The following is a 144,179-nucleotide window of genomic DNA, read 5'->3' on the forward strand; positions in this document are numbered from 1 at the left end:
CATAGAAGTTCCCCTGTCAAATGCAACTGAGAGGCGGAAGAACCTTTTCTGGTTGCAGCTCCAAGCAGCTTTGCAGCGATAGAATTTTAACAGAAGCAATGATGTTAAGAATAAAGAGATGGCAAATATACAAATTTTTCCCTGTTCTTGAGACTAAAAATTTCCATATACCCTTGCTTGTGTCCTTCATACCGTTAGCGCTCAGTGTATTTTACAGACCCATATTTCTTGATATGTTTGGTTCATTTGCATACGAAGCATGAGAACAATTTGGCAGTGCCTTCTGAGTCATACCAATTTCATTTTACTCCCGTTTGAATTTCACTGTGAAATCCCCTTACGTTCTAGAGATACACGGTTCTGGAATGTAAGAGCCGCGTGAAACACGAGGCCAACTGTTGCCGCTTTTTTTTTTTGCAACAAAACTAGCCCGCAGAAGAAATTTTTGTAAATTCGCCCCTTCTATTCAGTTCATTTTATTTAGGGAGCTAATTTTCGAGAGTAGGTTAAGCTGTATCTGTCTGGCGGAATTAAGCAGGTCGTATACCTTTGGAATAATTTGGATATACAATACTTACCTACAGTTGAAAGCGAAGCTGGTAACGTCTTTACAACTGATGTTATTATTAATCTAAAAAGCATACAACTTAAAATACCAAATGGAGGCATAGCGGTTGCGTGCATCAACGTTTCGTATAAGTAACAAGCTATTGGTAACCTAACCTTTATTCTGTTGAGCTTGTAGCCTAACACAGCTAAAAGCCTAAGAACCAGAAGGACATTTCTGTTCAGGGCCCGATAAGTCTTCTAGTTAAACGTGTGAATCTTCAAGAGATAAATTGAAGGTAAGGCTGTCATACGTGATCATGCATTCTGTGTGGAGGGGGATAAAGGAAAGGAAGAAAAAACAAAGAAGCAAAGCATCGTTAGTCGATTGTAGACTTAGGCGGCCAGGTTTAACAAAACACTAATGTGGCTTGCACATGCTGATTGAATATAATGCTAAAATGAGATCTACGATGCAAATCCAAGCTCCGCCCTTTCGCCGCCCTTGTATGAGCACTTTGATCATGAAGAGATTTCGAAAGGGCGCCTTCTCTCAACAATCTTGCCAGCCCATTTTTTGCATCGGCTGATATAATACCGTTGAAAGACAGCCGGGCTAAGAAAAGTTTCCTAGCCAACCTAACCGGAACACCCTCTCAGTGAACAAGGAAAACGGTTACACCTATATTAGGTTTTGATGTTCATATAGCCACGGCTAAATCGACATTTCGAATGAAGAATGGCATCAAAACACCGTATAAACCAGCGAGCCATGACTACGGTACGTGATGGGGTGAAGGCGAACACCACATTGTGTTTCCTATTCTGTCAGAGATTACCAAAGGATTATTTATATTATTATTCACTAAACAATCATATATAAATTCAAAAATATTAAGGTGAAAACGGCATCAAGACACTAGATATTTCTATGCTCGCTGTTTTGTCCTTTACCGTGCTTGTTCGGAGGGTACGTCAGGGGTCGACTTTCCCCTTTCCTAATTGCGGGTATTCCTCATTGTGATGTATCTTGGGGACACTGTTTGGCACGCTAGCTTCATAACACTTCCGGCTACTTCGAAGCTGTCCGCAGAAAATGATGTGTACGAACATAAACTGCAAGATGGCCGCCAATTCTTGTTTGCCATGTTCCCCCCTCCCAAAAATAAAAAAAGAATACCCTGGGGAACAACACCCGCTCCAGCAAACCTATGGCAGGTTTGAAGCAAATTAAAAATAAGTGAACAGTGGTTACAACCAAAACATACTTTCCGATGGAAACTTCAATTCGTAGAGAGCAAAAATATACGCCTACATATTGGTTCACTTGCGGCCAGTTCATACCAGTTGGGCCAGTTCGTAAAGGCATGGCCACGCACGTACCCCTGCGCGTCTACAGGCGTACAGAACGCGCACTTGAGCATACACACTACTAAAATACAATAAAGCATGCACTGGAACACTAGAAGGCCACCGATCATGCCTTGCCCCCCCGAACGCACGGCAACACATCTTTCAAACAGCTTATTACACACACTGCTTGTCGACATGGAAGAAGGAGCACAGCACTGAAGAGCGGGGCTCACAGGAACCGTAGGAACAAGAGACCGAAAACCTAGCTATAGATGCGTCAGCCCAGTCATCCTTTTTGAAGCAATTTCACATGCGTGAACTCCGCTGTAGCTTGATGAAATTACATGAGGCTGAAAGTGCTGAGGCCGGGTCATTTTTTAATGAAATATGTAATGCTAAAGCTCAGATGCAGCAGGATATGATTGAAAAATATCTGGGATCACTTATTGATTCAAGAACGCGTAGGTTTTTGCAGGAGCCACCAACACGGCGAGCATCTGGGGATGAAAGGCAGTCAGCAGTATAAAAAGTTGTAGTCGAAATTCAGTACGGGTGCCAAAGCTATTCTGATAGCCGCAGTATTTTTGGAGCCCTTTGATCCCATTATGAAGACTCCTTAGGTACGCCTGATTTCAACGCATTCCTCCAGCCTATTTCTAACCTCAGTGACGATGAGCGAGCTTTTGTAGAAGAGCCAATAACGCCTGAAGAAGTGAAAATTGCCATTTGAAACCTGTAAACTCATAAGTCAGCTGGACCTGAAGGCCTCACTTCGGAATTCTACCAAATATTCTCGAGTGTTCTGGCCCCTGCCTTACGTGAAGGATTTACAAAGGCCTATGAAATTGACGTTCTGCCCCCACATTTTACCAAGGTTATACCGTACCAATCCCCAGAAATGACAATGTAGAAAAGTTGAAAAGCCTGGATGGCTAGAGGCCGATATGTCTGTGTAAAGTGGGTTACAAGATATTCGCGAAGGTGCTGGCACGCAAGCCACAGATTGTAATCACACGTCTGATGGGTGCGCACCACACTTGTGGGATTCAGGGCCGGAGCATTCAGACGAACATCCATATTGCTCGTTCTGTACTGCAGTGCGTATCCGATGGTGCTGTTCACGTTGCGCTCCTTCAAATTGATCTCGCTAAAGCATTTGACACGGTCAGCTGGCCTTGGGGAAGCTTTGTATAAAGGAATATCTGTCTGTTACAGAAGCTTTCCGACCCGCTTGATTATAAACCACGATCTCTCTAGACCTATTCCCATTAGATCTTCCACACGGCAAGGTTACCCGTTATCACAACTTTTATTAGGTTTCTACCTTAACCCCCTCAGTATTAGTGTTCTCCAAAGCAGTATAATTCATGGTTTCTCACTGGAAAACTATGAAGTCAAAGTTTTACCGGCACAGAAGACCTTCCCTTTTTTTGTACGGGCAAGAAAATTGGTTTTGAGGGAATGACGCTGACACAGCGGTTTTGCGCTGTTAGTGGGGCTAAGATGAAGCTTGAAAAATCAAGAGGCTTTTGAAGGGTTGGAGGGGTACGCAGCCGGGTCAACATGGAGGCATTACGTGGGACACTGAAACAATACACTAACTTGGGGTTCCTCTACATTAGATTCGAGACAATAGACCTCATTGGTCTTATCGACTTACTATAGTGTGAAGGATCCCCCTTCGAGCGTAAAGGGTTCGCGAGCCCGAACCTGCCCGACGAAGTAACGCCGATCCGCATGAGAACAAATCACCGGTTTATTCCGGGAAAACCAAAACAGGAAAAAACAAACAATGCAGGTTGGGAGGCAACAAAAAGAGAGCACAGCAAGCAAGCCCCGAAAGCGCGTAAAGAAAACATTGCGGTGGTTGAAACCCTGCTTGTCCAGAAAGGTACAGCATGGTGCTGTACACTCACGACGACGTCTTCAGTCACTTGTGCCGACGTCGGGTGAAGAGCGTCCGCCTCGGACGCTGGTTGCTCCTCGCGGTCCGGGCGTCATGGTTGTGGCTCGCCGCCGCCCGCAGCCGCAGCTGCTCTCGCGTGTCCCTCGGTGCGCACTGTCCAGCTGCTCCTGTGAGCGCCGCTTCTAAACCACTCTGTTGGTTGTGCGCATGCTCCGGGTTCTGTTGCACTACACGTGTCCGTTGCGGCTTACTGTTCATCGCACACGCGCGCACGGGCACCATGACGCACTGACGCCACTATCAGTGTTCGTCCGGCACTCACTGCAGTGTAATCATCCTCCGCGGGCGCACGTAGGGGCTGCGTCCCTACAAGTGAACCGTAAAACGCAGGGATGGATTGGGCGGGAGCTGTCTATATTTGCGCGTGGAGAACTGTGTAATGTATTTCGCGTTTCCAAACTTCTTTTTGTGCTTCAGGTCCTTACTTGTGCTCGAAATAAGTTTCAAGCATTTCATAGAGTGTTCTCTAACTTCGTATGGCGGTCCAAAATGGGAACCCATGCGCCGTGATAACCTCATCCTCCCTTTGAGGTCTGGTGGGTTTGACTGGTGCATTTGTTTGTACAGCAGCTCGTTTCGCGGCTCTCCTTTTTTAAAACGGCTGATCACCCGTCTTTAATGGTTTTTATTCAGCATAAATGGAGTGCCCATTTCCGTTTTTTATTTGCTCAAACGCAGCCCGCGAATCCTACGCCGCCTTGGGGATTTCTAGAGACGTTGCTGGCACTTTCAAGTTTTTTATTGCGCGTTTTTCTCTCGAGTATCTCTTCGGTCTCTCCAGGAAGGAATTGATGGGCGTTTTAATTGAAAGTTTATTTCCAGTGCGAATTGACCGACAACCATATCTGACGGTTTTAGATAACAGTATGTTAAAGCGCGTCAAGACAATGGGAATACAGGCTGCTGCAAAGACTTTCTTTTTTAAGTTGTACACACCCACATTGCCTGTTAAAACCTGCCTCAATAGTAAAGGTGTGTATTTGCTTGGTCTGGTAACTGTCGGTTGTGTAGGCAGCCTGAGACAATTGATCACAGTTTTGTTTTTTATCGGGATGCTGTGTTGTTTTGGATGTTTTGCAGCGTACTCTTAAAAAGGACATAGACATGACCCCGTACAGAATACGATTCCTGCCAGTGATGAAGAACTGTTCCGTGCCATATGACCTTTTTATGCTGATTGGATTGTTTACCGTATGAAAGTGTCGCATGACTGACCGTAATGCATAGGAACCTCGTGGTTCTAAGTCAATTTTTTACGAACATTGTGTGCTTGTGCACAGTGTCTATGCGGCACAATCGCAGCCGCCAGACTGGTTGCATCTTCTTGAGGCGTGTATGTGTCTACCGGACTTTTAAAATATGTGTCAGTGAGCGTACTGGTATTTTAGTTAGGCTGTGACTTTAAAGCTCTTTGGGGTAGTCTTCCATGCAATAAAGACAAAAAATACACGTGATTTGCATCGTGTCACCCGTTGTGCCGTTGTGGACTGACTTCTCACTCTCGTGCATTAAAAGTTGCGGGTTGAAATACCAGCATACTGTTGCCTTTTTTTTCTGCCTTCAAGTGGCAGGGTTTTCGAATCGTATGCTTGAATCCAAAACAAAATGTTTTGGTTCAAATCTTGAACTACAATATGAAACGTCAACGCATCGTTTAGGTCATAAGCGATTTTTCAAGTTTTAAGCTCGCGGTTGAATATACAGGATGATCACGATTGGGTCAACAGGTTTTTTTATTAGGCGCAGAGATTTGCGTGAATACCACCTCTACAGTGATGTTATACACAGAGGGAAGACATAATTAGGTGGTAATTATTAATGTCGGTGGCTTAATTCACTAAAATTAAATAATTAACTTTTTATTGGCTCTAGAAAGCAGGCATGTTTGTATTGAAATGTTAGACGCATTCGTGTTTCCACGCAGTTTAATTTGCAGAATTCTTCTAGCGCGTCCCTACTCCTAGATATTGAACTGCGTAGTATAATTGCCGTTTACATGATTACGCCTGCTAGACAGCGAAGACCGGCGCAGTGCTCCTCCATTTTGTTCTGCGTTTCCATATTTGTTCCGTGTAGTGCAGATGCGACAACGCCAGCCAAGACTGAAAGGGTACCAGTTATCACTTTTGACTACGCCTACACCCTGTTGTTCAACTAAACACAGTGCACAGCAGGCACATCCCAAGAGGGAAGAGCTTTGCGCCGGGCTTCGCTGCCTAGCATGCGAAATCATTCGAATGCAAATAAACCTCGCAGTTCTATATCTCGGAGTACGGATGCGCTAGAGGAGTTTTACCAAATGAAACGTGGTTGAAACAGGATTCCGCCCAACTATGCAATAAAAAAATGCTGCTGACTGCAGCCGCTGAAAAGTAATTATTTATTTATTCAATAACGCACCCGACATCAATATTTACCACCTAATCATGTGTCCCATCATGCGCATAATGTCATCGTAGAGGTGGTCTTCCCTTCAACTTAAGAGCACAATTTAAAAAAAAACCTGTCGTCTTAATTTTGGTCACCATGTATTGAAAGACAGTTGTAAATATAGAAAGGTGGCCAATACCAGCTACCATGAAGACCGTTTCTGAAATTATAAAGATAAACCGAGGAACATTTGAGGCATGGTAAACAAATTAATCAGCAGATGAAAGCCTACGTGCCTGCCTAAAGAGATAATCAGTAGCGACTCTGCAATTCACAGTGCAGCAGTGCGGATGCTATGAACAAACACTTCATAAACGCGTCGAAGTACTGAACGGACGCTCTGGCCATAGCCTCCTCTATAACTTTTGCTCTGGCCGTTTTAAGTGGTGCTGTTTCAACCCTAGTCTGCGCAGTGTTTTGCGCCTAACAAATGCTGCAGAGGCATGTTGTCTAATAAAAAACTATTTAATAGCATAGCTGCAGTAATTGAAGAGATCGGAACAGAACAAACCAAATTTCGGGCCATGCTCATAAGTATTCTAGCACACTTAATAAACCTGAAATAAAGTACAAGTGTTCTTTTCCGAATGGTTAAAAGTTGCACGAGTGAAGCTGGTGTATAAAGGTGGTAAGTGTGAAAACAAGCTTACGAATTACAGGCCAATATCGGTTCTTCCCGTGCTCTATAAAATATCTGAGGACGTCATTACTGATAGGTGGTTTACTTTCGTTCTACACCATAGTAATATCTGCAATGCCCAATTTGGTTTGAAAAAAAAAAGACCGTCAGCAGTGTAGGCGCTACTTCAAACAAACGATAAAAAAATCAATAATACAGAAGAGAGGAATTTGACTTTGGGGTTATTTCTAGACCCGAGGAAAGCACTTCATTGAATAAGCCACGCGATATTGCTTAGCCAATTCGGTGAATATGGAATTATAGGCGTGGCTTACATCAACACCCGAAAATAGCTTGTACGCCTTTCGGAGGCTAGGTCAGGTTTTCTTTTAATTCAGCGGAGTGTACCTCAGGGATCGAAATTGGGACCCCTACTCCTTTTACGTATCTTAATGACATAATTTTCGTTCTGCACTCCCCCGAGCTAATATGTGCCAATGCCTTTTCAAATCGAGAAATTTAGTTGACATATCAAACAACATTAACCAGCCTCTTTCAACTCTTTCTTTGTGGCTTAGGAGAAATGAACTAGAACCGAATTCTGCAAAGACAAAATATTTAATATTGCAACCAATAAGCCAATCAATGATAACAGAGCCAGCAATTGCGTGTGAACGGACTGCAATCTACAGGGTGCAAGAAAGGGGAGAGTGCGCGATCGCCACTGGCCGGGTTGGCCCATGAGGCATCCCTGATCCTCTGGGCGCAGTCGTGGCGGACTTACTTGCGCGGTCAGGTCACCAGTCAGGTTGGTACGGCATGCGGGACGAACACGGCACTCTTGGAAACACGTCTATCCTCTTACGACACCATCCGATGAGACAACTTGCTTGAGTGGGGAGGCCTGGCCTAGTGCTTGCTTTTGTGGACGACCACTGGGACAGAGGATGGTCCGAATTCCCGACTGAGTTGCGTCCCCAGCCCACTCCATTTTGCCTCCAAATCTGTCTTCTGAATGCTTCAAGGAGCGACGACCCCTCTTGCTACCATCTTGGTTAGGAATAGTTTTGCCTTTTCGCTCGCACTGCGACTTCTACAGTGGAAGAAATGAAGGTTGCTTTGTTCAAGTATATGGCTAGCTTACAGACTTCAGGCCAATTTTTCATCAATGTTTGACATTTCCAGAGTGGTTGCGCCCTTAAGTAAACTTCCGTGTCATCTATTTCAATGGTGCAGCCTTTTTAAGTAATTCTATATTCCGGGTGCAGCCTCAACCATGTAGTATGTGGTGACTTTTCCATTCTGTTCTTCTTCTTGCTTATCCCTGCTCCAGCCACTTACGTAGACGCTCGCAACAACGCCACCACCCTAACGCCACTTTGCAACGAGTTCATCAAAGCTAGCTTCGTTGAGCGCCCTTCTTTTCTTCACTCAACAACCCTGATATATCAACCGTTTTGTCAAGACAGGTTGTGCTTCCATATCGAACTTCGTCGACCAAACACGACAGAATAACTTTGATCAGGCTGTTTTCATTGTGGCCAAAAAATTATTTTGCAGAGTGCAATGTCATTTTTTCTCAGCCAGTAATGAAGCTTGAATGACGACACCATTGCAGAAACCTATGATGGCCTTCATTGTTCAAGGCGACTTTGGCATATCCACTTGCCCGAATGAGTTTGCACCGAGATGTATGTAAACAAACTCTACATCGACTGACTGTATCAGAAAACTATAGTTGCACGATTTTAATGAGCAGGTAAGTTTATGAAAATTTGAACGAATGCCTAGACGCTGATTCTACTGTACAGACATAAAAGACGGGACCCCACTTACCTGTCAGAGGACAGTTTATTTGATGCATGCACCTGTTGCTGCAAAAATCACTTGTGCTTCCTAAACTTCACTATCAGGCTCCTGCTGGCATTAAAACCACTGTGGGGAATATTAAAACTGTTTGATAACTGAAATTCAATTTTGGTGGGTTTAATGTGCCGAAGGTACACATAGGCTATGAGGGGCACCGTAATGGAGGGCTCCTGGGTATATTTAACATCCCTAGAAACCTCCACACGTGGGCGTTTTCGCTCTTCGCCTTGAAAACAGGAGCCACCATGGTAGAAATCGAACCTACGCCCTTCGGCTCAGCAGCACAGTGACCTACCTACTTTGCCAAAGCGACGAATGTTTGCTATAAAGTGTCTTGTCGTTGATAATTTCAGATGTAGCGGGCCGTTGGACCATTTCCTGTTCCCTTATGAATTCCGCTAGCGAGGCATAATGCAAGACTAACAGGATGGAAAGTTGTGCGAGTTGATGTTGATTCATCTTGAAAACAGGTGCGGAAGGGCGTTGACTCAGAAAACATTAAGCGCGTCATCCTGAGTATATCTTTTCTTAGTCAACGTCCTTCCGCGCCTAATTTGAAGATAATGCAAAACCTCACACAGCAGTCCATTCTAGAATACAGGTCTCGCAAATGTGCATGCTCACGGGGAGTGAAGCCTTTCATGAAAATATCGCTCTGTTTCGATTATGGCGATTACGCACTCAGGTCTTTTGGAGGCCCAGTGATTGTGTGATGCTGCTAAATTATGCTCACAGTTTGCAAGCAAAATTATACATTGCACTTGAAGGATGCTTCATAGTGCTTGGACTCTTAAAGGGGCACTGACACAAAAATTTTGCATTTTGCTTTTTTGCGTTGCGATAAGAACCTAATGACCTTTTTATCACGGTTAGAAACCTCATTTGCTACAGCTATATTTAAAGGCATTTTTAATGCGGGCGGCCGCAGTTTCAGTTTCAGCGGCTTCAAAGAAAGGCTCGATTTGGTAGAAACAAAGCTTCCACGTGGCTGTCAGACGGATATCACAGAGCAAAGCTGCCGTAGCCCTGTTGATTCCGCGTAGGCGGGAGTTTCTGTTAATGGCCATACGAACTGCTTACTTCAGCCGCTTAATTAAGAAGCAACCGTGGACGTGATGCAGGCGCCATGAGTGCGAATGGCTACCGCTGCTAGGGAACGACGCGCGACGCTCAAAACAGTGGGTTGGGAGAACGGTGCTGGGAGCAAACGGAGGGTCTGCCTACAGGTACGCCTACAGACGTCCTAGGTTTGACACCACCATCGCATCATTAACTAGTTCCTGGTATATACGGCCTTCCTTGGGCAGCAAAGCCCAAACGCAAGCAAAGCCAGCCGCAATAATGCTAGCACACCTAGAGTTACGTTGTATGGGGGAGAACCCTTCAGATTTGTCGCAGTTTCTTGGCAAATAATTGAACACTCAATGTGAACTCTGTGTAATTGCATCTTGTCCAGACACCAAATGTTTCTTCTTGATGGTGTGGAATGCCAGCGTTAAAACTCTTCGGGTAAATTTCCTTCGTCAGAGCAGTGCTGTCGCCGGTGCTCGAGGCGATATTATTGTTTCTATTACTTTTTCGTCAAGTCCTGTTCACAGTCTTGCAGGTGCCGAAATCAAAGACCGTTTTAGAGAAATAAACTTTTACCTGACGTGTTCGACATCGTGCAGATATATGGAGTGACAGCGGAATTTGAGAAATAGGACCTCGAAAGAAATATTAAGCGCTAGACGGTAGACTGTTTTGGTTAGACTGATGTCTAACAATAAAACAATCCTTCCATTGTTCGATTTCTGTTTAAGACTGGTAGAATCTAACAATGGTTATTGCAGGTAAAACGCATTTCGATGTAAAGATAAACGTTTCGTCCATAATTGCGCAAGAAGCTGAGAGGGGTATGTATGTGTCGGCTTTTTCGTCTTATTCCGCATCGTATTTCCTGGAAGCCATGTAAAAAAGCGTGCAAAAGTTCCTCATTAAATATATGTCGTCATTATCTATATGATCGCCAGCTGCACCAGGAGCAATTGCCTCTTGCTATCACTGAAACACAAAAGCATCAATCGAATTTCTCTAGCCATGCCTGTCGTGAGTTTGCCGAGTTCAGTCTTTTTCTCGTGATTTTTTTTTCCGCGAAGCTGTATATGTCATATCCCATAAGTTCTTGTTCCAGTCAAGCCCCTCTGCTCGCAACCGCCGACGCCTCATTCGCCAATTTTCTCTCGCCTGGGATGGGCGTGAATCATCCACCGCAGTGAGTAGAGCGGGGAGTAAAGGAGCGTTTGCCTGCACAAAATCACGGGTGGCGCGAAGGCAGCAGACATGCAGCAGCACCGTTGTCGCCAGAAGTTGATCCCCGATCAGCAGCTGCGAATCCCTCCAGGAAGGAAGGCAACTTCCGCGCTTGAAACACCGACGGGAGGCAATAACGACACTATATAAATTCACATTGTAAATCCCTTCCATAGCTACAGCTTCTTTGTGTTTACTTCTTCTAGGGATTCGAGGGTGAAGACTTGGCCCGTGTAACTATCGTCCAGGTTTTATAGCTTCTGTATCATGTTTTTGCGTCTACGCACGCGCAGATCCCCCATTTTTCTTTATTTGCGTATTTGAAATCGGAGGAGGCCAGGTGTCAACACAACGACAGGCTTCATGCGCACGCCGCCAACATACCCGTTATTCAGGGGGGAGGTTTCAACGGGGGCAGCACACGGCCCGACGCGACCGGACTGCAGTTATCCGTGCACGTGTGGTTTGGCTTGGTCTACGTCTTACACCGATGGTACGATGCCTACGACACGGGAGGGAAACGAACAGCCCCATGTTTCTCCCCAAGACAAAAACTGTAATTCGTCTAAGTTCTAATCAGCGAATCAGCTAGAGAGTGTGGAGAATGGCACATTGCAAAAAAAACGTGTTTTGCTTAGGGCCCTCATTCTTGTGTGCCCAGCTTGGCTGCCCCTCCGTCTTCACAAGCTGGAAGGGTGCTAATTCTTCCGTTCATTTTTTCCCGTCGTATTCTTGTTTTGCCATTCCGTGGTTCGTTTCGGGCTCCACACGCTCTCGACATGCCTGATGAAAATAAAAAGTCTAGAGAAAATGCAAGGCGATCGCAGGATTCTTCATTTCTGTTGGTGGGCCTGCACCTAATCGAGCAACGGAGCGGTAGAGTATTAGTAGCAAAAAGCGGCGGGATAGTTGCTCTCCATGCGCTCACAAGCTAATCTAAAAGTTGATTCAGACGTATTCCTCTACCGAACTCGTTTTACCAATATAAGCATCAAGGCAACACATTCGCCTAAATCGAAATCAAAACAAGCTTTCCTAAGCAAAGCCTCTCATTCCACCATGGTTACTTCTTTATCTTAAGTAACCATCTTTTTTATAAACGTGTGTCTAACAACCACCTGAAGATCGAAAAAATACTAGCTTCCCGGTGTTAAAGCAGGCAACACGAAAAATGAACGTAGCTGATAGCAATGTTTAATACTGCAAGTGTTTGTAATACTCCTAACATTACAGAACTACCACAGCAATGACTTGTACTGATCTATTTGCTTCAGTGCAATCTTTTGGTTCATGCCACGTGGTTTTCACAACCTATTGCCTTTTATCAAAATTGTAGCCTTGGTGAAAGCAAAGGCAACTCGTAAAACATCCCATGCGACAGCGCGGAAACAAAAACTGCAGGGAGCTGCTCAGGTATGCATCACTCCTGAACTTGTCATGAGCACGGAGGCATACGGCGACAGTTAGTAAACCCTGAAAGTTGTTTTTACGCGATTCCAACAGTCGCCCTCAGGCGGTGGTGCCATTGTAGGCTGGCTCCACAGGGTTCTTCGATCATCCCATCTGGCGCGCAAACCTGATTAAGACGTATCGCGACCGGCGTCATCAAACGCGCATACGTTCACCTATTTTGATAGTGAGAGGAAATAGCGGTGGGTGGTGCAATGACTTGGCTTACTGGACGCGTGGCTAGTGTGACATGCTGCTCCTAATCAATGAAGGGCTCTTTTGAAGAGCATGACTTTAGGTAACAACTCTTGGCTGCTGTACCAGCCAAGAGTTTCGTTAGCAGAGAGGGCGCTCACGCAGTAGGTACTGCATGAGAAAGAGATGGACAATAAGCTGCTTCGATAAAGATGCACCCAACAAGATTCTTTTCGTTAGGGTAGAAACCGCGCAGCTTCTGTACGCAACCAGCACTACTTAGATGTTCACTTACAATAGTCTTTCCGTTCTTTTATTCAACGGCTAAAGGTCTTGCGCTGTTCGGCGTCAATAGCCTAGGGGCAAAAAGTCTACAATTTAGAGCGTAGGGCTTGGGTCTAGCATCAGTATTGTGAAATTTGTTCCCAAGACCCATGCTCTTTTTAACTACAAAAGGCCCCCTTAGCTCAATTCTTGGAATATTATTTGTATATATCGGTAAACTTGGTGCCCCTAACACCATTTGGGGGAAGGATTTGGCGGTCAACAAGTTTAATTGCCGTTCTGCATCAAACTGTAAGAGCTAGGTTTGAATTGTCGGGTAAAAGGCTATTCGACACGCCCAATACAAGTGTCTCGGTAATACTACCCAATGATAATAATCTTTATTTTCTCAACGCACTGGATACATGTGCGACCACATCAACGCAAAAAGGCTTGTGGGGCCGTGCGCGGCAGTTGGTGCACATCACCGAGGAATTCATTATAAAGGAAAAGAAAAAAAAGAAATAAAACAATGATAGAAAAAAATAAAGAAGAAAAAAGAAAGGAAGAAGAATAAACGCGAAAGGAGTTGGGGAATAAAAAAGCATTACAGAATAGAGGCAACGCCTTCATTCATCAACATTTATTCAACATCAATCAACCATGTCATTCATCAACCATGTAGTTTAAAACCATCGTCTCTAGGTTGAGCACGTGTGCGAAGAGAAAGTTCAGGGGTGAGAGCAGTGGCGTCTGCGACGCCGCCCATGGCAAATATGTCTTCACACCCCTCGTGATGATAATGGTAGTAAGTATCAATATTTTAATGTTATCATTATGACAAGCGGAGCTGTTGTAGAAGCCGTCTGTTTAGTGTTTAAGGAAAAAATACAAAGATAATTCCGAGCGCTGCTGAGAGCACGCCTCGCGGCGTCCACCGAGTTCTCGGTTGAACATCTGGTGGACCACAGCCAGTGCCTAAAAATTTGAGGTAGGAGGACGGTGTTAACTCTAACCCTTCCTGGAAGTGCGCGTACTAGTTTCGCGTGCCTCCTGGCACATCGCGATAAATATCGGCAACATTCTACTCCTCGTTCACGGCTCAACTTGCCATGGATGAATCGCACCAAATGTCATCAACGAATGATCCCGCAAGTGGACGCACATTCCTGCGCTATGACCCACGGCAACAACTGCTCCATGCCCGCCATCAACGCAAGAGACCCCCGCAAGCCGATCAAACGCTTCCTGCTATTCCCCCCCCCCCCCCCCCCCCCCCCCCCCACGCGAGCCAACAATTCCAAAGCTGCCCGCAAACGACTACAAGATCATAATTCGACCTCGAGCCGGCCTGTGAGTCGACGCCTGGATAGCCCGACAGTTGGCCACCAGTATTCAGCAAGCAAGCAACATCCCTATAGAGGTCTTCTGCTCCGAAGTCATCCCGTTTCTACAAGCCGCTCAGCCCTCATCACGCTCAGCGCACCCGCCGAAGCCTGCGGAGACGCACTACCCAAACTTCCCAACATTCACTTGGGCACCACCGACTACGAAATCACGACGTATCTTAAGCACCCTCTGGGCACTTGTCGTGGCGTCATACAAGGCATAGATCGCGGCACCTCTTCCGAGCAGCTTCTCACACTCACCACAACAGGACCATAGATACTGGAAGCTGTCATTCTCGGTATGTCCGACATGGCGACCACGTGCGGACCCCACGTGCCTTTCTACGTGCATGTCTGCGGAATACTTGTTCGCTGCACACCCTACCGCAACACCTATTAGTGCTGTGTGCGCTGTGGTGAACTCGGAAATTGTTCCGATGTGTGACCCTCTGCCCGCCTTCAGTTCCAAACCTAGGATCCTGCTCCCGACCACCCTTGCCAGTCCCAGTGCAAGCTCTGCGGACTACAACACCTTACTGCCAGCAAAGAGTGCCGTCGAAAAGTACGACACCTAGACCACCTAGACCACGTTTCATCCTGCAAATATTTAGGTGTTACATTCACAGAAGGCCTTTCATGGAGTACCCATATCGACACCATCTGCGCCTAGGCTTCCAGGTCATTAAGTTTCTTGCGTCGAAATTTGCGTCATGCTCCACCTGACATTCGTAAACTAGCTTACACAACATACGTTCGATCACAGCTCGAGTTTGCGTCACCCATCTGGTCCCCATACCATCAATATCATCAAGATTGAAGCAATACAGGATATATCTGCAAGGTTTATTTATTTATTTTATCGATTTATTTATTTAGTTATTTTTTTACCTTCAGGGCTCGAAGGCATTACAGAGGGGAGTGCCTACAATCTACAATACAAACACAATAAAAAAAGCAGTTAGTTACAATACAAACGCAAAAAAAGCAATGAGTTTGTTATATAAAGATACATTCAGTTCAAGTAAGTAAACAATTCAGGTAAATAACAAAAGCAGTCAGATATAATACAAATACAAGTAAAGCAACAAGTTTGTTATGTAAAGATTAACTCACCTTATTATACAATGTTAAGAAGGGCATCGTGAAAAAAATGGTTATCAGTAATCGATACAACTTCTGCAGGAAGGTGGTTGCAGTCTCGTGATGTACGGGGTATATATGATTGCGCGAACGATCTCGTAAGACATGAATTGAGACCTACTTTGTGATCGTGATCAACGCGATGGGAAAGGTATCACGGAGAGGGAATTAATTTATGGCGTAGCTCATTATAATGGTATAGTTAGTGAAATAAGCGGAGGCGAGAAATTTTACGACGAGTCTGTCGTAACGGCAGGTCAAGACTGAACTTCATTGTAGTTATGATGGCTGTACGGTTATAATTGGAAAAAATGAAGCGTGCAGAGTTATTCTGGACCATTTCAAGACGGTAGGTTAGTTTATCGTGAATGGGGTCCTATAATCATGAAGCATATTCTAATTTAGAGCGCACTAATGTTTTTACAGTAGTAGTTTTAATGAAGGTGGTGCGTTATCGAAGTTCCTACGCAAGTAGCCGAGCATTCTGTTAGCGTTATTAGCAACATATTCCACGTGAGCATCCCACGCTAGGTTAAAAGTATTATGGACACCTAAGTATATGTAAGAGTCAACGGATTGCAAGCATACGTTATTGCAGTAGTAGGAACATCGAGTTATGGTAATCCTAGAAACATGCATGACTTTACGTTTATTTGTATTCAGTTTCATTAGCAAGGTATTACACCAGTTATGAATAGCAGAGAGATCAGATTGAAGTATTCGACTATCATTTTTACTGGGTAGTTCCCCAAATATAACGCAGTCATCTGCGAAAAGGTGTAAATTAGAAGTAATGGCATTAATTTATATATACCAGCTATGTCGAGAGATATTTGAGGCATGAAGGTGTAATAATAGTGATTTGTCCCAGGAAGGTAGTTGTGTTTTGCATCCAAAAAATGTTAACAAATACCTCTTGCAAGACAGTAGCACTTTGATCTTCAAGGATCGGGTTATTTGACGGGTCAACCAAGCTAATTTTGTCAGAATATGACGGATTAATAGTTCCCAAGAACTGTCTATGGTTGTTTTTTTAGCATGGCTGGTAGTGTATTGGTTAAAAAGTGCAATTTGGCATTTTTTATGGCTGAAACGTAAGTAGTTGACGCAATATTATAGGCGGACCAGAGCGTGTTGGTTGGATTTCGTTTGGCCTGGCAATAAAGACGCTTCTTTTTGTTAGCTAGACGTTTGATATGAATATTGTCCCAAGGCGCAGGTGTGTTAGTGGTGCTTGTAGGTTGTGGAACGTGCTTATCGGTTAGTTCATGAACTTTATGCGTAAAAATGTCCCAGTTTTCTTCGACCAAGCGATCATCAAAATTTTGAAATAAACTTCAATAAATTGTGACAAGGCGTTATTTATGGAAGCAAAGTCAGCTCTGTTGTAGTCGTGTACAGTTTCTCTAACTCGTTTTGTTTTTAAGATCGCTGCGGGAATATCGAGAGTGAGAATCGTGTTATTTCACGCAACTTAAAGTGCCCCTCTATTGTATCAGAGATTAAACTAAATCTTTCCCTTCACCCTCTTGATCTTAGACGCAACATTCCTCTTTTATGTCTTTTTCACAAATATGTTTACAATTGAGCACACTCAACGCTACATCTCACAGTTCCGACTAACATTTCACGTAGGGTAAATAATCGACATAGTTTTTCCCGCCAGTACGGTAAAACTGATGCATTTAACTTATCCGCACTTCCCCTGGCCATCAGGCTTCGGAACAGTCTTCCTGATAGCATTGCCGACGAATCTAAGCCCGACGCATTCCGTAACCTTCTTCATGCTCACTTTTTTTCGTAATATTGTACCAATCCGTTATTACTGTTTTATGTGAACTTTCTGTTTTGCATTTTTGGGCATCAAATGTCTGTTTACCTTGCGTGCTTTTTATCTTGAATGTGCGGTATGTTAGTCTTCGTTCGCGCAAGATATAGCACACGTCATCTTTGTATTTTGTGTTTCTCTAGATATGTTTGGCCGATTTCTTGTATAATGTTTTTCTTGGACTCTGGTTCTTTCTAATGCCTTTTTGAAAATCTTGTTTATTTCGCACTTTTCTTATGTACCCCCCTTACTCAATGCCCGGCCAGGGCCTGTAAGGTAGTCTAAATAAATAAATAAAATAATTACAAAATCAAAAAGATGTTCTGTACACAGATGCCTCTCCCTACAGACCAAAAGCGCCTATGCGATATCAGTGGTGAATAATACACTTCAGACCGTAGCCACAGCCACTGTCCTCACCACGGACACCGCCATTGCCGAGGAAGCAGCAATACCCATGGCAGCCACCACAACACAGAGCACCTACGTCACCATAATGACCGATTCCCAAGAAGCTTGTCGCAACTTCTTGCGAGGCACTCTCTCCCCAGCAGCCCTCCATATTCTTGAACACAAGACTCACCTACCTGACTTCTGCATTATCTGGACACCAAGACATTCAGGCATAGTCGGCAATGAAGCCGCACATGCCGCGGCTCGTGAAGCAGTACACCGGGCCATTGCGGACAGCCACAACCCTCTGCCAACCACCCCCACTAACTATACGCCCAACCCCGGCTAACATACAACGACATCCTCCCTCACTACCGACTATCCCGCCAACCGCTTCCTTCCCCGCATAGCCAACTCTCCAAAGACGAAGAAGTTATACTTCGTTAGATCCAAACTAACACCTTCCGCCAAAACACGCTCTTGCACAAAATATTCCCAACCCAATACTACCCTCAGTGGATCTCCTGTCCCACATCAGGAATATTATACCACATATATAGTGTGGCATGCCCGAAAATCCCAGACCTCCCTCTCAATCCCAAACTACCCCTTCACAGTAGGCGGCGGCGCGGACCAGCTGCGACCCTTGCTTGCTCCCAGCTTCGGCTGGTGAATAGGGCACGGAAGGCCGGCTACAGCCAGGGAGTCCTGGACTGAGGGCTCCCCTCACTGGCCCGGAGTGACTGCACTCGACGCATGCGATAAAGTTTTTCCTCCTCCTCACGCCCTGTCGTCATCGCTACCACGCATGTAATGCTTCGCATGAGGACCACGACGATATCGACGCATATTACGATGACTACTACTATCACAGTGCAAAGTAACGACAGAACATATAAATAACCAATTTCAATAATGAACAATTGTGTGGGGATGTGTCCTTCAATGCTCACGTTCAAAGAAATCATGCAGCTTCGCTATGGTTCAGCGCTTGCCTCCCCTGTGCATGCATCACCAGTGGAGCAGATGGAATTCTGCAATGCTGAGGATACCTGTGCATCCACCACTCTCCTCAAGGAAGAAGACGATGACCGCTTGGATGCATATGACGACCATTACTAGCACCGCAACTGTGCGAATAAACAATGATACTGAAACCTAACTATGTGCCCGGCAATGCTCACCCAAAACAGATTCGCCATTCGAGTCTTGCGCATGAGTTCAAGATTTATGAAATTTATGTTATTACCAATGTCAACAAAGGACTTATGCCTTTTTTCGAAAAGCGAATTATCGATTTCACAACTGATTTTTAACTACAGTGGGCTATCGCCATCTTGGAGAGACAGGACGATCTTTAATGAAAGTTTGCGATGTTACAATCACCTTACCACACTCATTCTTCGCTGGTAGCCGTCTTAGAACGCCCTTGCATTGTGCCATTCACCAGAAGTTATACAAAGTTATAAAAATGTTATAAAAAGAGTGAAAGAAGGAATGTACCTTGCCGGTCACCAGTTGTCGGCTCCCCCGGCACGAAACAGGCAAAGCCCATAAATTGCGTACAACCACTGAGAAGAGAACGACCATGCAGGCATGTAAGCAGTACCAAAAGCATTGACGGACTCTGGCAGTACTTATCGTTTTTCATTCATTTCCATAAAATGTATTGCTCAAACCTATGTGTCACATAGTTCAAATCTGAATACTGCGATCGTATTTTTTATCAATACTTATGATGCGTTCAAAAACTCGTTCCGGCAATACCTGTTGTCGCCTCGTCCCATATTATTGCTTCTTGTAAAGAAAAACGCTTTTTTATGATTGAAACGTTTCATTTAAATCATTTGTTTATTAATAACCAAATTATGTAAATGAAGGGCACTCCGTAATAACTCGAGCAGCAATTTTTTTGTTTCCGAAGAAGCAAACTGCTTTACAATGCCATCAAAGTTCCTTTTTTTAGTTTTGTTCTCTTTCCACGATCAGCAGAGCAAGACCAGGTTCTTGCCTTCCTCCGAGAAATGGCTTCCTATATGTACCTGTATATAGGCGATTATTATGCCATGGGGCATTTTATCGCAACCAAAAACAAGTGAAGTCTGTCCTGGCTCACTGTCTGTCCTGGCTCAAATAGGTAAGTATCAATTTCAGCTTGCAGAAGGAGCTCTTACAGCAACCGATAGCAATTGCTATGTAAACATTATCAGCATGGTGCCGTGAAGGTTGGGAAATACGCTGTCAGTTGCATACTGTACGACCAATTTCATAAGCTCTTCAGGTTCTGACGCTGTCTTGTCAGCCCAACATGGAAGCCGCAATCAGCAATATAAAAATCTTCAGAGAGGTCCTGCACGTCAATTTTGGAATGGAAAAACTCGCCAAATGTATAGAAATTTGTTTTTAGTTCGTTATTCCCGTCGCCGTAGCACAGATTGCTGATGTCCAGGGGAAAGCCAAACTTGGCATCCCTGTCATGCAGACGAGTAATCCTCTCGTTGACTTTGGAATGAAGACTGTCGAGTGTGGATTTCGTCACGCTTTCTATTTCCTGCTTAGCCGTTAACGATTCTCTTTTCGACTTTTCGCCAGGTGCCTGTTTTTTTAGTTTTTAGTCTCAAACCCCTTTAGGCATCCATATCCCACGCCTCACAGAGACCATGCTTTTCAGCGAGTAATTCACAAGCGTTTCCCCTTCCTCATGACAGGGATCTCTGAGAACCCTAATGTCCAAGGTAGCCCATACAGAACCAGATAAAACCCAAGTGCGGGCTCAGTAGCGCAACGCCTTCCATTCAGCATTCGAGGCGGGTAGCTTTTGATGAAACCTGATTTAAGCTTTCACGAGTAAACAAACCAGGATTCCAACAATACACTACACGTGCTTCACCTCGCCTTTAATAATCTAAAATTTTAAGACTTTTTTAGGCAAAGGGTTAACATAAATATAAGGCTGCAAATTTGAGGCACCTCCACTGACACCCCCCCCCCCTAACGCCCACTGCTGGAATACAAGCGAGAAACACTGAAACACGTGCATGTAGCAAGGACGTACGCACCCTGGATATGATGTGCGATTTCCTCCTGGAATCCTTGATCCGGGCACACCTGAGTATTCACACATACGTGGCAGCGCTTTACGACAAGGAGAGCCGTTAATTGGTAACCTGAGCAAGGCGCATAACTTTTCCACATGTAAATTTGCCCTCCTCCGCTTTACTCGTCTACCATGAATACCAAATTTCCCAGAAGTTCGTCTAAATCAGTTTGACCGCTTGAACAGCGACATTGTAACAAAAAAATAGTGCTGAGCTGGACAAGGATTATTTGCTATCAAAAACCAAGCATCCATGAATTTTTTAATAAAGGAACACTGCATATATCCCTTGTGTACTAATTTCGTGTCTAATATTTGCGTAATGTCTTGTTCTTGTTCAACATAGTTGAGAAGTATGAACATATGAACCGGGGTTAGACGTCTACATGTGGCTGTGAGTATATAAGACTATTGCGGAATATCAGTTTCACACTGGCCGCGTGGCTGAATCGAGTCACAGACAGACGGACAGACAGACATACATACAGACAGACCAAAACTACTGGGTTTAAGTAGCCCAAGAAAGACTATCGTCTTTAAAAATATCGAAAATGGCAAGCCGTGTAACACGGGAGTCATGGTCGGTTAATATTCAAAGTGATGTGCCGCTAGGGCACGTGGGGTATCAAATTGACGGTCTTGTGGTGGGAAAACACGTGGGACAAACAAAAAATGCTTCGTGGTCGTAATCATGACTTTCTTATCGTGAGTCATATAACGTTGAACAAATGATGATAAATTCTTTTATTAGGAAGGGGAGGACCAAAGGTCGCTGGAGGGGGAAGAGTGGGAATAGGGAGGGAGGTAGACGCCTATTAAACCATGCTCTGCCAGTCCACTGGCAACGCCAAACTCGGCTAAGGCCACCAGGTGTTGAGGATGTCGTAGAATGTCCCTATGTAATGCTTCTATATCTGAATTTTGAAAAACACTAAGGTTTAGTCTATGAAGATCAAAAGCGGAGCAGTGCAGAACAAGATGTCCATGTTTGCTTCACACACAGTGTGACAGAAGGTGCATGTGCAGGGGGTAGCGGTGCCAGTGCCCTTCATTCAGTCAGCAAGTGTCTGCCATTTATGGATGATATTAGTGGGAGTGTTGGCAAGTACTTTGTCAATAAATATTGCTTGCGATCGGCTGAGGGGTAAATTATTAAAGATTTGTGGAGGGGTAATACTTTGTGATCTCTCGCGCAGAAGAAACAATCTGGAGTTATACCTGTACATCTCCAGCCTCTCCTGCTCGGATCTCCCGACCTCCGCGACCACCCCTACGCGGACTCGCTGCCAGGCGGCCACTTCGAAATCGTGCGAGTTGGACAAATAAAAAATACATCCTGGTAGTAATGATGGCAGCGTCACGGTGAGTCATACGATGGTTTAAAATTTATTGGAATATCGCTAGTGTGTGTGGAGTATCGAACTGAAGATCTCGATGAGGGGATTTGCGTGGGACAAAAAAATGCTTCCTGGCAATACTCGTGACACACTAATGGCGACTCATAGATATAGTTAACGTTCAAAGTGATGTGGGCTAGGGCGTGTGGGGTGTCAAATTGAAGGTCTCAATGAGGGAAATCATGTGACACAAATAAAAATTCCACCTGGTCTTAATCCTGCCTTAAACCTGGTCTTAATCCTGGTCTTAATCCTGACTCAACGATGGTGAGTCATCGACTGGGTTAAATATCAAAATGATGATGCCGCGAGGTAGGGGGGTATAAAATTCAAAGTCTTGATGAGGGGAATCACTTGGGACAAATAAGAGATGCTTCCACATTATCCTCATGCGATGTCATGGTAAGTTATAAATTAGGTGAAAATTCAAAGAAATACCGGCAGAGCTTGTGAGGTATCAAATTTAAGGCTAAGATGGATAAAATCATGAGGGGCGGATAAAAAGGGCATCCCACTGATCAGTACTATTTAGGAGCAAACTGCGCAAATCCATCGCAGATGCTAGAACGGTGGCACAATAGGAATTGTGGTGTCAAAGGGAAGAGTTTGAGGGAGAAAATTTAAACCAGGCTATGACCGCATCGTTAGATGATTATGTGCACTCACTTCATATAAGTAAAAATTCGGGGTTGTGTCGTAAGCTCATCGGGGCTGTACAATTATTGGTTTCCGTTTCGGGATTCGCGTGTAGCTAAAGCGAACACATGCTACTTACTAATTGCAAGTTCAGTTTTTAAGGACGGCAATATTGTAAGCCCGAAGCTTCGAAGCAGGAAAATTCATTTGTTTCACTTCCACATTATCCCAATTACGAAACACTTCGAGGAGCACATTGCCTTCCTCTCGACTGATCATCATCATCGTTGGTTCCTGGTCCGGATTTCGGAGGCGGCTGTGTCGTATAATAAATGCCCTATTTCACTAAGTACCCATGGCCTGACAATATTCAAAAACCCTCATCTAGTGCGTCAGAGGGATCAATCGTGCTTGTGGCATTTGGCGAGGTCATCTTTAAAACGTGGCTTCGTCGACACCCTGCGTATTACAATGTCTAGAAAAAACCCGCGTACCCACCAAAACAACGCTGGTGAACAGCCACAGGGGCAAGATGGAAATAAAAATAGGGGAAACGTTTTTAATGTCGGGATGGGTCAACATCCGCAGCCAACCACTGATCACGGCCGTTGCTACAACTTGTATAAACTATGTATAAACTATACTTTTGCCGGGTCGGCCATTTTCTAACGATCGAGGCACCACCTGTCGGGCATTTCTTAGGGAATGCGGGGCGAGCAAACGGCGTCGTAGTCTCACGCTTTTGCCCCGTGCCGCGTGTGGATATCAGACGTCCAGGCGGTATGAAAAATCGGTAAGTGTCATTTATTCGGTACGTCAGCAGCTACAAGTTCAACACGGCTTTAAAGAGGACGTTCAAATCATCCGAGAGAGGTCAGATTTTCCCATAAATTCTTTCCCCAACCCGCTAAGTTGGTGGGCCACCCCAAAAGCGCTTTGTCCTGACAGGAGTTACCTGTGTAGCTACGTTCAACCATGCAAGCAGGGCGCCCGACTTTCATCCCCAATTGATGTTTATTAGATGCAGAGCATCTGATTCACTCGCCTTGTCCCTCCGGCGTCGTCGTCGTCGTCGGCGTTGTCCACCCTTCCCCCATTCTCCTCGCCGCGCCAGCTGCGCTCTCCGCCGCTCACCCCCTCTCCTCTCCGATAGCGAACTCTCTCTCGCGAGGGGCATTGGATTGGATTTGATTGGATTGGCTTGGCTTGGCTTGGATTGGATTTGGATTGGATTAAATTAAAGTGGATTGTGTTCGATTGTGTTGCGTCATAGCCGCGGCAGACGCGCTGGGGCCGGCGCATGTGCAGTACTCTCTCTTCCGCGGTTTCCTCTCCTTCGGGCGCGCTGCGCATATAACCGGTGTGCCGTTCTCCAGCGAAGCAACATCCACGCTTGGCTCAAACACCTATAGTTCATCTCACAAGCTAGCTGCAGCACTGTGGAGGCTACATTGTTATCAATAGTGCGCCCGCTGGGGGCGCCTAATCCGCCGTGAAGCCGGTCCAGAAAGGACACTCCCTTCTCCCCTCTCGGCAAGTGGCACGGCACGGCCCCAGCGCCGTTTGTCGCTTCCTTCGCGGTGAGTTAGGCGCCCTGAGGGGAACAACAATGTAGCCTCCACAGTGCTGCAGGTAGCTTGTGAGATGAACTATAGAGTCCACGCCGCTTTACAAGTACGCCAACGTCGTCATCGACTGGGACCGGCTTACGCAGTCCCCTCAACGTTATGCGCACTATAAAACGCGGTCCTTTCGCCGCTCCGCCTATGCGTAGCATCTACACAGGGGTTCCCGCGAGGGGAGGTGGGAGTTTTATTTTTTTTTTTCTTAATTGGGGGCAGGTTGCCGTCACTGCTTTTACATGGCAATGTGCAGGAGCTACTCGTACAGGCGTGATTACGCCATTGTTGGCTGCACCAACAATCAGCGTTAGGGCAAAGGGCTCGTGCAACAAACATGTGAAGTGCACCACGACAAAATAAGTCTCTGCCTGTGCGGAATCTATTCGCTGCACAAATTTCCTGCACCCCTTGAGTGCCGCCGCGAATTTGTCGCCGTGCAGAATCTGAAAGTACCAAGCAAATTTGCCAGAATACGTACGGTCGTACGCTGCTCCTGGAAACACTGTTTATTCACCCTCATGTTCAACCCCTATCACACGTTTTTGTTCTCTGGAGGTGTGTTCGGTCCATCTCATCAACGGCAAGCCGGCAAAAATCATACGGACACCTATGCTGCAGCTCGGGTATGCGAAAAAGTTGAGCCGAAAGCGAAATAAAAGCGTCGCGGTGGCGGAGAACGCCCGCTCGTGTCAATAAATAGCTCTTCGCCGTTCCCACCAGCCGCTGAAACGCCCAAGTTATTCTAAGCAAGCAAACGACCGTGAAATCTTGGTGTATCAAATAAGTTGCCCCTGTTTGGTAGCAGGGGATAGTGTTATGAGGCGGCAAACATTTTACTTTTATGAGCGTGTATGTGTGCGACCTGCACAGCTAAAGGAGTATTTCATGGCCTTGTTTAAAAACCAACTGAGTATGAGGTATGGGAGTGCATAATAAATGTCAACGCGTTCGCGCACCGACAGCAGCAAGCCATGCTTGGAAAATTGCACTATCGCGAGCGCGAGCGAAGGCATTCGTTGATTGCGCCAACCCGCTTACGTCTCAGCGCATACGTAGGAGGTATATCAGCCCAATAGTTCCTTAGCTGTTTCATGGGAACGCAGGCTTGTTGACGGATGTTGAGTGCTGCAATGTCTCGAACCAACCACGCTTTCAAGATGGCGTGCCCACAATTAACGAGTATAATTATATCTATCGGGAACTGATTAAGACTTTTTTACCTAACTGGTCATATTTCAGTGCCATGATTTTCGATGGTTTCATCCGATCCATATTCTTTCACCGAGACAATATTTAGATACCCTACACGCCATACAGGCATCAATCTGAATTTTAACCCAATCATTCACTAGCTATGATATTATCATGCTGGCAAGGGGGACGCATTTCTCTATTTATTCCAGGCGATTCCCCTCATAGAGACCTTTAACTTGATACCCAACAAGCCCTACTGGCGGCACCCGAAATTTTCACTCAATCTATGCCTCACCACGAATATCTCATAAGTATAACCTGAAAGCATTTTTATATTTCTCCCTCTTGATTCCCCTCAACGAGACATTTAATTTGACACTCCACACACTCTAGCAGGAGCATTTGGAATTTTAATCAAATCTGACTAACCATGACCCTCATGACTGTAAGCAGGACGCATAATTTATATTCCCCACGTGATTCCCCTAATTTAAATCTTGAATTTGATACCCCATTTCCTTTAGCGGCCTCACCTTGAATTTTAACCCAATCTATGACTCTCCATGACTATCTCATGATGAAAACTCCGAAGCCATTTTTTTTGTCCCACGTGATTCCCCTCATGAAGATCGCAAATTTGATACTACGCGGCCGAGCGGGGTCACTTCGAATTTTAACCCAATATAAGATTCGCCATGACTACCTCATTACTTTAACCAGGAAGCATTTTTGTATATGTCGAAACCATTAATCGAGACCATTGTATATGTCGAGCCCTCATCGAGACCATTAATTTGATACCCAACACGTCCTAGTGGCATCAATTTAAAGTTAGCACAAAAAGTGATTCACCATGACTATCTCATAATATAGCCATACCGCATTTTGTCTCAAGCGATTTTCCCCATCGCAACCTTCAATTTGATGCCCCGCACATCCTACCGGCATCATTTAGAATTTTACCCAATTTATGACCTATTATGACTACGTCATATGATAATAATCAGGAAGCATTTCTGCATTTGTCCGACGTGATTCCCTCATGGAGACGTTGAATATGATTTGCCACACGCCCTCGTGGCATCATCTTGAATTTTAACCCAAATTATGACTTATTATGACTGATAACTGTACGCAGGAAGTATTCTTTTAATTTACCTCGCGTGATTCCGTTAATCGGGACCTTTAACTTATTACCTTACACACCTTAGCGAAATCTATTTGAATTCTTACACAAGCTGCCTCACAGTGCGGTCATTATTCTATATAAACGGGCGTCGCCCAGGCAGTTTCGTTGACAACCCATTGGAAACAGCGGAGGAGGCAGCCGCCGCCCCTTCCGCCCGGTCGGTGCTCACCTCTTCCTTCTTGACCCTAGCAAATCAAACCGTTAACAGAAGCAGGCGAACAATCAGCAAGAAAGCGCCTCCGTGTGCTTTCCCACCACCCTCTTCTACCTTCTTAGAGGATCCATCAAGAGGAAACGATGCGATAAGCCTTTTATTGACCTCAGCAGTGGATTATTATTCACACGCCCAGCCGCTAAATCAGACACCCCCCCCCCCCCCACACACACACACACACCTCCCCACCAACCGATCATGCGCATCAGGAACGCTGCCGTACCCGCAGCTAACCTGAATTGCGAGCCCAAAGCGGCACATGAAACTTATCCGCCAACCACATCTGCCTCCTTGGCTACAGTTCATATGTACTCAGATCTCGAAATGTACTCAAACTAAAAATGTACTCAAAACACAAAATGTACTCAAACTCCTTTTGTGCTGAGTACTCAAAATGTGCTCGAACTGAAAATGTACTCTGTACTCAAATTTTACTCAAACTCAAAATGTACTCAAACTCAAAAATGCACTCAGTACCCTAAATGTACTCAAACTCAAATTGTACTCAAAACTCCAAACGGACTCAGAGCTCACTCGGTCTCAGGCGTACTCAAACTCAGTCGGGCTCAAACTCACTCAAGCTCAAACTCACCATGCTACACTAGCCTCGCGCACACTCAAACTCAAACTCACGTGTGAGTTTGAGTCCAAAGGAGTCTGAGTGAGTGGACTCATCAGTGAGTCCGCCGACCTCTGCTGCGACAGGTGTCCTGCGTCCCCGATGAAAATGGTACAGTCAAAGAGAGGCGACGTGGCACAGTGATTCTGGAGTTTGCGAGTGACTCCCCCTTGCTTAAGCGGGTATACCTTGGATTTTGTAGCTACCTCATAGAGGAATATATGGGTGTAGCTACGCAGTGCTTTAAGTGCCAGCGACACGGACACGTTGCCAAGCAGTGCAATGGTCCTGTGCGGTGCAAAGTGTGTGCTGGGCCGCATTCTCACAAGGACTCCACATCAAGGTCCAATCCATGGTGTGCAAATTGTAACGGATCGCATCCGGCATCATACGGATCGTGTCCAAAGAAAAAAAGCTGCTACCCTCGCTCGAGCCATAGAGCAAGTGCAAGGTAAACACCCAGGACGGCATGACCCACCCCCAAACACGGAAATGGTGTTTACGTCAACGAACTCACTTCAAACAGGTCCGTCATCGCACACCAAGACGGCACCTAACAAGTCAGGCACCCCTCTTCGAGCAGAACAGTCGTCGAAATTCAAGTCGACACCTAACAAGTCATACGCAATGTCTGTTCAGGAGAACGCCAAGTCGCTGTCATCAGAAAACATACACCACAAGTCCACGACTCACTCTGAACATGCCAGCTCCTCCAGGACCCTGCGGACACGGAACGACCATCGAAACCTGACGACAATCAGCCCTCCCACTACTGACCTCGGGCAGGTAGTAATACCAATGTTGTTCGCTGCTATCAAGGCTATCGTCCGTTCACTTCCATCTTCCGGAAGCGTCCCCGAAGTCGAAGCTGTGTTGGCATTGGAGCAGTTGGTGAACGCCTCCTTCTCAGAGCAGCGCCGTTCGTCTGGAAGCACGCCATAACAACGCAAGGTGCAGGCACTGGACAGTCACTTCAAACCAATTACAGGAAGTCAACAATCTTTCAGTGGAATGCTCGTGGCTTGCGGTCTAAGCTTGCAGACTTTCGTTACCTTATTACCACCTACCGCTTTCCTTTCATTGCCATCTGAGAGTCTCGTGTGGGTGATGAATTTTGTATGAGCGGTTATCAACTATTGCACTCGCGGTGATTTAATGGGCCAAGCAGGCTATTTGTCGCTTTTCGTGATGACATGCCCTTTGTTGAAGTTTACGTCACGCAACACGACACAAATGAGTATTTATGTGGGACTATTTTAATCGGCCGTCAGCGCTTTACTTTAATATCCGCCTACCTCGAGCCAGGTGCTGCCTTCGACGTGAAGCGGCTGGATAATCTCATAAAAATTACGTCCGCTCCATACATTATTTTTGGGGATTTCAATGCACACAATGTAATGTGGGGGAGCACGCACACGAGCGCAAGAGGGCTGAAGCTTGCTGACTTGCTCAATAATTACGGTATTGAACCACTAAATGATGGAAGAATCACATGCCTCAAGTCCCCCACCGTCACCAGCTGCAACGAACTATCATTCGTCTCCGCTCCATTTTCTCGACGATTTACATGAACCACTGATGTGGAAACGAGGGGAAGTGACCATTACCCAATTTTGATAACCGCCCTCGACGTCTCGGAGTCCTCTCGCACTATGAAAGTGAAATGTACGAACTGGGATGCATTTACGAGTGCTTCGAGTAGACGTGTGACAGCTGTGACTGGGGATGACGAACTTGTTGACTCGATTGTATCTTGTTTGAGGGACACCACGCGCTGCGTAACCCATCGCCAGGACAGGCCAAAAAGGGATCCATAGTACCAGAGGTTATGCGCCATACGAAGGCGGGCGGAGAGGAAGGCGTTGCGTACCAACACCATGGAGGACCTGCGAGCTTCTCGGCGAGCGCAAAGGCATGTCAGACAGCACCTGAACAAGCTGCGCCAGCAACGTTGGAGGAGCTTCTGCGCTACGCTAAACGTCAGACAGCCTCTGACACGCATATGGCGAATTGTGAATGGAATGCGAAAATGCACCCAGCAGCTACACCAGTTCATTGCCTTCTCCCTGCACGAGCGCGCATCTTTGAAAGAAGTGCCCGAAGAGTATTGTAAGTTTCTTTCATCATCAACAATGCCCCCCCAACGATTCGTACGTGCCTCTTCCTCCATTACCTTGAAAGGGTCGGAGCCAGCCCTTGATCTTCCATTCACTAAAGAAGAGCTTTCTTCGGCTATCTTTGATGCGAACAAGCGCTCCACACCAGGCCATGACGGCGTCAGCTACGAAGCCATAGCCCATCTATCTCGGCCCTCTAAACTCCGTCTACTGGAATTTTACAATTCAACGTGGCAAAAAGGTAAAGTTCCCGCCGAGTGGAAGCTTGCAAAAATTGCGCCGCTTTTAAAACCTGGGAAAGCGCAAACAGTTATGCATCGTTCCGACCTATCGCCTTGCTCAACTGTATCGAAAAGCTAACGGAAAAGACGATACATACCAGGATTACATCGTTTCTCGAGAACGGAAAGGCTTATCCCCAGGAAATGAATGGTTTTCGGCAGAACAGATCAGCGATAGACAATATTATTGCTCTGGTGTCCTCACTTGAACAATCACTTAGTTCTGGGTGCACGCCAACCGCAATTTTCCTGGACATAAAGGCCGCGTTTGATTCAGTCCTACACACAGTAATTCTTGCCGCTCTTGAAGATCATGGCTTTGGGGTCACGTTATACGCATGGATAAACCTTGATGGTCGACAACTTTTCATGACCACTCCGGAAGGCTCAACTTCGCATTACGCCGTGGAAAACGGTGTACAACAAGGTGCCCTACTAAGTCAGTTGCTGTTCAACCTGACCCTCATTTCACTAAAAAAAATCCTTCCGCATGGAGTTAAGACCACGCTGCACGCAGATGATATCTGTGTGTGGTGTGCTTCTCGTTCCCGACGATGTACACAGCAGCGATTACAGAGAGCCCTGTACAACATTTCTAACTACCTCGCAGACCGCGGCCTTCAACTTTATCCAGATAAGAGCATGGCCTTCACACGAAAAAATATGGATCGCTATCCATTGATACTGGGCGGTCGCATACTTTCGTATGCACGAGTTAAAAAATTTCTAGGAGTTTTAATACACCGCAACTTGACCTGGTCACCCGAGGTCAAACGGATACGGAGACGCATTTCTTCGGCCGCTCAGGTCTTTAAATGTCTTGCGGGTCCTCGATGGGGCAGTGATTGCCATTCAATGGTTATGCTGTACAAGAGCTATGTGGATGGAGTGCTGCGTTACAGCCTGCCTATACTGCATAAAATATCTGAGACAAGCAAGAAAAGCCTTGAGGCAGCCAGAAACAACAACCTACGCACCTGTCTTGGACTTCCGAAGGGATCTTCCAGCGTTGGAACCGTGGCAGAGGCACGTTGTTTGCCTGTCCAAGTTATTAGACAACAGGAGACCCTTCGAGTGCCCTTGAGGCATCGTCTACACGCAAGAAATCATTTCCTAAGCCGTGTCCCCTCCAAGTGCAGCAGCTCCGGATTCGCCCAGACCATTCAGAGCATACCACTGTCTGTTCCAACCCAGCCCTCACCAATAATACCACCGCATTTCCCTCCGTGGAACCTTGGTCCCCTACAAATTGAATGTGTTATCCCAGGAATTGGCCCCAAGAAGACTATGCCTCAGTCAGAAATCCTCCACATCGTTTTAGACTACATGTATAGAGCGCATTCAGCAAGAACATTGATATTCACCGATGGTTCATCAACCATTCAAAGATCTTCTTCAGGTCTATGCATACCACAAACTGGTGAAATGCTTTCATTTCGTCTGGAGCGACAAACATCTTCGACAGCGGCTGAGCTCTACGCTCTGAAGAAGGCAATCATTTACATCCTGCGCCATGAGCCGCACCAATGGAGTATCTTCACGGACTCCAAGGCAGCTCTGCAAATTCTATGTAGCAGAAGTAGATTTTCCCCCCACCAAATCGCAGCCTGTGATATATCATACCTTCACCATCTTGCCTGGTCTGATGGACACAACAATAAAATGCAGTGGATACCTGGACACAGCGGCATCAAAGTTAACCAAAAAGCTGACGAAGCGGCCCGTAAGGGCCTTCTTTAGCGAAAATACCGCAAGGTGTATTTCACGAAAACAGAAGCTTCTGCATTGGCTCACCACTTTGCGGTGACTGAAAGAAGCTGTCTATGGAGCAACTTACAAAATACTCGATGCTTTTTGCACACTATTGACCCAGACTTAAAGTCAAGACTTCCGACACAGCTTCCTCGTAACCTGGAAACGTTGTACCATCGTCTACGCTTGAACTGTGCCTACACGAATAGCTACCTATTTCGCCTTGGAGCGACGCCAAATCCGCACTGCGACAATTGTGGTTGCGTCGAAACAATTGAACACATTTTATTAGAATGTGCGGCCGACATGGAACCGAGATCCCACTTCCTTGAAAGCATGGAACGTCTAGAACAGGGACCAATTACTCTCAGAAATATTTTAGGACCATGGATTCATCCGTCAAAGCAGCGCCAAGCTCTACGGAGTTTATTCTCTTATTTGGATGAAATTGGCCTACTTTCAAAATTGTAAATTATGTGGCCCAAGCTCAGAACAAAAGTTCGCTACCGCGCCAAGTACACGACAGTTTTTTCTTTCCTGCCCAGCTCTTCCATGGGCCTTTTCTTCCCTCATCCCTAACCCACAGCACAGAAGCATGTAGGCGTCTGTAAATGCCGGCAAACCTCTCTGCTTTTCCAATAAAAAGCCTTCTCTCTCTCTCCGCTGGCGCATACTCATAACGTAGATGTTCGCTGATAGGTGCCATACGCACCACCGCATGTTATAAAACTGTGATAAATGTGGTGAGACAACAATATTTAGCACTATTCCGTACAAACAACCACCTTGTGATAAAGGTGATGTTCACTCAAACAGTGCGTGAAATTTTAAGCGCTCGGGAAACCAATAGGGAGGGAATCTACGGCGCACGCCGTTGCGGTGAATTTACGGCGCACGGGAAAGCGTGTTGGCGTGAATATCTTTACCGTGGAAAAACCAATACTGTTTTGTAGCCTGTTTCTCATTTGGTTCGTAAATTACACGAAATTTTCCAAACACACCGCAAAAAGAGCTAATCCTCCAGCGGTAGAATAGTTTTCACACAAGCGAGCGGCGATTTCTGTACGAAGCAGACGATGTCAACGTTTATAGTTACTTTAAACGTTGGATTATAATGCATAGAAAGTATTCTAGGCACTGCCACGCCCTCAGCAACAATAGCATCAATGTGGCAACAACATCCCCATGTTGCCCACGCGCCACCCGCTTATGTCAGCATGATGGCAGTACTGTCTTAGTTTTAGTGGCTTTAGTGCGTGTACCCCGGCACAATGCCCCTTGTGTGTCGCCCCCCCCCCCCCCCTTTATGTCCATGTCTTTCACTGCACTGTTCTTTTGCTGCCATGTCGCACCAGCAAGCCCAAGCTATAGCATACTCTTCAACAGCAACTTGTACAGCTGCGCCGCCCCGCTGCGATTTTTTCCCTCTGGCACATCTTGGGTGAACTCGGCTCGGCGCCCCCCTCCCAAGTGGCGCCTGGGCACTTGTACCGCCCTGCTATCCCCCTTATTTACGCCACTGGGGAGGAGATTTCAGGATAGAAGGGAGATAAAAAGAATACAGCCGATCACCATACTTAGTGCAAACCGTCGACACAACAAAGCCATCACGTAAACAAACTTAGGACGCGGGTTGGATTCCCGGCCGTTTCAGCCGCTTTTCTGGTGTACCCGAAAGGCTAAAACGCCCATGTGTTCGAGATTTCGGCGCATGTTAAACCTCCCCAGGTGGTCAAGAATTTTCCGGAACCCTCCACCACGCCGCGCCGGTTCGCCTATAATCAATCACATCAGCGTAGGTCAGGTTGAGGCGTTCACAGCATAAGATCTTCATGTGGCAAAATAAATTTCCACAACACTGTCTGTTTGGACAACCCAAAAAATCTAGCATTCTTAACAACTAAGAAACGTCGACTTCCGACTCATACAATACACCATACACTTTTAACCTGCTAACTGACTTGAATTCAAAGTTGATTCTAATGTTCCAGAAGATGGTGCCGAAGTAAAACTACAAATACCATCCGCGCGTATGATATCTGAGTATTTTTAACGGGGTATGAGGTTTCTATTAAAAACAGGAGCGAAGCAACCTTTCGGGGCTCTGTACATCAGTGCGATTATTGGCCATACCCAGGGCATGTCAAAATCAAACAATAAACCATTGTATTTGACAGTTGGTAGTTGGCGAACAGGTGTTCATACACACCGGACACAGTTACTAGTAAACAAATTGATTACCACGTGGTGAGGAATAACCTTAGCTGGATTAAGGTAACAGACTAGTTGTTACCTACTGTTTATCATTGCAAATAATTTATCGCTGACCCACCGTACTACTCGCATGCAGCCATGCTTCGGTAACTCCATTGCTAGTTTATAGTTACTATTTCTGGATACAAACAACGTGTCATCTGCGTATTGTAACACTCTGCTATGAGTGCAAGAACGACTCAGAGCGTTAACGTATGTAGTAAACAAAATAAACCCTTGAGGGACGCCTAAGGCTAAATGCTGTGGATTTTATCTGATCGAACGGAACACAACAATTGGAGAACGATGGGACAGTTCCTACGCAATTAAAGATAGAAACGGCCGTCTTCATTCATAATGAAACAGATGCTCTAATAAAACGAAGTGATTTTTAGAATCACATGCCTTTGAAACATCCAAAAACATGGTAGAGACAAATTCGTTGTGCTCCAAACCATTGTTAAGACTGTCAGAAACTTGTTCGAGGGAATTTTGTGTTCCACGCGCTCTTTAAACACGAAACACGTTAGGAGAGACGACATCATGTGCATCAAGGAAACTCCACATCACTGTTGTAATGTCTTTTTTTTCTTAATTAAGGGAAATGGTAGGAAGAATGGAAACTGCCCGATATTTCGTAATGCAATTTTTCGTGCCATTTTTGTACAGCGGGGTGACAAGTGCCTTTTCTAAGCCCAAATGCAGAATTTCTGTATAAATAATATTGTTGATTGTGGCGAGTAATATATGCTTAAGAGGCTCAATGTACCTGCTCAGAACCACAACAGAAATTCCGTCAATTCCTGCTGCTTTTTCTTCTTGAAACTGAATAAGCTTTAATTGAGGCGGTCTTCAGTACAGCAGGTAAAAAGGGTGATTCAGGTATTGGCCTTATGCATGTGTAGCTTGGCCAGCACAGGAAAAAAGGCATTAAAATGTTCAGCAAGCGTGATTGACGCAGAAGCGAAGTTTCGGGTGACGGTAGCTCAGGCATCTTGAGATTTCTGCTGCGCATTTCATGAATCGTAGCCCAGGTGTTAATCGCGTCTGTCCTAGAACGCCTCATCTTTGAGTTGAAATTCTTACGCTCTTACGCTGTTCGGCACGTATCAAGGCGCTTGTTCTATTGCGGGCAGAGCTGAACAGCGATCTTAAATAAACTTTCTTTTCGGCATGCCTACATCGAGCCCGAGCCAATTCCCGCTCCGAAATGGCAGATGGCACAGCAGCACTAAAACGCGGACGCCGAACTAGTCCTTCTCTAACACAAATTGATTTTTTGACGAATTCCTAATGAACTCAAATGCCTCGACAAGCCGGTTGTACAGTTCGAAAATCTTGGATTTGTCATGGGGCAATTGTAATCGTGATGCTCAATTGCCAAGTCAAATTGCTTTCTCTCGATTATTTCGCCTTGTCACTTATTTTTGCTCCGTTCGACTATGACTTGCTCCACCCTAAAAATAGTAGCCTTCGGGTTGCCACAACCCATTTACACCCTGAGAACATTTTTTTTGGTTAATCGGTGGTTCGTCCTGCACAAGAAGCATCGTACACTTCCGCTATAAGCATCGTACACTTCTGATGGTCCCAGGTAGTTCCGGCAGGCGGCGTTTCAATAAAAAACATATTGGCAGTACATGTTCAATATGTGTTAAAATGTGGCCAACGTAATACGCTGAGCAACAGTTCTGAGCAACAGCGCCACAAAGCCCCTCCTTTGTTTCCTGTGCGTGGTGGAGGCCGCTGCGACATGAAAGGTGTGCACCCACTTACCGGGCTGGCCAAGGCAACATGAATATATATAGGTCTCCCAAAAAACAAAATAATAAATGGATGTCCGCAAGAACACTGCACGATTGTCAGATGGCAAGGGAAGGTAATATCCTCGACACAGGTAGATAATATTAGAATGCATCAAGCCGTCCCGTTTGTCTTGGTTAGAGTTGCTGAAAAGAGGCAGGACAATCGTCCAAGAAGTGGAGCAATCTGTGGCCATTCTGTCGCGATTAAACTCGAGCGGTTGCTGCAGTCTTCACCATGGTAATCAGGGCTCCCTTTATCTCGAGCTGACTGCAGCACGCCTCCCGCGGCCACCAATACAAATATTGCAGGCTCGGTCGAAAATTTACTTAGAAACACGTCGGCCACGTAGCCTTGAGGGCATACGAGACACAGTATGATCATATACGGTTGTCTCTTTGAAAACAGGGTGTTTTTTTCAATGAGCCTTGGATTCAAATTCTAGGTTGCGCCAACAGCTGTGTATTGGTTCATTAGCATGTACTAGTTCACGTATGAATTTCCTGAAGTTTAGTTTTTGATCCCCCACTTCAACTAATCACAGCAACGTTACTGTGTTATAACACTTCCATATTTCCCATAAAAATAATGTCAGCATGCGGTTTTTTTACGTTGTCATGAGTAGTGCTGTTTGAGAACTAACTTTTTGCAAAAAGGTGAGAAAACAAGGAGTGAAAACTATTAAGAACGAATAAGTACTGATCAGAACATTAAAAATTAAAAGTTTGCTCTAAACACCAGATCAGGTAACCTTATGCTGATTTTAATATTTTAAAACATGCGGGGGATATTTTTACCTGTTACTTCCAAATTTCAATGTTACTGTTTTTTGACCAACTCTACGGTATTCGAGAACCTTCAAGTAGCTGCAAAGCGCTTTCAACAGGAATCAGAAGGAAGACATGCACCAAGCGTGTAATTATAAATGTCAAAGCATTTTATGCAGACACAACGAGAAAACACACCTGTTGATCTGTAACATTGGACGCGCCACGCTTAAGCTTCGTAAGAAAATGCTATAATATTACATCTACACTTGACACATAGGAAGAAAATATTTGCTATAAATGATTCTTCGAGGATTCAGATTCAAACATCAAACTTCTCAATAGCAATGCGGGCGTCGTGCCAAGTACATTTAAAGGTCGTTTTCTTGGAGAACCGCCAAAGAGGTACAGGTGCTCCAACAGCTTAACGGAGCACTAGCGCGGCGGCCGGAGCGGGCTAAACTGCATGCCAGCTCGATATCTGAATAGATGCGCCGGAGATAGCGAGGCTGCATGGGAACATCCGGATGGCCCATCTCGATACTCGGAGGCTTGCCTTATCGCCGGCTCAAGCGAAGCTGCGCCGCTGCCATCCCTGCTCGCCGGGGCGTTTCCAACGTTACATGTCAAGCTGGGAAATCCCCCTATTCTAAACCAATTTACTGACGTTTGCGCAATAAAGCGAACTTGTTTTGTAGGAGCTGGCCTCCGACAGGCTCGGAGCATCAATCCCCTTGAGTGCCAATTAAGACCACGGAAGCAGTGCAGCCAATACCCGCATGAACGGTTTGTTTTTATTCATTTTTATGCGTATGCTTGAGACAAGCATGGTTAAGGTAGCAGCTGCTGCTGTATGACTATCGAGCGTTTAAAGCTCATGGAACAACATACTTGCCGCCGGGATAGTGTAACCACCGCAGGGACGTGGGGCAACTGGGGGCGTTCCTAACGAAACGGAACCCATACGCTACTGAAGATCAGTTTTCTGCCCGACGCGGGCAAACAGGCTTGCCCAAAAAGCATCGGATTTGGCTCCTGGCGAGGAGGGGTGGCAGCAGCGCAGCCACGGCGCCGCCCCGGCGCCGTGGCTGCACCGGAGATTCGCTTGAGCCGGAGATAAGGCGAGTGTCCGAGTATCGAGATAGCCTATCCGGATGTGCCCACACACTCTCGATATCTGTGGCGCATCTATTCATAAATTGCGCTGGCATGCAGATAGAACGTTTCAGTGAAACGTAAGGTTAATAAAAATAAAGTAGGAGAAACGAAACGCTGAAGAACGAGAGACAGACAGTGTGATGAAAAGTTCTAGTGTGTTGAATAATTTAGGATTATTTCTTTGGCCACTTTTACCAAGCCTGTTATCTCTAGACGTTATTTCAGATGTATCATCGTTGCTACCAATTGCAATTTTATTACGAAGGACTAGTTAATTTGATAGCATGAAAATTACATTTCACTGCCGCCTAGAAGCCTTTAACAATGGCCCACATTTCAATGCATATGAAAACGTGGAAAAGAGGTAAACAAAAAGTTACGTACGTTTTGGTATTGGTGCTATTTGAACCAAGAAACTGCGGAATGCCACTTGGGCACGCTTTTCTAACGCCTTTGGGGCTCGCAGAATCTAACACACTGAAAATGGACGCCGATAACGCGGTGGGAACAACACCCAAAAAACATTTTCTGGTGTATCGCCGAGCATAAACATGAGTAATTTCACCACGACTACACTGACGGCCGGCCACCTTCAATCTAAAAGTCCTCTATTCATTGCGACCCCTTGAAGTGTATCGACCTGGCTATAGTAATGGGAAGGGGACAAGGATGAAACGTACGAGAATAAACTTAAAAACGTTTGTTTGATGCATGGATGGATGCATGTAATGGTAATTTGGGTATAATTATTATAGCAGTAGCCATTTGAAAACGTAACAACGGTCGCCTTCCTTGCATGTCTTTTTCTTTTACATGGCTAAGACAAAAATTTTCTATTCATCGTAACCATGTTAATAATAACAACACACAAAAGCCGGTAATTTGGCACCACAGTTTTTGCATTTTGTCATCCAGAAGGAGCCCCTAAGTGTACAAATTAATTTTCTCATGCTGGTCTTTCGCCGCTGTGCACGCGTTTGCCTGTTGCCACGGCTCTCTTTTGGCGTTGCTCCGCACAGATGTTACTTATGTTTTACCCTAAAAAGTCATTTGATAGCTTCCAAAGGAGCTCGCGTTTGTTTTTCAGCTCTGCATCTAATCGACTTATCGTTTGTAAATTAAGAGAGATGGCTTCGAGGGTTATTTTGAGGAGCTAAAGCACACAAATTAGGACCATGAAAAAAGTTTATTGTACGTTTTTTGTAAAGACGGCTTTCTGCTGAAAACAATGAGACCAATTTGAGTATTTGAGTATTTAATTTTTATTTCTTTGCAAAACCAAGGGAAGGCTGAGACAAAAGGCGGACGTGGCCTGACAGGGGCCTCAGTCACCCGATTTACAGCGTACATAATAACACGTCTGTTCACAAATTTAAGCATAATAGCAGAATCGTGATAGAGAAGTAGCACAAAGCAAAGTCATTACATTTCCTATGTATTATACAAAGTATAGGTCTAAAATTCACAGAAGGATCACAGTGTAGACATAAACCTAGACATAAATTAGTGCACCTAGAGGGCGCCACCACACCGCGGCAAGCCGTTTTCTGAGGTCTAAAATTCACAGAAGGATCACAGTGTAGACATAAACCTAGACATAAATTAGTGCACCTAGAGGGCGCCACCACACCGCGGCAAGCCGTTTTCTGCCTTTGTTTGTGAACGTATTTGTACCTGGCTTGTTTTGTTCATGGAGGCACTCGTTTCGTGAAACATGGTGCTCGCTCGACAAATACTGTCACGTAAGGCATCGTCGTTTGCGTCAATCGGCCAGTGTCGCCTGATACAACCCCAAAGACCCGCAGTCCTGTGCAGCTAAACCAAGCATAGTGCGCGCAGAGCCAACAGCAGTACGCATCGGTACTTGTATGTTTACGTGTGCTTTCATAACTTCCACTGTTTGTCCCTCCATTCTCAGGGCTTTAAAAAGAATGTACCCTAAATATAAGCGCAATATAGCTCGTTTGGCTAGCTTATCTGCCTAATTTGCGTTTGCTTTTGCCGCCCTCCCCCATCACAGAGCGGTCTGGTATGACATCATAGGTTCTGCTGCAGGAAAAGAGCTAGTAGGTCGCATGGCCATTCCTCTATTTCCTAATTATGTAGTTTATTTGAGCGAAGTTTACGTTAAAAGTGGTGTCAGTATGAGTCGAACGAGGCAATCTTTTGAATGAGCCAAACTTGTGTTTTCTCTTCATGGCTCCTTTAAAATCGCATACACTAGCTCAAGACGTGAGTTTACTAATGTTTTGGGTACCGCTACAGAAGAAACATTGCTGGCGTCACCCCATTCCTTGCGAAGCCGGTCTTGTGCGGAGCACGCAGAGTCGGAGCTAGGCATCAGTTTCTGTAGCGAGCAATCTTTCGAACAAAGAAAACAGCAAGCTGCTAATAACCGATAACAGCAAAAATAGAAGACCAACACAAATTCCTGGCCTTCCGGGCTGTCGGCTTTGGCATAATTCATTACGATTCCCAGTAATCACGCGTAAGGTAAACCAGTTTTTCAAACCTTGCCGACTGCTCGAAAGTATTCTATCACATCTCTTTAGGTTTTCATGGCATGAATGTACGTGCTGACATTCACTATGGGATTTAAAAACTGTAGGTTGAGTTTCAAATAACCCACTGTGTGTATAGGCGCTTGCTGGTTTTATACCATGCTTCTAACCAGTATGGAAGTTTATTGAGCAAAACGAGTCCAGTCTACGGTAAAGATACAGTAATACTGTGCTTGTTCATACTTTGAACGAATATTTCGGTGCATTTCCCACAGCCATATCTTCCCAATATTCAGACATGCTTCATAGGAAAACTGCAGTCAAGCGGAGGAGGAATAAGAGGAGGGGAAAACTGTATTTAACACCATAAAATCGAGCATTTTAGTTCGCCGGGTTCTCAGTCTGGGACCTAAGAGTAATAGTAATTTTCTTCAATTTATAGGACGCGATCAAGAGTAGACCAGAATTTGTTCTTTACGGCTGGAAGGGTTGGAAAGCAATAAAGAGCTGCTTGGAAATATTCATCCGTTTCGATTCTTGCAACATATGCACGTATACTATTTATTGCATTTGCTCGCAAGTATATCAAGCCTTCAAACCCATAATCATTTCCTAATTGTTTAGGTTGATAGTAAGTTTGTTATGATAACGATGGTTACGATAGAAATTCGGAGCACAGAAGCCGCGTTCGAGTATTCTGGAGAACGTTGTCTGGGGTGCGATCGCTGTGGCGTAGCACAAACCTTCTCATTGTATTTTTATGTGAATAAACAACGCACGCTGCGGAAATGCACCTTCTTGTACGCAACCATAACAAAAGCCAATTTCTAAAGAAGGTACTGTATGCCTTACAGCATGAAGAAAACGTACATCCCCGAACCTACTAATAAGACGTTTGTGATGGTGCAGAAATATTACTGCGATAGGCGCAAAAAAAAAACATCTGAAACAAGTCAACAAAAACGAAACAAATAGAAGACAGCCGCTTTATTTCCTGCTGCGCAATTTGTGTGTAGGGGCCCGCTGCTTGGTAAGTAGCATTATACTGTTGAGTGTTCATAAGAACATCTCAGAAATACTCCAGGAAAGTTCACGCAATTTGAACACTTATCGAGGAGCTCTGAGCGCTGAACCTCGCGAATAAGCTAGAGAGGACTAGTTACGCACGATCTTCTGGCGGATGGTCCGAAGAAAGTTCTTCTCTCTCCCCCCGTGCATTTCACACTTGTGGGAAATACAGCTTTAACTATTTTAGATGTGTCAGAAGCTAGCAAAAGTAACTGAATTACTAGAAATACGCTTTTTAATGCAATTAAGCATCAAAGAGGGTGATTTGTAGCACTGGCACGGCTGCCCCTCACGAGCGGAGCTTAGCAGACCACAGCGGCGCGAGTCCCTAAGCCGACGTCAGAGCCAGGGGGCGCCACTCAAACGTCTCACCGCCAATAACGCATTTCTGAATATTGGGAAGATACGCATGTGGGAAATGTACGGAAACATCCCTCCAGGTCTGAACAAGCATAGTGTTACTGTATCTTTACCGTAGACGTGATTAGTTTTGCTCAATAAATATCCACACGGTTAGAAGCATTGTATAAAACCAGCACGCGCCTATACAAACAGTGGGTTATTTGAAACTTAAGCTACAGTTTTTTGCAGCCCATGGTGCACGTCGGCTAACTTTCATGCCATGACAACGTATAGTTATGTGATACTATACTTTCGAGCGTTCAGCAAGGTTACAAAAACGGTTTTACCTTACGTATGATTCCCGGGAATCCTAATCCGTTGGAGGTTGGAGGCATGGAGGTTGGAGGTTGTTTTAACACGGCAGTGTTTAATTCCGGGATACACGAAGATTTCGCTGACGTCATATCCGTCACGGTAGTGACGCCGGTACAACGAAGCAGGCAGCCTATAAAGGGTGCACCCGTGCACACAGAGTATTCTTGAGGGGAAGCAACCTTTAGTACTAAAGAGTACGTTATACTTAGCGTTGCTCGTTTTCGGGTTTTATATTTTAACCCGAAAGTGTTTGATGCCGAGATACAAAAAGATTTCACTGACGTCATATTCGTCACGGAAATGGCGCGAGTACATCTTTGCTGAAGGGAGCCGCCAGCAGCACGTCGCACGCCAAGCACACCCACAAGACAGCCGCCGACCCGAAAATTATGCTGAGCTGCAGCTTTCGCTGCACATTTCACTTGTGTGTTTTACTGATTCCTACGGCAGGAATCAACCACAAATAGTTTTTCCAATTTCGTTGTTGTCGGTTACTAGCAGCTGGCTTTTCCCTTTGTTCGAAATATTGCTTAATTCATAAGCCGACGCCTAGCTCCGACGTTTCGCGCTCCACACAGGACCGGCTTCGCAAGAAATGGGGCGACGCCGGCCGTATTTATTCCGTAGCGGTATGCCAATCGATACTTTATTTCACGACTCGACCTAGTGTAAGCGATTTTAAGCCTATTATTATGATAAAAGTTACGCACACGCAAAATCTGGTGCGGACAAGCATCACACGCCAACCGAGCGCAAACAAAAAGCAGGGCGAGCGAGCCAGAGTGAAGCAGACGACAAACGCAAAAATCCCTAAGCCGACGTCACGGAGGCGCGCTTCGCAGCGCCGCCCGTTGTCGCGCTCATCGCCAACTGGAGAGTTATGATGTGTATCATAGAAGCCCAAGGAGACGAGCTGCAGGATTATTCACTAAAAGACAAAAACACGTTTTTGTCTTTTAGGTTACTGATTGTCTTTTTGGTCGCTGATCATTCCAAAAACTTAAATTATCGGGCTCTGTGCGTTTCTTGTCTAACAATAGGTTGTTATATGAACCAGAACCTAAAAGGACACTAGAGCTATCATATAAAACACACAAAACAACACGGAATAAAACAGCAACAAATACATAAGAGGTGAAGTTCCCAGCGTCAATGAGTGGAAGATGAGGCTGAGTTCATGTACACTGCATTGCTGTGGCATATATATTTAGCTGCCTATAAATAAAAGTACACACGAGAACATTTGCTTGATCCTAAAGTGGAATCTTTGCTTCCCCACGCTAGTAGTTGAGAAGGCTTCGGGCTTGCGTTCTAGCAATTCATCTCAAAGGACCAGTCATAAATTCTAGATGCACCGGAGCGGTTGGTTTAACCTGAGGAGTTGCAAGTGCTTCCACGCCACGCAAGCGCCTCACTCTTTGGCCAGGCCGATATAAACTACAAAATACATACTGTGGCAAAAAGAAATAGCCGAGATTCCTTTTCCTTATAAAGAAAGGCCAAAGTGCTTTGAATAGCGGCCAATGCTTTTTCTCGTTTAATCTTGGGTCGCCAGTGGCTGCCTCTGCAAAACTGGGAATCATAGAAATTTGTCTTCGACTTCTCCACAGGCTTCTTCGGTGATGCACGAGCTTTCTTCGTCCTCTGTTGGCGACGTGTTGCACCTGATTTTCTCTGATCACCTTTACTGTGGCACAAAGATTCCGCAGTGCTTTTGTATGTGAGTTGCGCTTGTTTTGAGCACAAAGACAGGCACGGGAAAAAAAGACGTACACTTTCACGAGAAGACACCGCTTCTCGTAGAATTGCTACGTTTTTTTCCCCGTGCACGGTGCTTCTCGTGAAAGTGGTACGTTTTTTTCCCGTGCCCGTCTCTGCATTCACAACAAGCGCAACTTACCTCAAAAAGCTAGCTACACCAACTAGCCCGACCTCATGCTTTACTGAATTCCACAGTGCCTTAGAAGCGTTGCCTGTACTCGTCCACTCCTCCACAAAAACGACCACTGCTCAGCATACATTGTCGGAGCGCCTGCAAACTAATGCGACAGAGACTTGTACGATCGTGAGCTGGAGCAACACAAGATGACCTGTTTCAGTACAGATACACAATTGCGTGCCGTTGACTGTGTCGTCTGGATATACGCTCTCGTCTGGCCGCGTGCACATTCCGATTTCAACACACAGAGCGTTTTAATGACCGTTGTAGAGCATTGCATTATTCTTCTCCCGTGGTCAGCTCTTAGTCCACGTGGATGAGTGGGCTCGCAGGTGGCTACTAGGTTTTAAGGCACGCAGGTAGTATGTTGAAAAAGGAACATCGAAGTTGGCGCTGCGTCTTGCTGGTATATATGCAGCTACACAGTTCAGGTGTGGAAGGAGAAGCGGTACTGGATGATCAAGGATTATAGAAAATTAGCATTTTCTGACGACTTTTGGCGCCGCCGGAGTACTTAGAGCCGGCAAAGAGCACGCTCATTGGCCATGCATAGCGGCCGTAATGAACGCTTTAAAATGCACGTCATCCAGCTCATATAAAAGTGACTGGCGGTCAAACCTTGCGGCGTACCACGATTACTTCTGTGACAGCTCAAACATACTCCTTTCTTCGAGGTGTTGCCCTAACTCGGACCTCCTGCCATTTTGCTTTCACACTAAATGAAATGAAATTGTTGGTACTATTTAGGGACAAAATGCACCTTTTACCCTTCTTCAGTTCTATTCTACGCAACAGGGCATACTTTTTAGGAAATATGGACCACTTGATATGGTCCTACATTGGTGAGCATATTTTCTAATCATTCCCATAAACTTCTGTGTTCCGCTTCGTGGACGTGCTTATAAGCTGTCGAAGAGTTAACCGAACTCGGCAGTTTTGTTTGAGCTAGAGGAAGCCGAGACTTTTTTCTGTTTGTCGCTTCAATTCAGCCTCCTGTCAGGGATAGATTGATATCAGCAAAATATTTCACGTTCAATAAATCCAGAAATGAGCTGTCTATCAACATTCTTCCGCCAAAGCACTACACGCTCACGCACGAAATACCTTAAATAAATATGTGGTGTTCAAAGATTCTTTTATAAATCTGCATGTGTTCTTGATTTTGGTGAGTTAAAAGCCCCGTTTTTGAAAGGAAATGTAAGGCTCGCGCCCGAGCCTCGTTCTCGTGGGTCCAGCGTTATGTACAAACAATCCCAACGGATGCATCAGGAGTGCGGACGCGGCGGAATTGAACTACCGAAACCTGCAATGGCTGGACAGAGACAGGAGGTGTACAGCGTAAGAGGTTGGCTGCTGAGGTCGGAGAGGCCGTTATTTGGCAGGGGCGTCTGAGGGCTGTAGTTTTTTTAAAACGTTTGTTGCGACACGAGCACATACGCTGGCAATTTTATGTAGACTGTGACACATGTAACTGCAGTTTGTTAGGTTTGAGACTATTATAAATAATAGAGGAAGCTTCTTGAAGGAGACTGTTTAAAACTAACAAAACCGCAAGAAATACACAAAGCAGACAGAGACAAAATGCTGAGAAACGAACATTGGGGATCAGAAGTAACCGGCAGGCAAAAAATGAGGGGTTGGCAGTATGCGACATAGCCTATGTGCACAGTGAAGGAAAACCGACGCAGTACGTGTTTGTTACTCGCGCTGTTTCGTCCCTGAGCCATCTCTGATTTCCTGGGCACAGCCATGGCCTGTGGTGTAGCGCGTTGAAGTCACCTGTCGAGTTGTAATGTTGCACGGAGTGAATAACAAACCGAGCAATTACATAATTCAATTACTACTGCCCTCCTGGACAAGCTGCCGTCCTCTTTCGCGGCCACCCGATAAGACAATTTGATTGCGGTGGGAAGTCTTAGTGGTTGACTTTGTGTAGGGCCGCTGGGACAGAGCACTCGGTCCAAACGGCCGACTCCCATGCGCCAAAGACACACTCCACTCGTCCTAACTTCCCCTTCGTTTTTTCACCCCAGCATCACTTGAACAGCTGGGATGGTGACGCTGCACACTTGTACTATCCATCACCCACTGCGTGCCACTTTTCTCACCCCGAGCGCTCGACGCCGTATCATAGGTTAACAAAATCTGTGCCGCGTGCACTCTCCAATTTCTATTTCGTCACCTCCCTCTTCAGTGGGCCTTGCTCATTTGAAAAACTCTTTCTAAGGCAGTATTATTCTATCTTCTGGACAGTTTGGCGGACGGACTGATACGGAGGAACAAACATTTGAATACCGCACCATTTCGTAGCTTCGAATGTCTTGAGCCCCGATTCGTCCACTCGTAGGCACTTATTATGTGAATACAGTTGAAAAACACAGGGCAGCAGCACAAGAGCACTTCCGCTATACATTCTGATGGAAACAATACGAAACACAAGTGAAGCACCGGTGTGAGGACACAACACTCTAGTTTGCCAAACGGCAATGACGCAAGCGCTAGCCGCATACGATTGAATATTTGGACTGTCCATTTATACGCTCATCCATAGCTAGGATCGCCTTTTGAGCGCTTGTAAATAAATTCTGCACTTTAAACAGTCACACACGCGCAAAAAACGTCTAAAATTCAAATATTGCGGCATGAGTTTTAATCGGGCTAAAAAGAACTTCTTTCGGTAACCATGACCAGTAATGCAGTCTGTTAAGTTGAAAGTTTGTCATTTGAGTGTGCGGGCTGTCAAATAACAGGTTTGGGGAGCTTAGGCAGGTGTAGGGAATAGAAATGTGTAGCAGTGATCAAATACTAGTGCATAATGTCAGTTTAACCGAGGAAGCTCACTCCCGATGTTCATATGGCCAGAATCACGTGAAGAAGGTGTCGATTAAAAGGTCCTGGGACGAATATTCACCCGAGCTAATTATTCCGCCTTGACATAGCGAAAGCTAGTAGCGGAAGTGGGAAAAGCTCAAATCGATGTCTGCCGAGGGAGATCGGGGTCAAATACCCCTAGACAAGGAGAGAGGGGATAAACATCTTTATTTGGAGCTTAATGGTGCAGGATGGTGAGAGCGAGGATGGGCGCAATTGATGCAAATAATTCCGCTCAATATTGGCCAGTAAACATAGGAAAATGGCCATATGGAGAAACCATCTGCTGGCGCAGAATACTGATCAACTGAGCTCGGGGAGTTTATTCATGCCATTTTGATAAGTGGCAGTGAACACAAATTGTAGCTGGCAATGTCTGGAAACAATCCCTCCGAACAGGTTAGCAACTGAAGCGGTAATATTTTTTATGGTATACACGAAGTCGGTACTCCTTACAAAATGCAGGTAGGATGATGGAGGGCGTTCAATTCTGCTTAAACAGATTCAGGGCAGCAAAAAGGGCAGTGCCTGATTTTTCTCGCCAATTTGTCATGGATCTCCCACCTTTTTACTTGTAGCAGCATCAACGCAGCGAAGACGACGAAGCACCACTCTGGGGCTCACAGCGCGAGCCTCGTGGCGCGAGCAGTCAGTGCTCCCGGGAACTCTGAGCGTTCGGCCAGGCATAGCTGCCGCTGGCCCGTCAGTTGCTGATGTATTCCTAATATATGTGTTCTGTGGCTCGGCGTTTTTATTTCCTCGTGTTGCCACACAATTGGTGGCCACGGACATCGGACATGGCAGCCGACAATCAAACCGCGTTGGATGCCCAGCTCGGAGCCAATGCTGCAGATGACAGCCATCGAACATCCTCCGCCGCTCAGGGGGACGTGGCTGCACTTTCGCCGAAGTTTCCCCAGTACTGGCCTGAGGACCCACAGCTCTGGCTCGCCCAGGTAAATAGCCAGTTCGCCGTTGCTCGCATCACTTCACAGAGCAATAAATTCAAGCACCTCGTGTCTGCGCTGCCTCCTGAGATCGCAACCGAGCTTCGCGACCTAATTGTTTCACCGCCGGCGACCGCCCCGTTTCACACCGTGACGAGTTAACTCATCCAGCGGACGACAATGTCGGAAAAGCGACGGTTGCAGCTTCTACAATCTGAAGAACTCGGTGATCGCAAACCCTCACAGCTACTGCGTCGCCTTCAACAGCTCCTTGGAGAAAAGGAAGCCACGTTCGATCAAGCTTTGCTTCGAGAGCTTTTTCTTGAACGCCTGCCCACCTCCGTCCGCATGGTGCTGGCCACCGCGAGAGGTTTATCCATTTCTCAGCTGGCCCAACTTGCCGACTCCGTCATGAACGTTTCCACTCCTGTCGAAAGTCCCGTGTTCACCTTATCACTCCCGGAACGTTCCGGGACCACTAAAGCAGCACCCACAACGCCGTCTCCACCTGCGCTGCAGAGCCTGCGTGAGGAATTCCGTGGGGAGATCACCAGGCTATCAGATCAGATCGCCGTTGTCTCAGCTCAGCGCCAACACTCTCCCTCGCGCAGCCGCTCCTTCTCGGGCGGCCGTTCGCCGTCGCCTTCACGGCAAGGCGTATGCTGGTATCATCGCAACTTTGCAAAAGCAGCGCGGAAGTGCACAACCCCCTGCATTTTTCAGGAAAACTCCCCGGCGCACCACTAGAGGTGGTGAGTGGTGTCGGTTTCAAAGTAAGCCGCTTTTTTTTGTGACGGACAAAAGCACCAGACTGGGTATCCTTGTCGACACAGGCGCTAAGGTCAGCGTAATACCGTCCTCAGCCGTGTTTCGCAAGCGCAGGCAAACCACAAGCAGCTTACAAGACGCCAACAAGACTCCCATTGCAACCTACGGAGAACAATCGCTGTCATTAAACATTGGCCTCCGGAGAACATTTCGATGGATTTTTCTTATCGCTGATGTGGCCTACCCCATTCTTGGCGCAGACTTCTTGCGTCAATACAACTTGTTAGTTGACATGCACCGAAGCGCCTCATTGATGCTACAACGCACCTCTTTGTGCTTGGTATGGCATCAAAGGAACCGCTCTTGGCGGTCGCAAGCCCCTCGTCGAAGTCGTTCTATGACAAGCTTCTTGAGGAATTCCCGTCCCTTCTGCGACCTGCCAACTTCCTCCTCCGCGTCCGACATGACGTCACTCATCGCATTGTCACTACGGGCCCACCCATTCACGCTCGAGCTCGACGCTTACCGCCTGATCGCTACAAGATCCCACGTGACGAGTTCGAACACATGCCTGAGCAAGGAATAGTTCGACCATCGTCGAGCCCTTACGCATCCCTGCTGCACATGGTTCCAAAGCCCTCACCTGGAGACTGGCGTCCCTGCGGAGACTACTGGTAGCTCAACAACGCCACTGTTCCTGATCGTTACCTCCTTCCGCACATTGCAGACTTTTCAGCACCACTGCACGGGCCGACGATTTTCTCTAAGATCGACCTTGTTAAGGCCAACCATCAGATTCCTGTGGAGCCGGCAGATATTCCGAAGACGGCAATCATCACGCCGTTCGGACTTTTTCAGCACGTGCGCATGCCTTTCAGCCTTCGCCACGCTGCAGAAACTTTCCACCGGTTCATTGACACCGTGACCCGAGGATTACCTTTCTGCTTCGCTTACATCGATGACTTGCTTGTGTTCAGTAGCGACGCAGAACAACACATCCAGCACCTTCTCCAACTCTTCAGTCGCCTTGCTTACGAGCTGGACTTCATCGGCCACCGTGTAGACAAGAATGGAATTTGCCCCTTGCCTTCAAAAGTAAAGGCCATCGAAGACTTTCCGCAGCCATCTTCCATACGCAAACTCTGCGAGTTCCTTGGCCACTTAAATTTTTACCGCCATTTCATCCCGAACTGCGCCGCTCTCCTCTGCCCACTGACAGACATGCTCACGGGAAACAAACCAAATGCATCTCCACTCACTTGGTCTCCAGAAGCACTAACCGCTTTCAAGAATGTCATGACAAAGCTGTCCCAGGCAACCCTTCTAGTTCATCCGAGACCGGGAGTTCCGCTTTGCCTAATGACCGATGCATCTGACGCAGCAGTCCGAGCTGTCCTGCAACAGTTTGTGGGCAATGCCTGGCAACCCCTTGCTTTCTTTTCCCGCAAGTTGTCACCCGCGGAGTCACAGCACTTTCGGAAGAGAACTCCTTGCAATTTACATGGCTGTACGTCACTTGAGGCACTTCTTGGAGGATCGAGAGTGCCATATCCAGAGGGAACACAAACCTCTGACCTTCGCCATTCGGTCGAACTCCATCAAATTTTCACCGCGTGAAACCCGCGATCTGTCTTTTGTCGCGGAATTCACGACGGACATACGGCACGTGCAAGGGCAGAACAACGCTGCCGCGGATGCACTCTCACGTGTCGCCGCAATCCCCAGTTCCAACAACTCGGCTGACATCGACTTCACCGCACTCGCATCAGCGCAACAAGATGACGCCGAAATATTACCCCTTCGAAAAAAAACCCGGCGCGCTGCACCTTTCTGAAGTACCCATCCCATTGTGTGCTGTCCCGGTGCTTTGCGATGTTTCAACGCACAAACCGCGTCCACTCGTCCCGGCGAATTTCCGACGCATAGACTATCGCACCCTGGAATACGAGCCACGCAACATCGGCTGACGCAGCGTTTCGTTTGGCCCGGCATCAACAAGGACATACGCGAGTGGACGCGCTGCTGTCTCGTATGCCAGCAGTCAAAGGTTAACCGGCACACCAAGGCCCCTCTCGGCTTGTTTACGGCACCATCTGAGCGTTTAGACAAGGTGCACGTAGACATTTTGGGGCTCTGGCCTCCTTCAAAAGGCAACACATACCTACTGACGTGCGTGGATCGGTTCACGCGTTGGCCCGAGGTGTTCCCTCTTCCCGACACCCGTAGTGAAACCATCGCCAACGCCTTCGTTGCCGGCTGGGTTTCCCGCTATGGTGTCCCATCAACTATCACCACCGAGCGAGGTCGCCAGTTCGAGTCGGCACTCTACAAGAACCTTCTGACCCTTCTTGGCACTTCCCGCATTCGGACCACAGCGTACCACCCCATCGCCAACGGGCTTGTTGAGCGTTTTCACCACTCCCTCAAGACTGCACTCAGGACACAGCCGGACGCTACCCATTGGTCCACCTCCCTTCCGTTGGTTCTGCTGAGTCTTCGGGCTACTTTGAAGCAGGATCTACACTGCACGCCCGCACAGATGGCGTTTGGTGCGAGGCTTCGCCTGCCGGGAGAGTTTTGCACTGATTCCGAATCATCACCGTGCCCTGTCCCACCGACTACGTCACCAAACTACGAGGTTGGTTTCGCTCACTTCGTGCGCTCGCACCACGCTGTCAAGAGCATGCAGATGCCCATGTTCCCAGCGAGCTGACAACGTCCCCCTACATTTTTGTCCGCCATGACGCTGTACGCAAACCACTTCAGCGCCCGTATGACGGACCCTACCCAAGGAGGTTGTATGAAAACTTCTGGAGTGGAGACGGCTCTCGAGAACTGACGGCGACGGCCGCCATCTTGCCTTGGGCAAAACCTCGCTCCGTCGTAGCAGCCGCACCGCATCAGTCGCGTTCTTCCGGCTTCCCGCTGCACGTCTGCCGGTGTTGCACGCTCGCACGTGTGTATTTATGACTTAGTTTTAGTGACTATTCTTTGGACGCTACAACGGTGTAGAAATCAGCAATGGTGTGCTCGCGCGTTGCATTCGGCTGCACTAATCGCGGGAAGAATTAAGGCGCCGGGGATCACCTTGGGCCCTGTTCATTTTGTGTCTCGCGAGTACTACGCTTGCCCACTACTTGTGCGGTATGGTGCCGATCCACCTACTTGTTTACGCACTTGTGTACACAGATATTCAAATGTTTTCACTCGTTGTTGCGGTGGTCAGTAGTCGTCTGACTGCGTGAAATCACATATTTGTTTACTGCTGTTTAACAAACATGTGGCGTGCTATGAAACAAAAGTGAAACATTTGTTTATACTATTAAACAATGGCACTAGTGCCGATGCAGAAATTACGGCACACATGATGTGCCCCGCAATTTCCGCTTCCGCACTAATTTATATGCGGAGTGTTTGCTCAGATATATACAAAGTGATCAAATTTAAGTCGTTTTCTTTTCTAAAATGGGCGCTTAGATTTACGGGACGGCCACCCTTATACAGTGAGGTTATGCGCCCTGGGGGACAAAGAATTAGGTGTAATTAGCCATGTCGGCGGCTTAATTAACTAACATTTATTAATTATCGTTTTTGTGGCTGCAGGCATGTTTGTATTGAAAAGTTAGGCGCAATCATTTTTCTACGCAGTTTCATTTGGCGGAATTCTTCTAGCGCATCCGAACTACGAAGTCTGATTGCCGTTCGCATGATTACGCATGCAAGACAGTGAATACCGGCGCAAGGCTCCTCCCTTTTGTTCTGTGTTTCGATAGCGGTTCCAAGTACTGCAGATTTCCATAACGCTATGGAAGACTGAAAGGGTGCCAGTTATCACTTTTGCCTATGCCTCCACCCCGTTGTCAAACTAAAAACCGTTCACAGCAGGCACGAAAAAAAGAAGGGGGGGGGGTGGCTCTGTGCCGGACCTCACTGTCTTTCACGCGTAATTAAGCGAACGGCAATTAAACTTCGCAGTTAAATATCTCGGAGTACGGATGAGCGAGAAGATTTCTGCCAAATTACACTGCGTAGAAACTCGGCTCCGTCTAATTTTTCCATAGAACGATGCCTGCTTACTGCAGCTTCTAAAATTATTAATCGATTTTAGTTAATTGAGCCACCGACATCAATAATTACCATCTCCCTCTGTTTACCCCTGCACGCATGACGTCACTTTAGAGGTGGTTTTCACGTACATTTAAGGACGTAATTATAATACAACCTGTCGACTTAATTAGTTTGATCACCTGTACAGTAACTTACATAAACCAGGGCAGTGTTGTCTAATATTTGATTTGCGCTCAGCCCGCCTTACGCGAGTAGCCGCACGATTTTGATTGGAGGTTAACGTTAAGGCGAGGTTAGCCGAGCCATTTCGTTTAGCCTTGTACAGTTCATTGATGCAATCTCTCCTGCGTTCTTCGTCCCCGTGTTTTTTTTTTTTTACCAACACCAGGCGCTACTCGCGTGCAAACGTACGCAGTTAGCGAGGCTGTGAACGCCAATAGTAACCTCGTGCGCGCAGTTTTCCTATCAATATAGGCTTGCTCGCGTGTGAATGCGTGTGGTTAACGAAGTTGTCAATGTAATTGAGTAACCTACTGAAAAGGGGGAAAAGAAGAAACATAGCGAGGGAGACACGGAAATGAGATGAATATCTCAAATGCAGGAAGCACATCACGCTTTTGTATCCACACGTAACATATCCGCATTTGCCCTTGTCGCAAGTTTCCTAAAAATGAAGCGTTTGGTTTTTGCATGAGAGCGCGTTGTAGGCGAGATAACTGGAAGCAGAGAGATGGCAACTGACTGTATTTCATTATCAAGCGAAATCTCATTAAATTTGTCTCATGCTTTCATTAAAGTGCATCAATCGCATGAACTGTGCACCGTGAATAAACAAACAGCATTTAAGCAGCTTACGGGTACTCCTTATACATTTTGTAAAATGCAAGGAAAGGCTGCAAACGGCAGAGAAGAACTGAACATAACATTGTAAAGTGTGGGCCGCATAGTAACTCAGCGTGCTACTTTATGTAGCCTTGTGAATGTGCAATCAGTGAGGATTAATTTTGACCACCGTATTATTTTGGTCACCTGGGAATCTTTAATGCGCGCCGAAATCTCGAATACACGGGCGTTTTCGGTTTTCGCCTCTATCAAAAAAGCGGCCGCCGCAGCCGGGAATCGACACCGCGTCCTTGGGCTCAGCAGTACAGTGCCAAAGCCACTGAGCCCTCGCGGCGGGTTTTATTTAAATTAAAGCAAGAGTGGTGCTTTTAGCACAGAACAAGCACAGACCTAGGCTCTTCACCAGGGCTCTTCACCACGCAGAGAGAAGCAAACGCTCATTCGCTGCTCGAATCACGTCAGCAGTTTGTACGAAAGGCGAAATAAAAGGTGCCGTCAAATAATCTCATCGAACAATCCAACTGAACTAACCGTATCTCCAATGTAAACCGAAAGAAACACGCAAGTTCTTCAGCATTCCGGCCAGCTCAGCGCCCTTTCTGGCTGCGGCAATATGGCCGCCGACCGGTTTCCGCGGCTTCACCTCCCCGCGTTGCGGGCTATGGGAGGCCTCAACTCCAGAATTTTTATACAACCTCCTTGACCCTACCGCGTCATCCACCGGGCTGATAAGCATTTCACAGTGAATTTGGATGGCAGACACGACACTATTTCTGTTGATCACCTCAAACCAGCGTTCATTGAAGAGCCGCTCTCTACACAACAAGACAAATCCACAATACTAAGTGCGGATCACCCTCCCCAGCCACCCCAGCCGCAACAAACAAAACCCACACGATAACCTCCAAAAGTATCCTTCCGGCTTACCCCACGGCTCCGCCACTAGAGGGAGGGCCTCCTGTAGCAGCATCAACGCAGCGAAGACGACGAAGCACCACTCTGGGGCTCACAGCGCGAACCTCGTGGCGCGAGCAGTCAGTGCTCCCGGGAACTCTGAGCGTTCGGCCAGGCATAGCTGCCGCTGGCCCGTCAGCTGCTGGTCTGTTCCTAGTATATGTGTTCTGTGGCTCGGCGTTTTTATTTCCTCGTGTTGCCACAGACTCTTTCGCGAAGCACGGAATGAAATGTCTATCAAATAGATTCACTGCGCTAAATATCCGCTTCCTTTGTGTAAAAGCTTTGAAAACAATATGCCACACGCGTCCATTCTCTAACGGAGAGTTTGTGGTTTCTTTTTAATTGCTACTATCAACGATTCCCGAAAAAATGTTTCTAAAGTCGGGATATATTTATCTCCGACAGTATAATGTTTAAAGATATACAATCGACTCCCTTTTCTCTGATTGCAACATGTTCCCTTAAATGACGAAAACCCCCCTCCAGCAGTGAATTTGTAGTAGGAAGGTGTTAAATGATTACAACTACCCCTGCTTGGGCAATCATGGCGAGCACCCCAAACCAACAACCGTCTTAAATACCTGCATCTGCACAAACATTCATCATAAATGTCAAAGCGACGGCCTTTATTACTTCGTTTGTATCAACCGGGGATTTCGGCCAGGTTAATTTTAAGAAAATCATCAGCCCGTCCACAAGGAGAAGGTGCTGCTGTACGCCAATTACACCTTATGCATATATTTTGGTCAATACGGGCTTCAGCCTCCACAACAATAGTACTATAACCCTCGCTGCAATACCTTGTAATGACGGTCGGGGCAAGTCCTGAAAGCCGCCGTTTCGTAGGGCAACAATGTATAGTGCAGCTGTGAGGTGTGGCGTTAATGTTTCCAACGGTATACGATTATAACCATAGGTTTCCTGATTCAGTTTCTAACAACGGCGTCACAAAGCCTCTTCTTTGTTTACTTTCTGTGGCGGTGGATGGCACGCACCAATTGACTGAATTCGGCAAGGCAACATGAATAATCAAACAGCTCCCAAACAAGACAACAAAATTAAAATGTTCCCGCAAATGAATATGAACGGTAGTCATAAGGACACTTAGTGCCATGGCACACATACATGGTAATAACAACTGAATACATCAGGAGCTCACGTTTGTTTTTTTTTTGTTAATTAAAATTTTTATCGAGAAAAGACGGGATGAAAGACTGGCAAGAGAAGGAGCAATGGGCGGCTATCCGGGTCCGGCAGAACTGCCGTCTTCGCTATGACAATAAGGCTTCCTTTTATTCGAGTATGATGGGGTGCTTCACGCCTTGCCAAAAATGAAAATTCTGTAGTCTGTCGAAACTGGACGACAAAGCACTAACCGCCACTTAGCATTTTGAACAAACAGGGCAATTAGTGATCAGATATGCTTGTTTCTTTGAAAACAGGTGTTCTGGAATGAGCCTAGAGTTCACTTTCTAGGTAACACCTGTAGCTCTACATTGCCGGACAACATACACTAGATGACTTTCCTATTCTTTGAAGTTAGGTGTAAACTCTTTTCTTCCAGTAATGCAGAGCAACGTTACTGAAGCGAACAAATCGGGGCACAAGGCTTCATTTCTACAAATGCCTGATTATCATCATGATTACATTACAAGGAGGAGAAAGGGTTGTCCTGGTTCGTCTTTGAGAAGTAGCTGAAGCAAGTAGATATATCAAAGGCCTCACTCAGCAAGCTGTGGCCAGTAGTTGGTCCCTTTCGCGGCTTTTCTAGCAGGTTGAAGGACCGTCTTTACTATCCAACGTTACGTCTTTCTCTAGGGGGGAGGTAAGGATGCTTCTACGTAGTTTTAACCGGAGAGCCACAGCCGCAGACCACCGATTTGGATGCGGAACTAATTTACTAGTAAACCTTGCAGATGCATCAGGCAATATATCAGGCTGTGTTAGCATCCTGATTTCCCAGCACATATTTTGCATGGTGGTAATTTGGGATAGGGCAACAATTTGAACATAGAATTCGCACTATTTTCTCTTTGAACGCTGCATCGTGACTGCGATGAAAAACTGCCAGTTCAGTTTAGAGATTTACAGTTCCTAGATGCCTACATGGTGACTGTTGCGAGGTTAATCTCTATTGAGATGTAATTATACCTTACGCATCCAGCCTTGTGTTTTCAATGCATCCGAATGATTCGATAAGTGTCCTTCGGTTTTCAGTCATTTACGGCAAAATGGCAGCCATCTGTGGAAGAGATTGTTTCGTTACTGGTTGAGCATGTGAATATCGCTTGTTCAACCCAGGCGCTGGCTCAGGGAGTAAGGGATTGTGCTGCCAAGGCCATGTAAGTGGATTGGTTTCCCGGCCGCGGCGGCCGATTTTCAGATGGACGGTAACAGCAAAAACACCCCTGCGTTCGAGATTTTAGCTAACGTTAACTATCCCCAGGTCATCAGAATTAATCCGCAGCCCTTCACTACGGCCTGCCTCATTGTATGAGTGCCTTTCGCGCGTTAAACACATTATCACTCAGCATCGCTGACTCCACTACTATTTCATACAAAAATATAAACTTGACAATTGCGACAGCATTGCCACCTGATCGCGTGACTGCCCTTCACGGGTTTATTTATTTATTTACGGATACTGCTGTCTCGATACACGAGACATAGCAGGAGTGGGTACATAAGGAAAAGAAAAGAACATACATTAAGCTATGCCACATAAACATACAAAGCATTTAAAACATATTACAAAATATGGTTAGGCAGTTCTTTCAAAAACAGTTCAATTGGTTTTTCGCGCAGGGAGCCATCTAGTTTGTTCCAAACCTCAACAACGGTTGGGAAAAAGGAATGCTTAAAGCAATTTACAAATGGCTGGAAGGGAACAATCTTGAGTGGGTGAGATCGGCGCGTGGCTCGTCGTGCTGAATGACAAAACGTAATCGGTGCTTCAATGCAACTGCTGCAGTGTACAATCTTATGTAGCAGAGTTATACGATCAAGTGTGCGTCGAAAAGCAAGGGGTTTTAACGACAATGAGCATGCGTGAGATGAGGGAGAAAAATTGCGGTCACACCGGACAAAAATAAACCGTATTGCTTTTTTTCTGTATGCCCTCGAGCATATTTATGTCAAGTGCAGTATAGGGTGACTATACCGCTGAGGCGTACTCTAGCAATGGTCCACACGCGATTTGTACGCGGTTAATTTGCAGTCCTTGGTAGAGTGCTTGAGTGTAAGTTTTATGTATCCAAGTTTTCTAAGTGCCCTAGCGCAAATTGTTTCGATATGATGGTGCCACTTTAGTTTTTGAGTGTAGGTACCGCCAAGATATTGGAATGTATTCACAGAGTTTAGGTAGTGCCCATTGTAACTATAACTAAACCTCAGCGGCTGTTTTTTATTGGTAAATGTCATTTGAACAGTTTTTTAGTAAGTAATGTTCATTTGCCTCGTAGTGCTGCAACCACAAAAGGACGAAAGTACTTTGTTCAGAAGATCTTGGTCATGAGCATTATTTACGTTAGTATATAGAACGCAGTCGTCAGCGTACAATCGCAGCTTCACTGGTGTGTCCTGAATGACCTGTGGGACATCATTAATGTAAATAATGAACAATAAGGGCCCAAGTAACGAGCCCTGTGGTACACCGGAAGTGACTGCACACGACGATGACTGCGCATGCTCAAATGTAACAAAGTGTGACCTCAAACGTAGCCAATCAGTTATCCAGCCTATTAGTTTGTCATCTTTAAGAATATTTTTGAGTCTAGTAAGCAGTTTTCTGTGACACACTACATCAAATGCTTTGATATATACTATGCATATGGTGTCAACCTGACCTCGATTATTAAGAGCAGAAGCGATGTCGTGAGAGAATTCAACGAGCCGTGTAGTTGTAGAAAAACTAGAGCGGAAACTATGCTGATTACGCGACAGTACGTTGTTATCAGTGAGGTACTGAAGTACATGTTTATGAATTATGTGCTCTAGAAGCTTGCAACAGGTACACGTTAATAAAATAAGCCTGTAATTAGAAATGAGTTGCGTATTACCCGATTTAAACCCAAGAATTACATTGGCGATTTTCCAAACGGTCGGCACAGTACCTGTCTCTAACGATTTAGCAAAAATTATACATTGTCTCCCAACATCGCCGGTGCAAACATGTGTTTTATACACTAATATAAAGTTTACAGTAGTGCGAAAGCTTTGTAACCCAAAAAACTGCATCAAAATTGCGTTAAAACGTTTACTAAAATTGCGTACAACCTTCGCTCAACGTTCGTTCAAGGGATCATAATGAGATAAAATGCCAAAAACGGAAATGAAGAACGAGCCTATGCGACATTTTTTCCTGCCCGAAGTAAACATGTTTACGAAGAATATAATTTTAGACCGATACGTGCTTTATAATGCAAAGGTATACAATTGTACTCCTTATTCTTGATTGATGCCTTTATTGTCGCATCTGGAACCGCGCTTTTTTTCCATTTTCAAGTAATTGTTTTGTTGGAATGGTAGCCCGGTTTTACGTTCTTTTTGCGATTTTCAAGTGGCTCTTTTTACGTAATCGAAGCCCGGTTTTACGAAGAAGCCGTGTGTGCAGAGATGTTATTAGAGTTGTTCGGTACACAAACCGGTCCATGGGGGAATACATTAGCTTTGTGACTGGACGCCACCGGTTACATTAAAAAAATTACCGCTTTGAAATTTTTTCCGTGGAACGCATCGGCCTTGTCGTCAGCATAATTTTTTCTCGCGCACATGCATGAACTGAGTGATAAGAAGCATCTGCATTTTCCTCCTGAAAGCCAGGTGTGGGTCGACGTCATATTTCTCCATTACTCATAGAAGCAAAAGAAGAAAGAAGGAATGCCGCATGATGAGTTACGGTAGGAATTATCCTGTGATACATTGTTCTGCATGAGTAAAATAATCATGATACCGCACATCCCTATATATACCACCCTCCAGGCGTTTTAAAACTGGTACAAACAATGCATAGCGTGTTTATTCGCCCTAATATGATGTCAGTAATGTGATAAGAGCTCTTGCGGACGGTTTTGGGTGTACGAATTCATTAGACATGATAATTTGTGTGTTTGCATATTGCCGAAGTTTTTACGATGTATACGGATCCCGTTCCAAGACTCTACATACGTACGCAATTTTTTCACTAATTTTTGTTTCTGGTTTCACTTAGTACGAGTTCCTCCCATGCAGAATTCTTATGGTTATCATATTAACCCAGAGATAAGAACTTGCACTTTTTGCTGTAGAAGTCCAAAACGCGTTTCACACGTTTTTCTGTACGTTCTCTGGTCAATCCACATATTTATTCTCGCTGGCTGTTTTCGTCGCTTCGCTACAACGAATTATGGCTGACAAAAACCCAAAATATGTTTAGGAGTACCAGACGTAACACAGACTTACAGAATAAAAATACAAGTACCGTCGTTACGTGATAAGGGAAGTTTCAGGGACCATTTTGCGAGATATGAGGCTATTTGAGGAATGTTGCGTTCTATCAATGTGGAGCGAGCTTGTTTTTAAAATATTAAAATCTTAGCTACCCGTCGCCAGCAGTTGAAAAGTCTCGAACGTGCTTTTTAGCGGTTCATGTATCAGCGGGAATCCTATATTGTAGACGGAGAGGAGTGCTGGCTTGAATTTCTGGAGTTTCAAATACTTCCGCTCCTCACTAGAGTCTAACTTTTGTGCCATGCATATATCGCCAACTTAATATACATCGTGACAATCAAGAACTTAATGAGATTTTTTTCGTTTATAAAGAAAGGTCCACGCGCTTTAAAAGAGCTCCAATACTTTTTCTCCGCCATTCCGTAATAGCGGAAGCTGTCTCTGTAAAACTTGGATTTTCGACAACTGTTTTTCCCTCTTTGGACATGTGTGTTCTGTTAATCACGAGTTTGTTTATTCTGCATATGAGACGCGCTTCGCGTGAGTTTATGTTATCGAATTGGCTGCGGTGCTAAGATTCCATACTACATTAGAAACATTGCTTCACTTGCCATCCAACCGCAAAATGCCTTCAAAATCTGAACACTTGTGCATGGTTGCGGCATAGACGTGCAGCTATCGTGCACAGGAGGGAAAAAAGAAGGTTTTTTTGGGGAGACATCGACAAGCGCTTGGCGGTGACGTCGGTGGGATATGCGATTTCCTCACGCTGAATGTACACTGAGCCTTGAATACACCAGGCGTTATAGTTACCGTTGTCTGGCATTGCACTCTTTTCTACACTCCTTAGCTCACCGTCCGCGAGGTTAACCAAGGTTGCTGGGGAGTGCTGAGGTTTAAATGGGCGAGGGTTGTATGCTGGAAAATGAAAATTGACGTTGGCTCTACGTGTTGTTCTAAAACTGGAATTTGGTGGTATATATGCAGCTAAACGCACCTCTGGCGGGTAAATAGGTGGGGCACCGGCATCATCACGGAAAGTTGAAAATCGCCCGTTACATACTTTGTTGGCGCAGCCGTAGCTGCACAAAACCTGTAATGCACCTGTTCATTGGCGGTGCCCATGTGGCGTTTCAAATGCATTCAGAATGTGCCTAATCTAGGCCAAATAACAGACTTAATGTGGTGTTAAAAACTCACCATGCCGCACAGCAAGTTGGTTTATGCTAAAATGTTTAACGGGTAATTTGTTTGTGCATTTTTTTAGTTCAACTCTCTAGTGTTACGTTTTTCTTTGCATAAAACAATAAACCATATGCTGCTTTGAGAGCCTGACACATCTTATTTTTGAAATTTTTATTTTTACACAAATTCTGGCCAAGCTCTTTTATACCTTCATAACTTTGGTATGTTGTAAGTTTAACTGCTATGAATAAGTGCATATTGTCCGAGTTACGGGGAACGCTGCTTCCTCCATTACCTCTTCGATTCGTAGGGCATTGAATACGGCTCTCTGGGACCATCTGATGAGATTTCTTTCTTGCAGTGGATACGGATATTCCAGATTTTGAAACGGTCGCCCATGTTCAAGTAAGGTATTCATTAAATATTACCAGGACGAACCCCAATGAAGCTAGTGACCACATCTTAAGGCAACCATGATTAGTTATACACTTTGTTAAATTGACATGGATGCCCTTGGGGCTTCTGGGGTGCGAAAATATAGAGGTTTCTGATAGTAAGCAGGTGCAAAAAATAGAAATACATACCGCTGAACCATCAAAACGGCATAAGGTTAGTTAAAGAGCACGATCTCACTCCGGATGTTGGAATGGTGCATGCACGTGCATAAGTTGTCGAATAAAAGGTTCTGGGCCGCGTTTTATTTAAGCTCAACACTCCATTTTAAGATAGCTTTCGCTAGTAACGGGATTAGTAAAACCAGAGTCCTTCAATACTTTTATTAGGGGACTCTGGTAAAACGTCAGAGCGATACTACTCGAAAGACATCGGTGCTCAAATAAAGCTTCGGAGTCGGGAATATGGGTGGAATATAGGGAGATGTATACCACTGTATAATCACAAGTTAAGTATTGCCCAACGGCAATAGTTAAATTAAATAGAGGCAGCATTTTAGGCAAATGCCAATGTTGTCCCTAGGGCTTATACCGCGCCATATTCACATATGAGCAGGAATTACAGCTTACGAAAGACTTACGGTGGTTTTATTGTGTCAAAAAGGCCTATTTTGGCAATTGTGCCAATTATTGCCAATGTCTATCAATGAATATTTTGAATGACTGTTTTCAAAATCCCACCCTATATGCCAACAGGCCTTTAGGTATGCTATTGGTGTCAACCATGCTTTGTTCGAAGTTTATTTTAGAAAAACATCATCAGCCCATCTAAGGTGAAGGTGTGGCGGAGCAGCACTTACACCATCTGCACATGGTTTGGTTAATACGATTCGATTTTAAAGCATGTGTAAGGGTGGCAGGCGCCAGCGACGCTGCAAAGTCGAAAGCGTGGGAAGCGGCTGTTCCCTGAAGGGCGCCTGAAGAGCGTTCTGGCAGCCAGCCTGTCAACAGCAGGCGGCCTTTGGATCATGCCGCCTGCGTGGAGACGAATTGTCTTGAGCCTCGGCTGTGCTGTGGCGTTGTTTTGAGCGGCGAGTCGCAAAGCACAGTACGAGCGTGGGAAACCGCGAGTCGGATGCTCGATGAGCTTTTGCGTGGACGCGGTGGCGGTCGCTTCGGGGGCTGCCTGCGCGCGCGTTTAGCCAAAGGGACGTTTGTAAAACAAAGTGGCCTGACGCGCTTCTGATAACGGGGAGCAAGGGGCTGTCAACCGTGCTTTGTCGGCGGCCGATTGGGGCGGTGGTTGGGTCTTTGTTGGCCCGCGCTCACACTAAGGAGGTGCGAAGATGTTTCGTTGGGAATGCGACGCCGTGGGGTCCGCGCGTCCAATATGGCTTCTGCCGAGGATCGTCTGTCAATGGCGGGCAGCCTCGAGGGCGCGCTGCGTTCGTTAAGAGAAACGGATACGGGTCACCCCGCGTTTGTGTTCAGGGTCCAGCTTTGGACAAGGCGTTATACGCGTAAAGTGCAGGCGTGGGAACGGGAAACGCAAGCCACGTGCGTAAAAGCTTGCCCCGGGCGCTTGCACGTGTTTCCCCGGGTGTCTGAGTGTTTGTCGTAATTGCTTGGTTTACTTTTGATCTCTTCCTTGTTTTTCTGGTGGGAGAGAGTGACCAGCGTTTGAAGGTTACGGAGGGGCATTGCCCACCGCGGTTTAGGCCCGGATTTGGTGATACATCCAATCAGGTCACCAGGAGATACTGATTGGCCTGTGTATCGGGGGTGGAGCCTCAGTAACCCATCAAAACCACGGGACACGAGGTCTCGGGGTCGAATTCTCAAGGTTTTAATGTGCTATGCACGGCGGGCGTATTGCCGGGCTAGCCAGGTCAGGCTAGGGAGGATCTCACCACATGGGTAGTTTTAAGGTCAGAATCCGTCGCTCACGGGAGTGCCGCGTGCACAAAATTTTAGCTCACCTAGAACCCCATTTTATTTCTTACTGTCTATCTTCAGTCTGTAAATATCCTGTATATGTCTTTCCGTGTAAATATACAGTTTTGAAAAACCCTCCATCAGCCATCGTCGTCGTGTCATCAGTGCCGTCACAATCAGGCACCAACGCAGATCATCATCATCATCATCATCAAGAACAACGAACCATCATCCTTTACTGCATGGGTCGTGCATTTCAAGCATGTAGCACCTGCAGGAAATAAGACACTCCGCCTGCCGTAATATATTGATGTTGGGATAAAAATCAGCGAAAAATTAACTTGAATTATTCACTCCAACATTTCGATTTGAATCCCTCAAAAGAAATTTTGGATCTGCCAGTTGTTCAGGAAAGCAAAGTTTGTCTCTACCTACGAAAATATTTTGGCAACTGCTCTGTGGCCGGTGTGTTCGAATAGTTCTCCTGAACCGAACTAAAAAGAGATGCTGTGCTCTATTATTAGAACCGTTAGCTGAAAAAGTGGTTGATTGATTAGCAATCTGAGCATTATTATGCGCTTTCAAACACGAAAATATATTGGCTCAGGCGTCTGCGTTCTGTTTGCAGATACTAGTTAAAAGACGTAAGAGCCTGCGTAGTGGTTATAGTGACGCTTCGCTGAGAAAACAGGCTTCAGGGGCTCTGCGGCACCAGTCACTAGTGTGAGGGCAGGTTTTTGTCGCCACTGCATCAAACAATGTATATTTGGCATCAATGAAATGCGTAAACCATTTCATTTAACCCGACGGCTTACGGAACCCCCCCCCCCCTTTTGGAAGTTCGCATACAGAAACACTCTCCACCATGTTTCCTAACGCAACGTTGCCGTTTTTACACATATTTGTTGATTCTGAACATCAAATTGCAGGTGATGTTGATGTTGAATAGAGACCCTATTTACCCACCATTTTTACTGATATTCAAACAGATACACTGCATCGGATGTCAATTTCCTGGACATCCGCTGGAAACTAAAAGAAGCTCTGGAAACTAAAGGAAGCGCGCTTTCTTCCTCTCACTCGTGGTGAGGTGAATATTCTCAATTGTTGCTCATGATAATTCCCAAAGGAAAGTTTTTTTAGAAGCACGTAAAATGCAGCCATGTCATTGTTCAATGCATTGACCAGAGATTAGCCTTCAAGTAAGAACGCCAGCCACACAAAGATTGAACTTCAGCGAAATATTTTTGAAATTTTGTGGCGTATACGTTCTGTCAAGCCTACAAACTTTTGTGTTGCTCGCTTTTTATACAATTTTATATACTAAACAAGAAATGGTGCCCATAAAATTTGAAACACTAACAATTGTTCGAAAAAACGGTAATTCAAAACTTTTCAGTGGGGTTGTTTCAAAAACCGATTTGTTGGACAACTGTAGGCTGTTGTTTTATATTATTGCGTTTATTGCGACCTGTCTAGTGCCCTCCTTACTTACATTCATTAAGCATACCTATCCTCTTTCATTCAGGAACACTATGGGATGTGGTATAAAAAGTATCTCTACATAGGTACCTTGTACCTCAAGGTGTTCATTTTATTTAATGGACTGTTTTATGGAACGCTGAAATTGAACTGTCTGAGAATTGCATTTTTAGCAGCTGGTTGTCCATGAGAGGCATTTTTTCTTTAGGTTGTGGAATGCCCGCTTTAAAACTGATTGGATATCTTTCCTCGGGCAAAACTTATATTTGGGTTATATTTATTCGGCAAAATAATTAGAACGCATGGACAGTAGTATCAGCACTGCGCGGTGTGCTCTAATTGTTCTTAGTCAGTTCTCTTAATCACGTCATGCCCAGAATCTCATTGGAGTCAAGACCAAATATTGTATTGAAGAAATAAATGTTTTGTTTCACGTGATCTGGGTCTTGATGGTATCAGGAGTTATAATGGTATTGTAGAAATAGGGCGTCAAAATGAATATTGGGTAATAGACAATATATCTTTTTGACTGTGATCTCTCTGCCAGAAACTGCACAAAATGACCATTTATGGACTTGGATCTTAGTTCCCTTCTAACGATCGTTATGGCACGTAGGACTCCCTTCGACGTAAAGCTAAAGGTCTTCATATTACTGCACGTGAAGCTCAGATAGCTTTGGGGCGCTGTTATCGTCTTCTCTTTGGAGCACTTTACCCCAGCTGGGCTTGCGCCATACAAATCCAACCATCCTCGTCATCTTTATGATCTCATCGATTTGTTTTGTATGTCCTTGAACCCATACTTTAAACGGCGCAAAAGATGGTCCCCAATGTGTTCCGTCATCATCATCATGACCACGGACAACAATAGAAGCAACAGCCTATTGCTCTCATTGCAGGACAAAAGGCTCAACGGAAGATGTCCCGCCATAGATGTCGGGATATTGCCGAGTAACTCTTTTTCAAGAATTTTTTGGTGAAGCTGTGTAATTCTAACCCCGCAAGTTCTTGTTCCATGTAAAGCCCCTTCACTCACAACCGCCGAGGCCTCTTTCAGAAATTGTGCGCCGCTCTCCAACACAGGTGCGTCTTTCACAAGGTGCTCAACCGGATGATAACAGCGATAGTAGAGTGATCAACAGTTGCGATTTTAACTTGACATGGAACGGCCGTGTATCGCTGGCCGCAGAAAGTTGAGCGGAAATTGTAGGAGCGTCTGCGTGCACAGATCCGCGTATTGGAGCGAAGGTAACGAAAAGCAATCACCCCCGATCCCGCATCAAGGTCCACCTCGTCAGGTAGCTGAGAATCGCTCCTAAATGAACAGCACCTTTCCCGCTTGTAACACCGACGTTGGCAAATAAACAAAATATAAATTAAGCTTTTAAAACCTCACAATTGCTAAAACACCATAGCTACAACTTCCTTTGTGTTTTCTTTTTCAAGCGATCCTAGAGTGACTTTTCGGCCGGTGATGCTACATTACACAATAATGGCTCCCGGAGCGATGTTTCGCCGGCGTATTTCTAAGCGTACGCCAATCAACGTTTGCACTTTTATATTTTCATTCATAAAAGTGGCGCAGCTGTGCACGTCTTATGCGCTTGCATTTTATGCGCTCAGGCAGGTTTCACGCGCTCACCGTTGACATGCCAGTTTTTATGTGTGGAGATATCAACTTTTAAGAATTACACCCTGATCCGACCTGTGCAAAATGTTCTCCATGGACGAGCAGTTTGAGTTATTGCACTAATTACAGTGACAGAATAATGCCTACGACGCCGGAGAAAAACGGGCAGACTTATGTTATTCCCAGGTGTGAAGGTCTAGTCCGTCCAAGGTTTATTCAGCGAATGAGCTAGGAAGCATGCTGTATTACCAATGAAAAACAATACGTATTTTTTTTCATGCACTGCTTCCACTGCTACCAGCTTACCTCGTCCTCTACCTTCACACACCGGAAGGACGCTGATTTTTCACAGCCATTTTTGGCCGACGTATTCGTGTTACGCTTCATGGTTCTTCGATTTTGTGTCAATATATGTTAGAAATGCCGGATGGAAAGAGGCCAAACCCACTATCACCTAGTGCAGGAGACGAATAAAGAATAAAAACAACGGCTCGAACTTCATCGAACGAACAATACGGAAAGTATCAGTAGCCACAATTGCTCGATTGTACGGTTCCATGCACTCACGTGATAAATAAACATTATCTACGCATGTATATATTCGTTCACCGAACACGTGTGGCATACCTTCGTAAGTAAGGTATCCAATTCTGCTACATACACTTTATACAGTTTGTCAAGTTCGAAGTGATGTCCATTGATCTCGTGGACTTGATGTTCTTTGAGCTTGAGCTTACAAAATGCTGGCAGGATGATGGAGGACCTTCAGTTTTGCTTAAACAGATTCTGTGCAGCAAAAAGTGCAGTGGCTGATTTTGCCCGCAGATTTTGCATGAATCTGCTGCCTTTTGACTCTTTCGCGAAGAACTAAATGCAGATACACTCCTTAAATATCCGCTTTCTTTGCGTAAAAAGTTTGAAAAGAATGGTTTGCGCGTGTACTTTCTGTCACGGACGGTGGGCAGTTTCTTCTCAATTGTTACAAGGAACAATTCTCGAAAAAGCGTTTCTACAAGGAGGACGTATTTATCTCTCACAGTATAATGTTTAAACAATTATACTCGACTCGCATTGCACTGCTTACAACAAGTTCCCCAAAATAACGAAGAACCCCCTTCAGCAGTGAATTTGTAGTAGGAAGGTGTTACCTGTTTACAAATACCCGTGCATGGGCAATCATTGCGAGGTTCCCTAAAGAACACCATCTGACGCCCTGTATCTGCACAAAAATGTATCGTAACTGCCGAAGTGAAGAGCTTTATCACTTCGTTTGTGTCAACTAGGATTTGGTCAAGGTTAATTTAAAGAAAAATTCATCAGCATGCTAAAAGGATAAAAGTTCGTTCTTTGGGGGACTAACGGCCTTTGCCACAATCATTACTGGCTTTGGGGACTAAATCAGAGGGGACGAACGGCTAGTGCGAACCCGGTTCGTTTATTCCGTCACTACCCAAGGACGACCGGCTGAGAGCCGCAGAAAAAAAATTAGTTGCACAAGTAGGAATCGAACCACCAACTACCGCATTTATACACAAGGAACCCGACGCGCTACCACTACACCAGGCGGCCGGTTGGTTTGCTACAAAAACAGGTTTATTTACCTAATAAATATGCAATGGACAGGGAAAGACACATTACTCTCATGCTGCTACTTTTGTTACGTTGTTGACGACACATTCCAGTCTAACGTGGTACCCTGTTTTAGGGAAATCCCGCTCATACAATATAGAGAGCACATTTACTGGAAAAAAGGGGGTTCTGTTCCATTGCAACCTGGCTTGTTGCTGCCTTCACAGCCACTAAAAGAATACCAACTACTTTGATTTAAAGGCTACCGTCGCACTGCAGCAGCGCGCAACGGCCTTGCCCAGTTCCGTGTCCGAGTCGGGTGCCCCAGCGCACTGACCATCCACTCCATCTTGTGGACGAAATGCCTCAAGTGCGACTGCACTGCACCGCATCCACTCGCGCACGCCATAGCGAGTGTAGGCCAAGTGTAATGAAACATTCGTACAGCTCCAAGTACTCTTTCGGAACGTCCATGTAGCGGAGACACGCCCAATTTTCAAATATTTTCAATTTTGTTTGCATGTTCCCCCCCTACCCCCCCCCAAAAAAAAATAACCTGGGGAACAACACCCGCACCGCCAACACTATGGCAGGTTTGCAGCCGATCAAATTTAAGGAACAGGGATTATAACCCAAACATACTGTTTGTCGAAAGAGCCAATTTGTAGACTGTAAAATTAAATACACCCACATGTTGGTACACTTTCGGCCAGTTCGTAGCAGCTCGGCCAGTTCGTACCCGTACGGCAACGCATGTCCACGGGCCCATTCACACGCGTACGAAACGTGAGCGTACACCAAACTAAAACACCTTAAACTTGTCACTAGGACACGAGCGGGTCACCAATCCTGCCGTGCCCATTCCAAAGCACAGGGACACCACTCCCAAATTGCGAACGGCACACACTGTTTAAACACACGACAGTAGGAGCCCAGCACAAAAGAAGCAGCGTCCGGAAGAATTACGCAGTGGATGACTGTACCGACACAGTTTACTCCACGAACGTCTCAGAAGCTGTAAAAGAACTTGAGTTCCCTCTTCTTCACATGCTTTGCTTCAGGCTTCGCTCAAAGATTGCGGGGGAAGGCAGATTTCACGTGCAGAGCAAACAGGTACCGGCTACTTGAGGCCAGATTCACTGTCGGGAAATGTCCAGCATGCTATTACCGACAAACTCCACCAGTCCTATTAAAATTTTCACCGCTTCAGCATTGTCCAGCATGCCTGACGCAAATAAGAAGGCGCCAGTGGAAGGTGAACGACCCGTATTAAGCGGGACACAAGTGTAGCTGTTTTTGCACATTCCAGGAGGTAGTGGCTGACGGAAGGAGCACCGAGTACGCAGAAGCACGTGTTGTTATGCAGCAGATGAACCCGGTGAAAATAATGGAGATACCGTCCACGTCCTGTTAAAAGTTGGCCGAAGCTTCGGGGCAGAGGAAATAATGGAGGTATGGCCAGAACACTTGGCACCTATCGAAACAACTAAGTGTCTGTGTTGTCGGAGCTCCACGTACGTTGCCACTCCATCCTACCTGCTTTCAAGAGCCGTGCCCTTACAAGTCGCTTCGGAGTACGCCCGTCCGCTTCTGCACCGCTGGTTGCCGCACTTGTAGCGACGAGATCGGCGAGCTCGTTGCCCCCACACCGGAGTGGCTGGGAACGTGGAAGAGGAAGACTAAAATGGAAGAAGCTAGTGATTGATAGTTGACTTGGATTTCATGAACAGTTTCTGAGGGGTTAAAAGGATCTCCTAAAGCCGAAAGCAAAGACACGCAGTGAGAATAAATCAAAACGGGATAGGAGGGCTTCTTGGTGTCGAGGTAGAGAAACAAACTGTTAAGGCAATAGTTTCTGCACCATAAAAGCTGGTCGGTGGCAAAATTGGAAACCTTTGCGTCACCAAAACCATATCAAACGAGCTGAGCACAACGAACGCTGCACCGGCAGAAGTCCTGGTAAAACAACCATCTGTGTACGCATGTAAGCCAGGGCTCAACTTAATCCTCGCAGCTGTACGGGAGTCTATTCTGCGGTGTGGAATCGCCAAGCGCCGGGCGGGATGACAGCGCGTCCAAAGAAGAGAATGTTCCCCCTCGCCCAGGGAAATGCGTGTTCCATGCAGCTGATTGGCCTGTCGCAGGTGAAACAAGTCGAAAAGACCTGTCTCAAAGTCCAAGACGATCGACCGCGGGAGTTTGCCAATACTTCCGGCGCCGCGGTTCTAGTTGTGGTGTAAGCTCCGGTGGCTACAAACAATGACGAACGCATCAAGGAGTGAATTTTAGCGTTTAGCAAATGGTGCTGACGATCGCCCCACCAGGCCACTGCAGCATAAGTTACAGTCGGCAGAATTGCTCTGGGATAAAGAAAGCGAAAGTGACTGCGGTCCAGAAAGGAATAAATACGCTCAAAGCCGATGAGGGCGGCGGACATCTTCTCGACGCGGTTCCGCAAATTATTCCTGTGGGCGACAAAGGTCAAGTGGGTATCGAACACCACACCCAAGAGCTTCACCTCAGTGACTTGCCTGCAGGGTTGTGCCGCATAGCTGAATGGTCGGCTTCCGCTGTGCTCCTCTCTGTCCTCTCGATACCAGCAGGCATGTACACTTGGTGGGGTTTAATTTTAACTTAGCAGCACGCGTCCATTTTATTATCCTCTCTACACTCTTAATCTGGTTCCACGTAAGATCCACTTAGTAACTGGAACTTTTTTGCAAAAAAGTTCCAGTTATATATTTGGAACCGTGTTCCACATATCCTGAAAATTAAGTGGAACAGTGCCCCACATATTTTTGCAACTAAATTATGTGGATCGGTGTTCCAAATAAAAGTATGCGGATCACTGTTCCAAATAAAAGGGTAGTTTAAGTTACTGGAACAGTGATCCATGTAAAATGATTATAGAATTTATCCGGTGCGCCGTTCCAGGTACCTTCAGACCAGCTGTTTATATAAAACGGTGTTCCTATAGACATTGGGAAGCTGTCTATGGGACTCCACTTTTCCAATATTTCTGCTTTCCTGTCGGTATACACCGAGGTCATATGCCAGGCTGGCGGATGCATTGGTATCAGCAGGAAACCGCAAGCACCATTTTAACACAGCCTTGATATATGACCCGCAGTGATACCAACAATTGGAAAGCAGAAACCACCGCAGCAGTGTGGTCCCTGACAGTTCCCAACAGTTGCCTATCGGAACACAGTTCTATATAAAAGTTGGTCTGAGGCACCTAGAGCGGCACACAGTCTTTGGCTTCACCCGCAGAATCCTGTTCTGGGTTTCAGCTGCATATAAAAGAAACAATATACTTGCATTAAAATACGCACGAAAGCAACTATTACGACTCATACACTGCTTTTCAACATACTATACTACTTTATTGGGTGTTAGTATGATACATTTCAGATTTGAATAGCTGTCTATTTTAAATTGCACAGAAAATGACCAACGTACAAGGAATACATACCATAACGATAGCACTAGGCTCTAAGTGGCATTTTCACATATTCACCTTTACTCTAAAACATGGTTAATAAAGACAGTATTAGGAGCAACTGCTTCACAAATAAATAGACGTGCGCGTCTACCGCGGCACTGACACAGACATTAAACAACAGTGAGCATCAAATATGCTGTCTTAATTAGATAAACCAAGGTAATTCAAAGGCAGATTACCCATTCGCTTGCCATACTATGTTTACGCATAACTGTTTGGAAAATACAGTTTGCTATTAAATTGTAGGGAAAGGCCTAAAAACAAGCCATACACGGTTGTATTATCACAAACCTACAACAGTGCAGTGCAAGAGTTTAGGAAAACAACGCTCGAGCCAAGATTAACGATAAAACATTATGACACGAGAGGTCACATGTGGCAGTATGCCACCATTAAAACATGATTATTTAAGATAGTAGTTTCCTGACACCAGACGTAAGTGTAACATCAAGCTATTTGTAGGCAAAATAGACTTTATGAGCGTCCTGAAAAGGCCTGACTTAAGGCACGTTACTTGCCCAAAAAATTTGTAGTTGTTTAAAATAATTCATCCCAAGAAATCTCACAAAAGCCAGCGTGAATCTTATATAATTTTGCAAACCAGGTAGCTGGAAGCATGTTACACATATTAAAATTTAACAAGCAGACTAATTATATACGTCATCAATTCAAGCGGGAACAAGTCAGACATCCTTAAGAAGCAAACAAGCCAGCGTTGAATCATACAGGTGACCAGTTTTACAAAGCAGACTTGAAAGCATTTTTTCCAGCCTCAACATTTTACCTTAGGTGACATTCACAGTTGCGTGCTATAAAAACCCTCCCGTCTTGCTATCAGGGTAATTGCGACCAAAGCCCTGCTTCTGCCAAGCAAGAAATGCAGCTTTGTTCAAAGAAGAAAACTTGTTCAAGCCAAATACGCACATTTTCAATTCTTTTAGGTCATGCGTGTCAGCTCACATCTGGTACTAAAATTTATCAATGAAGGCGGAAGCCATCTGCGTAAATAATCACTGTCACTTTTGCATCAGCAACAGCACTGCCATGAAAAAAATCTCATGAGCTACACTTGAATAATAAGTACGTTACAATGCGGTGCCATGAACTACATTAACACCCACTATAGATTCAAAGGCAGCCTGCGCATTGTGCCAATGATGAAACATGATGAAACACGACTTCAGTGTTCAGTTGACATGAAACTTGCATGTGCCAGTAACTCAAACCTCTTCAACTTATTTCACCCCCTTCATGCCTTTCATCTGACCTCCTTCATGCCTTTCAAGAGATACTTTAACCTCTACCAATAATTTAAAATCCCAAGTAGAGACTCCAAATTAAATGACACCAGGCCACTGTCAAACTTCTCATGCTTTCCAAGAACTCCCTGCAAAAGTCCCAAGAACTCTCCAAAGGCACACAACCATATGAACATGATGACACGATGAAAAAGATGACATATGCGGCGAAGAGGATGACCACATCCTGAAGTGACAATGCAGGCGGCGAATCGGTGATGTGTTTCTTGCGGGCAATATTGATGCCGCCAGTCCCTTCTCTCAGAATAACCGGGCCTCGAGAAGACTTACTGCTCACCTCATGTACCTTCAAGGAAACAAGAAAATTTTGTTACATGGTTGCTTTAAATGAGTGAGTTGCTTAGTCCCTTTCATAACACAGTAATTGATTTAAAATCAGTGATTTCTTGGGTTTTTTCTAGGAGTGCTGCTAAAGGTGAAAGTGCGCTAAACAATATCACCACAGACAATCAATGAAATTGCCCTGATTCTGGAAAGTATCTAACTTTGCTGCCTCGGTATCCTGAATATAAGGTTTTTTTATCCTTGAGAGGTTTCGTTTATTAATCAAATAATAATTACTATAATCACCTTTCGGCATTATATTTTACACACCTTCTCTCTGCACAAAATGTTCTCTGTACTGTATAATGTGCTCCCTAGAATGCTGTAGTGAAACTGGCTTATTATAACTTACAGCTAAACGATGTTTCTACCACAAAGATATAAATGGCCAGTCATAGGAAATCATAAATATCGCACTGTGACAAAAATGTTTTGTAGTTCCACCTAAAATATTTCCCTCTCGATATGTATTACCTCCATGCTTCGTAGTGGTATGAGGCAGAAGTTCAGCTGACTAATGCTGAACTAGGCTGTTGCACAATTTTCTTATAAATCGCAACTATAGCACATTTTCTTGCAGACGTCACTTTCTGTGCTCTAAACAATTTCCTTAAAAAAATTACCCCTTATTTAACCACCTGTCAAAATTGAATGCAAGCATTACTCATGCTACGCCTGTATTTGGGAGTATTATTGGTGCTACGGGCGTATTAAAAGCGGGAAATTCAAATCGTCAGTTGCCACCGTATTGTTGTAGCAGCAACCACGTTGAGCGTGTCCGTGGTGCTGGCAAATCACAACAACTCTCAAGGTGTAAAAGCTAAATATTTACAAAACTAAAATACAAAATAGTGTTTTTTTTGCCATGGTTTGAGTATCCGTAATAGGCGGAATGTGAACACAATGGCCAATATTGGCGTTCACGATAACTTCTTAACACTGGGATTTTATTAGGACGAACAGACCCAGAAATTGAGTCTCGCAAAAACAAAATGCCAGCTTACCCAACCAAAATTAGACCCGGGTGTTTCTGCCAGGGCCGTCTCAAAGTGCACTTCCAGAAACGTTTCGCTAACGTGTTCCGAAAAGCTCCTACTGTCACCTTGAGCCACAGGCCAAGCTGTCACTGAAAAGATGTTTGAAACCATTAGTTATAAAGAAACTACCTAAAAACGCGCCATGAAAGACCCAAAAATGGCAGTGCGTACTTACTTGTAGAATGCAATGATTTCATCCCGTGCAAGAGCTTTAATGTGTTGCCCTCTGATGATACACTTCCAAGAAGGGGTCCAAATACAATTAAAATGGCCATATGCATTCCTTGTACCACTGTTTTAGGTCTATTTTCGCCCTATAGAGCGTATTCACATACATACAGGCAACCATGCGTGCGCCGCCATATCTGTGGCCAAGCGTCTGTTGCTAGGCGACGTGTGCGCACGGCCCGCAGATCAGGCCCTCCTCTTCTCCTCCGTGCATGGAGGCCTCCGTGCCTTCATGGCGGCCAGGCAGGTCGCGGTCCGCGATATGAGCTTGTGTTTTCGTGCAAGGCGTGTGCGAGTGCTTCAATAGTCTGTTGCACCGCGATAGCGTTGGTTACGCGAAAATTCATGGTTCCGCTCATGAGTGTGACAACCTTATCTGCAATTCAACCCCAGCCTCTGCGCACACCTACGAGCGAGTGCGAGCCGGTCGGGGCGCAAAGATTGCATCGTTAGCGCATTGGTCGTTTGTCAGCATGAACTGCATCATTTCCAAACTGATGCCCACTGAACGCAAAGTAATAACTCGACGCTAAGTACTGTTGAGTACAGTGCGATCTACCTATCGCCAGACGCGTATCAAGTCGCCGCCGCAGATCAGCTGATGGCCAGCCGCCGCGCTCTAATGTCACAGGTGAGTTGTTTTGCTGAGTGTGAAACATTTAGCGCACGAGAAACCCAGTGCCAATGTGTCGCCCGTGCCATCTTGAGGGAAGCCGTTTTTAGGGCTGCTTTTTTGATAATAACTCGAACATAAGCAGCAACGTGTTTTCTTCTTGTTTTTTCTCGTGCGGTGATTGGATCGCATGCAGCGATCAATTACATGAAGCCCTGTGTTTCGATTGTCCTTGGGTGGAGTGAGGAAACCGGCGAGCATCAGTTAAAGGTCAAAACCTCGGGTACTTCTCTCCTGCGCACTTTTGAGGCCGATATATCTTTTAAAGAAATTGCTGTTCGATCACGCCGTCCGGAAACGAACGTCGTCTCAAGCTGTTTTGCGCCAGCAGCGCTTAGCGAAATTTACTATTATGTGTTTTTAGGGGCAGCAGAACTGCCATTTCAGTCTCCGTACAAAACTTGTAGCTCCTGCTTGGTTTAGAAAAACTAATTGTGCACATAATGGAAGTAATTGTGCCTTTCTGCTTCACCCCGAACTTTAGCCCGTTTTTTTTCTTTCTCTTTCATTGCAGGCGTATGCAGCTGCTAGAAAAGAAATACGGCGCCCTCACAGAGCTGGTGTGCGTCCTGCGGGGCAAGCCTCAAGAGTGCCGTTTTTTGCGGCATCCGTGAGCAGCAGCAGGTTTAAATACAGTGATGGTGTTTAGCACACTTCGAAACTGATCTACAGAAATATTCAGAAATAAATAGCGAGGTCGACTGGTGCCCTTTTATGTGCATTTAGGTGCCTTTCCAGCTACTGCTATTTGAATTTACAATGACTGTAAAAAATGAAAAAAAAAAAAAAAGAAACACATTTTGGTCATGCTCTTCATGTGCTAGAATATAAAAAAAAAAAGCATTTTAGTGATACTCTTCATGTGCTAGAATATTTTTTGCAAGACGCGGTTTCTGGCCAGGAAATGATAACTCATGGCTATCGCCTTCATTTTGGCTAATTCAACTGTTATGAAATGGTGATCTGTACAGTGAGCACAAGGACTTCATTGAATTATCGGGCCACATTTTGTCACACTGCGAAAAGTTACGCTTGTGTTCCACTTTTTGGGAAGTGCGTTCATTGCTTAGAAAAGGAAAAGTTCACACATGAATTGATAGGCGGACTTAAAATTGAATGTTTAATAATGTCTGCATTAGAGACCCTTCAGTTGCACTCCCAAAAAAAGAAATCGTGTATCAAAACCTTGCTATGTAGCAGGGAAGGGGCGAGATGACGTGTTAGTTTCGATGTGCTTTTAACCTTTTCATTGGTTGTAATCGCATTGGTATGTTTATTCCTTGAATAAACAATCAGTCACAGTTCAGTGCTTTGTCCTGCCTTTGTTCATATTGCTTTGTAAGACCCACTTTTCATTATGCAATACCAACTAGCTTACCAACCCATGTTCTTTGTGCACCACCAAAGCTTAACATTGGTGTTTCCGGGCATCAGCAGCAAGGCTTAAGTTAACTTGTCTTACTTACACCTAGGGTAACTGCTAACAGCAGCTTGGGACACTATTAAAAATGGCATGATGAGAACATGTCTATCAAGAAACATTTTATTACACATCAATCAAACACCACCCAACCAACAGTTCACAATGTAATTACCCATCAGTTAAATATTAGTGATAGTTTGCAGTAGGTCACAGGAGCACCGATGCAGTCTGCCGATTCTCTTTTGTTGTCACTTCTGCACTACTACTTGGAGCTAAACACAGACAAGGAGCCATGCTGGGGTAAAAAAAAAAATTACACCCATCTCCCCGAAGGGAACCATGAGTAGGATGCGGAGTGTCATGGGGGTTCCGTTTGCGTTTCCGTTATGTTTAATTGCGTCAGCGCACCCGTTGACGGGACTGTTGCTTCCATCCTACTTCATCTGAAGAAGCTCGGAGTCAAGCGAAGCAAGCGCAGCACTGAACGGGCGCTCTGCTAGTTTCCCTTTATATTCACAGCTGTAGGAGAGGAGACTACGAGAGAGAAGTTTGAAGTTTATTAGGAAGATTGCATATAATACAGTACATACATTGGTAAAGAATACAGAAAGAGGTCCCATAGTTTATCACTGTGGGGGGACCTCTTGTTAAAAAATACATAAAAAAATGGTAAAACAAGAGCAGTCAGAAGAGATAAGCAGAAATATAATGTAGATTTATACACAAACCAAATGGACACGGTATAACGGTATAATGAACAATTGCGATGATCGTTCATTACTGATTAGGCCAAAATATCAGAGCGGAGGTGAAAAAAAAATGACGCTTCACTGGACATCAACAGTGTCGAAATACAGAACAAAACAGTTTAATTGTGGCAAAACAGCCTAAGCTGATTTGTTCAGCCTTCATAAAGAAAACAGAGCATGAAAGCAGAATTATTGTAAAATAATATTACACAATAAATGCATTACGGGGATCAATCAGGCAACATGCTTTCACTGAGATGGATAAAAAAAAAATTGCAACACAGAAATCAACGTCAGTGAACTGGAGACATACATTTTCCCGGAATATATACGCTTTCCTTGGATTTATAGGGTGAGAGTGAATGAAGGACTATGAAGGAAGAGCCGCGCATGCGCGCGAGAGAGCTGAAGCGAACGGAGGAGGAGTGCGCGCAGACGGTAGGAGAGGAGAGGAGAGTACGCAGCTGTTTGGAAAGGAGGAGAGGAGCGCATGCACAGATGGTGTGCGGACGGTTTCCCATTCCATTCGGTTTTTGTGTGTGGGTGCTTCCACTTGTAACCTTCCATTCTTTGTGTTACGATTGATACACATAGCCATGCCCTATTGTGCACAGTTAATCTAAAGCAAGGGTGTGAAACACCCAGGCCACATGTGGCCTGCAGACCTTTTGATTTTTTTTTTTGACCTTTTGATGTATTAAAGGATCACCGTAAAACAAATATCAGTGCCTATATTTTAGTCATCCTGGAGATCAGTACTGATATGCTTCTCGAATGGTGACACCAAATTCCATACAGAAATGACCAAGCATATTTACAATGTGTGGGAAAGGACTTGTTTCGTTTGAACGGCAGCATTAGGTGACAATTTGTTACACCCCCCTCCCCCCTGCCTTTCTTGCATTGCAACCTTCCCACGTGGGACTGAACTTCTTGACTGTGGCTTGCTTGCTCACTGATGTGAGTTGAGCCCCTCATGTCACTAACTAAGATGCACAATTTTTTTTGCACAACATTAACAACTCTTAAAAACTTGCATACTACGACGACAATCATCAGTGTCAGCTTGGACAAAAAAGGGAAAGAAATACTGACATTGGGCAGCATTACAAACACCCTGTATTTTTTGTGAAGACACAGAACTAAGCTGAAGAATGTTTACTAGAGCAGCAGCAGCAGCATAAAATGGACAGTGGTGTAACAACTGACAAAAAATAACCTACCTAAACCATTGGGATCAAAATCACGAGCGTAACAGTTCAAAATTGGGCTTGATGTCTTCATCTAGACTCCCATTGCTTTAGGCTCGCAATGGGTGCTGCCATTCACTGCGTGGAATAGCATTTCACATTATGGAAAATTCGGAGGGCTTATTTTACACATTACGGCACATCAAAACTTTCACCGCCAAGAAATTAGGTAAATCGTCGGTCAACAGTCCAGGAAACAGCTTTTCATGTCTACAGGAGCAAAATCCTCATAATGTTCTGTTTGAACAGAAGAGTGCATTCATACAGATGACCAGGGCTAAAATCTTCATGACAGAACATAACTGCAAATCACACAATGAAAACCAAAACATCTGTGCATTTAGATACTACAGCGAAACAAAAAATTGCATCAATAAGTCAATCATCAGGAATTGCACTACCTGGTACAGTAGCCTGTGCATTGTGCTGTTATGCCCATCGCTGGGTAGTCCCTAAATCATACTTCCAATAAATACACATGGTTTGCGGCGATTTTAGATGCCCATCACACAACATTTTTTGCACACCCATTACACACCACACTAACCATGCGTTGCATCCTGGCTGTCTTAATGGTCATGTTCGCCTTCTGACCAGTGGCATTGGATGCCTGCTGCTCTTTTCACTGTTGCCCAGTATTGGCATTTCATTGCGGCCATTCCCATTCCATCCTCTTCTGTGTGGCTAAGGTGTTGTGCTGCTGGGCCCAAGGACATTGCAGGTTCGATTCCCAGCCACTTTTCTGACAGAGGCGAAAAGCAAAAACGCCCGTGTCTGCGAGATTTCGGCGCACGTTAAAGATCCCCCCCCCCCCTCTTTTTGCCCCAGGTGGCCAAAATTAATCCGGAGCCTTCCACTACGGCGTGCCTCACCCACCTATTTCCCACACAATAAGGGAAACTGCTAGACATTGTTGTCTCAGCCAAACTGATGCACACGGCTTGCTGGAAAATGCCTATTCGAATGGCACAACTGACTGGCTCAGATTTGCTAGAGCTGCGCAGACAGCTACAATTTTGTCTAGCTGGGTGAGCCTCTCGTTGTGCTTCACAGTCCCAAGATCAATTGGAATAGTGCTTGACAGGATTCAGTATCGTCCTCTAAGTAGCCCAATCACCCGTTCTACATGAATGCGGACATTAGCCAATTTTCGAGTTTTTTGGACGTCCCAAGCCGATAACTGCGATTTCCCCCTAGTGAAAGCCGGCATTTCTAGCTTGGCTGAGTGGATGCCAACAGCATCACCTATTGTGAATCCTCTGTCAGCCAACACTGTGTCACCTGGTACAAGGCTATTTAAGATGCCGCAAGACTCGGTAAGGCGCTTGTCGCTGGTCCGACCACCCCAACCCTCGGAAATGAAAGTGACTGCACCTCGTGCTTTGCAGCGCAACGCCTTAGCCACTGAGACACCGCGGCGGGTTATATTTGCAGCATTGGTAAAACCATTTTGAAATACTGCAACTTGCCAAGGAATTTAAGTCCTGTCAGTTTTACCTTGCAATCTGATTATACTCACATTTTTTGCAGTTTGTTTTTAGTTGTAAATTAAGTGTATCAAGTCATTTTTTTTGCGTGTTTGCCATTCAGCAGAAGACTGCACTTACTGGGCACGTCTGGTATTGATGGTCATTTGTACTCAACACATCCTGTATTTACAGATTTCTTTTCTGACTCCAACAACTGCATCGGTGAAGCAATTTTGTAAGCCTGCAGCTCGTCGTCTTGTTCAGTTGTTATTAACGTGCTATGTTAGAGAAATCACATCAATCTCAATTATCTTTTTAGTTTAAGAGTGTGGCATTACTTTGTGTATTTACCAGAAAACTATTACCTGTCTGTATAATGCCTTTAAATCCCTATTTCTTTGAACTTTTCAACACTTTTCTGTGTATGATACTGTCCAGTTGCTGTGATTTTTTTAACACGAGGAAAATGCAAATATCATTTTAAGCAGTGACATCACAAATGACATACTGTGTGCTGAATAAACTTTTTCTGTTGTTGCCCACTAACCTGTTGCCTACTAACAGCTTTGCAGGCTTTGCTTAAAGACCTAAAAAAAAAAATAAGTAGCAGATAGTGAATTTTCACTATTGTAAACGCGATACCCAGGACTCTGCTGGGAAAAACTCGTCATTGTGTACATAGAAGGGAACTTAGTATCTGGCACACAGCATCACTGAAAAGCAATTTACATGCCCATCATAGCTAAAACATGCTAAAATTCACACTCACTGCTACATTGTAATTTTTTTTTTATTCTAAGCATCCCCTTTTATTCATGCCCCTTGCACTTGCGATAGATGCACTTAGGGTTGATGCACAAAGATTTGGAGTATTTAACATTCAATACACCTTTTATTAAAATGGGGTAGGAACTAAGAATTGAGCAAATGGGGCAGTAAAAATTGGAACAATTCATATGGTGAAAGGTGTTGGAGGGGCCAGAGACAGATGTGATGATAGTTCCAGGGTGCTTACTGCTCCTACTCTTGTTCTACTCTCCCCAAGTAGGAGCTGTGCAGTACGGTCTCCCACTGCTATTAACACTGCAACTTGGTGTGGCTGTGTGAGGACGCTGACATAGCATGTGTGCTAGGCCTGCTCCTTCCTGGCACCTGTGGCACTCTGCAGGGGGGGTGGGGGGACAGCTACTGTTACCTGTCCTGGGTAACAGTAGCTGTAGACAATTAAGCTCCAACACGAATTTGTCTGGAGGTGTCTCCAAACCACAGATTCCTGGGAGGGATACAGGCTCAGGTCAGCTGACAGTGGTTGGGGATATCCGTGTAGGACACTACTCTGTTCCTGCCTGACAGTGAGATGAAGCCACCGTCCAGATTGACGTGCGCTAGGTCGGTGAAGCCGCAAGCGGCGTTGTGTGCGGATTCACTCCTGGCCATGCCAAAGAGGGCAGCGGTCCAGATTAGATCCAGAATTAGCGGTCCAGAACTTGCCGGTTCGTTTTTCGGGGTCGAAGCCAAAAGTTAGAGGTACGGACACCTCTTCGGAGATCTGCCCTCGGGAGAAATTTAGGATTGCAGACTTGGAGGTTTTAATTAACAGCGATGCTGTTGAGCAAATCATTTCTGTATGGTGTCCGCAGCTTTTAAAATACTACGAAAATGCACACCATTCATGCTCGCGTGCCTTGATACGTGTGCATAGTTTGTCGCAGATAGTGGATAGGCCACAGATAGTTGGCATGGCCGAGGAAAGGAAGAGGCCGGTATGCTTCGACAGGCTCGGCGTGCAAAGCATCTGCTAGAGACGATAAGTCATGCTTACAGGGCGGCACAAGAAAACGTCGACCAAAACGACGAGGTCACTCTGGCGTTGCTCAACGTAAGGTAATGAAATGCCATCCCGCCGACGTCAACCACGGCACCACGACAATAAAACTCAACTTTGTGTCCGTCAATGATCAAGTCTTGCACGTGAGCACTAGCTTCCCTGAATTTTTTTACTGTTCTGATTTTTGTGAAGGCCACCATTGCCAGTGCAATGGCTGCTGCTTCATACACCACTGGGGTATGAAGCGGGCCAGAGGCAATGGAGTTTCCCTGGTTATTGACTACAGCAACTAATATTACGTCGAGACGAAAATAGTTGGCTGCGTCCCTGTAAACCACGTCCTCACATTTAGCTTAGCGTTTGCGCAGAGCTTGCGCCCTGGCCTATCGTCGCTCGTCGTTGTAATTGGGGTGCGTTTCACGAGAAGAGGGGGAATGAGGATGCAATCTCCGCGTTGTTGGAATAGCTACTTGTAAAGTCGTGCTGCAAGGAAGGTTAATGTCCAATGTGCTTAAAATGCGACTCCTTGTTTGGCTGTTAGCTAAAGCTCATGCTGCCTTAACCTTTGTAGAAAGTGTACGTCTGAAACTGATCATGGTATGCAGAAAAAGAGTTTTCCTCCATGTTCAAGAACCTTTCCCATGCATGGAATGAGAGATAATGGCTGGAGAATTTCAATCGTAAGCTTTTTTTCAGGTTTAGGGATTAAAATATTTTTAGCTCTTTTCCACTGTTTCAGAATGTGGCCTCTATCCCAACACATATTGAGCTAATGAGTGAGGGCTTCCAAAAAGTCATAACCTAGATTACAAGCATTTGTTCCTGATGTCGTTTTGCCTAAAAGCACGTTTTGTTTTGTGCAAAGGGCCGTAATGGCAGCCGCGTACCTTGCCCGAAGTAATGTTGAGGAGGGCATTATTCCGGCTCGAGTAGGGGGCAGTACCTTGGCAGCACAGCTTGCAATATGAAGATCCTGAATAACCTTCAGTAGTTCTTTGTCCGTACTACCAAACTGATAGGGAATGACACTTATGGCGAATTCCATTGGGAGAGCAGGAGCACTCAAAAGCACTCTGAAAGTGCTCTCTCCTGAGCAGGCGTGTTTCAGTGGTCGAACAGAAGTAGGAGCGCTGTCATCCAGTGGTAGTGCGAGACCACTTTCGGTGCTCTGAGAGCAGTTGGGAGCAGTTCGATCTGCTCCCGCTTGAAAAGTCGGAGTGAGCACAGTACGATACGAAGGAAGTCACATGACCTTTAACGTCATATCCTCCCCTTTGTGTGTGTGTGTGTGTGTGTGTGTGTGTGTGTGTGTGTGTGTGTGTTTTGCTCCCTTGTATCGGGGAGCGCGGCAGTATCCATCGTGCATTTGCAACTTTGTGGAATGGGCAGCGAGCCCTACGAGCATGCGAATGCTTCACACCGCCACACGTGCTTTGCCCGGCTTTGCTCAAACATGCTTTTCCGCAGAGATTGCTGGGATGCCTAAAGGCTGGAATACATGGAGCGAACTTTCACGACAAAGTTCGCGCGGCGGGAAATCTCTGAGCTACCGTGCTTATCCAATTCTAACGCGCCCCCGATTCTAATGCGCACCCGATTTTTCTGACAAAAAAAACCAAGGGCATAAATCCCGCCGCGCTGCCGCTGGGCTGCTCTAAATTAAAGCCCCTCCGCCGCGGCCCTGCCCATAGGAGGAGGGGCTTTACTCTCACTGAACTCCATGCCCAGAATCAACGGTGCTGTTCAGTAAACAGACCCAGTGAAGGAGCTTCCCACTTTGGTTGTACATCATTTAACGATTCTGCGTGGGGCGGGGGTGTTTCTTCTACTGAAATATTCGTTCTCAGTTCTCAAAAACGCTAAAGGCTGAAGAGGGAGAGAGACAGAGATAGAAAAAAAAAAAAAAAAACAACGGCACCGGGGAGATTCGCATGAACGACTACAAGAACAAGTAGCCGGCAGTTTAACCTCTACTTCACCCCGAGAGATGGTGCATATGAGCAAAATAGCCTCTGTTACTGGTTTTTGTCGTATTTGAGACGCCCTCGTAGTGATACCGCCTGTTCCTCACTCACCAATCTTGCAGACAGGCCTCATATTGCTGCTACTGCAAGTAATGTAGCCGGATCGCCCTTATTTAACCTGATAAATGCTATCATGTATGCCCATACAGCCGGTCGGGACCGTGTTTTCCCCTCGTCGTTTTTTCCTCTCCCACCTGCTCTCCGGGTGCGTGCCGCACTCATGGCAGGTTCACTGGCCCTGCTCCCGCGTGCCCCCAAGTGTTCTGTCACCTACTCCTCACTGCACGATGCCACTGCTCCTGTTCTCTCAATGGAATTCCCCATTAGGTTGCATCAATGTATGGCTTGGCTCTTACCGAGATCAATTAAGCATCATACGACGTTTCATGTCTTGGGTAGTTGCTTCTCACGGTGCAATCGCAAGCTGCATGCCAATTTTGTCGCAATAACTGAGTATTCTTCAATGTGTTGGTCAAGCCAATCCAGGCGACAAAACACATTGCAACTGACTTTGTTCTTGCGGAGTTGCTGTTGCAAACCACTCTTGGCCTCCCACATGTGGGGAAGCTGCAAGTCAACCTGGCATTGGTTCCCTGCTTCAAATGTATAATTAGTTGCCTGCTCAGCATCTCGGCCCAGTTGATCCGCCTTTGCCTTGATGTTAGTTATTTCTCAGATATGTGGACCAATCACCGAGTGTGAGGAATCCCGCTGCACCACTCAGAGCCCTTGAAATGCATCTCAGTAAATGAGGATAAGCGGGCCTACCATACCTTCGTTTGATGTTGCCGGGTGGTCGCTGCCGAGATTCTCCTATGTGTTGCGTAAAGTGGTCTTCCTTTACGTGTGTTCTGTAAAAGTGAGGCAAGGCTGCTCACACTGCTGCTCATCACTGCTCACACTACTTCCGGTGCAAGTGGGATGCGTATGGTCAGTGGTAAGGGTGAGGCCTTCTTGTTGGGCATCAAGCCAAAGGTTTTCGCTTTTTAATGGTGTCATGCTTGCAATCCCCACTTAGTGTGATGTGCATTAAAATCACCGACAATGAGCAATGTGTCGAAATGGAAAATTTCAAGAGTTTTCTAAAAAAGCTTGGTCAATTTGGAGGTGTTGCGAGAAGGGCTCCATACGTTTAGGAGAAACGTGCCGGTCAGCCATGTTTTGCATTTAGTAATTAATTCGATGCAACAATACTCGCATCCCGGCCGGCAAATTTCACTTCTTTTCACAGACGCAGAAGTTTTGACGCCTCCGAACCTCCAAGTTCTACACCGTGTTTGCCATTTGAAAAGACTTTCCACACTGATGAGTTCTACACTGTTTGTTGATTAGTACACACATACCCTGAAGTCACTGACCTAAGAACTGAAGCGCATGAAAAATTCCTTGCCGGCCTGACCCCTGACCCGACAGGCACAGTCAGCCCTGTGCGGCAGCAGCGGCTCACCATTGTTTGCATTGCTGGATGTAAACAAATCTTTTCTTTGCAGCTACGTCAGCTGACTCCTTAGCCATGATTGGCTATCCGGTTTTGCATTGCCGAGGCGCAACGAGGGGATTCAGTCCTAGAGCGATCTTGTCCTCCCTCGCAAAGCGAGAAAAAGCGATGCCTGGCTCATCACTTGCAACGTCACGCAATGTGCCAAGTCGCCAATAGGAATGTGCCTTTAGACGATTGGTGAGCACTTTCGAACTGTCCGCTGACGGAGGCCAGACGCACGTGCAGTCGATTTTATGGGGCCTATTCCCCTTCACGCAGCGTCCTCAAAGAACCGGTGATGCAAATGTTGAGACCGGTGATTTCAGCACCAATCTTATCCTCAAATTGCACTAACATGGCTTTGAATGTCGCACAAGAGTTTCCATGATCTGTTCTCCAAAATTTTGAAGCACACCTTCCGTAACGTACTAATCATCCGACCCCGGGACCCAATTTCTGAGGACCCCAAGGTCGGTAACCTGCTGTGGCTGGAGTCAACGATGGCCTGAGATGCTGGCCTGACGTTTCGGAAGAGGCGGGGTTCACAGTGGTGTCGACTCCCTTAAGTTCAGTTACGGTTGCTTTTAGAACTTTTTTTTTTCCAACGATAATGGACTCAAGCATGTGATGGATTTTGTTAATTTCTGAGCATGAATCGGAATGTCTGCCGTGAGTGTATTGACTCTGGGGGACCATGTGTCTCTGAGTGTGTTTGCCGTGGGAGACCGTAGCTGCCCAGCTCACCTTGTTGTTTAGGTTGATTCTGTTGGCATGGATATGGCCGCCAGTTCTCGATGGTTTTGGCCCTCAGTGCTCGACAGCCGACGACGCAACGTCCAGCGCACACAATCCCAGCTCCGGGTGGAGTTGTCCTTGGTCGCCGGTCCACAGCTCGCATTCCCTTGGCTTTGCTGCAACCAAGGAAAGGAGCCCAAATGGTCACTCTCCCCAGATGAGGCCCTAAAGAATTTTTTACTGCTCCTTTCTATTGTCCTCGTCCTTCACGAATAGTCACAATCTGCGCATAGAGTGTAAATCCCGAAGTGCTAGGACTTGATTTTAATGAAGCCTGTCGCGTGCTTAAGCTCCCAATCAGAGGTCAAGAAAAAAACGTTCAATGCATTACTGACCGCTAATCGCCAAAACGCTTCGACAAGGCCGAAGCCACATGTAGCCAAAGCAACAAGCACGAAATGAACATCGTACTGTTAAAGTAGGCCGTACAGCCAGTGTCTTCTTGGCAGGAGGCACTTATTCACGTGGCAGCATGTAATGCCTTTCAGCTGCTGCTTGCATCAATCTAGAGTTTTGCTCCCGTGAGTACACCCCATTGTTTTTCTCAACAGCTGCGTAGTTTAATTTGACCCAATGCAAGTGCAGTTACTAATACGCCTGCAGTGCACTGGCCTTGAATGCAGGATCACACATGCTTGGTGCATTGCTACCGTGGTATGCTGCACGTATCAACTCGACTCAACAGTGTGTCACCTGACAACCTCCAAATGCACACCTGAAACACCTCCTTTAGTTCTTTCCAGGGTGCTCATTCTTCACAGTCCATAAACTGTTGGTACAGCCAGAAATACTTTTAGGGGTTGGGGGTGTATGGAGGTATGGGAGAATGGAAGGAGCCTTGCCAAAATGAATGCTAGCACTTGCTTATGTGCAGCATAGTAAAATGTTTGGGGGAGGGGGTTCAAAACCCCTCCGCGCTGTACCTGGAGAATCCTATCGGCCATCTGGGAGGCCATCACTGATGTGTTGCTGGGGCATTCTTGGCTCGTTTCTCTCTCACAAAGGTGAGCACATGGCGGAGTTATTTGTGCACTTGACAGCACCTGAGGATTCACAAGGATTGTCAGCTGCTGATAATGGCTGAGCTGTTGGGTTGACCTTTTTTCTGTGCAGCTTAGCAAAGGGGTCAGCCTCGCGTAGGATGTTTACTAGCACTGATGAGAGGCTGAAAGTTGGGACATAAAGAGTAGTCAGGCAGTGGATGTTCACACGTATTTAAAGAATTGGCCATAATATGGCTTATGTGAAGACTATGACATGCTTTTCATCACTATCAGAAGTGGGGTAGGTCCAGCCCCTTTAAGGGACCGTGGCACACCATCTTGCATTCGGGACAGACGCAAACACCCACACATCAAAACGTTCGACAAGTACTCCTGTAATGATGCCAGCATTTACGGAGGTGAAGGATAAAAAAATCTAAAATGAAGTTTGCCTTGGAGGTGCAGTGTCTCTTTGGCACTGCACATTTTTATACGTTTCAACACGAAAATGCATAATCAACATAAAAAAAAAGTTGTACAACTGAAACTGAAAAGCAACACAGGCTGCATAAACTTTACCTTCTTAAGAGAAGCAAAAATAGGCCAGAAACATGCATACACTATGCCAAGTTTTTTCTGCAGCCTTGTGCGCCTAGTGGTGGCTGGATGGCTTTTTGTTGACTTCGCGGGACTGGGGGAGTGGCTGTTGAGAGCCAGTGGTTGATCTCATGCTTCAGACCTGCAAGAGTGAGTAGTAACATGTGAACTTAAACATGCTGCGATGCACAGTTTTACAACAGTCAGTTCACCAGTGACCACATAAAGTTGAAAACGGCTTGTGCTTGCTTTGTAGAAGGTTTGTACGAACACTTTGATTGACTATGAGGTTTAACACACTGACACTACACAGGCAATGGGGCACACCGTAGTGAGGGACTAAGGTTAATTTTGACCACTTGGGGATGTTTTAACGTGTGCCAAAATCTCGAACATGGGCATTTCTGCTTTTCGCCTCCATTAGAAAAGCGGCAACTGTGGCCAGTTGCCGCTTTTCAAATATGAAGTCTGGACTAGAGGTATGCAGGCAACGTTTAACAAATATACATATGTGCAGACGCAAGGATGGTGAGAACAGAGCCTGCAAGCATATGAATAGTCTGCTTGCCGGTTGGGAAGGTTGGTTGCTTAAAAAAAGAATGGTGCATAAAATAACCTGCTAGATACCATGCGTGCCCAAGGCATTGCTTAAAAATCAACTCGCCATTCCATGTAATAAATGCAGCTATGTAGTAAAACCACAGAGGGGGAGGGAGGAATAACCGGGTGTTTTAAGGTGCACAGTAAAAATAGCGCAGTTAAAAGGAACGAGCCAAAGATGGAACTAGCGTTACTCCGCTTTGTTCACTAATTAAAACGCCCAATTTTTTTTCATTCCTGAAATTAAGGTACTTCCTGTCTCGTCGGCTGACGAGTGACGATGAAAGCGACCACACCGACCGGTTGCTGGAACTCAAGTGCCTTTATTAAGCGAAGAGAAATAAACCCCCCCGGTCCCCGATGGCGCGGCGGCGCAGGCGTGGAACACGATAGCTCACGCGTCACACATCTGGTGGGTTTGATCCGCGGAGCTTTCAACCGTCACTGCTGGTGTTTCGTCTGTGCTTGAATAACTGTCAGACGCAAGGCCATCAGGCATGCCTGCACCGTTGAACGGCACCAAATGCCGACGGTTGCGCTGAATGATGCATGTCGGTGTTTCCACCACATATGAGCGTGGTCTTCTTGCTGGGCTGAGCACCTTTGCTGCGCGTGACATATCCTGCACCCACACATCCTCCCCGTCAGCGAGTGGGCGGAGTTGGTGGGCGGCGTGACGACGGTTGACGTCTTGACTTTGTTTTGTTTGGTTAGCTTTATCCTTAGCTGCAACTTCGTCGTGTGGTGGCCACTCCGGTTGCAGGGTGTCTGGCATCTTCGGCACTGTCGTTTGCAGACGTCGGCCCATTAGGAGCTGCGACGGGCTGTATCCGCTCGCTCCTGGCGTGTCGCGGTACACCAGAAGCGCCATGTGTGGGTCCTTGGATTTTGTGAAAAGATCCTTCATGGTCCGCACCATGTGTTCTGCCTCGCCGTTTGACTGTGGGTAGCCCGGGCTGCTCGTGATGTGATGAAATCCGTAGGTCTGCGCGAACTCGGCGAACACCCGTGACGAAAATTGCGGGCCGTTGTCGGACACGAACACATCAGGTATTCCATGTCGCGCGAACGTGCTCTTGACAGCTGCAATGACAGCTGTGGAGGTGGTCGACGACAAGCTGATTACTTCCGGAAAACGAGAGTAGTAGTCCACCACGATTATGTAGTGAGTTCCATCAAGTTCAAACAAGTCGGCGCCTACACGCTGCCATGGCCGATTTGGAGTCGGTGTTGCGATTAGTGCCTTCAAACGCTGAACTCTCGTCTGAGCGCATTTCTCACACGATGTTACGAGCTGCTCAATTTCGCTGTTAAGGGTAGGCCACCATACTGCGTCCCTTGCCCTTGCCTTGCACCGTCCAATGCCCTGGTGGCCTTCGTGGATTTGCTGAAGTACCTCACGGCGCATCAGGCTTGGAATAATGATGCGGCGATCTTTGAGCAAGAAGCCATCGCACACTGTGATGTTGCCTCTTTCCTTCCAGTACTCCCTTAGATGAACTGGAACCTTTGAGACGTTTTCTGGCCATCCTTTCTCACAGAAGCGGAGTAGCCCAGAACAGATGCCGTCTTCCGCTTGGTGCTTGCGTAAGGCATCCATGCGGGAGGACATGAGGTTGACAGCTGCTGTAACGACTTCCCCGATGAATAACTCGATGGAGTCTGTCTGCCATTGACTTCGCTCAGGATCGTGTCCCTGAATAGGAGCCCTTGACAGCGTGTCTGCCGTGGCAATCAGCTTGCCAGGGACGTAGAGAACAGTGAACTGATAGCGCATAAGACGGATTCGCAAGCGCTGAATTCTGGGCGGAATCATGTCGAGTTCTGCTGATCCCAGGAGCGCGACTAAAGGACGATGATCCGTTTCGACTTGAAATGCGATGCCCCTCAGAAACTGGTCGAACCTCTTGACAGCCCACGTCACAGCCAAAGCTTCTTTTTCTGTTTGACTGTAGCGGCTTTCAGTGTCCGTTAGGGATCGTGAGGCGTAAGCAACCGCTCGTCGTTCTCCCGATGGTTGATCTTGAAGCAATACAGCTCCGAGACCGTATGAGCTTGCGTCAGCTGACACAACCGTGGGGTACGATGGGTCATATTTAGCCATGCAGACCTCTGAACTGAGCAAGCTTTTGAGCTTGTCGAAAGCAGCTTGCTGGCACGGTCCCCAAAGCCATGAGTTTCTCTTTTGAAGCAATGCCCTGATCGGTGCTGTGATGTCGGAAAGATGAGGAATGAAGCGGCCCACATGGTTCACCACTCCCAGCAGTCTTCGGACACCGCTGACATCCGATGGGGTTGGTAGCTTGGCCAAGGCCTCGACCTTTTCTGGATCGGGACTGATTCCTTGTGCGCTAACCACGACTACAAGAAACTTGACTTGGTTTGCAGAGAACGTGCATTTCTTGCGGTTCAGCTTGATTCCCGCTTCTTCCAAGCGCTATAACACCTGCTTGAGACGCTGGTCATGCTCTTGCTGCGGTGCTCCGAAGACAAGAATGTCGTCAATCATGCTCACAACTCCTTCGAGGCCTTCCAGAATTCTGCTCATCTGTCGCTCAAAATATTCTGGCGCTGAGCAGATTCCAAAAGGTAGCCTTTGGAAACAGAATCTTCCCATTGGTGTTATGAACGTAGTGAGTTCTTGACTTTCTTCTGAAAGCTTCACCTGGTGAAAGCTAGCGGTAGCATCGAGCTTAGAGAATACCTTTGCTGATCCGAGGCGTCCCAGGATGTTCTCGACTGAGGGTAGTATGTGACGCTCCCGAAGCACGACTTCGTTGAGTCGGGTGAGGTCAACGCATATTCGGTAGCCTCCTCCTGCTTTTGGAACAGCCACCATTCCGGAACACCATGGTGTGGGACGGTCCACCCGTTGGATGACTCCCTGGGATTCGAGCTTGGTGAGCTCCTCTCGAACTGGTTTGTGAAGCGGAATCGGTACTCTTCTCGGCACGCTGAGTGAGAACGGTTTGGCACCTGGTTGGAGACGTATCACGTCTTCGTCTTGCAGCTCGCTCAAGCCATCGAAGAGACTGTCCTTCAAAGTGACGGTAGAATCCGTTACATTGTCCACGAACCGTATAACTCCGAGAGCCTGTATCGCAGGGAATCCAAGAAGCGGCGGGTCTTGCGAAGGCACAACATACACTGTTTGCACTGTAGACCTGCCTTTCCAGCTCAGTTTCGCTTGGAATGTTCCGAGAACGGTGAGGGAGTAATTTCCTGGGCCCGTAAGCTCACCTGGCTTTTGCAGCTGTTTCGGTATGCCTGGAAACGAGTCCGGTACCACTGTCACCTCCGCACCCGAGTCGACCTTGAAGTTAGCGTAGTCCGTTGACGGCCACTTTTACGAACTTGGCTCTGTTGATGGCTGCTACGGAGTGCAGTGTGAGAGCTCCCATGTTCTTCTTGCTTTTCTTTTCGCAGACTGCTTCGAAGTGTCCAATCCGATTACACCCTTTGCACTTGGCTTGCCTAGCTGGGCAATCTGCTCGAGGATGCGTTGGTCGACCGCAGTATCTGCAGCTCGTGGTAGCGTCGCTTGTGTTGGACTTCGTAACACGCTTGCCGGAGCTCCCTTGAAAATTCGAGCCATGTCGCGGCTTTTGGAAGCGCTTTTGAACTTTGGCCTCGGCCACAACGTGAGCAGGATTCGGCTCTTTTTGGAACACTGCTGCACGGGCTTTCATGGCATCTTCGTTGATGCGAGCCTGTAGTCTTGCTTCTTCAAGGGTAAGCTTTTGTGTTCGGCACAGTTTGTCCACAAGGTTAGAGTCCCGGAGACCCACGACGAACCTGTCTAGAACGAGTCGTTCTTCCACTTCCGCTGAGGCGTAGTTGCTCTTTTTGACAAGTGTACGCAGCGCAGTGTAGAACTCGTCTACGGTCTCGCCTTCGCCCTGGGTTCGACGGTGGAAGCGGACACTTTCGTAGACCTCGTTGACCGGGTGGATGAAGTGATCGGTGAACTTCTTCTAGCAAGCTCCAGTCTTCGCTGGACAATGCTAGAGTGTCGAGAACGCGGCAGGCGTCTTGGGAGCCCATGTCGTAAAGAAGCGTTCTGACCCGTACTTCTCCCGGCGCTTGGTAGAGCCCAGATGCATAGCAATAGTCGTCGAACTGGTAGACCCATTCTTTCTAAGAGCTTGGGTTCCCAAAATCGAATTTCGGTGGCGGTTGAAGCCCAGTGCCGCTGAACTGGATAGAAGGATCTCCATCCGCCATAGCGTGTTTTGCAGGCTACGCACCTTAGACTGATTGCTATTAATAATTGATCGATGTGTCGCTAACTTTATCCCACTTCTGACACCATGTCTCGTCGGCTGACGATATCGACGATGAAAGCGACCACACCGACCGGTTGCTGGAACTCAAGTGCCTTATTAAGCGAAGAGAAATAACCCCCCCCCCCGGTCCCCGATGGCGCGGCGGCGCAGGCGTGGAACACAATAGCTCACGCGTCACACATCCGGCGGGTCCGGTAACGCGAACCGCCGCCCGAGCGAGCGTGAGAAACGCACCTTCAGCGCGCCGTGAAATGCGCGTCCACTACACTTCCGAAATCTGGGTCCTAGTAATTTTTCTGCGTCAAGACTTGCGCATTGAATCTACACGGCACCAGCGGAACGGGTTGGTCACTGCAACAGCAGATTTTCTCTGGAATTGGAGTCGGAAGAAAATCTCAGTGATGTCAGTGATTGTCAGTGTCAGTGATTGCCGCGATTTAAATAAAAAACAAGAGCGCGCCTGTTTTTATCCCTCGTACGAACAACCGACAAGGCATCCAGCGTGCGACCGCGACTGGTGACTGCGAAGCTGATGGTGGCGCATTGCTGCCTGCCTAAGTTTTCATTCCAATTTATTTGAAAACACGTTGGCACACGGGGGCGTGCACGAGTAGGTAGAGCGGTAAAAACGTTAGAGCCCACGTATGCGTGCGACTGCGTCGCGATAAGTCACGCGTATGCTCGCGGAAAACCGATCGCCCGAAGGCATATGCAGAAAATGTTGCCGTACGGAAGCCAAACTCGAGGGATTTGTTCAAAGGGCGCTTGCGATCCGTCAGCGCTCGGGTTACAGCACGGCTCGGGAAGCGGCCTCGCATTCGCTACCATCGCTAACTCGGCGTACGCGTGAAACAGCTCTCCAAAGAAATTATTCGGTTTTTGTAATCAACCATGTATTAGAGGGAACTTACCAGACAAAGTCGTGGATACGGTGCGGGTGCACTTGCGTCGGCATCCACGGCGGCAGCCAACAGCAGTGTCGGACTTTTGCGCGCCGTTCCGGCCGTTCGCTGCCGCGGTTTCATCCTCCGGTGATGCGAAGTTATCGATGGCAGGTAGAGCGACACCACGTAATGTGAATGCGATTAATAATATATCTCTTGACGCCACTACCGATAATTGGGTTGAAACGCGGCAGACGACAAACGGGACACCGGTGTTTTTTTTTTTTTTCTCGAGATGTGGGCGCACAGCGCATGCGCTAGCACAGTGGCCACAGACATGGCGGCTTTCAGTGTGGCCAAGCGAAGAAAATCGCCCGCTAAACTTTTGAATGAATACCGTCTATTGCCTAGAAAATAAACAGAACAAAAATATCAGAGAATAAATTTATGCCTTGCTTTACCCAGGGAGCACGAGAAAATATTGAACAATGTCTGATTCGTTCCACGAAAGTATAATGTCTTTTTTACAGCGGAAGCCCTGGTAATCTTTTCTCGCTAAAGAATTCGAGATATGAAAATATTTGAACATACTTTAAGCTCACCTGTCCTTGGTCTATGCGAACTGGTGAATATCTGCACAATATGCACAACTCAAAAAGTACTCTTTTGTGACTTATAAGCTCCACAGGGCATTCATAATCCGCCACACTCTCCCCGACGACCCTTCAGCATGCCAAAGATGTCTTCAGCCAGTGAATGCCACAGCCATGACTTCGCAGGAGCATGTAAAGAAAGGAAATAATTTGTTTTCTTTTTTTTTTTGCAGAGGAACAAAAACATTTGTCACAACCTATCAGTGGAGGGCCAAATGTCTCCACAGTCAGCCATATACTCTTTCTGAACAGGTCATACAGTATGAATACAGAATGTACCAATCTACTTTTGCAGTGTAATTTCTACGTTCAAAGGCGAACAGAAATGGATTAATGTTTGGTGCACATCATGATGCAACAACTTTGCACCAGAGCGTTTTGAAAATTATTCCAACTCTCGAGCTGCCACTGACATTGATAGCATAAAATGGCAGGAATGGATTATTTTTAAACTTACTTTGTGACGTTAAAACTTCTAATAGTCCACACGTGAGTTTGATGGGTAATTATTCAGAGGTCTCAGGTTACCACTGACATTGACAGCATAGAAACGGCACCACACTTTCTGCGTGTTTCCAAATGCCTTCCCATCCACAAAAGGAACGTTGTGTTACGCTACTGCTCAGACAACCACTTTCCCTTGCATTTCACTACACGTCAGGGAGCCAATTAACGTTGACTAGTGTAAATACACCATCTGAATTTATCGAAGGCATTGGAAGAAACAAGGAGCAACTACACACACAGCACAGATAAACGTAAGCAGTGCTGCTGCCAACGCCTTGAACGCACATCAACATTAGGCGGAATAGCGTGATTAGCAGAGTAAAGTTATGGCTCTTAGAAGACGAACACAACGCAATTAACACGGAAGTTTGAAAATACCGATAAGTCTAAAGACAGACGCTCCGACAAACATGTGCAGTGTGTGCGCGTGAGACAATAGCATGCGACTAACCCGACAAGATTCAGTACCGCTGACAGGTACAGCAACCGTCAATATACAACTAAGCAACACCACACCATAAGGGGACATGCAGACTCGAGAAATGCGCGCACCAGCCACTTTCTAAATAGCACTAGCTAACATACGGAGTCAGAAATGTCAAGCCGACTCCAACCCACAAACACACAAGCTTAAGTAAATAACGGCCGCAAACGTTTCTCGCATCGAACAGGCAGCGGAGCGGCACGTTTATCGGACGCAGTGATAAACAAGTCAAAGAACAACAACCGTTACCAGAACATAAATAAGCAGCACTGACCTTTTTTGCGCCTCCCGGCAAAACTTCACCTCGTCGAACAGTAAATACAGCCCGAGGACATGAAGAAATCCGCAGTTTCACGCCACAACCAAACTGGTAACCGTTCCCGCCAGTCTGACCGACAGTTCATTTAGTACATCAAGCGCATAACGCGAGCAATCGAGAAAACCGCTATAGAAGGCCACTGGTGGCGCTGCATGCGGACGAACAAAAACTAGCTTCTGTAAACGTTGAAACGTAGGGGCGCTGCTGTCGTTAAAAGTGTTCACGCAGTCCCGTTTTTCCCCCATCGTCGTTGAACCCGTTGCCGTCCCACTATACCACGCACCAAGGCAAGCGGCGCTGCCGTGTATTCTTTCCTCCATGCTGTCAACGCATGCGCACGGCATGCCGCACTGAAGTGGCGGTCGTTTCGTAATCGTTTCGGCCAACTTTTTCTTCCTCCGTGCCTTCGGCGATGCACTCCGTGGACAGTGACCAGCCCGCGGAAGAGATCACAAGCTCGGCACCCTTGATCGCTTATATTTGCTTCGGAAAATGGGAGTAGGCCTCTAAGCGGACGTCTACGCGGCTCTGAGGCTGGAACAAAGAGCAAAGTTGGGCTAAAGTTGTTTCTCTCCGCGGTCCGTGAGCGCGTGCGGAATGTGTGCATAAACTTTGATGACAGCTTTATTTCGTTCTTTGCAGTGAAAACGAAACGATGCTTCTTTATTGACTGCGTTCTCTTGACAAGTCTTTCCAATACCAATAATATATACTGCGACGCTCTTTGATACCCACGTTATAGAAAACCACTTCCGCGTAGTGAATCCAGTCTGATTACTCGCTAATTTGCGAGTAATAATACATCTGCCCGTTTTCGAGCAGTTTTTCTTCATGAACACCAATAGTGCAGGAAAAGAGCAACGGGGGGACCAGCAGGAGAAGGCAGGTCATTCGGTGAACTTGAATTACTACGGCAAGTAACAACATTAGGGTAACACTGCGAATTTTCGCGATACAGCAATGCGTAATTTGAAATAAGAATGCCATTTCAGTATAAATATATAGAATGTAAGGCAGATGCCGCGGGGTAGATTTAGTTCTCCGGGTTTTGTGTCATTCTCCTCCTGCAAAGAGGCTTTCGTTTTTGCTTGTGAAAATTACTAGCCGGGACGAGACAAAATACAAAAACTAACTTCTAAGCATATAACTGCATGCGTAGCATGATGTGTGTGGTGTAAAATGTGACGCAGTCGGTTACAATTATGTATGTAACCCATCACAACATAAGGAACGTGGACTAAGTACCATTGAGCGCGTATTACACCATAGCGAGATGATGACTGAGCGTTGAACAAAAACTGCCGTTTCTGCGAAGCTTTGTAAACCAAATGCATAAAATGTAATGGCCTCAACAAGTATTTCGTGATGAAGATGTTCACAAAAGCACCACGAATTCTTCAGCGCTATAGCAGCTATGGCTTTGCCCGAACGGCATATTGGGAACGGGAAGACGTTTAGTCATTCTCAAATTGAAGTCACTGGTGATTTTGTACTTGACGCCTCAAATTAGAAAAATACGATGTTCACGAAAGCGGTTTGGGTGCCGCAGAACACCTGGAAATGGGTTCCTGCAATTTCTTCTTTTGCCTAAGATATCCTCCTCTCGACATTTTTAATGCTTTCTACGGCGTTGACAAAAAAGTGGGATTGCGTTTTCTGTCAGAGGACATCACTAAAACTACAGCTTAGCCGTATTATGAAAGTTAACTGCTGCAAGGCAGTTTCATAGATGTCGGCGAAGTTCATTAAATTTTATGTGCGGTGTGCGCGTGTATATTAAACGCGCACGTGCATCTTGTGTCAAGAAGCACCTAATATATATGCGGTTCATTGTTCCAGTTGATGCATGAAAGAGTGCATACTTCACTGCCGTGCACTTCACTACCGTGCACTGCCGGGACATAAGTGGAACAGTAACCGAAACCGCCGACTTCGCATGACCCCATTTCTTCGGTTCCAGATAAAAATCGCGAACATAAAGAAAACAAGCTGACGGTTCCAGATAAGATCCACCTATATGCCTCGTTCCAGTTATTCTTTCGTTCGGATCCACATAAAATATATGGATCACCCTTTTTAACTAGAACTCATATGGAACCAGATTAAGAGTGTATAGTCTCATTGGCGATGTTCTGAAGCTCCCGCCGTGCACCTGCCTTGATTACGACTACTGCATCACGAGCGTAGGCCTGAATATGCACATTAGGTGGTACAGGAAGGCACAGTTGGTCATGAATCGCGATGCTCCACAATAGCAGGCTCAAAGGTGAGCCCTGGGGGGCGCCCATCGTTGTCCTGACACGCTCACTCCGCGGATGACCTCTGTAGTGCACCGACCTTCCATGTAAGAAGGATTCAAGCAAGCGGTAAATGTTTTAAAGGGACACTGAAGTGATATGTAAACATTGCGGGATTACTAGCGCAAATTGTAGCCCGGAGTCCCCAGGCCATGTTTCGACCACTCTGGACGCGTTTACGCGATTTTATTCAGTAGAAAAATTGATTCGAAAATGCTGTCCTCCTCTCTTTACGCTCGCCCATTTTCTGTGGCGTTTTCGTGTGACGTCAGGAGGTGCCGAGCTCGCAATTGGCTGCGCTACTCCACGGCTCCCCGGCCTTCAAACAGAGTCAGTCGGCCCAGCGTTTCGTCCGCCGGCCGCCGACGGGTCGTCGCAATTTGTTCGCTCAGTTGAAACGAAGCCAGGACACGTTTGTGAATCGAAGAATGTGCCTTTCTTTACTTGGTTAGTTTGTACACTGTACCTAGCTCCAAGTCAAGGTCGCTTCACACAAGCGCTGCACAAGCCCACCGCTGCACAAGCCCACATGCGACGCGTCGCTGACTGGTACGCCAGTAGGAAAATATAAGGCCTCTTGAAAGCGGGAGAAGAGTCAGCGAAGTCTATATAGGTACTAAGGAAATAAAATCAACTGATATTTTTACCGTACAGCATAAAACTAGGGTGCAGGACGCACTTTTTTGCGCTGGGCGAACAACCACAGCGGTCAGCAGCACGACTACGCATCTGCGAACGCTTTTCCGTCTACGAAATGCAATTGCTAGACGTGAGCTATTGTGGAAACTCGGGGTACGCTTACTGCACGAGCGCAATACAACAAATAGTCACCTAAGCTGCTTGAAATGCCAAAACTAAATAAAAGTGTAAACGTGTTGTACAATATATACCTTATATTAGCTGAGCCGGTCTCGTGGCCTAGTGGTTTGGGGCGCTAGGTGTGTTGCCGCAAGTGTTTTGCAAGTCACGAGTTCGAGTCCCCGCGGGTACGTGCTTTTTTTTGTAAGTTAACTTTTTCGTTTTAACTTTTTCGTTTTCTGCCGATGTTTTCTACATTCAGTTCACCTTTTTTTTTTGGGCCGCAACGTTCATGGCTCCACGAACTAGTTCACAGAACGCGCGCAGGCTGGCACTGGCGCGCTAGCGAGTTCTCGTTGGCGTGCTGTTGCCATAAGCACCGACTGCTTGCGGGAAGTGGGCACAGGCCAGAATGAACAGACCCTTGGCCTGGTGCGAACACGCTTTTTACGGTACAGGCATGAGTGAGGCAAGCTCCAAATATGGGGGAAAAGCGCATGACATTTGGGCGTCTGCGGGTACGCGGAGGGCGTCCATGCACTGCGTAGGCCTCGGCTAGTGAATGCTACGATTCCAAGCCGTCCTAGGAGGCTTATCTTTATGCATTTTCACAGCTGATAACATGGCAGAAGCGCGGTACGATGATTACTGAGTTATTGAGAATGCCCATCCAACAACGCCACCAGTTGTGTTTTACAGAACCGAAACCGAAACCGAATCTTGTTTGGTTGCTCACCTTGGGCATCGTCCAATCACCGTGCCCGCTCCTCCTAACGTCACAGCTTTAGTTGGTGCGGCCGCCGCAAACCGCGCATGGTAGTTTTTCTTCTTTCGCGCTTTGTAAAATAATTACCGATTTGTCAACCGGATAAACGATGAAAAGTGGGCTAATTTGAGCCAGTCTATGCATTCCAAGCAAAGACGGGAGCTTGATAAATTCACTTCAGTGTTCCTTTAAGGGCAGCGGTGGGCTTGCAGGAGGTAAAGCAATAACGGGTGCCACGTGGAGTCAAACGCTCCTTTAAAGCCCAATGAAATGAGTGGAGCCAACGACCCCTCATCACTGCAAGCCTGGAGATGCGAGCGCAGGTTGTGCAGCGCCGATGTTGAACTCTGTCCCTGAGTCAAACCATACTGATTATTCGTGCAGTAGGCTGGACATGTGCAGGAAGAAGTAAAGTCGACCGTTCAGCATGCGTTCCATTAGCTTACCGAGTAGAGAATAAATGCAAATGGTGCGGTATGAAGCGGGGTCATGCGGCAGCCGGTTCGGTTTCAGTAGAAAAATAACCCTCGCATTTCTGCGGACCGAAGGGAAATAGCCAAGGGAGAGGCACGCATGAAACACGGACAGCAAAAACGGGGAAGCATTCCAAACAAGAAGGCCCTATATACTGGCCGTAATGCCATCAGGTCCAGGTGCAGAATTTAAATTTTGATTCCTAGCAGCCAGTCGGAGTTCATTCATAGTGAATTCCTAATCCGTAGTTTGCGCGTACGCTGTCCGGCGTATCAGCGTCTCATAGCCCGATGGGCAAGGGTATCGCCTTCAGAATCATCGGTTGGCAGAAGAGTTCGTAGCAGTAAAGCTGCTTATTGTAAAGTGGAAGGAGTAGATGAGATGTCATATGAGTGAAGCAGTACGAAAGGAGACGAAAGCTTTTGAAAAGCAATTTTGAAGGGAACTCCAAATAAATTCTTACGTGAGGCTGTAGTGCACCACCTCCTGACGGCTTCATCTTTTGCTGCCTCGATGTGCCTTTTGTACTCAGCGAGTAACTTGTAATACCAAAATCGGAGATCAGCACGGAGGAGGGGATCACGACACATCTGGTTCCTCCGATGAATTGCTCTGACGGACGAGCGTTCCTAAGCCAATTTATCGGTCTACCAAGCATTTCCCCTGTGACATTTTCACATGCGCTCCAATCGCTTCCGCAGACAGTCGACCTTCGAATAAAACACATTGACGATGCCATCCAGACTCTCCTGAGATGTCATGCCAGTAGAAGATACAGTGTGGAACCAGGGATCCTGTACCAATGCCTCGACTAGACGAGACTCCAAAGCTTTGGTTAACCACTTTTTCCGCTCAATTGGAACATCTTCTATACCAAAGACGATGAAACGGTGCTCTGACAGGGTCGGGGTGTCCCGAACTGTCCAGAAAACTCCAGAAGACCAGACTGGTCCGGCAATCAATGTGGCGTCAATCCACGTTTCTGTTTAGTCGGTGACAAACGTACATAGATAATTCGGGTCATTCAGTATCCGCAATTGCCGCGAGCTAATGAACTGCGCAAACTGCGGCCCCCGTTTGTTCACCACATCACCACCCCACAACGAGTTCCTCGCATTAAAATCGCCCGCAATGACCACATTGTCAGAATTTTGACTGTCTAATACTGACGCTAAAGAAGTGAGGATATAATCCAGACCCACTGATGCAGCGGCGTATACACCCATCAAAAGTATAGAAATGGCCGGCACACTCAACGCAAGGGCGATGATGGAGGGTGACACATGAACAGGGAAGATGTCCAAAGAAGGGTTAGGAGAAACAACCATGCACCCGCGGTGTTTGACCATAGTGGAATTTAAACCACCGGGGAGGAATCTGAGGGACTAGTTTCCCTCGAACGTACGGGTCACAAACAACTGCGAAGTCAATTTTTTGGGCTTCAATATAGAGACGACATGTGCTGTCGCTGCGCGCGTGTGATCCGGATTAGCCTGTAAAAACTTAAGGGATGCCATTTTTCAGAAAACCTAAGCACACAGTGGGGAAACCTGTGTAATTTCCTTGTAGATTGTCTTCGCTCGAAGTCGGGCAATGCGCGCAGCCAAGACTTCGCAGCATGGTGCAGTAAAAGTATGAGCAAATCTTTCTTTCCCAGCCGCACGACACTCTCTGCACACCACGTTATTCTTATTTTCAAGATTGCAAGCAGCTGCTGAGTGGTCCTCTGCACAATATGGGCAGGTGATGCGATCGTTTGGACAGCGGGCGGACACATGGCCATGAGAACAGCACTTCAGGCAGGCGGCGACGTAGAAATTTTCCTTGATGGGGCAGGGGGCCCAGCCTATGAGGAGTCGGTCCCGATTTTTAAGTAATCCATACGCCACTGGTGATACCTCGATGATGTTCACATTGTTCCCCGCGCGATGTCTGAAATATGTCCGATGACGGAAGCCAACTTCGGGAATGGCAGGGTTGTTGCTTTCATTTATATTTGCACGCAGGATTCCAGGGAGAATGATAGAATCCACGCCGGAGATTTTGAATTGCGGAAGACGACGGGGGGGAGGAGGACGGGAAACCTTGAGAGAAGTTTCGATTTGAACTTTGGAAGCAATAGCCTTCTCGAGGTTGTCGATGGACTCTAGGTCGGCAGAGACAACGGTGAGCCCCGAGCCTGGCGGTATAAGCTTCACTTGCTTTACTCCGATACCGGAGGGGTCATTTCCGAAGGCAGGTTTAAGTAATGTGATTCTGTGTAGCTAGCAGATGGCACAAAGCGAGACAGCAGAAGGACATGGTTTGGGATGCTGGAAAATGCGAGGTGTGCGTTTGTGCCGATAGCATTCGATTGCGGCGACCAGTCCCCGCATCTAAATTCTCGCGCTCTGCAATCCAGGTTTACCTCCCTGCCCTGCCCTGTTGTGACGCGGCTTCGTCTCCTGCCATATCAGCGCAGTTTCATCGCCATGCGTGGCTAACCTACACGTGTGGCCACACCACTGCGTATCGCCGTCGCCAACCTCGTCTTCGACGCAGCTCCCTGCGGCTGCGCGAACTACTCTTGGCCCCGCCATAAAAGGTAACTGGAAAGCGCTCCGTCGCACTCTGGCAGCGGTGGTTGCGGCGACCAGTCCACGCTTCAAAATTCTCACGCTCTGCAATCCAGGTTGGTTCCACAAAATTTGAAGTTCAGAGGTGTCTTTATTGTTTCCATACGCCGCAGCTGCGGCCCATATCTCTGTTTTGCCGTACTTGCTCTGTGTTGAATGATGCCGACGAATGTGGAACTCGCAAAAAGGCTTGACTTGCTCGAGGGTATACTCAAGGGGAACTTAGATGCATTAGTGCTTGAACTAACAACTAAAATCCAAGAAAAGCTTAGCGATCAAGGGCTGGGTCAACAGGCCTCCTTGGCAGAAAGTGTTCAGCTTATGAGCGACCTCTTTGATGAGATGAAGGAGAAACCGGTCGAGCTCATTTCCACGAACAAAGCACTTGTATTGCGCAACAACGAACTAGAAAATAAAGTTTCCGACCTAGAACAGTACTCCCGAAGCAACAACGTAGAGATTAGAGGTGTTCCCTCTACTTAGGGAGAGGACTGTGCGGCGATCGTCCAGCTGATAGGGGAGGTCTCTGAGTGTCCTGTTGCACCATCCGACCTAGACATCGTGCACCGCGTTCCCGCGAAATCTGGTGACAAAAATATAATTTCCCGCTTTCTCGGTCTCGAAAAGAAGAACGATTTCTTGCGGAAGGCCAGGAAGGCTGTTCTGTGCGCCAACCACATTGGTTTTCCGGAAAGCATGAAGACCCCAGTGTTCATAAATGACCATCTCACCGCTGACAACAACAGGCTATTCGCAAGGCACTTGCTCTCAAAAAGCAAAAGGGCTGGCTGTTCTTGTGGACTGACAACTGCCACATCTTGGCACGTAAGACAAGCGACAGCAAGACGTATCGCATTTCTTCTGAATCTGACCTGCACGTTTTCACCTAATGTTGCTCATCTCATCTCAACTGCGCGCCCAAAACTTTTATGTCACTGTTATCTCCAGACAACTTTAATCATATTCTACCAAAAATTAATTTTTCATTGATCCACTTCAACGCGCGAAGCTTACCAAAAAATAATGATATCAATAACTTTATCACATTCCTCAACCACCATTTCTCAACAATATGCATTTCTGAAACGTGGCTTTCTGATAGCGATAATACCTTGCATGGATTTTCATCTTATCTGGCTGAATACTGTCCTCGACCCTCGGATAGCTATGAAGGGGCTGCCATTTTCCTTGATCCCACCATCATTTACACCCGCAGGCATGATCTATCTTTCATTATTAGCAACTGCGAAGCTGTTTGGTTAGAAATAAAAGATTTTTTACTTGCTCATAATCGTAAAAATTTTGTTCTTGGCTCAGTGTATCGTTCCCCGTCATCTTCTGTTCCTGAATTTCTTCATGCTCTTGATACCATTCTTAATAAGCTATCATGCGAAAATAAGAACATTTTGATATTAGGTGACGTAAACATTAACCTTCTCGATACAAGTGCTAAGGTATATACTGACTACACTGCTTCTCTGGCTATGGGCTCGAATCCCTGATTTACACCTACACAAGATGCAGCCCTAGGGGTTCTAAAACACTTCTATATCACGCATTATCTAATCTAACCCCGACTCCAGTATCTGATGTATTGTACCCTGACATGACTGACCATTACCCCATTTTTGTTTCATTAGATCATTCCGCTTCACTCCCTGATAAATCCTTTTTTACTTCTGTTTTTTTTTCTAAACATAAATTTACTGATACCATTCTCAGTACTGAATGGTCTGGTGTTAATACCGCTATTGAGCTTCTGAAGGCTGTCGATGAATTCTGTACATTGTTTTTGAAGGCTGTATCGTTGAGCCCAACAACTGTTAAATGTAAAAAACAGGTCAAACACGCATGCAACCCTTGGATGACGAATGCCTTACTGATTAGTTTATGTAAAAAAGATAACCTTTACCGGAAAACAAAACGTCAACCTTTTAACACTGCTTTAGCCCAACGTTATAAAAATATACTAATACCCTCAGTAATGTACTTAAGCTCGCTAAAAGGCAATATTATGAAACCGAATTTACCAATAATACCCATTACCCCCAAAAACAACGGAAACTAATCGGTGAATACAGTGTCCTCGCGTAATCATTTTCAGAAAATTAACTTTAACGGGACAGTCTTTGTTCAGCCATCCGACGTTGATAATGCTTTCAGCAACTTTTTCTCTTTATCAACCCCAAGTTCCTTGGGCCTACGGTCTCTGAAGGCGTTCCAGTCGACCAGTTTGTGCGTCCTGATGCTGGTGTCGTTGTATTCCGTGATGTTGATTTCAATTATAGTATGGTCGCTTCCAAGGTCCACTCCCGTGTTGGCCCAGGTAATTACTCCTTTATCATCGTTCTTCACGAACATGGGATCAGGTGTGGTATCCCTGGAAATCGAGTTTCCGATCCTGGTTAGATAGATATGTCGGGTCCGTAATAAGCGTGTAGCCGAGGTCCGTGGTTTCTTGGTGTAGGTCTTTTCCCTAAGCTGTGTGATTCTCGTAACCCCAAGCAGGGTGCATGGCATTGAAGTCGCAGCACACTATGAGTGTGTTTCCACCCACTGCAGTGCTAGCCCTGAGTAGCAGCGTCTTGAACTTTTGCTTCCTTTCTGATGGGTTGCTGTATACGTTGAGAAGGTATAGGGTTCCCTTCTTCTTCTTGCCGGGTGTGATCTGGGTCAGCGTGTGCTAAATTTTTGCTTGCCCTTGTTGTAATTCATGTTCCACGAGGGTGAGCCCCTTTCTGACCAGTGGGCATAAGGCCCTGCCATCGGCGGGGCCCTCGTGCACCCTATAGCCGGGAAGGAACGGGGCGTCGGTGAGTGTTTCTTGAAGTAACAGTACATCTGGCTTCCTTGTAGTGTATGCGATATGTTGCTGGAGGACCGCCTTCTTGTTGTTGAAGCCACGGCAGTTGCACTGCCAGATCGTGAAACCTGCGGTTGTTGCTGGCGCGTTGGTGGCCATGTTTGATTAAGGTTGAGAAGCTGCTGGCTGCCTTGATTGTAAGGATGCTGCGCGAAGAGCGGTGCAAACGTTGGATGACTTACAATTGGCCGTCAGGTTAACTCGATCTGCTGAAGCGCCGTGCTGCATGAGCTCATTAGCTCCTTCAGCTTGTTGAATCAAGCTTCCCACCGTGCCTCTATGTGGTCCATCCTTGCTTCAAGTTCGTCGACATGCTTGCTTTTCTTATCCCTTCGACAGCTCTCTTCTTAATGGCTGGTTCCTTTACGGGCCTGTCGCTCTCGCCTTGCGTCTTGGAACTGTCCATAGGTTCGTTATTCGATGATGATGATGATGGTTGGTGTTTCATGGCACAAGGCCAACGAGGGCAAAGAACGCCAGAAAAGAAGTTATATAATGAAGCGAAGTGATTACCACAAAAAGGTAGGTATAAAAACATGTAAATCGGACATAGTAAGATTAATTAAAGGTAATGGTGATGGCTGGTGTATAGGGCCAGATTATATTATGCGTGATATGAGATAACGTTTAAAAACTTAACATCTGACAAATAATCAAACACACGTTTCATAGAAACACTGGCATCGTCACCTAGAAACAGCGATGGATGTAGTGGGATATGTTGTCTGTAGAGTTCTCTGAAGTGTTTGTGTCGTGTTGTGTGAAGTGCCTTGCATGTTATTAGTATGTGGACTACGGATAGGCCCTCCCCGCACCTGCTACACAGTGGTCTTGGAGATCCCGTGAGCAGGTAGGAATGTGTTGCATGCGTGTGGCCTATCCGTAATCGAGCCAGGGTAACTTCGTTGTGTCTGTTGTGAGTATCAGTGGTGTATGCTCCCAAGAGTGGCTTCATAATGTGTAGTTTGTTGTCAGTCTGTTGTTTATAGTGCGATTGCCATGTTGTGCGAAGGTGTTGTCTGATGTGTGATTTGAGGTCGGTCTAGGGTATTGTTGTTATATCAACGGTAGTTGTAAGGGCAGCAGCGGCCGCCATTCGGTCTGCGGTCTCATTACCTGGAATTCCAGAGTGCCCTGGCACCCAGCACACGGTCACCTCAAGGTTTAACGCATGCACAGACATAAGAGTACTAATGAGAGCATTGACCACATGGTTTTTAGACTTCTGTGAGGATAATGTACGCACAACACTTAAAGAATCAGTATAAATTACAGATTTCGGAATTCGACTAAGAACAATATGTTGAACTACAAGAAGTATGCCATAGGCCTCTGCCGTAAAGATACTTGTATTTCTATTCATAGTTCTACAGACATTAAAGGTGCCACCATGCGCAGCACAGGAAACAGTTGTGGCAGTTTTTGAAGCATCCGTGTAAAATTCAGCACACTTATATTTGTGCTGCAAGGACAAGAAATATTGCACGATCGCGCTTCTAGGCACTCTGTTTTTCTCGACACTTATAAAAGATACATCACATAATATCGGGCGAAACTGCCACGGTACTAGAATTTCAGTGGCGGAGGTTTTCATGGTGTCTGAGAACATGACATTAAGTTGAGACGCTTCTTCTCTTACTCTGAAAGCGAAGGGAGCAGAGACTGATGGACGATTAGTAAGAAGTTGAGATATAGATGTATCATAAAAAACTGATGTAAAAGGATGGTGAGGCATTGATGAGATTTTAAAAGCATAAAGCAGGTCTGTGTAGGCTCGCTGACGTTCTAGGCTCCATTTGTTGCACTCTACATACACATTTTCGACTGGACTAGTCCGAAAGGCACTGGAGTGAAAAAAGAAGGCCTGTTTGATGAGATGCCGACACGCGCTTTGCGGTGACGCCGGCGGGATATGCGCTTTCTTCACGCTGTGTACATTGCGCTTTGAATACACCTAGCGTTATAATGACCGTTGCCCGGCATCGCACTTTTTTCTACGGTACTCAACTCTTAGTCCACGAAGTTGTCAAAGGTTGCTCTGGGGTGGGGGAGATTTAAATGCACGAGGGTAGTATGCTTGAAAAGGAACATTGAAGTTGGCGCTATACTGGAAAAGGGGAAACTTGGTGGTATATGTGCCGCTAAACGAACCTCCGGCGGGTAAAGGGTACCGCCCTAGGGATCATCAAAAGAAGATGGAAAATCATCCGTTAGACTCTGTTGGCGCGGCCCTAGTGCATAAAGGCTGCAATGCACACGTGCATTGTCTGCATACCACTGTAGTTTCCAACGCATTCGAAATCAACGTAATCCAGCCGAAATGACAGACTTCAGTGATGTTCAAAACTCTGCATGCACTCAGGTTAAGTTTGGTGTATGCTTAACTATAATTTTTTGCGTTTTGTTTTCTTAACGATGCAATGTTTGCGTTTTCTCGAAATGTTATAAAAATGCAAAATGTGGCGTGTAGAAGTAAAAACACATTTTATAAAAAATTGACTGTTTTTTTACGTAAATTAGCACAGTATTTTTTTTTCAATTTTACCTGTTTGATACTCTCAATTTTTAAACTATTTTTATATACAACATTATGTTATATTTAGGAGCAGTTTTCCTTTCCCTTTAAATCTTTCCAATATAGTTAAAAGCGTCGTTCAGTCCATCTGAAAAATTTTGCAGTGTCTGTCTATTCTATAATGTAGCGTGGCCAAAGTGAGACATTCGGCAGGCATTACGTTATTAGTACTATTTCCTCCATGTTTTCAACAGTGTTGAGACAAAAGATAATATTGGGCTCCTTTCAGGAATAGCACAAATATATATATAATAAGGAAATATGTGCGCTGGATTTAGAAAAGTGCAATATAAAAATGGGGTTGGGTCGGCACCAGAATACTGGGACGCTCGCCGCCGAGTCTGTGCACAAAGCAGCCGCGTCGGCGGATTGCCTCGAAAGCGCGTCATCCCTATTTAATATTTGCCACGCTTTTGAGGCGCTTTTTCAAAGAAAGTGCTACGAGTTGTGCCGCGCCTCCGCCAGATGGCGCCACGGGTCCCGCGACCGAGAGAAGACTAGAGCTTTCTATACTACTAAGGGTGCGTTCCAATTTACCGTTTAGACAGCTTCGTTGCCGTCTTCGCGGACAGTACGCCATGTTAAGCCCCGTTCCAATTCGAACGAAGCAGTCAACGAAGACTGCTTTGAGGATACAGCATCGAAGTCAGCAACGATGCAGGCTACCTTCCTGTCTAAACTAATAAGTGACGCCAGCGCCACCTGTTTGCGTATTCATGTTAAAATAAAAGCACTTGTTCCTGTATTTAAATATTTGGTATAAGTTACTAGTTATGCTGATGACTTTGTTTAATTTTTAAATTACTTAACGTTTGTAATAACAACGGTAATATTAGTTACAAAACTTGCGGTTTGCGCAACTCAACATGTCTGCTACGACGCTGTCGTCTGCGCTGGCGTTGCACTTGCGACCGCGGCGCCGTTCCAATTTTATTCCTTTAGACGTCTAGTTAGACTGCTTCGTAGGCTGTCTACGAAGCTGTCCGCGAATTGGAACGCAGCATAAGAGTTCGGCCATCAATGGGCCTCTTCGATTTACCAGTCTCGGATAGTCCGCGGTGAGTCCCAACACTTCCTGTTTGGACAGGAAGTGACGTCACCGTGACGTAAGCTGGCAGTTTTGGCGGCGAAGTTCTGCGCTCTCTGCGCCCGGCAAAAATCGAGAGGCGGGAAAAATTGTCTGCTGCATCGTCTGCTCTCGAAGATGTCGGCGGAAGATGTTCGCGCTCTTGGCGCTGTGCTTGAATTGCTGGAATCTGAGAGTTCAGATTCCGATGGAAGCGACTGCGACAGCGACGACGAATGTTCCGCCGACCACTACGTTGCGCTCCTGATAAAAAACTGATGTAAAAGGATGGTGAGGCATTGATGAGATTTTAAAAGCATAAAGCAGGTCTGTGTAGGCTCGCTGACGTTCTAGGCTCCATTTGTTGCACTCTACATACACATTTTCGACTGGACTAGTCCGAAAGGCACCACATGAAAAGCGGAGCCCTAGATGAAGCACGGGGTCCAGCATTCTGAGGGATGTTTTAGTGGCTGACCCATAGACAACGCTACCATAGTCCAGTCGTGAGCCTATCAAGCTGGTAAAAACACGTAAAAGAAGTTGTTTGTCAGCACCAAAAGAAATGTGCGACAGAATCTTCAGGATAGTCATTGTTTTTAAGCATTTATGTTTTAGTTGTTTTATGTGTGGGATAAATGTGAGCTTTTCGTCAGAGATTATACCTAAAAACTTGTGTTCTTTCTTGACAGGAATCTAGACACCATTGAGATGAATGTCTGGATCCGGCCGGATGCCACGCCTCTTTGAAAACAAGACACAAGTGCACTTCCCTGGATTAAATTTAAAACCGTTGCTGTCTGCCCAACCAGCTAGCTTGTTAACACCAAGCTGGACTTGACGCTCGCAGATAGAGAGGTTTCAAGATTTAAAGCATAATTGCACGTCGTCTACATAGCTTGAGCAGGAAATTGATGGTGGCAGTGCCTTTCTGAGTGAATTCTTTTTGCAATAAACAGAGTGCAACTCAAAACTCCACCTTGCGGCACGCCGTTTTCCTGCACATGAACCCTAAAAAGTGCAGTTCCAACTCGCACGCGAAACGTTCTTTCAGACAGGTAACTGGCAAGCGTGTTCATCATGTTAACCGACATGCCAAAGGACTTCAAGTCGCTAAGGATGCCGTACCGCCAAGCAGTATCGTACGCCTTTTCAAGATCAAAGAAGACTGTCATACAGTACTGCTTGTGGAGGAAAGCATCTTTGATATAAGACTCTAACGCAACGAGTTGATCGTTGGTAGATCGCCCCGCCCTGAAGCCCGCCTGGCAGCTCTCGAGAAGACCATTGTACTCTAAGTACACAAATCTCCTGTTTACCACCTTCTCGAAGAGCTTACACAGGCAGCTTGTCAGGGCAATGGGGCGATCTATGGCAGGAGAGGAAGGGTCCTTCCCTTCCTTTAGGACAGCCACTGCTATGGCCTCCCTCCAAGAGCGTGGAATGTGCCCCGAAAGCCATATTTTATTGTATAGGTGTAAGAGTCTTTCAAGAGTGTCTGGGTGCAGGTGCTGTATCATGGTGTGTGTAATCTTATCTGCGCCTGGAGCTGAAGGTTTGCACGTGCTCAGGGCAGCCCTCAACTCGTAGAGAGTGAATTCAGAGTTGTAAGAAGTTTTTGCTTTGTCTTTGTCGTCTAAGGGCTTTTTTGTGCAGATGTTTTGTGTTTCATGAAAGTGTTTGTGTAGTGTGCTGAACTAGACACGTGTTCCAAGTGTTCTGCAAGTGTGTTAGCCTGGTCTTCCAGTGTGTCCCCTGTTGTGCTAACCAGGGGCAGGCTGTGTGTCGTTGTCCTTTGAGCTTGCGTATACGTGTGCAGACTTTGTGTGGGTCTGTGTATGAATTAATGGATGTCACGAAGGTGTGCCAACTCTCTCGTTTTGCCTCACGGCGCACACGTTTTCCAAACGCCTTGGCCCGTTTGAACAAAATAAGGTTACCCGACGTGGGGTACCGACGAAGGATACCCCACGCCTTGTTCTGGGCCTCTCGCGCCCGCCTACATTCCTCATTCCACCACGGCCTCCTCTGGTTGCACGGGGCACCAGAGGCGTGGGGAATGGACTTTTCGGCGGCGTCGAGGATGTGCGCCGTGAGGAGTTCGGTAGCTTCTTCAATGTGTAGGTGTCCTATGGATGTGTTGTGTAGTTTCGATGCATCTGTAAATGTGTTCCAGTTAGCTCGTGCTTCATTGAACCTATTATGGGAAGATGAACTGCTTGGGCCTTTACCTATATATGTTAGTGACGTGGGGAAGTGGTCACTGCCATATGGGTCAGTGCCCACTCCCCACTCAAGACATGGAAAGAGAATTGCCGAACCAATAGCCAAGTCACGATTTGAGTATGTATTGTGTCCTATGTTATGGTATGTAGGCTGTTTCTTGTTGAAAAGGCATGCTCCAGAGGACGTTAAAAACTTCTCTATCAGGCGACCTCGGGCATCCGTGCGAGAAGAGCCCCAAAGAGAATTGTGTGCATTGAAGTCGCCTGTTAAGATGTACGGTTCAGGAAGCTGGTCGACCAGCGCCTCAAAGTCAGAGCTCAGAAGTGCAAGATCAATAGAGATGTAGATGGAGCATACCGTTATCAACCTATTAAAAATTATTGTGCGGACGGCTACAGCCTCAAGGACGGTGTTCAAGGTGACAGGGTGGCATGATAAGGATTTGCGTGCGATTATGGCCACAGCGCCAGAAGAGTGTGTGCAGCCATCCCTGTCTTTCCTGTATACCAGGTAACTATTCAAGACATTTGTGTTTTTGGAATTCAGATGTGTTTCCTGGACACACATTACACTTGGCTGGTTGGCATGCAGAATCTCATGCACGTCGTCAAGATTATTCAGAAGGCCTCTGCAGTTCCATTGAACTATGCTTTCTCTTCCCATTAATATGTGTTCAGTGCTACTGGAGTGTGATTATTTATGTAGGGTCTTTCGGGTCTTGGACTCTTGGGAGGGGCTTTCTGGCCTTCTCTACTGACCTAGACGTCGCAGCCCGTTCTTTCCGCTGCGATGAAAGCCGGAAGGGCTCGACGTCCATGTCGTCATCTGAAGGCAAGGGGGTGCCCAGCGGACTAGGCCCCCTTGACGTGGCACCCTTTCGGGCGTTCTTTGCCTGCGCTGCGAGTGCCGAAGGCGTGGGGAGCACGACAGGTGGCACAGGCAGTGAGGCAGGGGAGGGAGTCGCTGCGACTACCTCCGTCTCCATCTCCGTGCCCTTGCGTGTGCTTTGGGCTGGTGGGGAGGAAGCAGTGGATGCAGCGGCATCCCCAACAGATGTTACCACCACAGCCGCTGCTGGGTGAGCGAGCGGTGGAGGGGCTGGTTGGGCGGCCTGGGGCAACCGTGGGTGGGGGGCGGGGGCGGGACCAAGTCCGAATCGCGGTACTGGGTCCCCGCCGAAACCAGACGCCTCTCCGCCCTTCGGCGAGCTGCGTCGGCGTTCCTGCCCAGAGGGAAGGAGGCGAACCTCTTTCGTGCCTCGGGGAAGGTGATGTTCTGGTTTACTTTCAAGGAAATAATCTGTTTCTCTTGTTTAAACTTCTCACAACTTCTGGAAAAGGCAGCATGCGGTCCCTGGCAGTTCCGACAGGTGAAGTGCTCAGATTCACAGTTATCGGTTAGATGATCTTGTGCTGCACATTTGGCGTACGTCAGTTTCCCACGACAAGAGTTTGTGCCGTGGCCAAACCGCTGACACTTAAAGCAGCGGCGTGGATTCGGCAAGTAGGGTCGGAACGGACATCTAACGAAGCCTGCGTTGACTGACTCAGGAAGTGTTGAGCGGTCAAACGTCAAATGATGTGTTTGGTAGGTATGATTTGATCGTTTCGGCGTATGGTTATTCGCCTCACTGCCGTCACGCCCTGATCATGGAGGCCCTGGAGCAGATTGGCTTCAGTTTCACTTATAAGATCGGGATCAGAGATCACGCCTTGGCAGCTATTAAAGGGGCCCTGAAAGGCGTTTTGAGCACACTAAATGAACTAGCGCAATCGTTAGATTGGGTCGTCAACGTCATCTGTGCCAAGTATTACTCTTTTACGCGCAGCGGAAAGCTCACACTTTTGTTGCAAAGTTTGTCGCTTTTTTCTCACCCTTTCCTTCGTGTTTTTGGACGCCGCCATCTTCACATGTCTACATCATCGATTCCCAGATGTTCGTCATGAGCTAGACATCCTGCTATTGGGCGGCTTTTTCACGCACTTCCGGCAAAGAGATCAGTCGTCTGCTCAGCGTCGGCTCGCCGGCTGATCTGCCGGCGGAGTGCCGGAGTGCTTGGACATTTTACGACAAACGAAACAAGTGTAAACAAACGTTTAACCGTTTGTATTAAATGCAGCACGGCCATAACACGACATGGATATTCCCTTACCTGAGTACGTTCCGTAAAGAAAGCGTTGAAGCCCCGTGACACTTCTTTCGTGCAATCGCAGAGAACGCCCTGAGCCGAATGCCCGGGTTTGACGCATACATTTTATTCTACTTCAAAACAATCCAGAGATGGGTTTCGAACGAACACAACGTCACAACGTGCGTTGCAAGTCTGAACCGCGATTGAAAGACGATGGGTTGCCTCCTCCTGCCCGTCGTAAATTCGGCACTCACCTCGCGCGCGGTTTGCGGGGACGAACAGCAAGTCACTTAACTCCGGCGCACAAGCCGAGATGGCTTTTAGCCACGCACACTGCACATACCCCATGCGAAGTTGAGTCGTACGTCGCTCGAGAAAGATAACCCAGACCATGGGAAGCACTATCCACCCGCAGAAGCACAACGTCGCATTGCATCGCGAAACAAAGACTTCCACAACACACACACACCATCGCCTCCTGTATTGTCAAACGCATCTCGCACTTCCCAATGGGAGTGGGTGGTACGCCTGCAGTGCCCACATGTCGGGAGGTGGGGCCCCGAGCTGAACCGGGAACACGCAACCGTAACTGAGTTCTACAGTGGTTTGTGCCTTGTTGTCAAGGCAACCGATGTTTGAGATTCTCAAAGAAGTGGCGCTCGCTCCAGCGCTAGAAAGCTCAGAGCCGCGGTGGAGCATGCTTTGCCAACGTTGCCGCTCTCCACCACGCGTCGCCCCAAGCTGAACTGGTCACATGAGTGAAGGGTTTTGTGCACGGGTTCTGTATCGATTTAAAATGTCTTTCACATGCCGCCGGCAGGAATTACGACCGCCGCAAAATAAGACCCGGCACCAGCGGGGCCACATCTGATACGGCACTTTTTGGATAAACAGTGTCGGTGCATCAAAGGGAACGAGCGCACGATCTTCCCCGTACGGCTGCGAGTTCGCCGCCGATAAAAAGTCACGTGCCACCGATAGCAACTGCACCAACGAACACCGCGAAAGGGCAAGGCCAGGCCGCCGCACACATGCGGCCAGATTTTTCGTTCGGTTTTCCAGCCTTGAGCGAAGTGCGGGATTCATGGTGTCAACAAAGCTTGCCCGTAGCAGACGACAGTAGCAGCGCAATAGCGGAAGTACGTCACCGCTGCGGAGCGCAGCATCATGGGAGGCAAAGCTCTCGCGCCGTCAACAGCGGAGAGTAAGTCGAAAGGAGGAGGAAACGCGGAGCGACGATAACGCGCGGTTTTTGATTTACGATTTCTCAGCTAATACTCATCGCTTTAACAAAATTCTTGCGGGAGGAGATTGCAAATACATTGATTTATTTGGGTACATGTACATCCATGCATCGGCGGAAGGTATTTCAGGACCCCTTTAAGGCTGCGATGAGGCGTGATCTTGATGTCAATATTGACCATGCGCGTTTGTGAAAGGAGGTTTGCGGACTGCTGTTTGTTGTCTACCTCAATCAAAACCTCCCGTTTTCAGTTTCTTAGCCTTGTACGACTTTCCAACAAGGCTTTCAAGATACTTTGAGATTACAAAGACGGACTGGGAAGTGATTAGTTTTGTCTTGTCAATAGATTCCATGATCAGAAAGCGCGAGAAATTATCGGGCTTTGGGAGCGAGATTGATTGCAACGGAGGAAAAGGTACTTCGGTGCGGCCCCTTTTCGGGGGCCGATCACGTCTGGGGGGGGGGGGGGGTTGGAAAATTCCATATGATACATTGGAAAGCAGGGAGACGGGGCTACTTTCTCCTTTGACCTTACCCTGGTAGTCAAAGAGGTCCCCGCGCTCCCTGCCTGGAAGACAGGCAGGGAGCCCATCGGCCGCAGCTTGACCAAGGCCCCGACGGCCACCGTTCATGGCTTCTAACCCTTCACCTTTCAACTTCTAGCCACGGTAGGTGACAGCTTAAGAATGGGGGGCTCGGGGTACGCGGTGTCGCCACTCACCGTCAACAAGATTACTCAAGGTGCCCTTGCGGGGAGGTTCGTTATTCATCTGCCTCGAATCAGATTATAACTAGGACGGTTGTGTTGTGAGCAATGCCTGACCATTTCTTTCGTGAGATTGTCCATGGATGTCTTGAGTTCGGTATTTTCTTTCGCGAGGTTGTTCAGGGACACTTTAAGTGCAATTTTCCCCTTACGTAGAGATTCCATGGCCTCGTCGTTCAGGCACGCTTATGTGTGCTGGGGTCTTGTTTTCCTTGTTTTCTTTCATCGCGTCAGCCCAGCTAACACGCTCATGTGACGGCGAGCTCTTTCTGCTTACACGTTCAATGTCTCTACTAGGGCTCCTGTTGTTCTTGATGCAGCTGCTGGCGTCCCTTGTTTTCGACAGCGAACGTTTCCGGGAATGGGATCTTGGGGTACGTGGCACCTGAACATGACCGAGTGGTGGAAATTCTGCGTTCGACAGCTGCTGCTCCGCTTGTCTACGGGTCCATTGTCTGCGTAGAACGATGTATGGGGTCTTGTACTTGGCCTTACAGGCGCGGTCCCCTGTTGGGTGTGCGCCATTACATAACTTGCACTTGGGCGTGCATGTGTGTTCTTCTTTAGGGTTGGTTTCCCAGCATGCTAAACAGGTCTTAGCTGTAGGCGTCGGGCAGACGTCCTTAGGATGACCAACCTTTTCACACTGTTGGCATATGTCGATATGCTTCCTGTAGAGATGGCAAGGAATCAGGCTGTCTCCGTAGCGTACAAAGTTGGGAATCTTGGGGCCTTAGGACGCGACGATGACTGTGCTGGTCTCGCCAATGCTCTTAGTGCCCACTGTGAGTGGGTTCCTGTCGTTTACAATGTTGCGGTCGATGACTACGGCGCTGTCCGACAGGGGGACTCCCCTTATGACGCCCTTCACGGTGTCGTAAGGAGCCGTGTGGTAGGCACCGACCTCGTGAACCTTACCGTGCAAACGGATTGCTTGAATTCAGGCGTATTTTGTAGCATTTTCTTCGCTTGGAGTACTAACAACCACAATATTCTGTTGAACATTGGGACAGATGATATCTCCCGCACTTTCCTTATTGAAAATGCCGGCCGCACACAGTATTGCATCTGCCACGTTTGTAGTGCCTGCTTTGATGATGTCTAGTCCCCGTCTGGGTCTCACGACAACCTTGCATTCCTCGTGCGGCATAATTGGCATGCGGGCACCCTTGATGACAGCGGTGCGAAAATTCTTCCCTTGCCTTGTTGAAGTACTCACTTTGTGTAGCCCTTGGTCAGGTGTTTCGTCGTTGTTCGGAGATCGTCGACGTAGTCTCGACATGCGTTCCCCGGCGAGCGTCCAGCCTTCCTCGTTGCGATATTCCTCAGGTGAGATTTGCTCTGCTTGTACTGCGACGCACATTTGGTTGTCTGTAAGCCTAGCTACGCGAGTAGTACCCTCCATCTTGGATAAAAGTCGTTTACACTTGCGGAGGATGCGCTTATCAGTCGACGCAGCGTAGGCTTAGCTCGCCGCCGCACCGCAGCCGATGAAAAGTTCAATAAAATGGCGAAAACCTTGCCCTTCGTCGAAAATCTTGTATCGGGTCATTCCTCGGACCTCCACAAAACACAGGTAAAACTAAAACTGCAATATGATTTGAACGGCACTGCCAAATCGGTCATCGAAGACGGAGCCGATGTGGTGGTGGTGGTGGTTCCAAATAAATGGCGCGTACCCACTCAGGGGGATTGGCCAGGAAATGGGCGCCTTACCGAAATAAATTAGGTAATTTTTGAAGGGAAAGAAAAATTTTTAATTATTAGGATGTAAACGCAGCACGATTGCGATCTTCGTCGTCGTCGTCTTCAAATGCTCCGACTCAATGCTCCGAGTCTTTCAAATGCTCCGAGTCTTCAAATGCTCCGGGATTGCGCAAACCAGAAAGGCTATGGGCCACGGCACCGTCGGTCTGCATAGCTTCCAAAAGAAGGTTGACAGTAGATACTGTATGCTGCGAAGAAACTTGCAACCCGGTCATAGAGAACTGTTTAACCTTATGAAATTGTCCCGGGAGTGGTGATTAATCACTACCCTCTAGCTATTGTGATGGGGAAGCAGCTGAAATGGCGTCCCAGTGACGATAAGCTTAAATCTGAAGACTCACCGGGAAAAAACGTTCGCTCAAGAGACTAGGGTCCCGCTCACCGCGATGCTGCTGGTGTTCACGAAGACCACTGTACAAATGAGACGCATTGACTTTGGCTAGGAATTGCCAAAAGATAGTGAAACAGCGTATATCAGAAAACACCACCTTCTCTTCATCACCGTCTGGGATAGTTTTCAGACGATGATGAAGAAAAGGTGGTGGTGGTGGTGGTGGTGGTTGTGGCCCCGTCAATGTCCCAGTGGACGCACAGAAAACACTGTACCTCATCCCAGAAATAACGCGCGGTGTTGCATTCTAAGAACACTTGCTCTGCCGTTGCCAGCCTTCCGCACAAGAAGCATTCCGCACCGCGCGGCAGAAAGAAGCAACCTTCTTCCTGTCGTGATCACACCGGTAGCGCCCCAATTAGAAACAGCAGAAAACGTTTTTCGACCCTGTCGGAATCGGCAGGCACATGATTCGCTGTAGTACGCCCCGCTTCGCCGCCTCGACTGGTGGTTGTCGGTACAGGGGTGGGGGAAAGTGCTTTTCGAGAAGGTCGCGATATAGCCGGCAGGGCTTAACCGCTGGAAGATAGTACCACTAGAACTGCTGTTTTAGTAGGGTGATGGCGCCGGCTCGCGCACCATGGTGCAGTTGGACAGTTGTGACCAGCCACTTTGATATGTAGGCAGACCAGATTGACTGGAGTGCTCCACGGAGAAAAGGGTCGGACTGGTCTCGGAAATAAATAAAGCGCTGTACTAACAGCTTAATTCACGTGGACCAGACCCAGGCCGCCAGCATGTAAGCCCCGAAAGAGATTTGTGCGTCTCATAGGCTCGTACGACGAGCGCCAGACGAAGACCGCCCACTGTCGGTGCAACTTGTTCACCGATTTCGTGTCAATGGAGGTGACCCGCGCCGAGTAAAGGATAGCCGGGTGCACTACGACATCGCAGATGAGAGGTCTGGCGACCAAGGCGATGTGACGCATTCTCCGAGGTTACAACTTGGCCTCCGCTGCCGTTAGCCCAAGTCGCCATCTGGCTGTGTTGGCTTCCCCTGGCCCTGTTTACGCCCAGGTAGCGGTGTATTGTATCCTTCCAGCGAGCGCCACAGAGGCTGGGGGGCTTGAATTCCCACTCACTCAGCCAACAGCCCTATGACGTGGGGAGGTTTAGCTCCACTCCAAAGAAGCGGCAGAAATGACGTGCGAGCTCCGGGTCATCGCTCACCTGCGTTTGTGATGTGCCGATGACGGCGATGTCGTCCGCATACGCTAGCGCGCGGAATTTTTCATTCCCAAGAACCAGTCCCCTGAGCGAATTGGAAGTAGCAATCATTTGACAGAGCGGTTCCAGATAGAGCGCGAACAAGACAGGAGACATTGGACATTGATGGCGGACCGACCGGCTGACCTGTATGGATGGTCCGAGTGCTGCCCCCAACACGACACTTGTGCTGTCTGAGTAACAACTTTCTAGCCATTCCATCATTAGCGAGTTTTAGCTGACCGTTTTTCACGGTCCGCTCCGCTCCGGTAGCAAGCGGGAGCGCCAATGCGCATGCGTGGCTCGCTTGGCCGCGGACGGCATTGGCTACGGTTGCGCCGACCGTGCCCCCGATACCGGAGCGGGCCGTCGAAAACGGTTTGCTAAAATTTACTATTGTTTCCCTATCCCGAAGTGTCGAAGTAGGGTGAAGAGAAACGTGCGATTGAGTTGATCTAAAGCTTTTCGAAGGTCTAGTTGGAGTACCGCAATAGGCATCACGAGCATCTCTGCAGCCTCACAGGCCGTCCCCATTCTTTGTAAATTGGGGTTGCTTGAGCGACCTTTGAATGCGCAGGTTTGATGATCCCCAACCACCCCCTAGGAGGGCTATCTCGAGACGTCCAGCTAGGATCCCGGCGAGTATCTTATAGTCGGTCGATAGAAGTGGGATTGGGCGGAAGTCGGTTACGGCCGGTAAAGTTTTGGAACTGGTTCCATTCGGGATCAGAACGAGGTGGCTTTATCGCATGGAGGGAAGGAACCGCCCTTCCTGCCTGCATTTTTCAAAAACGGTCGCTAAACGGTGTCCAGTTCTTTTGGAAACGCCTGGTAGAATTCGGCAATGATACCTTGCGGGAACGGAGACTTGTTGTTAGGGAGTTTTTTTGGATTTCGCGGTCTACCTACAACGCGGTTATAGGCGACATTATTGCGTCGTTTGTGTCGCCAGGCACTGAGGGTAAGGAAGAAAGTACCTCGCCGTGCACCGTATTCCCAAACCATATTCCGTAGGGGTCGAGGCCCACAACACCCCCTTCAAACGGTGACGTCACAGCGTGATGTCATTTTCTTTTAGTGCTCGACTCATGCGACGTGAATTTTTCTTTTTTTTTTCGTTTTGTATGGTGGCCGATGGTTTCGCTCCGTGCGCGAGGCTGGGGCTACGGCGCTAGGTAGCTGACGCACATTTATTTGAAGTTAAAGGCCCGACCACATGCAGCGTACTTTCGGCGTTTTCTCGCTGGCGACGCGAGCTGACGCGCGAGCAACGCCGATGTCTACGCTCGCCAGATATCGGCGTCGACGCAGCGTGAGACAGCAGCGGAAAGCTGGCAGCAGCGGTCGGGTTTCACGTCCTTCTCGTGCTTTGGGGTCATTCATTTCAGCAGAAGAGAATCAATTTCTTTTTAACTTGCGGTTATCGGCTGCGTTGACACAAATTGCAAGCTATTTCTGTTCGAAAGCGCTCATTCATTTGTGGCTTGTTTGGTTTTTATCAGGGAGATCGGGTATTTGCGACAGCTTTTTTTTAGTTAAATAAGGGAGCTCTGGCTACGTCGCTTGTGGTATTAGCATGATGGGGCTTGGCTGCAAGATTGGTGCGTGACGACCAAGCCTTATCAACGACAAAATGCTAGCGCCGCATGCCATTCCATTCGTTGCTACCGTGGCTTGCGTAGGGGAGACCAAGGTTTCGCGATAGCTTTTCTTAACTCAAATAAAGGGGCTCTGGTTACATCAGTTGTAGTCATAGCATAACTGCCCTCTGATCCAAGATGGGTGCGTAAGAAACAAGCGTTACCACGGCTCAAATTTCTCAAACACGACCAAAGCAAATCACTTGAGAATATTCGTTGGCAGTCTGTTAGGGTACCAAATTCCTGGCACCCACGTCGTCTCCTGGCGTAATCGAGCGGTTGCGCGCTTGTGTGCTGGCGTTTTGTTTTGAAAGTCCATGGATCGAATCCCGGCAAAACCTCTTTTTTGTTTTTTTAGCAATGAGGGATTCACCGGCTTTTCTTTTTTTTCAAGTCTAACAAAGGGGGCCAGAGTGCCTTGCCGTTTAACCTACAAGTGACGTTCGATGGTACCCTTAGTATCAAGGCAGCTCCGAAATTGGCTTTGCTCACTCTTTAATTCATGAAGCTGCCGTCGGTACATAAAATCAAGGTTAAATCAAGTAGCAAGTAAAGTTGTGCTAAGTGCGTCTTCCCGTTCGTCAGCCTATATTATTTTGTTCAGATTTGACGGCAATGACTTGAAATACATTTCGCAGGATGTCAACATTTGCCCGCAAATATTTTGTATAAGGCGCTAGTGTCTTGTTAAGTGCAATTCAACAATCGACGATAACTGCTCATAAATGACTTCAACTAATGGCATGTTTAATACAAACGTGTCCTGCAGCGCACCGATGCGGTGGCTAGTGACTATACTAGTACACTATAGTGTGACTTCGCCGATCTCATGCCCCTGTGCCACGGCAGTTTCAATCGCGATCGAGCTCGATACCGCTCGAACTCAACCCCGGTTTCTCAAGCGCGATCGAGGCTTTCAAGCGCGATCGAACGAAAGCGACGCTACTCTCGTCCCCGGTCAGTAATGGCACAGAAGGCGACAACTTCAACTAACGCCACAAATTGTGTCAAATAACTTGACCCAAATGAGCGTGCGGTAACACTTACATAGCTACCGGCCGCAAGTACATTGTTAGCGCCATCTGGCGTACACGAATGAAACCGGTGCACCTTCTCGATCGCGATTGAAACGTGCCGTGTAACAGCGGTAGTGCGTCGAGCGCGTTCGAAAACTCGATCGCGATTCACTTCAATCGCGATTGAAAGTGCCCGTGTCTGCGCGTTGCCGCCGAACGACAACGACGTTCGTGCGACGCGTGATTTCGCGTCCATGTTGTTAGGACTTTAACCTTTTCGTACCTATACGTTCCGGAAAGCACTGACGTACACGCTGGGAAGCTGAAGCACGAAGTATAACTTTGCATACCTGTTCTCGCTTCTCACTCTCCGCACTCTCTTGTGAGACTGCAGACGCTCGTCTTCCATCCTGTTCCTATAGTTAAGCTAGCGCTGGGCGCGGTGCTCTAAGTGCGCGCGCGCGCGGGCGCTTTCTCACGTACATGTGGTCATTGTTTACGTTCCTGAAAGCGAACACTCTCGATCATTACAGCGAAGACGAAAATGTTTTTTTGATCTTGGGTGGTCTTTTGGATTCCGTACCGAAGCGCAGAACGTTTGCTCCCAATCGGTCAAAAGCACACGCGTACGTCGGTCACTCATCTGCTGTTAACATTAGCGAGCGTGTTGATCCGTTTTTATATTTGTGTCATTACCGTCAAATCTGAACAAAATAAGATAGGATGGTGAACGAAGACGCACTTAGCACAACTTTACCTGCTACTTGATTTAAACTTGATGGACGATTTTCGGTTTACGGATCCATCGGACATGATACTTTGTCTGTTTGCGTGTTGCCAAACGTTTTACGATGTACACTGATTCCGTTCTGAAACTGTACATACTTATGCATTTTACAGGTGGACTCATTTTCATTTCTCGTTTCACTTAGCACAAATTCATGAACCTACTGCAGGTTCATGAATTCAAAGTGTGAGCAAAGCAAATTTCAGGAGCTGCCTTGACACTGAGGGTACCGTCAAACGTCACTTGTAGGTTAAACGGCAAAGCGCTCTGACCTCCTTTCTTTGCCTTAAAAAAACCAAAAGCCGGTGAAACCCTCATTGTAAAAAAAACAAGGTTTTGCCAAGATTCGAACAATGGACTTTCAAAACAAAACGCCAGCACACAAGCGCGCAACATCTCGACCACGCCAGGAGAAAACGCGGGTGCCAGGAATTTGGTACCCTAACAGAGGCTGCCAACGAATATTGAGTGATTTGCTTTGGAAATGTTTGAGAGATTTGAGCATTGGTAACGCTCGTTTCTTACGCACCCATCTTGGATCCGAAAGCAGTTATGCTATTACTACAAGCGATGTAACCACAGCCCCCTTATTTGAGTTAAGAAAAGCTATCGCGAAACCTCGGTCTCCCCTACGCAAGCCACGGTAGCAACGAATGGAATGGCATGCGGCGCTAGCATTCTGGCGTTGATAAGGCGTTGTCGTCATCCACCAATCTTGCAGCCAAGCCGCATCATGCTAATACCACAAGCGACGTAGCCAGAGCTCCCATATTTAACTAAAAAAAAGCTATCGCAAATACCTGATCTCCCCGATTAAAACCAAACAAGCCACCAATGAATGAGCGCTTTCGAACAGAAATAGGTTGCAATTTGTCTCAAGGCAGCCGATAACCGCAAGTTAAAAAGAAATTGATTCTTTTCTGCTCAAAGGAATGACCCCAAAGTACGAGAAGGACGTGAAACCCAACCGCTGCTGCCAGCTTTCCGCTGCTCTCTCGCGCTGCGTCCACGCCGGTATCTGGCGAGCGTAGACATCGGCGTTGCTCGCGCTTCAGCTCGCGTCGCCACGCGAGAAAACGCCGAAAGTTCGCTGCATGTGGTTGGGCCTTTTACTTTTACTAAATGTGCGTCAGCTCCCCAGCGCCGTAGCCCCAGCCTCGCGCACGGAGCGAAACCATCGGCGGCCACTCAAAACGAAAAAAAAAAATCTACGTCGCATGAGTCGCGCACGAAAAGAAAGTGACGTCACGCTCGTTTGAAGGGGGTGTGGTCGGCCTGGGCCCTTATGGGATATTGTTTGGGAATACGCCGCCGGGCACGCCGTCTGGCGTCGTACTTCTAGCCACTGTAGTCGTACTAGCGCCGCCGGGCATGCCGTCTGGCGTCGGACTAGACTGGAGAAGTTCTTTGAAGTAGTCGCAAAGTGCTGCCACCACTTCCTCGTGTCCCTGCGTGATGAACCACGCCAGCGGGCGGATGCTGCGGTACATAATATTCAAGTGTACAGCGTGTAGTGCTGTGCCAGGTGATGGATTCATTGCAACTCGTGCCTGAATTTCTATCCGTGCGAGTGAACGTGACCGCGATTGGCGCTTTGCGCTTTGCTAACTTTAGGAATATTGCTCAGTTAGATTCATTGTACAACCTCACAATCATAGGTTTTTGTCGTAAAGAGAAATCAAATCGTCGCCTACTTGAGATAGTTGCTTGGGTGATCGAACGACTCCTTTGTTTCCACACAAAGTATGTCAAACTAAATGTATTCTTAGTGTTCCATACATATGCTAACTGCTCTAGGTATTGTGTGTGAAAGCGGTCGTCTGTGCGAGTGTGAGAATAGGAAAAAAGACCATATTTTCCTGCATCGGTGAAATCAAGTTCGGTGTTGATTAGCCTGAATTCTTCAGCTTAGCGTCGCCAGAGGATCGGGACTGGGAAATGCAACGGGGTTTTTCATCAGTTGTATCATTGTCATAGCTATGGTGCATAAGCCACTTATGTACCGAGTGTCAAAATAACTTCAAGACGTTTACCAGTAGCGAGCATCTTTATTTTGCAGTTGTGGTCTTCAGCAACGAATGCGTTTTTTTTCTCGTCTGCAAATATATACATATTCCTTACGCTTGGGGGTCAACGTTTGCTATTTTTACTAATATTTGCGTTATTTTTGCCGGTCTTGAAATCTTTTTTTGGATGTGATTACCTCGCTCGAATCGTAAGCAACACACCGTATCAACATAACGTCACCGAGAAGCGTCTGTCCATCGCACTTCGGTGCTCCTTGCCATTACCCGCTGTCCGATTGACGCTAGGCGCTTTTCTTATAATTACCACCAATATTTTCTCCGTGACACCATATATATGACCCACTAACTGCAATGACTTGTGTTTTGGAAGTCTAAAGCTGTCCACAGACACATGCGCAAAAAGGCAACGACAACGCCATTACAGCGGAATAACGACGTAGCAAAAAGACTAAATGCATGCGTTTCGTCTTCCCGTTACTCTTTATAGATCAGCGGGGACGAACAGTAAGTCCGCATTTGTGCACAAGGCACAAAATCTGCTACAGATACTCCCATTGGAGATGAACTCTTGCCCGCGAAGACTAACCGCAGTATTTTAGTCCTTATTTTAGTCCTTTTTGCCTAAGAGTTACATGAAGGGGCTGCGGCACGCCACTCACACCCTCCGCACATATTTTGGTTAATACGTGGTTCACCCTCCACAACAAACATACTGCAGCTTTCTCTGCAATACCCTGTACTGACGGGCGGGGCAAGTCGTGAAAGCCGCCGTTTCATAGGACAACAATGTATAGTGCAGCTGTGAGGTTGGGTTAATGTTGCCAACGGTATACGGTTACAACCATATGTCTGCTGTTTCAATTGCTGGCAGCGGCGTCGCAAAGCCCTTTCTTTGTGTTTGCTGTGTGTGGCGATTGCGCCTGGGACTTAATGGCGCGCCCCAAATGACTGAGGTGGGCACGGCAATATGAATATTCATACGGCTCCCCCAAAAAAAAACAGAAATTGAAAATATGGCCGGAAAGAATAATGTACGGTAGTCAGCAGGTCATTGAAGGTAATGACATACAGACATATACATAAAAACGTAATATAGCAAGAGCTCACGGTTGCTTGGTTGTTGTTATTGTTGAAAATGTTTATTGAGAAAAAAAGGGGAGGAAAGACGGCCAAGAGCAGGAGCAGTTTGTGGCCATCCTATTAGGGCACAACATGGGCCGTTGATGCCGTCTTCGCCATGAGAATGAGGGTTTGCTATAATTCGAGCCCACTGGAGCGGATCACGCGTTCCCAAGTATAAAATTTTGCGCTCTTTGTTGAAAATGAACGAGGAAATACTGACGGCCACTTAGCGTTATGGACCACAGTATGACCATATACGGTTGTTCTTTTGAAAACATGGTGTCTTGGAATAAACCTGCTGTTCAAATTTAAGGTGGGGCCTACAGCTCTGTGTTGCCTGATATTCTTTACCAGTTCAGTTTTCTGTTTTTTTTTTGAAGTTGTGTTTAGATTTCTCACTTCAGGTAATGCGCAGCAACATTACTAAGGCATACAAATAGTTTCAGAATTGTTTCATCATGACTACATAAGAAGGAGGAGAAAGGGATGTCCGGCGTCATCATTGATGAGTAGCTGAAGCATGTAAAGTTCACAAAGATATCACTACGCAAACTGTGACAGCATTTGTTCACTTTTCGCTGCGCAACCGAGAAAAGCACCATCTTTTACATGTTTTACATCTTTTACCACTGGTTACATGTTTCGCTATGGTGGAGGCAGGGGTGGGTCGACATAGTTTTAACCGCTTAAATCACCATGTGATCGGGTTACGTTCCCGGCCACGGCGGTTGCGTTTCTGATGGATGCCAAAATTGAAAACTCCCGTGCGTTCGAGATTTCAGCGCACATTGGACGATCGTCATGTGGTAAAATTATTCCAGAGCCCTTCACTGCGGCGGGCCTCATCGCCTGAGTGCCGTTTGTGCGTTAAAATACATTTCACCAACATCGCTGGTTGAAACTAGTATTTTATAAACGAATAGTAAGCTCGTAAACATTGTAACAAAAAATGCATCAAAATTGCTTTAAAACCTTCACTAAAAGTTTGTACAACCTTCGCTAAGCGTCTGTTCTATCCATCGCCATGACTTAAAAGGCCAAAAACGGAAACGACGAACAGACCCAAGCGATAATTTTTACCCCCGGGACAAAACACGTGTACGAAAAATCTAAATCTATACCCATACGTCCTTTGTAATGTAAATGTAAACAATTGTACTCCTTCTTCGTGATCGATGCGTGTATGGTCGACATCTAGAACCGTTATTTTTTTGCGGTTTTCAAGTAACTGCTCCGATAGAATGGAAACCCAGTTTCACGAACTCTGGGGGCTACCGGTTTCTATATGGAAATTTCCGCGTTAAAATTTTGGCGTCGAACGCATCGGCATTGTCGTCACCATAAATTTTTTTTTCTCGCACACATGCCTGGGCTGAGTGATAAGAAGCATCTGCATTTTCCTCCTGAAAGCCAGGTGTGGGTCCGCATTGTCTTTCATCATACCCTATATGAGCAGGGGAAAGAAGCAGGAATGACTCATGATGAGTTACGGTATGAAATTATGAGGACTTACATTGTGCTGCATTAGTAAGAGAATCATGATTCCGCTCATTACTCTTCATAACACCCTCCACACACTTTCATAACAGGTGCATGCAATGTAAACCTTTTTTATTATCCCTAATAGCATGTCAGTAATGTGATCGGAGCACTTGGGGTAGTGTGCGCACGCTTTTCGGTTTACGGATTCATCGGACATGATACTTCGTGTGTTTGCTTGTTGCCAAACTTTTTACGATGTACACAGATTCCGTTCCCAAACTGTACATACTTATGCATTTTACAGGTGGACTCATTTTCATTTCTCGTTTCACTTAGCACGAGTTCATCCCGTGGAGAATTCCCATGGCTATCATATTCACCCAGAGATACGAACTTGCACTTTTCGCTCTAAAAGTCAAAAACGCGTTTCAGACATATTTCCCTATGGTCTCTGGTCATTCCAAATATTTAATCTCACTGACGGTTTTCCTTGCTTGTCTACAACGAAATATCTGCAAGGATGTAGTCAGCCACACTTATTGATGTATTTATCGCTAACATAAATATCAGTAACTTACTTTCAGGTGAACTGCACAGTGCAATCAGCCGTCACTTTCCCATGTATGTAGTTGCGAAATGTGCCTCTGGTAAACAACGCGAATTGCCAGCACAAAATACAGTCCAAAGAATAACATCTGGCATTCTAGCATCCTTTTTTTCTGCTCTTTCAAATCAACATCGCGATGACGTCTTTTGCTTTAAAAATACTGGCGAGGCGTACGAGGCATTTATAATTTGCTGTAAACGCATATACCATGCCCTCTTTGTCGAGAATTATAACAAAGAAAAATCAGTCATATAAGAAATTTATGAGAACAAAGTCCCCCACTGATCTAGCAAGCGTTAAATTATACCTCAACAAAATAACGTGTTTTCTCAGAAATGAAAAAAGAAACTTTTTACATAATGAGTTTGCTAAGGGATTCTGCGGCGAAGTGCACGAGTTCACAAGAAATATATATAAATTGCCAAAACGGGTTCCATCTGTATCAGGAGTCACAAATATTGTTTTTGAGGGTGAACGTATTGAGGGTCTGGACCGTGCAGAAGAATTTAATATGTTTTTCAAAGATACTAGAAATACCGGTTTGACTTCTGACATTGCTTACAATACTATACCATGAAAGAACAAAAGCGTATTTTTGGAATGAACTGATGACATTGAGGTATCCCACATTTTTTTTTCCTTTAGGAACAGCAGTTTTTGAGATATAGATGGAATTCAAATCGCACCAGCAAATTTTGTCCCCACTTTTATAGTTCCTGCATTAACGCATATTTATAACCTTGCCTTATCAACTGGAACTTTTCCAAGGCCTTTGCAGAAAGCTAAGGTAATTGTATTTCACAAAGGCGGGGATAAAAATAGCTTCTCAGGTTGTAGGCCAATTTTTATATTACGTTTTTCTTTCGAAAGGCTTAAAGAAACTTATTGAAAAAAGGCTAGTTATTGCAGTAGGTTTAAAATTTAAAATTAAAAAAAAAGTACTGCAGCAAGGCTATTGCAGCAGGTTTAAAATTTTATCCACATTCATACGTGGTTTTTTGCGAGGTAAATCTACTGAATCAGCTCTATTGCCTCAGACAGAAATTATTCTTAGCGCGTTTGAAAACAAAGAATTATGTGTGGGAATCTTTAGAGAATTTTGAAATGCTTTCGATCACCTTAACCATAACAACTTACTAAAAAAATTAAAACTCTATGGCAAACCAGGCACCCCACTTGAACTCCTTAAATATTACTTACGTCATCGCCTACGATGCGTTAAAATAGGGCAACATACATCCTCCTTTCCACCTATCAGTGCTGTTGTGCTACGGGGCACTATTTCAGGACCACTTCTTTTTTTTATTTTATATATAAAGGACCTTGTTTTGACTGATAGCATGCCGGCGTTTGCAATTTATGCAGACGACGCAAGTTTGTTTTTCAGAGGTAGCTCCACCCAATATTTTGTTCCTCTTATAAACAATGTTCTCGCTAAAGTTAAGGTTTGGAGGGAAGCAAACTCATTACTTTTATACACAAAAAAGAGTAAAGCTATTCTTTACTGTACAAGACAATTTCCCACTTCACCCGATGTGTGTATATACATACATAATTCACAGGTACAGTTTGTAGATACCATCAAGATTATGGGAGTATTGTTTAATAAGACTAGGAGTTGGGACATTGAGATTCTGGTCATACTCGGGAATTTAGCGAAGTGCACCGTAATTCTCGCGGTATTTCGGTATTTTCTGCTAGAGCATATGAAATTATTAATTTTAATGCACTTTTCATATCGCACCCAAATTACTCTCTTGGTTTGGGGTACCACCACGAAAACAAGTATTAATAAAATACACATGTCTTAGAAGAAAGCCGTACGCTATATTGCAGACGCGCACTACCTTCCTCCCACAGAAGAACTGTTTACTCGTTTTTACATCTCACCGATTAATACTATGAACGAATATTATTTAGCATTAAGGTATGGGCGATGTATCCAGCACAGCCTACTTAGCTTTCTTGAAATGCCCTGCCACAGACAAAATCTCTCAGAATATTCTTTTCGCAAAAAGAAATTTGGCACATTCTTTTCTCTCGTACAATGTACGGACACCAAATACTCCGAAACACCCTCCCCTCTCTTTTTAATACATTGTTGTCAAAAGGCGTATATCCGAAACATGTTCACTAGTTCACCTTAGAAGTGCATTATCTATCTAATCTTTTCATTCGTAATGTTGTGTTAACATATTTTACTTTCTCTCTGGTACAGCATACCTCCATTCAGCCTTTTCCCTGTTAGTTTTGTGCTGTTTTGTTCTTTTATGCTTTTTTGTTTTTATGGTTTTTTATGCTTTGTTTGTAAGTTCATCTGACCTTCTGTTGTTCCTGCAATATTAGAGAATAATGTCATTTACGCTCTGTGCGATTTTGCTGTATGCCTTCTACATGGGGGGCTCGGGCGTCCCTCGAGTGGTTTTGTTTTCGATTTTTGCCCTGGCCTACCCGCTTAGTTGGTTTTGGCGATGTAAATAAAACTCACTTTGACTTGACTTTGACTTTCAAAAACCAAAAATACGCTTAAGAGTACCAGACAAAACACAGACATACACAGTCAAAGTACAACGAACGCAGTTACGTGAAAAGTGAAGTTTCTTGGGGGATACGAGGATACGGGATAGGAGGCAATTTGAAGAATTTTGCGTTCTATCAATGCGAGGTGAACTTGTTTTTAAAATAGTAATCTCAGAAAGGTTGCATGATTCCTCGTCGTCTTTCTTGCTATCCCAGGCCAGCAGTTGAGAAGGGTCGGGACTTTCCTTTTAGCGGTTCACGTAGCAGGGGGAATTCTATATTGTAGGCGCAGAGGAGCGGCGGGTTCAATCTCTGGAGTTCCAGATGCTACTGCGCCTCTCGAGCAGCTAATTTTGAGACAGACAGATGTAGCCAACTAAATATACATCGCGACAATAAAGAACTTACCGAACCTTTCTTTCTGGTATAAAGAACGGCCAACGCGCTTGTAATTGCCGCCAATACATTTTTCTCGGCAATTCCGCGATGTTAGCGGCTGCCTCGGTAAAGCTTGGATTCTCGCCAATTTATTTTCCCTCTATCGACAGGTGTGTTCTGTTAATCACAAGTTTGTTCTGCATCTGTAATGCACTGCACGTGAGTTTATGTTATCGAAGTGACTGGGGCGCTAATATTCGATAATACGTTAGAGGCGTTGCTTGACTTTCCATCTAATCCCAAAATGAGCTCCTGCAGACAATGTATGAACACTTGTGCACGGTAGCGGCACAGACCCGCACCATCGTGTCCTGCAGTGAAAAAAGAAGGCCTGTTTGATGAGATGCCGACACGCGCTTTGCGGTGACGCCGGCGGGATGTGCGCTTTCTTCACGCTGTGTACATTGCGCTTTGATACACCTAGCGTTATAGCGACCGTTGCCCGGCATTGCACTTTTTTTCTAAGGTACTCAACTCTTAGTCTACGAAGTTTACAAAGGTTGCTGGGTGGTGGGGGAGGTTTAAATGCACGAGGGTAGTATGCTGGAGAAGGAACATCGACGTTGGCGCTATACTGGAAAAAGGGGAACTTGGTGGTATATGTGCAGCTAAACGAACCTCCGGCGGGTAAAGGGTACCGGCCTAGGGATCATCAAAAGAAGATGGAAAATCATCCTTTAGACTTTGTCGGCGCGGCTTTAGTGTATAAAGGCTGCAATTCACACGTGCATTGTCGGCATACCACTGTAGTTTCCAACGCATTCGAAATCAACGTAATTCGGCCGAAACGACAGACTTCAGTGACGTTCAAAACTCTGCGTGCCCCCACGTTAAGTTTGGTGTATGCTTAACTGTAACTTTTTTTGTGTATTGTTGTCTTAACGGTGCAGTGTTTGCGTTTTCTTCAAATATTATAAAAATACAAAATGTGGCGTTTAGAAAGATAAATTCATTTTATATCCAATTGAATGTTTTTAACGTAAGTTAGCACAGTATTTTTTTTTTAATTCTACCTGTTTGATATTCTTGATTTTTAAACAAGTTTTATATAGACCATATTGTCTTGTAATTACAAGCAGTTTTCCTTTTCGTTTGAGTCCTTCAAAGGTAACAGCGTCGTTCATTCCTGCCTAGAATTGCTTGGTACATTCCATCCAAAAAATTTTGGTGTGTCTCTATTCTATTATATAGCGTGGCTAAAGTAAGACATTCGGCAGGGAAAACGTAATTAGTACAATTTCCTCCATGTTTTCAACAGTGTTGAGACAAAAGATAATATTGGGCTCCTTTCAGGAATAGCACAATTACATATATAATAAGAAAATATGTGCGCTGGATTTCGGAAAGTGCAATATAAAAAAAAGATAACTGTGCAACGACGTGCAAGGCTGGCGTCACAGTATCTCTCCTGTGGATGCAGCGCTATTTCTCACGAGTCCCAACAGACAATTCAGCAGTGAGAACGCCGCAACACTGAACTCTGCTAACTTCCAATGGGTGGACCGAGACAAGAGGGGAACATCGTGAGAGGCGGGCGCGTCAGGCAGGAGAGGCTGTTGTGTGGCAGAGACTTCGGAAGACTATCGTCTTTCGACAACGATTGCAATGGCTTGAGAGGATGCGCTGCCATTTTATGCTTACTGTGCGGCAGCTGAATAAAGGATACATAGATTGCAGCATCTAAAAGCCCAAACAATACACACAGACGGGCACAAAAAAGACTAACAAACGTAGGCAATTGCAGGAAGCTCAACACAGAGTGAAAGAAAAGGGAAAATGCATGTTCGTCACTGGCACGGGTTCGCCTATGAGGCATCCCTGAACCCCTGGGCACAGTCGCGGCGGACTTACTTGTGGGACCAGACACCAGTCAGATTGGTACGGCGTGCGTGACGAACACGGCACTCTTGGAAGCGCCGCTATCCTCTTACGACAACACCCAAGGAGACGACTTGCTTGCAGTTGGAGGGGGGTGGACTAGTACTTGCTTTTGCGGATGACCACTGGGACAGAGGACGTGTCCGAATGCCCGACTGCCTCGTGCTCCGGGCACACTCCATTCTGCCTCCAAATTTGTCTTCTGAAGACAAGACGTCACAGACAAAATTTCCTTTGTCTTCCACTAATACTCAAGGAGCGGCGCCTCCTCTTGCTATCATGTTGGTTAGAAACATACAGTCTTGCTTGCACTGCGACTTCTAGAATGGAAGAAATGCTTATGGCTAGCTTATGGCCGATTTTTAATAAATATTTGACAATTACAGAGTAGATACGCCATTAAGGGAACTGGCTTGTCATCTATCTCGATACTGCAGCCTTTATTATTGATTCTATATTCGGGGTGCAGCCGCAATCTTGTAGTATGTGGTCACTTTTCTGTTATGTTTTCCTTGCCTGCTCTGGCCACTCATGCAGACAATCGCAATCACGCCAACACTCTCACAACACTTTGCAACGAGTTCATCAAAGCTTGCTCAGTTGAGCGTCCTTCATTGCTTCACTCAACAACCCTGACATATCAACCGTTTTTTCAAGACAGGTTGCGCTTCCACATCGTACTTCGTCGACCAAATACCACACATTACCTTTGATCATGATGTTTTCATGGTTGCAAAAAAAATATTTTGCAGGGTACGATGCCATTCTTTCCTAGCCTGTAATGAAGATTGGATGAAAATGGCGGTTACAGCAAACTATGATGGCCTTTATGGTCCAAGGCGACTTTGGCATATCCACTTAGCAGAATGATTTTGCACCGAGATGTTTATAAACAAACTCTACATTGACTGACTGTATAAGAAAACTATATTTGAACGACTTCAAAGAGCAGGTCCGCTTATTTATGAAAATTCCAACAAATGCCTAGATGCTGATTCTACGGTTCAGTCATATAAGACGGATGGTATGCTGTATACTATGCTGTATGGTATTTTGTAACCACCCCCCCCCCAAACGTGATCGGTCCCTGAAAAGAGGCCGCACCGAAGTATCTTTTCCCCCCTTGCCATCCTTAACCTTTCCTGCACCGAATAACTACTCTCGATTTCTTGTCATAGAATCCCTCAGTCCAGCCCACCCTCTTGCATCTCAGTCAGTCTTCTCGATCGCAAAATATCTTGAAGCCATAACAGGAAAATCGTATAAGGCCAAAAAACAAAGGACTGGTGAAGTCCTCATCAAGGTAAACGACAAGCAGCAGTCCACAAAGCTTCTAGCTCAAACTGGACTGGCTGATCTCGACATCAGGGTCAAACCCCTTCGGGGCCTCAACAGCTCGCAGGGTGTTGTATCCGAGCCAGATCTGCTGAACGAAACGGATGCGGATCTTCTTGCGGGCTTGAAGGATCAGGGCGTCACTGCCATGAGACGCATCACCATCCGCAGAAACAAGTACATTCCCACCAAGCACATCAGATTGACTTTTGACGGCGCAGTTCTTCCACAACATATGAATGCAGGCTTTATTCGGTGCTCCATCCGTCGCTTCATCACGAACCCGAAACGCTGTTTTAAGTGCCAATGGTTCGGCCACGGCACAAACGCCTGCCGTGGCACACTTACCTGCTCAAAACGCGCCCAGCACGACCACCCATCCGAGAACTGAAACCCAGAGAATTTCACCTGTACAAACTGCCAGGATCCCCACGCTGCATACTCAAGGAAGTGCGAGACATTCAAACAAGCAAAGCAAATCATCAATGGAAAGATCACGGAAAACATCACCCTCCCAGAGGCGCGAAAGATGTTCGCCTCTTTCCCTCTGTGGAAGTACTCCGACGCAGCTCGCCGGTGGGCGGAGCGGCGTCTGGTTTCCACAGAGACCCAGTTCAGTGAGTCTGATCTGGTCCCGCCCCGCCCCTCGCTGGGTTGCCTCAGGCAGGCCAATCTTCACCACACCGCCTGCTAAGGCAGCAGTGGATGTGGTGCCAACAGCTTCCGTTGGGACCGTTGCCGCTGCCGCCTCTGCCTCCACGTCCTCCTGTGCGTTGGAGGGTGCCGAGAGGATTGGCACCGGGGGCCCCGCACCTGATCCCACCGCTCCACCCGTGCCACCTCTGGCGCGCCCGACGCCCTCGGTGGTGGCGGGCCAAACGAAGGGCCCCCGAAAGGGGATGAAGTTCAGGTTGTCCGGCCCGTCGGGCACCCCTGTGACATCTGACGACGAGGTGGATGTCGGGCCGTTCCTGCCTGCAACGCAGCGCAAGGGGCAGCCTCCGACATCCAAGTCACAGAAAGGCCCAAAAATCCCCTTCCGAGAATACAAGCCCCGAAAAACAACACATGAACATATACACACATACACCCCAGTCATTCTTAAATGTAAATAATGGGGACAGAAAACATCATTCAGTGGAACTGCAGAGGCCTCCTTAAACATCTTGACTATGTGTATGCGATGCTGCATGCTAAACAGCCAAGTGTCATGGTTCTCCAAGAAACACACCTCAATTACTAACAAATTTCATAAGTACGTACATGGTATTCACAAAGGACGGGGTTGGCAGCACACACTCTTCGGGTGGTGTGGCCATTGTCACCCGGAAATCCTTAGCCTGCCACCCTGACCCTTTGAACGCTGTCGTTGAGGCTGTAGCCATCCGCACAATAATATTGACCCGTGACAATGGCTCGGAATGGCTGCCTGTAAATAGTGTAAATAGATCGCTTCATCGCCTCATCGTTCATGTCATCTGCCGCAACGTTACATTTGGTGGACTGTGCGGCTTGATCATCCCCATCCTGGCCCCAGCACCGCATCGCATCGACGTGGACTCAGCCGCCAAGGACAACGAAGCCGCGCCGGGCCGCCCCAGCCCAGTCGAGACCAGAACAAGACGATGTTCCCCGCCCCGTGTCCCCAGCCCGAAAGACCCGACTGAAGACCAGCCGAGACAAGCCCACCCAGAAACGCCGACGATGTGTTCCCCCGCCCTTCCGTCCGACGTGGCTGGAGGACATTCGGTGCTTCGTCACGGCTGATGCCATTTCTGTTGCTGGGCCAGGCATCATCAACGTCGTCATCCTCATCCGTGACGGCAAGTGATTTGTCACTGCATTTTTCATCTCATCCGCATTCAATCGCCAATTTGCGCCGTCGTTGACCGGGATGGTCCTCATCGACCGGGGAGGGGATGTCACGGGACAGGACAATACCCGCGCCGGCATGGCACACCACTAATGACGACAAGGAGGAAGATGGGTGCGGGGCGCAGCGATCCCTTGCTCGGAATGGCTGCCTGTAAATAGTGTAAGTACATCGCTTCATCGCCTCATGGTTCGTGTCATCTGCCGCCATGTTACAATATTTAATAGGTTGATGACGGTGTGCTTCATTTACATTTCTCCCGATCTTGCACTTTCTAGCTCCGACTTCGAGGTGCTGGTTGACCAGCTGCCCGAACCATACATCCTCATAGGCGACCTGAAAGCGCACAATTCTCTCTGGGGCTTCTGCCAATTGCAGGCCCGAGGTGGCCTGATAGATAAGTTTTTAACATCCTCTGGAGCATGCCTTTTCAATAAGAAATAGCCTACACACCATAACATAGGACGCAACACGTACTCACATCTTGACTTGGCTACTGGAACCGACGCGGTGGCTAAGTGGCTAAGGCGCTGCGCTGCTGAGCACGAGGTCACGGGTTCGATTCCCAGCCGCGGCGGCCGCTTTTCTGATGGAGGCGAAAAGCAAAAACGCCCGTGTGTACCAGATTTCGGCGCACGTGAAATATCCCCATGTCGTCAAAATTAATCCGGAGCCCTCCACTACGGCGAGCCTCATCACCTGCGCTGCGTCGGCGCGTTAAAACCCTACCATCAATCAACTTGGCTATTGGTTCCGCAGTTCTCTTTCCTTGTCCTGACTGGAGCGTGGGTACGGACCCGTATGGTAGTGACCCCTTCCCAACTTCTCAAACATATATAGGTAAAGGCCCAAGCAGTCCTTCTTCAACAGGTTTAACGAATCAAAAGCAAACTGGTGTACATTCACAGAAACATCCAAACTACACCACACATCAACACCTACACGTGGAGGAAGCAGGCCAACTCAACACAGCGCACATCGTTGACGCCGCCAAAATGTCCATTCCCCACGCCTCCGGTACCCCGCGCAACCAAGCCGTGAAGGAATGAGGACTGTAGGCGGGCGTGAGAGGCCCAGAACAAGGCGTGGTGTATCCTCCGTCGGTACCCCACGTCGGATAATCTCATTTCTTTTAAACGGGCCAAGGCGTTCGGAAAACGTGTGCGCCGTGAGGCAAAACGAGAGAGTTGGCGCACCTTCCTTACATCCATTAACTCATACACAGATGCACATAAGGTATGGACAAGAATACACAAACTTAAAGGACAACATACACATAGCCTGCCCCTGGTCAGTACAACAGGGGACACACTCGAAGACCAGGCTAACACTCTTGCACAACACTTCCAACACGTTTCCAGCTCTGCACACTACACAAACACTTTCCTGAAACATAAAAATACTTGTGAAAAGAAGTCCCTACATGACAATAACAGGTCAAAAGCTGCTTACAACTCTGAATTCACACTTCATGAGCTGAAGAGTGCTCTTGCCACTTGTAAGCCTTCAGCTCCAGGGCCAGACAACACTACGTACACTATGATACAACACCTACACGCAGACACTCTTGAAACACTCCTACACCTAAACTACAAGATTTGGCTTTCGGGGCTCCTTCCAGTGTCTTGAAGGGAGGCCATAGTCGTGGCTTTTCTGAAAGAAGGGAAACACCTTTCCTCTTCTGCCAGCTATAGACCCATTGCCCTGACAAGCTGCCTGTTTAAGCTTCTCGAGAAGATGATAAACCTAATGCTAGTGTTTTTTCTTGAGTACAATGGCCTTCTCGAGAGCTGCAGGCAGGCTTCCGGGCAGGGCGATCCACAAAATATCAACAAGTCGCATTGGAATCATACATTAAAGATGCCTTTATACACAAACAGTATTGCAGGACCGTATTTTTTGATATCGAGAAAGCTTACATACGGCATGGCGTTATGCCATTCTTGCAGACCTAACATCGTATGGTGAAACAGGTAACATGCTAAACACTCTTCCGAGTTTCCTGTCTGAACGAACATTTCGTGTCAGAGTCGGTTCAGCACTCTCAAACGTTCACGTGCAGGAGAATGGCGTGCCTCAAGGTGGCGGATTGAGCTGAACCTTGTTTATAGTTAAGATAATCTCTCTCCGAAAGGCATTGCCGCCAACCATCTCCTGCTTGATGTATTAGATGATGACGTCAGGTCGAGCTTGGGATTAACAAACTTGCTCGCTGGGCAGACGTAAATAGGTTTAAAGGGACACTGAAGTGATATGTAAACATTGCGGGATTACTTGCGCAAATTGTAGTCCGGAGTCTCCAGACCATGTTTCGACCACCCTGGGCGTGTTTACGCGATTTTATTTAGTAGAAAAATCAATTCGAAAATGCTGTCCTCCTCTTTTTACGCTCGCCCATTTTCTGCGGCGTTTTCGTGTGACGTAGAGAGGAGCCGAGCTCGCAATTGGCTTCGCTACTGCACGGCTCCCCTGCCTTCAGACAGTCAGTTGGCCCAGCGTTTCGTCCGCCGGCCGCCGACGGGTCGTCGCAATTCGTTCGCGCAGTTGAAACGAAGCCAGTACACGTTTGTGAATGGTAGAATCTGCCTTTCTTTACTTGGTTAGTTTGTGCACTGTCTCTAGCTCCAAGTAAAGGTCGCTTCACACAAGCGCTGCACATGCGACGCTTCGCTGACTGGTACGCCAGTAGGAAAATATAAGGCCCCTTGAAGGCGGGAGAAGAGTCAGCGAAGTCAGTATAGGTACTGAGGAAATAAAATCAACTGATATTTTTACCGTACAGCGTAAAACTAGGGTGCGGGAAGCACATTTTTGCGCTGGGCGAACAAGCACAGCGGTCAGCAGCACGACTACGCATCTGCGAACGCTTTCCCGTCTACGAAATGCAATTGCTAGACGTGAGCTATTGTGGAAACTCGGGCGACGCTTACTGGACGAGCGCAATACAACAAATAGTCACCTAAGCTGCTTGAAATGCCAAAACTAAATAAAAGTGTAAACTGGTTGTACAATATATACCCTATATTACCAAGGCCAGCGGCGCCAGCTCCGTGGCCGAGTTGGTTGGGGCGCTAGATATGCCACCGCACGTATTTTGCAAGTCAGGAGTTCGAATTCCCGCGGTTACGTGCTTTTTTTTTGTAAGTTAACTTTTTCGTTTTCCGCCGATGTTTTCTATATTGAGTTCACCTTTTTTTGGGCTGCAACGTTCATGGCTCCACGAACTAGTTCACAAAACGCGCGCAGGCTGGCACTGGCGCGCTAGCGAGTTCTCGTTGGCGTGCTGTTGCCATAAGCACCGACTGCTTGCAGGCAGTGGGCACAGGCCAGAATGAACAGACCCTTGGCCTGGTGCGAACACGCTTTTTACGATACAGGCATGAGGGAGGCAAGCTCCAAATATGGGGGAAAAGCGCATGACATTTGGGCGTCTGCGGGTACGCGGAGGGCGTTCATGCACTGCGTAGGTTACGGCTAGTGAATGCTACGATTCCAAGCCGTCCTAGGAGGCTTATCTTTATGCATTTTTACAGCTGACAACATGGCATAAGCGCGGTACGATGATTACTGAGTTATTGAGAATGCCCATCCAACAACGCCAACGGTTGTGTTTTACAGAACCGAAACCGAAACTTGTTTAATTGCTCACCTTGGGCATCGTCCAATCACGGTGCCCGCTCCTCCTAACGTCACAGCTTTAGTTGGTGCGGCCGCCGCAAACCGCGCATGGTAGTTTTTCTTCTTTCGCGCTTTGTAAAATAATTACCGATTTGTCAATCGTAAAAACGATGAAAAGTGTGCTAATTTGAGCCAGTCTTCGCAGTGCAAGCAAAAACGGGAGTTTGACAAATTCACTTCAGTGTCCCTTTAAACTGAATCCTTCTGAAAGTACCTGCATTGTATTTTCAAGGAGACGCGGTATGCAAGCAAATCCTGACATTAAACTCCAAGGCGACTCAATTCTCCTCAAAAAGCAACACAAGTTTTAGATGTAGTCTTAGATGAAAAACTCAAATTCATTCCTCACATCAAACAACTAAAACATAAATGCCTCAAAGCAATAAACATTGTTAAGGTCCTTTCACACCGCTCCTACGGTACGGACAAGCAACTTCACAAGCAACTTCCCGTGTCTTCACAAGCTTGGCGCGGTCCTCCTTTGACTATGGGAGTGTGGTTTATGGGTCGGCATCAAAAACAGCCCTGAAAATGCTAGACCCAGTGCTCCACGTGGGGCTTCGCCTCGCGTCGGGCGTTTTTCGTACTTGCCCCGTACAAATCTTATACGTCGAGTGCGATAGATGGTCCCTAGATTGCAAGCGAACATATTTGGATCTTCTTTACGCTTTTTAAAATTTCGTCAATAGCCCACCATCCTTTCAAACGTTTTATTTGTGATACACCCATGTCCCATCTCTTCTACTAAATCGTCCATCTATTTCTGCTCCGTTCTCACACAGAGTGAGACAGGAACCATCAGAATTATCTGTCACCTTTTCAGACACACTCAACCTTTGTGACATTTCACCTCCACGGCAGCTTCGCCCCGTCTCGTGCGACTTGTCTTTTGTAGCAGTTGATAAAAAACGAGTGCCCACAACTACCATTCTTCAGCACTTCTAGTTTCTTCAAGAGAAATAAAAGTGTGCAGAATGTTTTTAGCGACGCGTGAAAAACATCGCTTACCGTGTCGTATGCTGCTCACGGACCTAATTTTGGGTTATCTAAAGACTAAAATCCACAAGCAGCATCTTTACGGCTGAAGCCTATGGCATTTTTTCTGATTTTAAAGCACATAGTACATCATGAAATGACCAAGTTCATATTCTTCACAGATTTCCTGAACGTAGTACGTGTATTGGCATCTAATCAGTTTTCTAAAAATCATGTTATTCACTTAGTTTATGAAACCATTATGTCAGAATTTGCGTTAAGTGTCGAAGTTACCGTGTGCTGGGTGCCAGGTCACTCGGGGATCGCCGGAAACGAGACAGCAGATCGAATGGCCGCTGCTGCTGCAACTATAACTACATTTGACATAAGAACAATACCTTACACTGACCTTAAGTCACACATCAGACAACACCTTCGCAAAACATGGCAAGCACACTGGAATAAACAGACAGACCAGAAACTACATGTTATAAAGCCACTCTTAGGAGCATGCACCACTGACAGACATACACCACTGACAGATACAAATGACACAATGAAGTTACCCTGGCTCGATTACGGCTAGGCCATACGCAAGGAACACACTCCTACCTGCTCACGGGATCTCCAAGACCCCTGTGTAGCAGGTGAGGAGACGGCCTATCCGCGATCCATGTGCTACTTCAATGCAAAGCACTCCGCACAACAGGACACAATCACTTCGCCGACTTCTACAGACAATACGTTTCACTACACCCAGCATTGTTTTTAGCGGATGATCCCATGATTCTTGTACAACGCACCTTTAAGTTAATTAGCGACATCAAGTTTTAAGTGCGAATGCACTTTATAAGCGACCCCAAACCATCCACCGCCGCCGGCGGCGGCGGCGGCGGCGTCCGCAGTGCTCCTCTATATTTAAAAAAGAAACAGCATCCGGCGCCAGGTTTCGATCCGAGGACTTTGCGGCCGCAGCGCGACGCTCTACCGACCAAGCCACGGACGCGACGGTGATATCAGTGTTAGTGACGCGCCTTATATCTTTAACGCATTCAAACTACGTCGTCAGCGGCGTGCGTTGACGACTCAGCGGCGTTATAGCGGCTTGATAACTGCGTGGTGTACACGTGATACTACAAACCCGATGGAAGAGATGGAAGAGAAGGCGGCGAGGCGGTGGGCTGCGGAGGCCGAGCGCAAGCGCCGCAAGCGGGCCGACAACCGTGCATTCGCACTTTCATATTCTCCCCCTCGGGGAAATGCGGGGAATTTTTTTTAAAAAAGAAACAGCATCCGGCACCAGGTTTCGATCCGAGGACTTTGCGGCGGCAGCGCGACGCTCTACCGACCAAGCCACGGACGCGACGCTGATATCAGTGTTAGTGACGCGCCTTATATCTTTAACGCATTCAAACTACGTCGTCAGCGGCGTGCGTTGGCGACTCAGCGGCGTTATAGCGGCTTGATAACTGCGTGGTGTACACGTGATACTACAAACCCGATGGAAGAGATGGAAGAGAAGGCGGCGAGGCGGTGGGCTGCGGGGGCCGAGCGCAAGCGCCGCAAGCGGGCCGACAACCGTGCATTCGCACTGTCACATTCTCCCCCTCGGGGAAATGCGGGGGAATTTTTTTTACGCCTCATTTCCTATCAAGCGTAGTTTTTATACCCTATTTCAGGCCATGCAACATCCCAACCTGGCCTTTTACATCAGACATCCTCATTGTATTTTACTGATTTTACTTTTGTTTTCGTTGAACGATTTTTTACATCCTTCATACCTACACCGATTTTTTACATCCTTCATACCTAACCACCGTTTTGGCGCTCTTTGCCCTAGTCGGCCTTGCGCCATAAACATCCTACCACCATCAGCTTCATAGTGTTTAAGCTCATGAAGGGGCAATGACACAAACATTTTGCATATTGTTTTTTGTGTTGCGTTAAGTAATTATGACCTTTTCATCACATATGGAAACCTCATTTGCTTCAACTTCATTTAAAGGCGTTTTTAGTGCGGCCAGTTGCAACGAAAAGGTTGATTTGGTATAAACAAAGCTGCCCACGTGACTGTCGGACGGATATCACACAGCAAAGCCGCCGTAGCACTGTTGATTCCGCGTAGGCGGCAGTTTCTGCTAATGGCCATACGATCTGATTTCCTCGGCCGCTTAATTACAAGCGGCCGTGGACGTGATGCAGGCGCCGCGAGTGCAAATTGCTTCCACGGATAGAGAACGACACGCGACGCTCGAAACAGTTGGTTTGGAGAACCGTGCTGGAAGCAACCGGAGGGTCTGTCAGCAGGTCTGCCTACAGGCGTGTTAGGCTTGACACTGAAGTGTATATTCAATTGATGCTCTCGTATTAGCGGTGCAGATGATTTGTAATGCAATTCGGCATCCCATCATTAACTGCTTTCTCGTATGGGCCGCCTTGTGTTGGACTTGAGCCCCAATACGTGCAGTGGTAACAAGCTACCGCTCGAGCTGATTGCGCCGGTCTGCGCCACGTCGCGGCCGTGGCCGCCTCCGCAAGTGCAGGGACCGTGCAGCTCGCTCAGTGCGCTTTCCACACCCTGTCTCGTTTTCGCTCCTCGTGAAATAAAAAGCAAAAAATAGAACGCCTAGAATAGCTGCAGAACTAAGGTAGCTGGCAGCTGCCCAATGAGCCAACAAAATCCCGGCGCCTCCGTTGCCAACGACCGGATCGTTCGTTGCTCAAGTGCAAATGTTCCTACCTCCGATCGGAACGGTCAGCCGGCAAGAAACGCCGGCAGTGCGGAAGCGCCCAACACCAACTCGTGTCGTGTATGGATGTTATTTCCTCCACATTAATATTCAGGGAATGCCGATAGCGCGAGTTCCACCGCTGGCTACTCGGTTGCGGTGCTTACACTTCAAAATTGGTTTTAATTATGTTCTAGTCTGTATTTCCCGCTGATATTTTGCAGATGATGTATGTATGCTCGCACCAGTCTATCTCCCAATATATCTCTCCTTCGAAATTTTGTGCCAGTACTCCTTTAAGAGTTGGCGTCTTTGGAGCATAACTGAAACAAGAGGATAAAGGCAGCAGATGCTGCGCAAGGTATGGCCAAAATTAGCTGAAGTGATGGTGACAGATTGATTTGGAATTATTGAGTCGGATTCATGAATGAGTTAGTGTCATTGCGATGCTGCAGTGCTCTTCGAAGCCAGTTTCGGTTTTGAGTAAGATTGAAATGAACAGAGAAATTTGAAGACTACTTTTAGGAGAAAAGGTGTGCATTCGAAGCGTGCAAATACGGTGCTCTTTCAAGAGTTTCACAATGCTGTCAAAATTTAATAGGCTCTGGATGCTTCTATTAAGCTTTCGAAATCCATCCTTCTTTTTGATGAAGGTCAACAAAACAGCCATCCTTCTTAAATTCGCATGCGGCCATTTGAAGACACGTCAGTTGTGCTGCACTACTATGAAGATGACCTCCTGCGGCCGCTCGTGTAGGAGTTAAACCTTCCCGTTATTGGCAGAAGCACGAGATCCAGTAGGGAAAAGGGTCATGGCCTAGATTCCTAGGTTGCATGCTGGCGCAGAGTGTTCTGCAAACAGCCATGGCAGGTGCTTTTCAAGGGCGAGGCCTCCGCATCTTGAAGCATCTGCAACACACCTTACCTTTCCACTACCTGGACGTCTGCTGCTCTATTCCCGTCGGGTTTTACGATACCGTATATTGAAGAACGTGTCACAAGTCGTGTGATGGTGCTGCGAACAGTCTTTCATCCAAGGCTTCCTTATTTTTTAACGGTGATGATGGCCAGTAATCGCACATTTCGGCATTTTCTTCGAATTATAATTGCTCAACAGCGAGCTGACTGTTGAATTGCCTCTGGTGTGATTGTTGCCGCATCTCTGAAGAACCTGCAAGAGTGAACATATAAGTATTCTTCATTTTGCAGCTGTGAACTGCATTGCATGATAGTCATCATAACATCTCATCTTATTGGAGCGTCTACAATTGGGAAATATACCTGTGGAGTAAATCATAGTAGATAAGAAACCATAAGTAGATAAGGCGGCTGCCTTCGGGT

This window comes from Haemaphysalis longicornis, unplaced genomic scaffold, assembly GCF_048455015.1.
Source record: "Haemaphysalis longicornis isolate Haplotype H1 unplaced genomic scaffold, Haemaphysalis longicornis Haplotype H1 scaffold_13, whole genome shotgun sequence".
In the NCBI taxonomy this organism is placed as follows: Eukaryota; Metazoa; Arthropoda; class Arachnida; order Ixodida; family Ixodidae; genus Haemaphysalis; species Haemaphysalis longicornis.